A 144,179-nucleotide genomic window follows, 5' to 3' on the forward strand; every position below is an offset into this window, starting at 1 on the left:
TTATAAATGATAAAGTTAAGTTCTGATATTGTGCCGTATAACAAACTATATCTCGTCCAATTATCGTGAAAAGTTTGAAAGTTCACGGACAACATCAGATATATTGTTCTGAACCCAAAGTAAGTAGCTAAAGCACTTGTGTTATGGAATTCAGATACCACAAAAACCCAGACCCGAGACAATGTAGAAATGTGAATTTATACATTGACCCGACTGGGGATCGAACCCGGGACCTCAGAGCTAGCGACACCATGAAACCGGCGCGTACTCCACTCGACCACGGAGGTCGTCAAAGTGAGATCTACATTAAATAATTAATAATGTATATTTAATATTTTGTCCAGGTAAAAAACCGAATTTATAATCAAATTACGGTCTTTGCCTGTAAACTTCATCGTTGCCCACAGAACTCTAAAAGAAGGAACGATAGAACAGAAACACCATCTGATCCCATTATTAATGTATTCTCAATACCTGCGAAGATCTAAGTTTCGCGCTGTTCCACTATCGTTTAATAAAAAATGCATGCTCGTTCAAAGAGGAAGAATCCAGGGAATCCAGGCCATTTCTTATTTACTCCTTGATTGAAAATCGCACTTGTAATAATGTATGAGGTTTGTACCTAAAACGATCTTACAAAACCATGTTAGGTAATGGATTTACTTAGATATACTTACTAATGACCACAAGCGGAGAAGTGAAGTGATAATAATAATACAATAATAGTGAGAAATGATAATAATAACCTCTGTCCAGCCCCTCTTACTAAAAGACACTTCTACTATTCAACGTCAATAGAAAACGTTCGAATTTATGAAGTTGACAGGTCACCGTCACGTGATCTGTCGAAATGTAATGTCATTTGCAAACGTACAATTTACGTAGTTTGTTTTTAATTATTAATAAATATTTTAATGTGTAATGATTAATAATATTTTTTAATGATGAAATAGAGGGGCTGTAGTAGGACGCCATGGGCTAGAAAAAAATATGTATATGACCTAGAGAGCTAATTAATAACTGATTATTATTTAAAAGGAGTCCGCATATTGAAAATTCAGATAATAGTTATTATCGGTTGCTATTTAAATAATACTCACATAATTTCGTTTCACTTCGCCTTTTCACTCGAAGTTTGATGACACAGGATGAAATGCACTGTAACAAAATAAAAACGTCAATATACGTCATTAGATAACCTCAAACAAGGTTCCGGGTTTTCCCGCGTTTTCGAATAAAAGATGGAAATCTGTCGCTCTTACTTGTCTATGGGATCCAACCTAGCTCCATTATGAAATTCATGAAAAGCGCGCGAAAGCTTCGATATGAAAAGGACATAAAAATAATGTATTTTTGATATTTGTGTGAAAAATCTCTTTAATTCAATAGAATATAATAGTAGATACTAATTTTCTTAAACGTCTGGTAACATAGCGGAAACTTCAGGCAGAGAATTCATTTAGTAATTCTCCTGCCGATCACTAGTGACGAATACAAAATCTATACTTAATATATAAAGCTGAAGAGTTTGTTTGTTTGAACGCGCTAACTACTGTACTACTGTATCAAATTGAAAAAATATTTTTGCGTTGAATAGACCATTCATCGAGGAAGGCTTTAGGCTATAAACCATCATGCTGCGACTAATAGGAGCGGAAATACAATGGAAAATGTGAAAAAAATAGGGCAGGTATAAATCATAAGTTATATCTTGTACCCACGGGGACGAAGTCGCGGGCAACAGCTACTCAAAAAATTTAGGTACTTAACGTAATCAAATTCTCTGTTCTTTATTATATTATACATTATTTAATATAATATATTATGTATATTTTAGCTTATCGAGGTCCACTGCTTCATACGGACTTCCCCCAAGTTAAAAAACATGGCAGAACCAAATACTTAACAATTAATTTTAAAAACTAACGAGTCTCTAAACGCCTTCACTCAAACCTGTGTAAGTAAGTAAGTAAAAAGTATACTCAAAAACGTTCCCCTAAGTTTTTCTTTAATGAAGTATTTTTGAAGCTTTGTGTACCGCCTGCCCGTATATTTAAAACCACAGGACGAGTTAAGCTTGAGGATTTGCTACAAACGGTCTCCTCTCTCTGTAATCCTTTGGAACTTTGTGGACGTGAGATTTATGCATGTGTGAAGGTGAAAAACTGTACTATAGTAGAAGTACCGGACAAAAGAATATAGTGTATAGTGTCCTTTGAACAAAAAGGTTTTATACAAAGAAAGCCGTCAAGGAATTATGTATTTTTTTTACGTGTTGAATGGCAACTAAATTGAATGGCCGTGTAAAGAAGAAAAATTAAGAACATTTCTAGTTTCCTGTAAAAAATGTATCGATTTTTTACAGCTGACAGATCTTCTCTCCTCGGATAAGAGTCTGCAGGAGTAATAGGTACCTTCAAATAAAATAAATAAAGTGGAGGTTCAACCCTAACGCAGTTAAAGTACCAATGTGACTTTATGTTATGCTTAATTATTTCAAGACGGTCAAAACGGTGAAAGATAATATCGTAAGGTAAAAATGGAAATGGGATCGGGAACGGCTAACAAATGGTGATCAATGTTCAAACCTTCCCTATATGGAACCCACCCCATGCACAGCAGAGGTGCAGAGCAGAGCCTGTATATTGTCTAGTGGTATTATATCCTTTATTTAAATTAAATAACATATAAATTACATTTTTAAATATAGGTAAATAAAAAAAAACAACATATATTTAAAAATATAAAAAATTGTGTCCAACCGGCAACGGGAACAGGGCCCAAGCTGCCGGTGGTCAGGGCTCCAAAGAGAGGAACCTCCTCACGATGCGCGCCGTGTCCAGAAGTACCGCTCTCTGAATCAAACCCTTGACCCAGACGCACAACGAGAGCCTCATAAGGTGTTGGTCGAGGCTCTTGGCTATCAAGCCATTGACACTCACGACTATCGGGACAATGATTGCCGAGTCCACCTCCCACAAGTCGACAACCTCGTGAGCTCTATTATGTTATTATTATCATTTACTTTAAATAAAACCGTTTCATCTACCTCGTTCTAAAGGATGTTTAGATAAGAATGGCATATATGTATAGAGGTACTTTATTGCACACCACATCTATATCTATACTAATATATAAAGCTGAAGAGTTTGTTTGTTTGTTTGTTTGAACGCGCTAATCTCAGGAACTACTGGTCCAAATTGAAAAATTCTTTTTGTGTTGAATAGACCATTCATCGAGGAAGGCTTTAGGCTATAAACCATCACGCTGCGACTAATAGGAGCTAAGATACAATGGAAAATGTGAAAAAAACAGGGCAGGTATAAATCATAACTTATATCTTCTAACCACGCGGACGAAGTCGCGGGCAACAGCTAGTTTGAAATAAAAGCTTTTTCATTTTCATCTACCACGTCCTACCGTTGATTGTGTTTACTTATCCTGGTTCAAAGGTCACTTACCTCGTGTATATGTCCGAGGACCTCTGCCCGGGACATATCCTCGAGTCGCGTCTCATTCACGTCCATGATCTCGTCAGCCAGCTCCAGGTTATCCCAATTCCCGGCAGATGGCGAACCTGGACAAAGGGGTGGAATAAATAAACTTTTTTCTCAGAAGTTTTAGTTTCGATTCGAGTTAACTTCGGGTGGGGTAAAGATGTATTCCAGCGACTTGTTTTATGCTGTTAGACCGAAAGAGAGATTCATTTTTGAAAATTAGTATCTGATGAACAATGTTCGGAATGCATAAAGTCAGATGTAGCATTTTTCAGCACCCTGCAAAGAATATAGCCTCCTATAAATACAAACAAATGGGTAATATTTAGAAGACCATTGATAAGATTTTTTATTTAAACAACTCGGTCGTCTACAATGTTGGCTACTTATGTTTGCAAATTTTACCAAGGAAACAATGCCAATTTTACCAAACAGTTTCTTAAAACTATACAACACATCTATTAGCCGGCTAGTGGCTTAGAAACTCTCCTTTATTTGCCTCTGGCAAAGAGTAATTAACCTGGACACATAACCTCCTTTGATAGTTTACGTGCAATTTGTGATCTAGTCACATTAGACTGATTTTGATAGGTTGATATTTTGCTAGACATCTATGAAAATAAGCCAGAGATTTGCGGTCACTCTACAGTTATTAAAAACCATGGCATAAATTAAAACTAAGGTACAAATTAGAAACAATATTTTTTTTTTCAAAATAAAAGAATTTTAATGGTTTTTGTTTTTCTAATATTTTCATAATACATTATCAGCCGCGTCTGACGCGGGCGAGGAACAATGTTTATTGTCACGTAAAGAAATGAAAATTAATTTTTAAAATAAATACCATGATATTTCAAATTCTATTCAATATTTTGAGTATTTTACACACTTCAATTTAAAGCACGTACCTATCCAAATCAAAACTTGAAATCTTTTCCCAGGATAAGGACACGCCTTTAATTGAATATTCAATAACAATAAAAACACTTATAGCACTCAATAGTATACTATTTTAAATATAAATAAATAACTACTGAAAGTAAATTCAACGAATAAAAAAATCTTAACCTCTTTAAAAAAATTAAAAAAGGTTAGGTGCGGTGGAAGCTTCAAGTGCGGGTATTGCAAACGAAGGTAAGACGTTATTCTGACGACAACAAACTATTTTAAATGTAAAAATTATATTAACTTCGAAATAAACGTAATCTGGTATTTAATTATTGGCAAAACACAGTTTAATTATTCAGTAAATATTAAAAAGTAAATAGGTCCATCGAAGAAAGGAGGTTTCATGTCTTCACAATTTTGCCATGAATATTACTTATACACATAATGAAAATATAAATTCATCTTAAGACTAATGTAAAATAATTATCTTAAATAGCTTTGTACTTACCGTATAATTTAATTTTATTATCCTTAGTTTGCACTACTATAATAACATATCCTTCTAGATCAACAGATTTACATTTCACCGTTGTCATCTTATCTATCGCATTGATTTGCGTCGTCGGTGCGTTAAAAGTATTCATTTTGTTATATAATTAAATATTTTTATTAATACGTCTAAGCACAATATAGCTAATAATACGGCCCATTCACGCTCCCGTCGTACGAATCAATTATTATTTTTTTAATTTCATGCCAACGCTTACGCCAACGCCACTTCAAACACAGCCCACTTTTTAAACAATTATTCATGTTTGTTATTTTCCACATTATTTTCTTAAATCTAACCCGGAGATAGTAAATCGGCCATTATTATTTTAGATTCTCACTTGTTTTAAACTGAACACTGCTTGGACATCTAAGTAATTACTATCACAATGTATTTCTGAGGTTAATTTTACGTAATTTCACATGATTTCAACGTATTGTCGAGTAATAAGCAATTTTTTCTTTCGCTTTCAGTATGACATGTCACGTTACGGTGTTTAGAATTAGCGCGGTGGGTTTTATTACACTTTGTGGTTATTTTTACTTAATACTAATAAACTAGCACGTACACTAACTATTTAAAGATATTTATCAGCTATTTATCTAATATTTAAGGCGTATCTACGTGTTTTTGAGAGTGAAAACCGGCCCCACGTCCGCGGGCTGGGTGGCCGCGAATGGATACGACTATCCCATTTTCGCGCGATCAATAATGCTCCCTACCCAGCATCCCTTCAGACTTCAGACTCCCACAGACTATCGTAACATTTTATACTTTAGGTTGTTTTGTTCGCGAATATGTTGAATATAATATAAAATAAAGATATTTTAAATTCAAATTAATGAAAAAAAAATACAAAAAGGGAGAAAATCGTGCATGAAACAGTAAAAAGTTAGACCGAGGGCGGAAGGTCCCACCGAGATTTGAACTCGGATCGCTGGATTCAAAGTCCAGAGTGCTAACCATTACACCATGGGACCTGGTACGATAAAGTGTGAAATTATACTTGATAATTTCAGTGATATGATGATTAAGAACTATTGCGAAAATACACGTTTTGATATTATTCCAATTCTTGTCCTTTTTCCTTGCAACAACGATGTGCTTAAACTCGCAATACAAAGCAAAAACAAAAGTCCATAGTGTAACTTGAATACGAAAGAAAAATAGCGCCATCTATGTTTTAAGCATCAAAACTATATCAGATCATATGTTTTATCAACTTGCCCTGCATTAAAACTACACAACATGGAATATGAAGAATGATTAAAAAGATCTTATTTATATATTTGGGAAACTGTAACCATTGCATGTCTTATTATTATTTTAAGTTTTTCCATACATGGAGTTAGTATTTTTACAACCTGCAATTTTTTTGGATGGTGCAATTATGTTATTGCAACACTAAACGTCAGTTTGTCACTGACTTCGCTACGGTATGGTTGTCATTTCGTCCGTCTATCAGTTGTCGTGATAGATGAATGGAAAATAATTAACTTTATCGCAGCGAAGACGTTATTAGTCTATCTTCAAAACGTAACGTCGCGCGGGTTGCGACACATTTGTGCTGATATACGAGTGCTTGCTTCGACACAACACCGCCATGATCGATGTTAGAAACAAAGATGGCGGAATAATACGGTGATCATAACCAAACGCGTTGTTTTGTCGTGTGTAGCGTTATGTGCTGTGGTGGGTGGCGGCTGCAGCAGTGTCGGGGCGCGTGAGTGAGGAGGACAGGCGCGATGGGGGCGCGGCCGGGGTGATGCCGCCGCGGCCAGCGGCCGGCCGCGCGGCCATGGCGGCCGACAGCGAACGCCCGCCGCTCGCTCTGTTCACCGCCGTGTACGACTATGTGGCGCAGGGAGAGGACGAGCTCTCCCTGCGCCGTGGCGAGATCGTCGAGGTACTGTCGAAGGACGCTAACATCTCAGGGGACGAAGGCTGGTGGACAGGGAAGATCGGCGACCGCGTCGGTATATTCCCTGCCATGTACGTTACCGAGGAAGACCCTCTGGCCGTGGAGCCACCGCGCGTGTCCTTCTCCGAGCTGAAGCTGGAGGAGGTGATAGGCGTGGGAGGCTTCGGGAAAGTGTACCGCGGCTACTGGAACGACGAAGTGGTGGCGGTGAAGGCGGCGCGCCAGGATGCGAACGAAGATATAGAGGTTATCAAAGAGAGTGTATTGCAAGAGGCGAGACTGTTTTGGGTGCTACAGCACGAGAATATAGTGTCGTTGAAAGGTGTTTGTTTGGAGGAGCCAAACTTGTGTCTGGTGATGGAGTACGCGCGCGGCGGGCCTTTGAACCGAGTGCTGTCGGGTCGTAAAATCCGCCCCGACATCCTGGTGGACTGGGCCATTCAGGTGGCACAGGGAATGGCGTACTTGCACGTCGGAGCCCCCATGTCCCTTATACATCGCGACCTCAAAAGTTCCAATGGTAAATTACTTTTTTTTTGTTTTGGGTGCCCCTGTCACTGTCAAACATTGCATATTTTATTGTTTGGGATTCAATTTGTTAACTACCACATAAAAACTAGATTATTAAAGCTTTGAAAGTAAATCCTCATTAGCCTGTCTAGCTTACCTGCTTGTTCCCTATACCTATCTTAATCTTTACTATTGCTAAAATTTTAGTGCAATGTAATATTAAATAGATAAAATCATTGAAATTACAATGCTATTTACCTCGTAAAAACAAATTAATATTCTAAAATTCATTAATTTCAGTCATATGTGCTTCATTGCACCAACAAATATGTCTGCCATGTGTATGTCTGAGAAACAAGACTAATATAATAATAGTTACTATTTTATTTACATATCTATGTAACATATTACGTTTCACATGTCTTCTATGTCATTAACCCAAATCATTATCAGTAACCGATTATCCTTGTCATACACAAACTCAAGGTCATTTAAACAAATATTATCAGATACAAAATAATCCACATTCCATAGATAACAGTTATACTGATTGATAATTTCCATATTGGCTGTCATTGTCAAACTCATAAAATATTATGGTACTCACTGAAACTTATCTAGAATCAATTGTTTTATTGTATTCCTTATCAGTTTGGTTCTTTTATTGTTTGATAGATTATCTTTTTGTTAACCAATTTTTCCTGTTCATGATAAGTAATTTTGAAGTACTTCTTGTTAAAAATGTTCTGGTTCTACCTACCCCTGTTCTAAGCACTATTATAACATTTTGCATTAAAATATGCTTATTCACACATTACGCTATACTGTGTTTCTCGTAAGTACAACTAGATTCACGCAGAGCACAAGCAATCCCATGACTCTGGCTAAAGCAGTAGAAGGGGCCTGGGGTGTTTTTAGTCAGTGGAAGTCCAACATATCCCCAAACCGTGCCCTCAATGTGGGTTCAAGCCATTAGCGTTTTACCCTGGAAAAAAAGGTGTTTCTTGTGACTCAATCCACAACAAATTCAGTCTATAGCATGCTGTGGTTGCCAGTATAAAATATAGCCTAGACCCCTCCATTACCCATCCCCTTAAAATCTAAATACCCATAAAAGGGTGTGCACCCCATTCAATATATATATATTTTTTTTTTTGTAAGAAATTTTGTTTGTAAAATTAATATGGATTACTCTCGAGATGTTTATTTTACTACACCATGTTTCTCATTCAAATTATCACAATTGAATATTTTTCAAGTTAGTATTTAAATTCTGAACTCTGAAGGTAACAGATTTCTGTATTCTGTATCAATATGCTTTCATTTGAATGTATTTGCAGACTTCTGGTTATTCTTCTCAACCCCACGACTTTAAAACCAATTTTTTTGAAACTTGCATGTTATTCACCTTAAATACAAAAGAGATTAAATTGAGTTTGCCTCAACTGTTTGGGATCCATCTATTAGTGATTAAAAACACTACCATTTTAAGGTATTTATTATTCCTTGATTCTTCTCTCAGACCTATGCAGTAGCTGGCATAACTGCATAGGTCTTTATTTAAATTATGTGTGCAGTGCAATGTAACAGATTACTATTGGAAGTATCCAGTTGTCAAAAGTTCACAAATCTAGGCTCATGTATTGAAGGTAGCAAGCTGGTCTATACTTAGACCTTATGTGTAATAGTGTAATTATTCGTGTAGTGCCTGGCTGTATATTAACATTATTATTTAAATATACGAATCTTACATTTGACCCTAACACAACTACCCACAATCTCTTTTGGCACTCCTCACCCACATACGCAACACTTAGTTTTTTCTTTGATTGATAGCATAATTATTACTTTACGCTTTTAATTATTTGCTGCCATTTAAGTAAGCTATGTGTATTGTAAGCTTTAAATGGACCTGAAGCTCTACATGTGGATTGGAATTTTTCACACCATTTAGGGTACTGCATATTTAACACTTCTGAGAGACTGTAACATCTAATTAAACTCATTAATGAATACCGAGTTACTTACTGTGTTGTAAGATTTCTTAAATTAATTCACTCCTTTTTTCGAAATTTGTCTTTTTAATTATGAATACTATTTAAAAAAAAGTTTGAACGATGTTTCGCTTCAATCAATAAATCTTTTTATTATTCTTAAAACAGGAATACATGCCACAAAAACCGTTTATTTAAACGTCGATAAGTCACGTGAAGTTGACCTGTCTTCTCTGTACATTCGAGCGTTGACGCGATTTTGGAAATGACACTTGACTGTAAAGTCTGCAATTTAATTGAATATTAGAATGACAGTTAACATGATAATAAATTTTATAAAATAATCATACTTGTTTCGAAACTTCTCGGATTCATAGCCTCTACATATATAACAAGAAAAAAATCAAGTTAATTGTCTGCCAAGGATTTTTTACACTGAAATTTTCAAATAGAATACACAATAAATAATTTATCTTCCAAGTACTAGCTCACATAATGCATAGTACATTTCATTATTGAACAGAACCGGGTCACGAGTGCTACTTTGACAGCTCTAAGGTCTCTGACCTCTTTTCATACGATTTACACAATTCAACAAATGATATTTACGCAGTTTTTGTCGCGACGAACAATTATTCGTTGGATAATATTGTGCAAGCATACTAACATACTGTTTACCTTGACTTTTAATATTAATACTATTTCTGCACTACTTTTACTTGTACAGTCAGCAATAAAAGTTCATAACCACTCAGATTTAAATAAATATAATAGTATTAACAAACAATATACAATGACTAAATATTTGGATAGTAGATTAAGGGAAAACATACAATAGATCTATTGAAAACTTACTGAAAACTTTCATTTTAGAGGTCATTGAACATTCATGAATATTCGCAAATCTGACACGCCAACGTTTCGTGTAGACGTTACTTATCCCTACTAATATTATAAATGCGAATGTAACTCTGCCTGTCTGTCTGTCTGTGTGTTACGCTTTCACGTCTAAACCATTGAACTGATTTAATGAAATTTGGTACAGAGATAGAGTTGATCAGTTGACCTTGAGAAAGAACATACTGTCCTATTTTTATCCTGGACTTTTGAAGAGTTCTCTTGGAAACGCGATATAACCGACCTCGACGCGGGCGAAAAGCTAGTTTGTAATATAAAGCACGTACGTTTCTTGCTTCATTCAAGACCGACCCCTGCTGAGTTGATATCCTGTCAATAACTGATTATCACCTTTTACGATTTTATCACATCTAATCTCAACCTAACTAGATTAAACTAGATTATAAAACTGACAGCTTTGTGAACTTATGAGAAACACGTTCTTAATTGTTTATTAGAATCAATTATAAAATCACACTACATACTTGTAGTATTAAATAAGCCATAATATTAAATAAGATTAAAATAGTGCCAACATGCTCCAACTTACAAGTTCGGATACTGAGGGTACCGTACGAATACGCTAAATACAATAAAAATAGTTATCCATCGCATTTATGGCCTCTCTTATAATAGTGACAATAGAAATACCTACATCATGTGAAAAGTCAAACTGTTAGTTATTACCTAAGTGGTTGATGAGATACAACCCGGCGACAAACGGACGAACTGCGGGACCCTAAAAAGCGCGTAAATCCTAAACATTCAAGGAATATACTTTAAACTGCATTTTTCATGCCTTTACAAATCGTTAAAGGTGTAGAAATCACTAGCATGCATAGTATTTATTGTTAATCCATAATACTAGGTCTTAACCAGAGCCATGGTATAGAAATCGCCAATGACTAATGAAGTAAGGCTATCGGCTTTAGATATCGCCCATTCCAAAACCTTTGATGGCTCGGTATTTCGGTATGTACCATCTTTACTAGCAGACACCTTTAAAGATGGATAGTATCACAATTTGTGCCCGCACCCTTGCGAATGAGGTCAAAGACTGCGTTATACGTAATCAAAATTACATCGATTAATTATTATTAATTTAAATACTTAGAATTTGATCACTTGCATCTCGTAGTATTCTTTCAGCTTCATGGTTTTTTTTTTCAAGAGGAGTTTAGGTCATTCTAACTTGGTTATGCTTATGCCCTCGTACTGACATTGGAAGCCCGGGTGCGCCGCTGATGGTGCTTAAACACACAATGGGGAACACCCCTTAGACGTTATGCCTATGCAGTATTGCAAACGCGTAGCTTTAAACTTGTACACATTAACATATGCTAATCTCGCACTTTCCGGTTGCAAAAATCAATAAAAAATACATTAAAGTGGTCCTATGTTGTTACTTAAAATAATTTATGTTATAAACTTGTTTTTCGTTACAATACAATTTGATATATTTCATTGCCAAAAGTTTCATGATCTTAATAAAGGCGACATTCATTAGTCTTTTAAAGTAGTAAAGTCTTAGTTAAGTTTTTTTCCTTCTTTTCTTTCTTACTACTTTTTGCATTCGCATCAATAATTGCACTAAACATTATATTATTGCTATTACAGAGTAGATAAACTTACTTCATAATCTTAACTTTAACAAAGCAAAGCTCTTTAATTAAAACTAATAGCATAATAAACATATTTTTAAGTATATGTCCAAGGTTTATCTGTGTTTCGAGCATGTATGTAGGTACATACTTTACATCTCAACCAGAAGGTTGCTGTGTGTGATATGAATATAATGTGACATAAAATCTTGTTATTTGCTTCCAGGCAAATAGTCCTGCAATGTCTAGTAGTTGTTGGATTCTACAGAAAACTGTCTATTTGACTAATTTTCTTAGGCTTGAGTTTGATATTCTAACGCGTAGTATTTACGTGTTAAAACAGGTTTACAATTGTGCACAATTAACAAATTACTAAGCAACGTTTTGCTACATCTGCACAATTGTGCGTGTATTACGTGTGTAGAATAAAAGGCCAAACATATCCGAGGAGTTTCGTTTCAGTTCAGACTTTTACGAAAAGTGGATTGCACTGATATCATTCAGTAATTAAAAAAGTCGATCATAATTTTAATTGACGTAAAGCAGCTCCAGACTTAATAGACATGCTTAGTTTGCTTCGAATATCAGTTTATTATTCTTAAAGCCAGACACAGTCATGAACTTCAGAGGAATCTTGATAAAAACTTAAAAGCGAAACCAAGTAACAGTCCAAAGCCAAAGTTATGATCGGTAGCAAATGAAAACTCCAATATTTCCATTTCGCCCCTCGGCGACCCCTGCGGAAGGGGCGCTAACCCTTTTACACCATCCAATCAGCTGAAAGCATCCTGTCATCGTATCTGCAACGTAATTGGACGTTATTAAACGTAAATACGGGCTTCCCTTGTCATCGTACGTTTTAGGATGATTTTGAACAGGCTTTAATTTCCGTGTTTGATCTATTTTGAATGTGCACTGTTTTGGAAGAGCACACGTAACTTCATTGGCTCTAGACGCACCGAAGGGTTTGCACTAATGCCTCTACTGGGTTCAGGGTTATCCATTGGTAAATGTAGCTGATTTTCAATATTTGTTTTAAATATTATAGCTTGAGATAGGTATAGATTTTATTTGTAAGGAAGCACAAGGTTTCGATTTTCAGCCTTTAGGTTATTATAAATAATAACTTTCTTCTTAAAAATATAACCTTTTTAATTAAAAGGATAAGGCTATTAATTCACTATTACAAAATGTTGTGTAACGTATGTATGTACGTCAAGAAAATTAAATGTGTGAACATTTCTCATTTGCACATAACCTTGCCTGCTCGCCTGTATGTCACGGCCTCGTTTCCTCTTCGATCTCCTGCTTGTATCCGCTGTTTCCAAAGATTAACATCCTTCGCCATCAGCCTTGAGATTTAATAAGCACCTTGTTAACTTAATGGCTCTAATACGTAACACGATAAAGCTCTTATACACTTTCGTTAACTTGCCGGTTAGTTTCAACGGTCTTGTGTCTTGAGTTAGTTCGGAAACTAGTAGTAGTTACATTAAACTTTGTTTACGAGTTCCTAACTTCCGATGTATGTAATAATTGTCTTGATACTTTGAAATTATTCTTGAATACTATAAGTAGAACTTATTTTATGCTATCAACAAAGTTATGACGTAAACCGTGTCCTTAATTTCGTAAATGTAGATTTAATGTCAGTATGAATATCAATTATTCAATTCAAAGTCCAGAAAGCTATGCTCTAATCTTTGTGCGTACTCCAAACACATTAGAAAACTTTTTACCCGCTAATACTATAACCAACATAATAAGTTATTATTTTTAAGAATCAGCGTGTAATATACAAAACTTTCACTTGTCATACGTATCGAATATGCCGTTCATAATTGATCGTGCCAAATTCAGGTGTCGCACTTCAATGTACAGCGAGGACTGTTAAAATTAACATTAATTCGCAACACTCTTTATGGCAGAACGAACCACATGCGGCCATTGATGAGTGACGTGGTAATCATTTGGCACAACCGCTTATTATTGCTATTACATTTGAAGGGACGATGGGAATGTTGTAAGTATTATCATTAAAAACTTGCAGTTTTGCATGAAAGGTTAACTGAAATGTCTGTTGTTTTATTGGCAGTAGTTTTTGTAGCAAATAACTTTGTGTGAAGTAAGTTGTCACGGTAAAATTTAACTAAAGAGAATCCGAGTGTAAAAATTGCCTCCATCTTAGTGGTCAAAAAATTTTTTAAGCCTATGCTAAATACTTACAAGTTCATTACCCTCATTGATCGATGATCATTATTAAATCACGGAACTAAGACTACGCTTACATTTTATCTAGCTTAAGTGAAGTAATACCTAAAGTTTTGCGGCTTTATTACGTATGCACGAAACGGGACATCGACGTCCGCGTGCTAAGGCCAACCGTATCCGTTTGCACGTAACTTTGTACATGACGCAAACCGCTGCCGTAACGGCTGCCGACTGCGAAGCCTCGTGTTCTCAAATATTTATATATCATCCCTTTGTTTAACCGAAAAGAACGAAATGCGTACGCAAACGTTTTAGATTTTGCTGACTGCTAAGTCCGATCCAGAAAATTCAACGAGGTGGAATTACTGTACAATTACTGTGTCGGTTTAGATTTCAAAATAATTTTCCTTATATCTTCTGATTCTCGCTTTTTCTCCGTCTTGATGCTCTAAATGCGTACAAAACCTTCATATTCTATATTACAATAACGTATTTTCTACGTCTAAAATGATTGATTAAGTATTGAAAGGTCACACAATATCAAGTTTGCGATAGATGCTTTACTCTATACAAGTTTCACAAAGCTCGGTATCATTTCAAAATGCCGCTAAGACACGAATCGTAATTAACTGTTTGCTGGTTTATTTAACAATTGTGAAACGAAAGCGACGTGTTTATTAGACGGGGAAGTTACAAATCGTTTGTCAGGGACTTAATTAAGACATGTTCAACTTAGTGTAATACCTTAATTTCGTTACTGTTCAAACAAATAGAAATAACCTGCTCTTTGGTTTTTTTTTCTGAACTCAAAATGACGTCTGAATTTGGCATAATAGCTCCCGAATGGATTGAGCGATTTTAATTGAGATTATTTCGTATTAAGTTGAATTAATTGCGAGTAAAAATCGGTCGGTAATGTTTTCTCCATAATTATAAAACAATCAACAGTAGTTAAAAAATGCTGCTTACTTTCTCGTATGTATGATATTGATATTTAAATATTTTTACACATGTAAGTTGTGCAGATGTAAACGCATTCTACGAAAAGCAAGGTCCAAAGTCTCAGTACACATGTGGCGTGAAATCGATACGTCTGCAATTCCAAGCGCTGCATCTTAAATTGCCTCAAAACAGTTTTTACCGTTTTAAACTTGAAAATAAATAACTTTTGCTATTATTAGCATTTGTCACGGTATTTAAAGTTTTTTTAAGAACGTTTATGCTGCAGCCAACTTACAAAAAAGTGAGATTGAATGTTGAAATACCGGAAAAGGTAAACTTTTTCTTATACGAGGGGCGGTCAAAAAGTTCGCGGAATGGAAGGGGTAGAGAGGGGAGGGGGTATTTTTTTTTATCTGTCACTACTTAATGACTCAATTTAACTATAAATACTAAGTTTCAGCTTAATCGGGTCATTAACCTTCGAGATATCGCTGGATAAACAAGTAAATCGGGAAGAAAACACCAACTATGGAGAAAATCGAGTTTCGTGCAGTGATTAAATTCCTTACAAAGCAAGGAAAAACGCCTCAGATCATTATGGAAGAGATGACATCTGTTTACGGAGACCTTTGTCCTGGAAAAACGATGATTTACAAGTGGCATAGCCTTTTCAAGCAAGGTAGAGATTCGATTGAAGACGATCCGCGCTCTGGTCGGCCAATTGAGGCAACGTCCTCAGACAATGTTGAAAAAGTCGAAAAACTTGTTCTTGAAGATGCTCGTCTAAAGAAAACGCAAATCGCAGAGATGACTGGAGTATCGTCTACGACTGTTTTGAACATTCTCCATGACCATCTAGGCATGTCTAAGGTCTGTGCAAGATGGGTGCCGAGAATGCTCACACCACTTCAAAAACAGCAGCGCGTCGAGTGTTCTCGCGAGTTTTTGGACCTGTGTAGTGAGAACAGGGTTGAGTTTATGGACCGAATTGTGACTGGAGATGAAACTTGGGTTCATCACTATGAACCTGAGTCAAAGCAGGAGTCCATGCAGTGGCATAAAAAAGGTGCAGCGCCGCCTAAGAAGTTTAAGGTGTCACAATCGGCCGGAAAGATTATGGCTACAGTTTTTTGGGATTCTGAGGGGATTTAAATGATTGATTATAAAGATAAAGGTGTCAATATCACTGGAAAATACTACGCTACACTGCTAGAGAAATTAAAAAAAACAATCAAGGAGAAACGAAGAGGAAAATGGTCTCGAGGTGTGCTCCTTTTGCACGACAACGCACCCGTTCACAAGAGTCATGTTGCGATGGCTGCCTTACAGAAGTGTGGCTTCGGAACTTTAAATCACCCTCCCTATAGTCCAGATTTGGCCCCTTCTGATTATTATTTGTTCCCAAAAATGAAAAAAGTGCTTCGTGGAAAGAAATTCACCAATGATGAAGAAGTGAAGTCGGCTATTTCTGACTATTTTGAGGGGCTTGACAAATCTTTTTTTTTAGAAGGTATAAGTAAGTTAATTGAAAGATCTGAAAAGTGTATTAGGGCTAAGGGAGAATACATCGAAAAAGAAAAATAATTTCGAGCTGAATTTCGCCCCCCTTCCTTTTCATTCCGCGAACTTTTTGACCGCCCCTCGTAAAACTTCATTTTATTCCGTATCTCTCGAGCCGAGTCTACAGAAGTCCGTTTACTCAAACGAATTAATAGCGCTCTCTTACTTTGTTGACCTTACAAAAGCTTTCAATTGAGCTCCTGAACGTTTAACTAAAACTTGTTCAAATGTAAATAACTAGCTAGCCCATTCCCGTTGTACTTAACTATTTATTTACGTAAAAAAATGTTTTTTTACCTTCTTCGGTGTTGGAATGTTTGCTTTTCAAGTCTAGCTTATTCAACTAATTTATTTTGCTTGCCCATTGATAAGCGACAATAATGACAGCCGTATACATAGTGGCGTTATTAAAAGTCAATTTGTCTCTAAATGCCACTTGACAGTGGCAAAGACCGCATGACACTTGAGAGCTACAGTTTAGTGCTGTACGTCAAAACAACCATTTACTGTTCAAATATTCTTTAAATCGTTCAGTTACTTATAAAGTTCACAATAATTCTAACGATAATTTTAATTCTTAATTACAAACTGTGTAATAAATTCGCTTGTATCTGTATGATCTTGATTTATCTAACAAGCCGCATCTAGTAGCTCATTAATCCTTAAAATGGAGACCATTACCCGTTAAATAACCTTATTTGTTGGAATACCGATCGCTGGAAGAAAAGCGGATACGCGATCGGCTTTCGATTTATCGTGAGAATATTGTGACATTCTAGAAAATTCTCTTAATTTCTACTTACAATTAAGTATCGATTCTGTCATATTTATGTAACTTTTAAGTACAATCTGCATGTGATATTAAGCAATTACGTGATAAAATCGCAATATGCTGTACCTATTTAGTTGTACAAAGTATCATTATTTATTTATTTTTATTTGTCATATATTTCACCGGTCATTGGTAAAGGGACGCTATGATATTAATTTAATCTTATTATTTTTTTGCTGTTTCCAGATCTTAGAACTTATCAATTATCATATGGTTTGTAACGATTATGACAGATTTATCGATTTATTATTAGACAATACTTTAAGACATACCTGATACGTTGATATAATTAAATATTAAACAAGTTCAGTCTACAAAGTAGAAAGCTGTAATAATATAAAGCTTTCATTATACTCAATTAATATCAGCAAAACCTTCAAACCTCCAACTATAAAATTGATCGCTAACCCATTCTGAGCTATTCATTCAGAACTATCATACTGCTAACAATCGGCAATACAATTATTTCAATGTTATCTGATAATCAATTTATTGATGTATTAATAAATCAATGTATTGATGTTTCTATTAAGGTTTAGAATACCTTGATAGAGCAATGGGTTTCGTAGGGTGCCGCATTGCAGTATTTAAGTCACAAGGATAGAATAGATGGGAATAGATTTGGTTTGAAGTTAAGGGCTGTCTACTTAATAGGTATTCGCTTTCCGCACTTTTACTCGAGTGAATATGAATAATATGTGTCATATGGATACATTTAGGATTTCAGATCCCGACTAGGACAAGCAAACTTTGAAAAAGATTTTATACTAATTTATAGTGGAAAGCACTACTTACAAAAAAATATGATTACTTTAAAGGATTTTGACGTTGCATACAAATAATTAGCTAACTAAATCTGCTTTATGTGGCGCTTTTCTGATAAACCTGCACACTAACAAATCTCAAACGAATTCAATCTACAAATAAAACACAAACGTATAGTTATAATGCTATCGTAATCAATTCATAATTCAATCTATTGTATGGATAAACTGAAAGATCAAAGCACGTGGTGTTGCCCACTCTCGCAAGTAAGAGGCGTGATGTTTTGCATATTCAGATTATTCAGCCTATTGATCTAAAGCAAGTATTATAATTTTATGTTCATTTGTGCCAAACGTATACAACGTTTATAAACAGCATGGTTACTCGAAACATTACGTTTAGAGTTCCGTACACAAAGGGTGTAAACGGAACTTCAGTACTAAGGCTCTGTCGGATCCGTCTATTAACAGTAGGTATCTCATTAATCGTGATAGCGAAACAGATTGTCTTTCTGTGCAAAAACAAATCACTATTAAAAAAAAAACGAAGTTAAGCAACGACTAATACGATCGTGAATTTACTTGCAAATTATTTTCTCTTAATCCTATTTGTCGAGCGAGTCCGACCCGTACTCGCCCGATTTTATTGAGTTGAGCACGCGCCACACGCTCGTGTCAGCGTGTTATTATACACAAGATGTTTTACCAAAAGTGGGCAAAATGAAACCAGTTGTTAATACCTCTGTTCTGGATACGCTGCACTCTTGAATATTATTATGATATTGTATGCCTTTTGCGTGTTATCTTTGCGTAATGTTTAAGTGCCTCGTCATCTTTTGCTTTTTTACCTTTTGAAGGTAACATACAGTTTTATGCTTAAAACCCACGTGAAATGGCTACCGTAAAATGTTGGGATAGTAACAAGAAAGTCCTGTTTTTCTCCATGATAATCTTATGAAGGTTTTAAACACTGAAGATTTATAAATAATAAGTGGTTGTTTTGTTGTGTAGGGGATTTTATATTTAATGTATGACTGTAAGTATTGTAGTCTTGATTTGAACGCGTAGCACATAAATTCTATTTTAAAACAGTCAAGTGTGTGCTTGTCGAACAAATCCATAGTAACTGATACGGCGGACTGATAACTGACCGTTTGCCGACTAGATCGTAAAGGAGGTTAATTGTGAAACGTACCGTAACGAGAACGTTTAGGTTATACGCCCTTTGTTGACTTTATCACCATGGTTTTACGGTGTGGTGAAAGCTTTAACAGTGTTCCTCGCTACATTACCTTTAATCTTTTCTGTTTAACGATACGGAATAAATCGTCCGCTAAACTTAGATTAAGGGCAGGTAGGAGCGAACTAGCCGCAATCGACCGCAATCCTTTTGGTCGAACAGTTGACTTTAATCAAAAGAGACGTATCGTATATGACCAGTTTTTAGATTATACTGCTAAAATGACTTACTCAAAAATCTGTACTAATGTCATGGCGAAGAAAAGTTTTTCAGTTCGTCTCGTTGTAAGGGATTACATCAGAAACTGCTAAACCGATTTTAAAAAATACTTTAACTACTAGGTGCTTTATTTGTGAGTGTCACAGGCTGAATGATGACACCAAATATACTTCCCAAAAAATCATAGGCAGCTAAAACAAACTTTAAAATAGTTTAACTACATAATTTTTCAATTGCATGATGCGTGACACTTTCTGTTAAACAAATCCATTTTAAATGAATACTTATAACTATTTGCTTGAATATTATTTTGTTTTACCTTTTAGGTATAAAATAATGATATTGAAACTGCGTATGCGAGTAAAAAATTAACCTATTGTTAAAACAATAAATAATAACTTGGACTTACCATTCGACGATTACGAATAATATATTAAAAAAATAGTGAGTAAAGGGCCGTGGGAAAATATATCCATTCTCAGTACTGTATTGTTTTTTCTAAGAAATTAATACGTCATAGACGCGTTGTCAGGTTGTGCTGTAATAGATTGGTCTTGGACAATCGTTGTCAGCCTCAATGTCATTCGGTAGAATACCTAGATGTAAGGCGTTTTGTTTTAGTTATTGAAGTAAATATGACTGTCCAATGATTGAGTATAAACTGTTAAGTTGTACATTTTCTTTGAATACATCAATATTACCTTGTCAAAATGTAAATCATTACAAGACACTCATATTTTTATGAATACACAATTGGATCAGTAAAAACCTATGATTAATTATAAAAAAGTGATTTGTAGGTTACCTTTTAGAAATATTGCACCTCACAGCGAACTATACAAGGTAAACCAAGTTGGATAAATTGTACTAATGTATAGGTGCTTATTTAAATTCAAGTTAGTAATATATTCTCTGCCTCAAAAATTCTAAGAAAAAATTAAGTAGTATGTCGAAACAGCATACATCAGTGGACAAGGCTTTCTAGATTTTGTGCATACTTTTCCGTAAACAAGTTCATTATTCGCAAACGTACCGCTATTTCCACGTATCTGCTTTGTTCGATAATTGCCGTCCTCACAAACAAAACATTAAATTTAAACTCTTTTGTCGTTTTACTAAAATAATAACCGCCATAATAGGACTTTGTCCTCTAATATTCAGTGAACATACCTATGTGACTTTAAGGATTAAGATCTCCACGGCAAAATTCAAGATTCACCCATACTATACTCATATGTAGTTCACATAATATTAAAGTTATTAGTAGTATCGTCAACTACGCTTCCTGAATCATGTTTAGCATTCTGTGAATGTTATACAAAGCGGCCGATTACGGGTAAACCCAGTGTTGTAGACGTGTGCCCGATCGACTCCGCCAGACGCAGGTTCCATCGTATCACAAATACCTACGTTTGTACAAGTGACACTGGCTGCAGCTCAAAATTACAATTCAATTTTTTATTGTTTGTACCACAAGCTACGAATGTATCATTCGCTGATTGGACTCGAATTCTTTGATTTGATCTAACGGGTTTATATGTTGTATGCCTCAAAATAACAAGGGATTTAACCTTAAAAGCGTAAGTACCTACGGTTTTAACAAAACGATCACTTCATTTTTAATACGCTTTCAAACTTTAGACGCCTACGCGGCATTCAATAGTGGGTGACTGACCCAGTCAGTGCGATGCCTCGAGAACAATAAATTACTTAATTGCGCTGTCATTAACGATACATTTCGTTTGTCACTAAAATGCCCTTAGCATTAACCGAGTAGACTTTGTTTTTTTTATGAAATTACTCGTATCAGATTACTACAAACTAAGCAAAACTCAAATATTAATCCAAGAAACTATAATGACACACATGCATTAATAACAAAGTTCAATATTCCAAAGCAAGTATGGTAATCTCGACCTAAATTGACAAGTATCAGGCTACACATATTAGCTGCCAAAATCAGACTGCCATTCGAGGTTGCAAATGAGATGGAAGGTACCGTGGGACCCAAATACTTGTTACTTAAATCCGACTAATGTTCGATGTATATTCATGAGAGATATTACGTGCACCGGTAATACCGGATTACGTGGATCTTATCGACGACAGACAAACTGTAATAACAGAATATTGAGTTGGCCGACAACAAGTCCTAAACGCTATCGAATTTACAAGGCTTCTGAATAGAATAAAATATAATAAACTTGTATGGGGCCAGGGCACAAAAGTAGATTAAACAACAGAATTCCACTGAAGACTTGCTGGAAATAAATTTGTAGATGTTTTTAAACAATTATGGCAGATCGTAAATCTGATTTTGTTACTGAAGTTACAGGTGAACGCATGTCAAAAAGGAATAACTAATCTAAACATTACTCATCTAATCATAAAGCTGTTGTTTTATTGTTAAGGTCAAAATGTAACTATTTATATGACGTACATAATAAACATAGAATGTACATATCTCAAGTATAAACGTTATTTTTAGAATACATTTAAACAAATTACCGTAATCTGCAAGGTATCGACTGCAGTCGCAGATAACGGTGTAATGTGGCTAGGCTCAATTAATCTGTAACTATGTGGCTATTTCTTATATCTAAATTACCTACTTAAATAGCACATACAGTTCAAATGTAAACCGTTTTGTTTTGTTAATTTTATTACGTAGATTATACTCGTACTTTACAGTCGTTAACATGAAATCGTTACTAACACGTGTCGCTGTTTGCAAGTAGGTATCTTTTTATTTTAGCGGTAAGAGCAAAAGTTCCATAAGCAAATGCCATGAAATATACAGAATTAGACGAGTAATTGTATTTTTTTATTGTTTTGACGCAAAAAGCCTCAAGAAAACTAAACTACTACACTACACCGCACTACACGACGCATAGCGGTGTCTTTATTACACAATTGTAATAATATCACATGTAAGTTCAGGTTCGCCCTCTGACCGTCTAATACGGATGTGCTAGCCTACTACATATTTCGTTTAAGTTATTGCCGTTGCGGTACGAGTGTTTGTTACACCCACGCTTCTATCTTTATCGGATAATCAGTTTCTGTGCAGCCACAACTCTCTAAGTATTTGTGTTTATTTACGCATTTGTTGTGTCGAAATAATGCAAAAGATTTATTCAAATAAAACAACTCAGACCGGTCCAACGATAGAATATTATTGTCTTAATTTTGTTACTACAGTATCTCGTAGTATTATTCAGGTGTCGAAACTGTTGCGGCAATCGCTTCGTGTGAAACAAAACGACATTATCATTAATATAAAAAGGCTTGATATATGATTATTACTTGGTATTTACAAGTAATAAAGTTCATTGTCTCCGTCCATGTTACTGACATTAATCTGGGCAACCTACCGTTAACATTTCGATGAAAGGATATATGGATACGTCTGAACTGCAGTTGATTAGGTATCATCAAACAATATTATGGCCTGTCTGCAGTCAAATTGTCCGCCGCAACCCAAAATTGGCGTTGATTAAAAAAAGGAAACGCCTTTCGGGTCCCTAATTGAGTTTTTACGACCTTTTAATGGACCAGAATTTGATATTTCAATATTCAATTTTCCTTAATAATTTGCTGAATTGCGTGGCTTGTGATTGTATATGGTCTTGGTTTTGTAATGTACACTAAATAACTGGACAATACTATTTAAAATATGTGGATTTTAATGTGTTTCTTCTAGATCTCATATGATGCATAAATAAATCCGTCTAACCTTTTAGGAATTTTGCCACTGACGTTTAACCAAGAACACTAATGATAACCTTCCAACCATGATTCTTAGATGCTAATGACTTTCATAACTTGTTCATAAGAAATCTCGTTATCTTGTTATTACTAATTCTTACTACTAGAGCAATACCGACAACACATGACCAAATCCACTAACAATTCGTTGTAATCTATAAATAACGAGTCAGCAGCCACAATCGTACAGGGACTCAAGTGGTCCAAATGTACGAAACCTGTCTAGGCTGAGTCATGCAGAAAGCGATGTGTTTTTAAATCTTGATGATTCACCGCGGAAGAAATCACTTTCCACTGACCAATCTTGCTAAGTTTCGTGAGTAGACGTATAGAATATTAATGGCGTCACAGTTTAAACGGCTGCCCTACTGACGAAACCGTGCTGTCATATAAGAAGGATTTAAATGTATATTCTTTGCAATGTCCAAGTTGTATTTTTTTTATCACTAGCTATCAACTTATCATGATGATTAATCCTTTATAAGTATTTTTAACACGTGTGTACCTACTGTGTTTTTTACATTTAAGTAGCTAGAGCTGTATTGGTAGTACTATGAAATTGGTATTAAAAAAAATGTCTTGGTTACCATCCGCTAGAGACCGCAAATAGCAAGGAAATAGTAATGAACTGTAGATTTGTTCAGGGTTTAACATAAATAACGTTATCTTAATATAAACCAGAAATATTTACGCAGTACTAACGATATCTCACGTGTTTTTCAACAAATTCTTAGAATCTAAGCGTCCAATGTGCGAAGACCGACCTTGACTGTACGAGACAAGTGGTAGACTGGGAGGCGATATCATATTTTATGGTCATGTCAAAACAATCCAGACGGTATTAGGTACTTACAATGTTCTCTTATGAGGATTTTATCTCAACGTTAGCATTAATACCAGCTTTCGTTATGGCTAAAACGTGTTTGTATTGCAATGAATCAGTAATGCGGTAGCAATTACTCTGATTATGTATTTGATGTTTTGATATGAATTGATTACGGTTACGCCATTGCTTCTAGTGGTTGTAGTACTCATCCTGTGAGTAAACGTTTATATTAAGAGTATGAACAGCATTCTCTGTGAGGCTGATTTGTTTTAACACGTGGCTACCATATATCTTAACGGTTTTCTTAAATATAGTAGGTAAAAGTATTAGAAGGAAATCCGTATTAGTTGCATTCATTGATTTGTCTTTACCTCGTATCTATGAGTAATCCTCATTATTTTGATTAACGATAGTCATGAAGATTTGTTCTTGGTAAGCAAAGACAAGACAAGATGAAGGCAAAGTCCATAATATCCTAGCATCAAGTCTTCACTCTCATTTACGAAGTGTGCCGGTAATGAGTACTATTTAACCAAATTAGCTTTATCTTCCACAATTGAACATATCTAACGATAAGGAAAAAAAGATTGTATTACCATGTTTCTTCGTTAAGTAATTTCCAATTGAACCGTTAGGAGTTAGGCAGCGCTTGAACGTGCCGCGCAAAAAATTGGCGAGCGGCCCATCAAGACTAGAAGATGTGTGCTTAACCTTCACGTGAAGATGTGCCTTGTTCAAACAGCTACTGACTTTGTAGTTGATCGGGTCTCTTCAGGATATACATTCAGTTTTATCATTAGTTTTTATCATTAATTTTATCTTCCAAGAAAATGTGTCATTGAATTAATTTATGACAGGATGTTTGTAAAAATTGATTTTTGTGCAATTTATTGATTTGTTTTTTGATTGAGGTCTCAATTTAAAAATACTTCCTAGATAAGTTGAGGACTTACCCGCATCCTACAATACTCTGCAACGGATTCCCGCATTCTATAATATTCTGCACCGAATCATTTAACTAACGAATACTTATTTCAAGGCTTTAAATTACAAAATTGCTAATCAATGCAAGAAATCTATCTACAACACGCAATTTCTGGGGTATTCAAGTTTCCAGCAACAACATCAGTGCGAGACTGACTAGAGTCCAAAGTACAATAATTCACCTGTAAATAAAAACAAATCAAAAAGAGGACGGCGAGACGATTATTTACGCGTTTACCGTGATACTCTAAAACCTAATGTCACGGTGACTCTCAGTTTTGTGACACCGTTCTGTGTCGTTGGCCCGGCACTCGAAAACTGCGTAACCGAACATATCAAAAGATATTTTTTTCTTGTTTGATATAGTGAAAGATTTTTGCAATTCCCGTAATTTTTTAAACGTTCAGAAATAAACGCGTGGATTTTTTTCGATAAAATATATTTCATATTGGGTCGAGGGCGTTTCACATACATTCAAGTCATATGCTCAAAGACACCCAATTTAACGAGAATGTCCAAAAATCGTACCAGGGATAAAATATAAACGTTCATTCTAAAACAAAATGATTTCAAGCGCCAAATAAATGCGTACTTTTCTCACAGCCACAGAAAATAACCGACCTCTCGAAGCCCGGCCCCGCCTCGTCTAGAAAGATGCAAATTAAACCGTTTTGTTTATAAAATTGCTTCAATTATTATGCATTTTATGTGTTGCCTTAGCGACGTTTCACACGGTAACAACATGTCTGGTTTCGCCTGAAGCTTTATTTATTTTGTCAGAATAACAAGCAACTCGAACGGCTTTGATATGCAGTAGTATTCAATTTGAACTAGTAATAATATAGGTGCAGTATACACATTTGCATTTTACCTACAGGCTTTTGATCGTTAAAATATTCCTTGTAATATTCTTGCATATTTTCGTTGGATATACGGCTAGAAAATAAAATATAAAATTAATTTCACTTTCCTGACCCACTGGTTTTTAAAGGTCTTCTACGCTAACTTAGGTACCTTATACATACAAAACAACAAACAAGCAAATTCAACGTGGGTTTAAACCTAGCGTGATAAAATTTAAATATATTTAGTTTTAAAAGTTGACACAACCTGATTTGCTAGACGCGACGCCAGTGACGTACATTACATTCAGAACGACAAACAATGTGAAAGTAATGTTTCAGATTTATAGTTAAATCGACCGATAATGGAATTGCAATTTGGATACCATAAAATATGAAATGAACTGGCTAGAGCTTGCCAAAAATGTTCGAGATATGTTTTTATGGGTTGGAAATAATACTACCATTAAGTTTTCTGCTTCAGCCCAATGTTTGTGATCATGTAAATAATACTTTTATAATAAAACACTAATGCATTAAATCTAATCCCTTGTATCCATACATCTAAAACAGAAACGTGACGAGCGGCAGTCGTTTCCACTGCGGTACCACTAACCTTGGCCGACCGATGCCGCCCGTGCCATGCTCGGAGTGGCACTGCCACCGGTTCGCGATACTCTTGTAAAAAAAACAACAATCTTCGTTTTAACACTCCTTTGACTGATATATTGAATTTGAATTTGATGAGTGAAAGTGTAATAGGGTTAACTACGGCAGTCGATTCGAAAAACAGAGAGAAAGAACATGTATAAAGCTAATCAAATGAGTGGAATTAACCCTTTGCTTTGCCGTACTATATGGGCAATCATTTGCGTTGATAAAAACTCTAGTTTATGGAGATGAAAGGAAATAATATCATTTCAATACATTTGAGCTTTTCCTATTGACGGTAACGATGGTAGAAACGAACTAGGAGAAAGCTGGACTATGAGGTTGTCTGAGTCTTTTAGGAAATTATATTGTTATTGTTAATACATGCGTAATGAAACAAAATATATTTAGGTTAAATAACGTTTATTGTAACTTTACACTGGTCAGCTTTATCTCATATAACAATTGTTGTAACTTACCAAGTTTAGAATTAACATAAATAAAATATGCAATAAAAAAGAGTTCGATTTTACATGCTTAGCGACTTGCCGCATTTGTGTTGTAATATTGGAAGTCGTTTTAAGATTAATGAGTGCCTCCAGACTATAACATTATCGTCATTTTTGCAACACGGTTATAACTTGTTCCGATTTTATAGTCTGCGCTGATTGAATGACTTCAATGTATTTTACGTGGCTGTGACAATGTAATGTTTGGTTCATTACCAATTTGAATCTTAGTTTCTTTCAACATCGTGTATGCTTTGTATCCTGAAAGCGTCAGTTGTAGTTGCAATACCTGCAAATTTAGTATATTACTTACTATAAATAATGATAGTTAGAATAAACAATTCTAACCATCCGAATCCGAAAGCCACCTCTCTAGAGTAGAAATAAAGCTCCATCAAAATATTATAATATTGATTTACATTATTTAATATGAGTTATTTTTGTTACAGGTAAGGCCAACACATGAACAATATCATCATCAATCACCAAGGTTAGAAAGACAAACCAAACAATTCACTACTACGCGTCCACGCCCATTTACGTCGTTACACGCAAACTGCGGACATAATATTCACCAAATACCGACAGACCAATGAACTGCCTACAGATTCAAATGTATTCTAAAATAACATCGAGTTTCGAGTGGCGTATAATGGCTGCAGCAATGTCAACAAACATTCTGAAAAGCTTTTACCTACAGCGAGACACTCAGTGACACCCGAGGGACATTCAAACTCACTTAGGCGTGTTACTCGATGATTAGGCAACTACCGAGCCTTACAAACTAATTAGTAAACAATTCTCTAAGATATAATAACTCTGTCGCATCGTAAGGGGTCGGGACTGCTTGGAATGCGTGTTATTTCGTCATACTTCTCTAAAGATTGTATAAAAATATACCGTGATTGTATTCGAATAAGATCGATTTTACATTGAAGTCGGATATTGTTTACGTTACGCGGGTGAAACCTGACGAAACGTTTGAGTGCCCCATAAGGTATGTGGGAGAGACGGCAGGCAAGCCTTAAGAATTTATAGATACGGCTCTCACAGCGCATTAGATGTGCCAAGGAGTGAGTATTGATCGATACACATAGAGGCACTGTTCGGCCATCTGTGCAGATTGTTGGGGTATCCTCACGGAACAAATTGTAACGAAAACATTTAGATTGTAAAGTTTCGTGTAGTCTGTTTTATAATAACAATACCAACGTAAAAAGAGATAAAAAGGGAGATATCAAAAAAAAATCGACGTCCATGTTGGAACGTTGCAGTATTATGTCTAGACACTAAATAGCTGGACATAAGATCAGTATCTGCCAGTAATAACACACTTGTTTTCTCACTATCAACAGAGCCCGATGAAGCGTAATATCTGTTATAAAATCACAATTAAGATAAGACTGTATAAGGCATAATGGACCAGGACTATTAACTTTCGACGTCCGACTATTTATGGCGATTGTAATCGCATCAATCGACTGTCCGGTAATTATAAACCAATTAAACCTCTATTACCATTTATACGAGGATTCGATGTCCCAAAGAAATGTCTAACGACCAGGTAAATGGCGTCAAACCTCATTATTTGCGTACTAAGAAATATTTAAATGCAAATCTCTTAGTATGTCTAAAGTTTGTATAAATACGTTAAATGAGTTGATCACGAGGTCTTGGGTTCTGTAGCTTAATTAATACTTTAGACATGCAACACAGTCGATTCCGTGAGCCTTTCAAATGAAATAAGCGTTTAATTCATTAATGACGTTAATACCTAATATACATTGTTATACCGACAACAAGAACTAGGTTTTATGTAATTATTTGCTGAAATGCCGTGAAAGTTAATTAAAAATAACGTATAAGAAGAAGGAATAATGGTAATAAAATGAAAGACTACAAACGTATATTTTACTTAAAGTACCCAACCAATATTCAAATGTCGTCGCAATAATATGAATAGTAATATCCATTAATTCGTATCCTAGAACATTTGAAGTCCGTATGTTGCCTAAAAATCACCGTATTACATTGTTGTAGTAACGAAACTCACGATCGCCGCATTAACAGAACATTGATCTTGTTGTTCTCGCGTTTCTCAGAATCCAGTTACGTCTTGGTCTATGTATAAACGTAAACAGACCTCTTTTTGCACGTGATGCCATTTGTGATCTAGCTTCGCCTGTGGCCTGGCCTGCATGACTTGTGCAGGATCTATTTTAGTAGTTAGGAAGCAAAAAAAACTTTTGTAATTAGTTGCCTTTTCCTTAATATAGAATTCTTCCAGCCAATCTATAAATGTTCGGACTTGATTTCTATTAAAAACTCGATCCTACAAGATCAAGTTTTGATTTTTTGTTTCTAACTTGTCGTTATGTTCCTTTTCTAGGTAGTCTTATCCTCTCTTTACTAAGCTATTTCCACCCAGTAACCATCCTTCCCCGAGTGTCACTATCGCATCTAACCGCTACAGGGTACTCTAGACGTTGTCAGTAAATAGCGTTCAGATTTTCAGGACTTACGGCCCAAACGCCGTGTCAGTCACATCTTTTGGATAAATTTCCACGGAACGGTTCCAGAAGTCCTGGGAGCAAACGGTGATATTCTTTTAATCAAACACACAAAAATTAAGCTTCAGCTGGTTGAAGATTACACTACCGAATTTTCTAGTTGACACAAAAGAAAATTCTTTCCAAATCAAACCTCAGGCTAGGAAGCCGAAATAGGCCTCACGAACACTTTTATCAGCAGGTTACCTACGAACCCGCGCACCGCAAGTACCTGCAGTAATTCAACCGTCCACTAAGCTAATCGGGTTAGACATTTTTTCCGCGCGTGATTCCATTACGTGGCCGTTTTTACACGCGTCGTGCGAGATGTCTTCGTGTGCCGAGGTGGCAGAATCCATGTTCTCACGAATAAGGGAATCGTATTAAAATGTTATTTACCATATTAGATTTCTACTTGTATTCGAAATATTTATGCGATTAGATTTTAAAAGGCCTCTAAAGGAGCATCAATGAGCTTAAACCACGAGCGCATCTGCCGATAACTATTTGCGCATAAAAAAGGTCACTTAATGTAGGCGTTAGTCAGTGCCGCGCCCTGGACATACCATGATTACAGACAATGCCATTTTACAGAACATATGTACATCATTAAGACACATTATTAGTTTTAATGATCTAAGCATTTACGCAACGCCCCCAAGGGTTAAACAAAAATTGCAAGTCATCATACACGAAAGATTTAGAAAAAGTATAGTAATACGAAATGAAGAATGTTTGAACATATTTTGTTTGTAAAACCTGTAAATTGCATTTGTAAACTGAAGCGGAACCGAACTACATTTAAACACCTGAGATCCAGGCATTTCGCTAATATTTAATTTTGTCTTCAACAATGCAGCGAAATGTTCCAGAGAATGAACCTCACCAACAGAATAATTTAATGCTGCTTTCACAGACATCTAGATTTCCGAGGAAGAAAATTGTAAGGGAAATCTTATTTTCGAGTCTAGACGGAGCTTTTAATCGAGTTATATTTATTCTCTGGTAATATCTGTGTTAAACTTACTTCGTCTTTTTATATTTGAGATATTAGAATCCTAAAAACCTTTGGATTTAAAGTCTCTGATTTAAAGTCTCTGACCCTCACTTCTTTCCCAAGGACTATTACCTGAAAAATTACGGCATGCAACGCAACATCAAACAGAAATAACTCGTAACATTTCTTACATATCAAGTAAGCATCGTTCCAACCGAATATGTTTACGTTTAATAGATATGTTTACTACTGAGTTAGTGGTTTTAGAGCCAACGATGACGGCGAGGTAAACTACAGGCGTCGTAAAAGTGCTATCGTTCGTAACGTCGGTTATGCTTACATAATGGCCTTTGTCATCGCTGTCCCGAAAATGGGCTGCTCATTTAGAAGTCGTTTTGTTGCCGGCAGTCTAGAAACAAAGTTTCGGTAGTCGGAGGTATAGATTTTTCGGTTGATTAATTTGACTTTGTCGTGAATTTTTCTAAGATAGAGTCGATACCACGAAACGCATATTATCTAAGTATAACGATCAGACTAGAGCTCAATACCGCTTACTATGAACTATAAAACAGGCCAGCCTGGCCTGCTGTCGTTGAGAAACGGAGACGCCGCATGCGAATTGTAGTGCGACGACTTGTTCCCTCAATAACAGCAATATCCTGTAACTATTTATAGTAAAGGTTCTGATTTTCGCTATTCCAAATCATTAAAAACATCAACCCTCAATATTAAATTAATTTTTGCTACTCCTTTATCTCCATCAACTCCTTACTAACAAAAAGCCTTCAAAATTAAAGTTGAATGAACGTAAAGGGAAAACTCCTATGTTTATTACAGTAGAAACCTATAGCTACAAAGTGGTTCTATAAATAAAACGGACTAAGTGTAACTTGTCTGTTGTTACTATGTGACAGGACTAGGGTTGACAGCAAACGAAAAAACTGCGGTAATGTAACATTGTTGAAACTTTATTTACTGTAGGGCCTGTGCGTTCATGGTAGACTAATTAATCAATGTGGGTACATCCTTTTTAGTAAATAGTATCAGTTTACCGTTGTACTGTTCTTATTAAAAAATAACAATAATGTTCGAACTTGAAACCAAACATGAGATTAATAAACCATGAACTAATCGTTTACTTAAGTTAGAAGCTTATCTATAAGTCATGCAGTGCAATGAATGAATTATTCTGCGCCGACCCTAAGAATTCAATGACCGAATGAACAGACGGCTGTTGATCTGTCTGTCACCGCTGGCGCCTGATTATAAATACATACAACTTTATAACTAACCTGACAACTAAGTATAAATAACGCCCGGTTTTGCCCGCCGCACAAACATCCCGTTATGGTCCAAGAAAAAGTCATTTGTAAGCTTTTACAACGCTTAATTGGCAATAGATCCAAGATAAATAATTTTCGTTCTAGACACGCGTACGAGTTTTTGAACCTAATAGAGTAGCTAGAATAAAACTAGTTTTTTTTTTTTATTACATCATTCTTTATGAATTATTCATAAGAGTAATTTGCTAAATTGCCGAATTTCTACATCTTATTTTGTTTTGATTTAAGTTTGTGATTCAGTAGCATGAAACTAGATTTTTGTTTTCTGGCTCCATTGCGATATTATAATGGCCAATTTCAATTACTTCCGATTTCACAATGAAACTTTGGCTTCTAATGAATATTTCAATAAAAGACCTTTCAAATGATTATTTGTTTTATCAATATGATAAAAGTTGAATTAGCAAAGTATAAATGATAAAGCATGCTCGATCGTGTCGTGTTTTTAATTGCCAACTTTGGAACGGAACACCTGCGTCTAATTAGTTGGTATTGATTTTGTTAGGAGCACGAAGTGTTTTTTTATTAATGAGGTTTTACACGGGCTTTATATGCGCATTTAAAGCCTACTGTATATTTTATTGCGACCAGTAAAAAGATAAACATTATCGCCGATTAGGAAATCAGTGTACACATTAATGATTCGGTCGTTGATTACGTATTGTACAGCTTCAAAGTCCCGCTGTCTTTGAATCGACATGATCAGCTAAATACGAACCAATAATTTACTAAGAGAAAGATATCACATCGTCTTGTAGCAATTTACAGTTAAACTAGAAATTCAACTGTTAAATCTCACGAACTAGGTTACTGTTCCCTAGTAACAATATTTTATCACAAGATCTTAAACAAAATTTACAGTAGCATCAAACATCCATAAAGCGCCCTATTAGGAATATTATATTACACACTTTACTACACGAACATAAATGCTAACTTAAAGTCGTAAACGCACAGTGAGCCTCTATTCTGCCGTCATAAAAATGATCAACATACAGACGGCAATGTCGGCAATTTCATATACGTATCAACGTGTACTATTGAACCGAGAGCTGTGTGTGGGTGGTCTAATGCGGCGCCACGATGTTACTAAACTTTTGATAAAACAATGCTCCGCAATTTTAATCGCTATTATTAATATTTACTGCATTTGTTTCAATTGAACATCTGTTCCGTATTAATTCATTTGTTTTCTAATAATAATTGTGATGTTTGTTTATGAATACTTGAGTTACTGGTTGTATCGAGGAAGGAAATGTTTCGTTATGGATTGTGACCGTAAATAATAAGAATATACTACGTTTAGTGACGTTTTGTTCGTTAAGGACTCGGAAATCAATATTTAAACAGTATTCATAAGCTTCGATATGAAGACAACAATTAAAACTGTACGGTTGTTTTTGCTTGAATAAAAGAAGTATGAAAACTGCGGAACAGAGCCACTCCTAAAATATTAGAACAGGATTCAATGAAATACATACCACAAAGTCGAAAATTAATTTATTTACTTCTTTCTTAATTATGACGTCCTAATTTGAATATTTGCAAAGTAAAATTCGCTAATGTTATAAATAAATCATTAGGTATGATATTAAAATAACATTTCTCACGCCTACATCGCGTCGTAACATTTAAGTTATGCATGAGGTTGTGTTTTCCTGTTTACTAAGTATTTTCTGCACGTCAAGAATCTCTTCTCGACATCAAAGGACGTCCGACCTGTGCCGTTAGATCAAGCGAACTGTTATTATTGCTCGTATAAGGATCTGTGCACATAGCACAAACGTTTCTACGACGTTCATTTGAATTAATCTTAGTTTGGTATCTTTCCAATAAATAAATCGAGCTCAGTTAATCTTGTTCGCACTATTACTAAACTTAATAAAAAACATTCGTTTTAGCTTTAATTGATGATGATGATGATGATGATGTCCTCCTAGAGGTTTCCGTCAACGGCGACACCCTGGCATATACTGGCAGCTTGATTTCCACTTGTGACCGCGTGTTTAAGACCAAGTTTGGTTTCGCAAGTCATATACGAGCACATGATCGAAATCAAGCTAGCTTAAATTATGACGGATATAATGTGGTGCTTTAAGTAAAAGCTTGTTATTCCTTCTCAAAGTTAATCTGCAAAATTCCCTATTAAAAATATTTGCCATTTGACGCCAGCTTTGTACAAAATTCATCACTTCATCATCTTTGTTTTAAAAATTCTTGCGTCCAAAGTTTAGTCTATCTTTTGTCTATCTATATTATGATAAATGATAGTTTTTATTAAAATTTGAATACACTTGCTAAGTAGTATGATTGATGGCGGTGAAAGAGGCTTGTGATTTCTCGTGTTTTATATTATGCTTAATGGGCACGGTATTAACTGGATTTTCAATTGGAATTTTAATTAATCTTATACTAAGTAGTTGCCTGCTTTACTTAAGACCGGGTTATAAGAAACTGATATAGTAAAAACGTAGTAGTAGGTAAAAAGAGTCGATGGTTTATTGTATTCTACAGTTTATAATGCTTTCAAATGAAAAATTAAACGGTAATGTTAAGTCATATCTAGCATAACTGAGTAAAGCAATTGAAAAATAAATAATTCCGAATATTTCATTTCATGAACATAACTTGCATCTTACAAATTCTTAAGATTTCTCTTAAAGTATGTATTGCATACAGATATAACATAGGTAGGCACATATGAAGTAGGTAACATGTGTTTTTTCCTCGATATCTCTTTCCAAAGGCGTGTATTTCCCTAAACCTTACGACTTTACCTGCCAGCGATACGACCCGAGCGATATTCTTTTAAGCTTTTTGTTCTATAAGGGGTTTCTTTTTCAATCTGAGAAGACTTTCAAGTTGTTTCCCGGTTGTCCAATATTAGATACATAACAACCACTTAAATATATTAAAATAGCTCTCGTTTGATCTTATACTGGTTTCTGCCGTTATTTTAATCAAAACGACTAGATTCTAAGTCCATAGTCCAAAGCCTATAAATAAACATGCTGGAAATATTACCAAACATTAGGGTAATAATCATTATCTTGTTTTGCCAGCTTAAACGCCCACGCCTAAAGAATTTCATTTCAGGCTTACTCCGAGAGAAAAAAAGACATTTCGGAGGTCAAGGCAACATTTAAAGTACTGACATTTCATTTAACGTTATGTAAAGCTATTAAAAAGCGATTTCTGTTCTGACCTCTTCAACAAAACGTATAATTTGGAAGATGTAGGTACACACATGAAATTAAATACGAGTGCTTACTATTTTTCAAATTACGCTGCTTCAAACAGTAGGCTATATAGGTACCCAAACAAAGGAGTCTGAGATCTAGGCGGTGCGCACTACAGCTCGTTAATACAAGCACCCGGCACCGTCTGCTTAATTGAAGAACATCCTTGTCTGCACTTGGTTTTGTCTCCACCAACGCTGTCTGGGCTCCCCACCATAATTAATACAACACTTTCATATGGTAATTGTGGTAGACGTGTTTTTATTGTACTTATTATATTTAGAACACATTCCCGTGTTGCACGTGATATAATTGTTTTGTTCGAAACAACCTCACGCATTATGAGCCTGACGCCTGCCATAGCACAGACATTCAAACCTCTTTTATGTTTTAAAATGCCTCATATAGCCTCAAAAACACAAAAAAGCGTATTCCCGAAAATCAACTTCTATGTCATTGCTTCAGCCGTTGCAAAACGGAAATCGAGCTGAATTCGTGTGCAATTTAAAAATGAAACAATTTTATAGTTTTAAAATTAAATTATAGTGTTTTGGTGCTGAAAATTGATCCTCTTCGTTAGCCCTAAAACAGTTGATGTCGATTACCAATCGGTTTGAAATACATGGCGAGTGTGTCAATCCCCTCACGACTCTTTTCATTGTGAGGTTTAGCCTTTGTTCAGCCGTGGAACTTTACGGGCTGATTGACAATGAAGATGACGTAGCGAAAACTGACGACAATATGTCCTTGTGTGTGTATCATCAACATTGAGAGGGTTTCTTTCATGGCATGCGGTTCGATCAATACACCCAATCTTAGATAGAAGAAAGCCTCTCCTAGACACGGTACCTCCAATAAAACAAGGATTTAAACTCCATTTATAAGGTCGAAACAAACTCCCCTCAAGGGAACAAACAGGGAAAGTAATAGCGCAGGATTGTCACCATTAATAACATTTTGGTAAATACGTTTTATTTTAGGATGTCGTTTATCAACGCCATGACACCCTGTCGACCTACAAAGAACCAAGGTGTTATGAATTTATAAGGTAGTTTTCCCACAGAACTTACCATCACCATTATTCGTGCAAACGAAAATTTTATATGCGGTTGTTCGGAACCCTTAAAATTATTTAGTGTGACCCATTTCCTTGTTTAAATTTACGATATGCAAAGGATAGGATATTATGCTCAAAATTATGCTTTCAAAGGGTGTTTTTTTGGACAGGATCCTACAGTTAAAATAGGCATTTAAAAGTATCGTATGATGGACATCGCAATGTCTACCTTGTTTAAAAGCTGTATCCACTCTAGTCTATCGCAATAAACTGAAAAGTACTAGAGTGTTTCTTAGTAAGTACCATGTGGAAACACGTGAATCCTTATCTAATCGTCCTAAAGAAAACAGTCGTGAACCAAGTGAATACTAGCTCTGTGTTACAAAAAAAAATTAGATTTTCTTTTAAAAAGTTTAGCTGTTGATTTCGAACTGCAAGTCCTAGTACTGGCGGTAACCTGTCCATTTCCACTAGCTACTGCAAAGCGGATTAAATTTCAACTTGAATCCAGACTTGCCGCCGATTCCAATCTGAATTTTTCATTTAAGTGCTTGAACTTTATTGTTTGTCCTACTTCTCCAAATAAAAGAAACATTTCTGTATTTCACTCTAGATTCGGAATAAGCATTAAATTGGATGCAAGACAATGAAGTTGGGAACAATCTTATACATAGGAAACTCGGGAGATACGATTGCATCTCTTATTGTCTGCGTCGGTAAAATATTATACCCAACTGACCTAGGTTATGTAAAAATATAAAATAATGCAAACAAAAGACGCAAACGTTCATTCCGCCGTCTAGAAAATATTCAAATAAGTCCATATTTATTCAGGAATAAGTTGAAATATAAGTATAAGGGCTACACGGCATCGTGTATGAATTTGGCAAGCACGAACGTGGTCGTTTCGCCTGTCGCCGTAATGTGAGCAATAAAAATATTTTTGTAACAGCCGAGGTATGCCATTGCGATGTGTCTTTCGCTTCAAGTTTGATTACACCTACATACGTGTATATACACGTAGCAATAACTTTGTCGAGAACTAATTCTAGGTCTACCTTAGGTTTTGAGACTTACTCTACCGTAAGTCAGCTAAGACCAATATCGATATAATATTTTGTTAACGACAAAAACTTGTAACCGGCTTCAATTAAAAACTACTAAGCCAATTTGAACTTTTTATGGGACTTAATGACAGCCAATAATTTCACGTTTAATTCAGTTCGTTCAGTCGGAAGTTCTAACGTAGCAACATGAAAAAATACAGGCGAGTTGAGAACCTCCTCCTTTTTCTAAGTCGGTTGAAAAGGAAAGACCCCTGTGAAAGAGATTTTGACTTTTTATAGGACACATTGTTAAAAGATATTTATATTTAGATCGTAAAATATATCTTCAAACTAGTAATAAGAAATGGTTTAGAAAAAAAATGTTCAACAATATTGAACAATAATTTATTATTATTGAAAAGCTCAGTTTATTAGTATTTTGCAAACAGAGTTAATACTTTTAACGCAGAATATCGCAAAGTTTGCTGTTGGTGCGTCTCTCAAATTCATTTTTATGAAGAACTTTTACGAGACCTGTCACAACTTTTGTGTGAAAAATAACCCTTCGTTGCGACTGGCACCGTTCTAACGACTTTAAAAACTTTTTAACCTTCTGCTATCGACAAGGTCTTTGGCAAATAAAGTACCTTTTTTGAGGACTTTATAATAACGAAAGTATCCTCCCAAAATTTCATAAAAAAGAAAGGTATAAAACTTAGAAAAAAAAACACCGCTTTTTCCGCCATTTTACGCGCATATTGGCTGAAACATCCTGAACAAGCCTCTATTTCCATATTATCTACCCTTTTGGTACGTTAAATTTCCTCAACATGTATAAGGTGATACACAAACAATACACCCTCGCCCTTTCCATGTAAATGCCACGGTGAACGTCCATTTTCGATCCGACCCGCCGACGTTGGTATTTTCGGGTTCACAAATTCACATTGTTTCTTAAGGAATCTAAAACCGTACCAGCTATAATACACTCGAGGGATTAGAGTGCACGAAACGGTCTTAAGTTTCAATCTTATCAATTTTACAAATACCTAGCGTCTGCACTTTGGATTATCTCCGTAATAAAGTGTTCAGCAGTTTGTGTTTTCGTTTTTAGCGTTTAGAATTTCAAATTTAGATATATTCTGTACCTACGTACTTGGTGCATGAAAAAAGTGCATTCTGGCAACAAGAATCGTATAAAAACATTACTGCTATAAATTATAAGCTTGCTTCACTTCGCTAGAAAAATACGTTGTAATTAACTTGGAAGTCTTGTCTCACAGTCTTACTTAACCACCTAATGTGAAGAAATCCTTCTTACCGCAACCGTGATCTTTATTTTTATTGGATTATATAGAAATAGCAGCAAAACATCGTTGTATGGCTTTCTTGTTTATGTTTTTAACAGAGTATCTTTATTATGTCAATATTGTTAAGCATGGGGGTTTCAAATGTGTTTTTATATGAACTCATTGCAATGAAAATTTATTTCTGAAAGTGGCAGTATGAAATTTTACTTTCTATAACCATAGAATAGTTTATACTTCACTTGTTCAACAGAAATTAAATAAAATTATCGATAGTTCTTCTAAACTTTCTTTCAAATTCTTCCGAAAGCAAGACAGAGGAACCGGAACTGTATCCTGCCGCTCCCGGTGAATAATTCATGACGCGTCGGGTCGCGTGCGCACGTTTCATTGACGGCGTATCGGTGAAACTGATTCTTTGAACGATGATGTCACAGCGCGACTGTAGGAAAAAGTTTAATAACGGTGTTGAGATAATCCAAATTTGGGAGTGTCCTCTTGCTTCGTCAGACTTTAAATCGATCAATCATGAAAATTGTTTGATAGTTTTCCTTGTAATATTTTCTTCGCGGTAAATAGTTATATCTCTATTTGACATTTCTCTGCAATTACTATGAAACAAGTTAAGGGGTTGGAGTAATTATGTCTAGCAAATACTATCATACATTTTGCAGGTAAAAACAAAACCATTTTATGCAAAGATTTAAAACGCAGAGAGGACTTAAAGCACTTTGCACTCCGGAAGCAAAACCTTTTAACGCAGTCCCATTTTCTTAATAGTCCGTCATCATCATTACATCAATCGGTATACAATATATAATCACATATACAGATTGCAACAAATGAACATTGTGCGTACTCAAGTCAAATTATCTTAAACAGATATATTGCCAGCAATTTATCCACGAAGCACAAAGATGTCATGTCAGAGTTTTCGTACAAATTGCTCATCAAAATAACGCCATTTAATCCTCATTACGGCTGGTTACAATCGGCTGTCATTCGGCTGACAACCTCGCCTGTCCGTTTGTGAGATGATGGACGTATGAATTGACTGAACTCCGTGTGCTGGGTGTGACTGACGATTATACTGTACCAGTTCGTGAAGTGAAGGCTTTTGATTATTCTGTTGATAAGAAACATTCAAATGAATAGCTATACACATTTTAATATGCTCTCATTTTTAAGCGTATCAAACATTATGAAGGCTTATCCAAGTAAAATACCAGAGAAATATGTATGTTTAATGTTGGGAAAATACCTCAACAATAATAATAACTCATAAGTGGATTGAAAAGGGCACATACAAAAATCTTCCACGCTGTAATAAATATCTTACAAGAGGGGTTAATTAATGTGCGATGCAAGAGCAAGTTATGAAACTGGCTTGAAGACTAAAGGAGACAACGTTGTACCCTCATATAATACTTCAAGTATCGACAAAACGGTATATCGATATAGGTATTGATTGGTCATTTTATCGATGGGACCGTTGTTCTTTTGTTCAGAGTGACTTTTGTGTAGAGAAGTATGATACCGAATACGTATTATATCGAAATGATATTGACTACCGTCTTACCGAAACTGTGGAGAGTCAGTAAATTTTGTAAAAAATGTTTGCTTTTTGTGAAGCCAGTTAAGTGTTTATAGCGTCTTTTTGACTAAAATTTGAGTTCCCCATTTAATGTTACATTGGTCAACATCAAACAATGTTCCTTAGCTTATAGCTTTCTAGTTGCCGTTTGAATTAGTTGAACTGTATGTGTCTGTCAGTTACTAGTCGACGACAATATTCCACGTAAATCTAAAACAGCTTTACAGTAAGCCATTTACCATTCTTTATACCCAACGTACAGGCATACAATGTTAATGCACAAACCGTCTGAAGTCTCAATTTTCAATGAGCTCGTTACGTAAAACCACTTCTCATGCCGGTCACGTCACTTTAACGTATGGCATGGGAAACACGTTGCCACACGAAGGTCGGAATACTATGCTGTGTTCAAAGTTTTGTAAATTTCAGCTGTATCAAGTTTTGGGAGAAGACCGCCGGCTTTTCTAGTTTCAGTAAGGTCAAACTTCCTCTAAGTTCTGATATATGTACATACTAGATATCGAGTGTTTGTTTTATTCAATGAATTTTCCGACTTAATATTTGATAGCCCTGGAAAGAAGCTTTGCATTCTCTAGTGGCAAGCCACCCTTATTTACTCCGTGACCTGTGGTAAATTTCGTGACTAAAGAATACCGGTTGGATTATTCCGATTCTTGTTTACATTCCATCTCGCGATACCATCAAAAATAAAAACCAGATTTGGCAAGTTTTATACAAATGTAAATCCACATTTAAATATCCAGTTCATTTGTCTTGCATTCCGGATTTACCTCCTTCCTGTTTTTTGTCCAAAGTAGGCCAAAACATTCATCAATTGATATTTAGTTATTGTTCGAGAAAGTGGACAATGGTATTATTATGCTAATCCCTAAGATCTATAACGCTATATCTCAACTCTATCCACCCACCAATACTTCAATCATTATAATTTAATTTCGCTGTCAATGTGATGTCGAATTCTCGAAAAAATAGATCACTGTCTTCTTTTAGATCATTTAACAATTGAGTCAATATTTTTACACATGAATACACAAGTTGATTTAATCAGCTGTTATCACATACCATATGGTTTGGTTGAGGTCGATTGCAATGTTTCCTTTATTGTAAAATGGATATGAAATATAGTAAAAGCTTTCCAATAATCTGAGCATCGTCCGAAAGAGTTAATAAATTATATTCGTCTGTCAATCTGAAAGTAGAAAGGTTGCTCCTTGAAAATTAGAAATTGGACAAAGCCGAGATTAATAGGAAAAATTGATGCATTTTACCAAAGGTCTATTGCACAGCCTGATTTAATAGTAACAATAGTCCGTCAAAGCCGTTAGTTCTTTGTTTTCAAGCCAAAGTGCTTTAACGACTATCCTTCCCCAATCGACTGCTATAAATCGTTTAAGGCCGGTTATTTTTGTAAATCTTCGCCACGATTAAGATAACCTTGTCCGATTGAATAATGTTCAAGAGATCTGATCGCTTAATTGGTAGTCGCGACGCTTGCACACAAATTGTTACGCAATTATAGTTAATTATGATAGATTTCGTCGTGAACCGCGTTGAAAACAACCAGTATTTTTTTAATATAGATCTTTCGATAGAACTGTTTACTTCGTCTCTAAACTCTAAAACTGTTTGCTACGGCTAGTATTTGTAAAAAATATGCTACACCCACGTTCACCGAATGATACAGCGATAAAACTACTTAAGCTGAATGTTAATTATAAAAAGCTATATTAGAATTATAAATGAGATAATTCCTTAATATTTTCAGTTAGTAAATTGAATATCAATTAAATACAACTTTAAATGTTATTGGTACAACTTGTTTGTATATCCCGATTAACTATGCAGGTGTGCTGCCAACCAACAGTTAGCATAAGTCACAAGTAAAAGGCGGCGACTCTATAACCATCAGTATTAGTATCAGTTACAACTCCAAATAAAGTCGATGGTGTTACAATAACTAAGAAAATATCACTATCTATAATTCTGCATTACGCACTTCGATAATAAGGCAGTCTTACGAAACTAATCCAAAGCGTACTGGGGGCCTACTATCAATTGTTACATTAAAATTGTTTCTATAGTGTAAGCGAGACGCTGGACTGTACTGCGTAATGGCGTCAGCCCTTACTACCATAGCACTACTCTTAGGTCGTCGTAATTCCTCTGGTTTGCCCGACTAACCAGATAAACATAATAATCGTAATTGTAGGCTTATCTTTTAATTATTATGGTTACCTACTTAGATTTTTGCTGCGGAAATATACTTAAGGAGATAAGAAACGCATTAGGCTCGCAGGGAAAGGGTTTGCAATAAAAAAGGAGATTAACTGTTTATGGTACTACACATTTTTATCATTTGATGCAAAGGTTTAGTTACTATAAATACTTCTCTACTTCTCATAATGAGTATTTTTGAAGATTAAACATAGCCTGTAGTTTATCTAACCAGTCGTACCAAATACCCTGTAACAATTTCACCTACCGATCTATACATAAGGCGAAGCAAATGTTTGCTTGTGCCCTACTCCGTCTATATTTGGATTAACACTTCTATAACTCGGCCAACCGACTTGATATAACCCGGGATCGATTTATGGAGCGTTCGGGTGCAAACTGTGTAAGCACAGCGCGATATTGTTTCTGTAAAAGTATAGGAAAGCAGCATTTTGAACTAAAAAAGGTAAAGGTATTATGGAAATGCCGAACATACAATTCTGTTAAATAGAAAAACAAATCTCTCTTCGTTCGTCTTTAATCCACATTGCACTTAGAAAAGTTAAGAAAATTGGTATATTGAAATTATTATATCTTTTTTTTTTCTCCTTTTCCAGTTCTGTTGAGCGAGGCCATATTACCTGATGACCAGTTGGAGGATAAGACTCTCAAGATCACAGACTTCGGTCTGGCGAGAGAGGTATACAAGACTACCAGGATGTCTGCCGCGGGGACGTACGCGTGGATGCCACCTGAGGTAAGAAGAATCTACTTCATAATAGATTTGCGAGGACTTATGTCTCCCATATGAGTATCTCTAATTCTACGAATGAATTCAGATGTGGTATTCTGTACATTAGAACAAAAATTTTACTTACTTATACATTTATGGTACTTGTTCGTTCTGTTTTCGCTAAAAAAAAAACACATTTTTCTTTGACTACTAGAAGGTAGATGGAACAGTATTTCTTATGCCGCGGTAACTTAACTTTTTCATTTTGCGCCACCACTTTTGTTACGCCAGCTTCCCCATTTTAATCCATACTACTTTTTAGACAGTATCACAAGGTAGTCGGATAAAAATAATTGTTTTTTGGTAGCAGATGGTTTATAATTCCTACATTTGCAAACTACCTAAGCAAGTCTTTAGCATGTAGGAGCGGAGTACTAATATCTTAAAGTCAAGCACATGACCAGTAAGTTACTCCTACATTGTGCGCAAGGTGACGCCAGATCGAAATCGATGCCCACACCGCGTGGCCGTGAACTAAAATATACATTAGTTATGAATTAATTACTGACGGTCATGTATCGATAGCTCTTTCATTGTTTGATCCCGAGCGGAGAACAACTGTTACGAGTACTCGGTACTTTAATTGTTGGTACCTACTTTCTCAACGACTGTTGCGGAACCTCGGTACGGATCTATTGTGTTCACTTCTGCTATTTTCTTGCAATTAATTGTTAGTAAATATTGTAACTATTGTGTAGGTGTACGGTTTAATTTATATAAACCTTGCTACATGGAAGAATATTCACTTAATTTAGTCGCGGTTACAACAGAAATTAATACTAGTTTTTTTTTGCAGAACTACTTTCCGTTGACCTAGACAGGTTTTTAATTGTTCCCCAATTTAAATAATGGCGGGTTATACGGGTTCTTACGTACATAGATATCAGTTCAAACACCACCTCTCAATAGTAGGTACCTCATCTACCAGTACCCAAAAACTACAATATCTTTATTTGTCGTCTACAATCGAAGCTTACCATTACAGGTGATAAAGCACTCGACATTCTCCCACGCGTCCGACGTGTGGTCGTACGGCGTGCTGCTTTGGGAGCTGCTGACGGGGGAGACCCCATACAAGGGGATCGACGCGCTAGCGGTGGCGTACGGTGTCGCCGTCAACAAGCTCACGCTGCCCATCCCTAGCACGTGCCCCGAGCCCTGGAGGGTGCTTATGGAAGGTAGGATTAAAATCTAAATAAATAGCATTTAATTTGATTGGATACTAAAAAACCTGTAGGGTTATTTACGAAGTTATTAAAAAAAATGTGCATTGTAGGTAAGATTTGTTTTTGTTTGTATATGATCTTTCATCATCACTGTATCATGTATCATTGTATCATCAAAATTTCAATGATTTGTATGTTGTCGTTAGCGTGCTGGCGCTCGAATCCCCGCGAGCGTCCCCTGTTCCCGGTGATCCTGGAGCAGCTGGAGCGGATCCGGCAGTCGGAGTTCACGCGCGCCCCGCACGAGAGCTTCCACACCATGCAGGACGGCTGGCGGCTCGAGATCGAGGAGGTACTAAGGGACCTCCGGAGGAAGGAAAAGGTATGGGGGAGGGGGGCACTGGGGCTTTGTTGGAAATTGAGATTTTTGAAGTTTTCATCAAACCGAGGCTGATAGAACTAAAAGTAAATAATACCAAGAGGGAGTTTCCAGGCCAATTCGTTTTACTAAACTTATGTCTTTATTCTTAGGGGAGTAAATTTTATGAATCAACTTTTACATCTAATGTTTTATACTTCAAACAAATCTAGTACTAATTCTTGTGAAATTGTCATGATTTATATTACATTTTAAAAGTATGATTAATATTATATATATTTCTAAGGTTTTCTGTATATAGAACCATTTCTATAAGCATGCTGAGAGTCATCATTTTAAAACCATACATTTCTCCATTTCACATAAATGGAAGAGTACAAGGAGAATATAAAGCCTACTATTTAAATTATATATTTGTAAATATACCTGTTTAATTATGAAACCTATTACACAAGCGACTGTGCCTTCATAGTTGCGGAGTTAACGGAATAGATCAAATTAATAAATTAATCACTTGCAATTGCCTCAGAATATTTATCAAAAAATATTTAAATTGTATTTCTATAAATTGTTAATATGATGCTTTTCACTAACACACTGTAAATCGAAATCTACGCGCCTATTATAAGCTCTTTAATCAGGACTGTTATTATTGTGAAAAAGAGGTCACTGTACAATACATTGTCTGCAAGAGGGTGTTGAACAGCGCCATCTAGTTTCCACAATAGCAACCGTCCAATTAAAACAGATCTTAGTACAGGCATTGTTTATAACTACTAATAATAATGTATTTTCGTTCACTATTGCTTGCCGATAGGAATGCAAATCTATAGAAGAGGTTAGTGTTTACGTATTATAGATGTTTAATGTTGTTACCTTTGCTTTTATTTTAATAACTTTTGTTAATTTGTTCTGCAATTGAGGTACTATTCCTTTTCTATTATTTGTATCGTCGTTGTAGACGTGATACACTGCTTTTTACAGGATAATTTAGTTCTTATTTATAATTTTAGTGTCACGTTTTTGTAGTCAACTTTATACTTTTCCAAATGTTGCTGTTTTAAATGTTTTCTTTGTCCTTTTTTAAAACCTGAACTTTTATATACTTAATATAAACATTAATTTTATTAATATTAAACAATTTTTTAGAATTTTCTTAAATAGTTACACTTTTTGTTCTACTTTATTCACTTGACCTGATTTTATAAAAAAAATGTAGTTGGTAGCATTTCAATCATTTCTTGTATTCACATGATTACTTTTTAAATTTATCTTATATTCTTTGTATAAAAGTATAAAGCTTTTTTAGAATAATAAAAGAAGGTGAATATCTGTAGAAAACCCAAATTTTATGCCTTGGGATTACACGGTTCCCTAAGCAGTCAATTTCCTACGAGACGGCATTCAGTAATAATTCAATACTCTGAACGCCGAGCTGCTGAAGTAAGTGTATCCATGTAGTATATCCTCTTGTGTGGCGGCTTGCAGGAGCTGCGCTGCCGCGAGGAGGAGCTGACGCGCGCGCAGCTGCAGCAGCGCCTCATGGAGCAGAACCTGGCGCAGAAGGAGCGCGAGCTCGAGATGCGGGAGATCGACCTCGTCGCCCGCGAACTGCACATACTCATCTTCGCCAGCAACATGTCGGCCAACCAGCCGCCGCAGCCTAACAAACGGAAAGGTATGCACGATGCACCTTGAGACGTTTACCCCGTACAACTTAGCTAAGTAACGTTCAAGATATTTGCTTGTTTCCACATTCCACAGTGATAAAGACTGGTTGCTAGGTTGCTTTGAGGAGATATTTTGATATGTACCGTGTCTTAATGCATATATTTATTGGCGATGTCCGGCTAGTAACAGGATTAATTGTCATTCAAATATAAGCTTGTGATTTTAGGGAAGCTTACTCTGGCAGTAATATAAGCCCCATTTGGGGACGAAGCAGCAATTAGAGCGATTTACGTGAAAAAAAAGATCGTGCTATGTATCAGTCGGATCTTATTTCTTAACTAGAACGCATTAAGACATGACGGACCTTAGACCAGCCCATACGCAACTTGGAAAGTAACCTTGCCCATATTCATATAAAATAGTGAAGTTGGTTTTCACAATGACTCAGAGCTGCCTATCTCATTGACCTAGTGACACCGTTAGGGGTTCCACTACAGCCTTGGTAATGATTCCGATGCTAACCTTGACTATGACAGTTTGGCAATGTCGTTGCGCAATCTAAATTGTGTATCCGTTTTCAAATGAATTACCTGGTCAATCATAACATGGTTGCGCGTTGCATTTACCTGTGAAGATTGTAGTATAATACGTTTTTACTGACCAATAAATTCTGCAAGTAGTGATTCCACGTCTATACGGTGATTCTATACAATGATTCCACTGTATAAAGTAATTCTTGAGCATCGACGTAGCAGTTTGAAACCTGTTTTGAAGGTGCGGGTAGGTTCCTGCGTCGTATCCTTCAACGGTCAACAGAATTTATTTTCTTGATTTCGATATCCCATGAATAATATACGTAAAAACAATTCTACAAATTATTTATCACTTACTCGAATACTTTGATGTCAACAATGAGTTTGTACTTTTTCGTTTGTTTCAGGCAAATTTAGTAAAATAAAGCTGCTGAAGAAGGATACGATCTCCTCTCCCTTAGACTTCCGGCATACACTGACGGTGCGGCCCTCAGAGGACGAGTCCAGCGTCAAGCAGCTGGTGGCCGTCGCCAAGGACACGCCGCCCGGCTCGCCCGCTATTATGAGGGCTATTGCCCGTTAGTTGGCATTTTTAAACGTCTAATGCTGGGGTTTCATGATCGATGTAGTGGGTGAGCCCGTTTTTCGGATCATGCATGGGTCCGTACGTCGGGCACAAGTCACTTGCGGTCCGGTAACGGTGGATCGTCGACCACGGTAAAGTTCAGTGACGTATCGTGGTCGACGAGTGGCACCAGGCCGCGCCGAGCGCAGCGGGTGGCGTGTGTCCGCGCGGCCTGCGGGCTCGCCCGCCGCGTCGCGCCCGGCCGCCAGTAACCGTGTGTCGTGTGCAGTGCCGGCGGACGGCGTGAAGGGCAAGACGTGGGGCCCGTCCACCGTGCACCAGCGCTCGCGCACGCAGCTGCCGCTGGCGCTGGCGCCGGGGCTGGGCGCCGCGCCGCGCCCGCGCCCGCCGCGCTTCTCCTGCTCCGCGCCCGAGCTGCCGCCCGCCGCCCGCGCAGGTAACGCCCCGCGCCGCCCGCGCCTGCTGCGCTGCCCCGCGCTGCTGCGCGCGCCCCGCGCCGCGCCGCCGCGCCCCGCACGCGCCTCCAGCCTGTCCCAGCTGCTGCACGACTAGCAGGGAACACGGGAGGGAAAACTACTAAAAAACATACAAAATTACCTAAATATTACTCGGCTGGTACTCCATTTTTTTTTTCGAAATTCGTTGTCCCATCTTTTTTACTACTCTGTGGACAGTACAAAAATGTTGCCATATTAAAAACATATCATTTATTGCTAACATTCCTCCATATTGCATTTGATAATTTAATTTTATCTCAACATCAAAGAAAAACTTGCTCTTTTTGAAAAAATTAACTATATCCCCAGCTAGAATACCGAATAACGAAACCGACATGTTTCTCCTAACTTCCCGTAAACACGAACGATTTTACCCAATATTCGAATAACTTTCGACGCGACCTATTTATTATTTCGAAATTGACGACAACAATCATGTTATGAATCGGTTTAGACATTTATCTGTAAATATGTTACTTATTAGTTAAACAAGTTCCAAGGATTTGAACCTAGTACGTAAGCTTAGATTTTAAAGATTTAAAAAAGACTTATTTTTTTAGTGTTTAAATGTGTAGTCGTGACGTAAATACCAGTGTCCGATAATGATCTACGTAAAGTATATACGTTTGATACAAAAAAAATGATTTTTCTTGATCTTTTTTGTCAAAAATATTTTTGACATCAATTTTGCATTTATCTAAGTTATTCTGATACACTCACGTACAATAGGAAATAAATTGTATTTGTGCTGTGTAATGTTTCACTTTATAATGCAATAATTACATTTAAAAAACTGTTTGGCTGATCAATTTTTAACCTTAAAAACAGCTTTTCTTGAAATCACAATAAATTCGTTTTTATTTTTTTTCATTACTAATAATATTGACGAAATTAGCATTTATAACTGTGTACAAATGAATAGAGCTTTGATTAGCCAAACAATTAATAGATACACATTTTCTGACAAGACACGTATGAACGGTTGACGACATAGTTAATAATTTATCTTGTAGTTAGAAAAATATTAAGAAACTTCTATTTAAATTAAAAGACTTCGTTTATTCGTAAACTGTTTTGACTGACCGAAAATATTAATTTTGGATCTTGCCAAATTGTATTAAAAACATACAAAGGAATATCACATTGAAAATTGTAGAAAAACAATAGATTTTCTTTGTGACAATACAAATTAAAAGTATACACAATTGTGTGGATGTCCTTTTTAGTTAATATTTTGTTTAACGTCAGCCATTTTGTCTGTTTTCTTGCTGCCCATAAAGGAACTTCTCAAGACAACTTGCTATATCCTTGTGAGTATGTTTTTTATATTCCAAAATTTATTTTGAACGCGTCCTGGGGTCCTACTTACCTCCTAAAGTAGTTGTTATTGCAGTTGTGGAAGTAAGATGCCGCTCTACACTGTGTAGCACTATCTCGCTTGTACAACGGTAATATTATTACTTTTTAGGTGGTATTCAGGCTCTCTGTAGGTACTGAGACTTGCAAGTAATTATTGTGAATTGTGTTGGCGGGCCGCGCTTGTAAGTAGTAGACGGTATCTTAGTATAGTTGCTTGATAATTATACTCATGTTATTCCGTCAGTAGATGTTTTTTTTTTTATTGCAAACGCATGTGCCTGAATATTTTCAGATGTACAAATTTCGTTGGATATGTGACCTCTTTTGTTGTCTGTCAGATGCCCATTCAAAACAGTAATTTCATGACAGTAGTTTTTTTCTCGGTATGAATTTTTGGACTTGGTAATAATATTAAAGTACTTACTAATTTTTGACAAACAAAAAAGCTTTTAATGTATTTATAATATCTTAGCATCTGTGAAACAATGAATAAGGTCGAATTCTTAGTATTTATAATCACGCTAATGATTACTTGTCAGTGTCAACTATTAGGGCGCGTTCTGTTCTTGTCACAAATGATCGGTATGTGGCAATATAAGGGAACACTAGTGTAAGTTAGTTTGTACTGTTTGGAATTGATTGTATATTGTTGTGTCGAACGTGTGATATACTCAATGTGTGCTAAGTGTAGACTTTTTGTTTATTTTATAATAGGGCGATGCGGCCAATTGACAGCTTAACACAGAAGTACTCTGTAACATACGCAATAGAACGCATTTATCCAAGATTTGAAAAAAAGAACAATATGTATTTAGTTTTTTTTCCCTAAGCTATAGATTGGCCGTATCGCCCCGTACAGTTTGTAATTTTTATCATTACAGTAATTTAGTATGAATTTTTGACATTTGATATATATTTTTTTATCGTTTGTAAATTGTAAGCATTTGTTTGCTTTCAGCCAAGTTTTTTTTATATTAATTTTAAACACGTTATCTATAAGTGCTATGCATGCTTACCAGTTCATAGTATATGCTATATACAGTTTTTAAGGTATATATGTATCTGTTGTACTTACTTATTTGTTAGTTATTATGAATTCCGCTTTATCACCACGTCATTATGGCACGCTTTCAAATGTTTACAATGATTCTGATCTAATAACGTGTATTTGGATGTCTATATGATTTTGTTTTTTAGCTCGCTTGTTTTTATACTATAGTTGAGTGTTTTCTTTTTCTTTTTTTTGTACAATATAAAACTGGTTATTATTTTTAGACATGACTCGATAGCCTAATACAAATCATATAGCCGTCCAAGTGTAAGTAGATGTACAGTGCTGAGTACAAACTGTATCCCCCCTGTAACAATCAGTAACAATGTTCCTGACGGTGGTGGATAGTATTACGTATACCCGACGAGCCGACGAGAGGCTCGCGTCAATCAGACGTCTCACAGCGACACAAGCCGTATGTCCCATGTTATACAGAGGGGTAGACCGAGAAAATATTCAAGATAAGTAATTTGTTTAGCTTTCGAATAATTTCTAAATGCAATTTTTAAGTACAATTTCTTATGAGACCTAACAGAAAAACTTCATTAAAAATATTCATTGCTTTAAAGGGGTAATTTAAAAAGTTTAATTCGGGACATATTTGGACATACGGCAGACCTAACCTCGATATTCATAAGACGCTCGAAACAATATGTAAAAAAGATTATAGCTCTTCGGTGATCTGGTTCTTTCATAGTTATATAGATTCTTTATATATCAAATAAACCTTTTCCATAAAATCGAAATTGGAGTATTTTTTTAACATGGGTTTACTAATATATAGTTACTAACAAACCCCTTTAACAAAAAAGCAAAATGAAGAGCCATAGAGTGACGAATACAGATAATGAAATTTGACCTAGTACAGATTAAACATCGGTGAAGGATGATGCGCTTTCGCTTGCTCACTGTGGCTATCCTAATTCGGGAGAGGTTAAAAATGATAACAAGTTTATTAACAATGATATTTTGATTTGTTATAAGTTAAAGTGCTATACCAAATATATTAGTTGCACAATGTAAGTATAATAGATTTGATTTTTTGGTTTGTTATTTTTTATTGCTTCATGAATGAACTGTTTGGCATGTATAGTATGAGATTGTTCTTGCACGATATTGAAACAATAGAGGAAAATTATACAACCTTCTTTTTCAGGTTTCAAAGTAATCGTATGGTTCCTCTATTTATTTTTCTTTATATACCATTTAATTAATGTTTTTTTTTATTGTACACATCAGTGTATAAATATAGCTATGATGTATGTATGCGTAGTTTTGATGTGAAAGCTAATTTGATTCTTATTTCCTTTGCTTCAAAGTAGAATTTTATTCATCAACTTAGTAAATTATCTCTTAACTAATGATCTACAATCTTTTCGATTTTCATTAATCAACCTCATCTAATTCCTTGAATTTAATGTGTTTTTAGAATTTTACAATATAGCAAACTAGACAAAAGTGTTCGCAATCATTTAATCGTTACTACTTGAAGAGCTAACCCAAAATTCAAATATCTCTGTAAATTTCACACTTTATAACTCATAATTGTACAGTTCTTACCCTAAAATGGTTACAAATATACTATGATTAACCCTAAAACGTTTGGCTTACAATTTCACATCGATTCTACATGATACTTTGTTCACGCACGCACATCAACACACTAATACCTATGTTTTCCATTCACATAGGTTGTTTTCTTCCTTACACAGACTTCAGTCCGGACGACTGGGGGCCTGAGTTCCCGCTGTCCTCTGCGTCGCGCTACACGATACCTATGCCCACACTTTATAGTACTGAAGGTATGTTACAAACATTATTATAATAATCACGGGCTATTTTACGTCCCAAAGATTTACACAGGCCTCGCGCCATATAGGGAGGGTTCGTGTATTGAACACAGCAAAATCAATTTCACCTTCCAATGTTTAAAATTCAGGTTTCCTTCAGATGTTTTCTTTCACCATTTCTTAGATTTACTTATAAAAAAGTATTTTTTATTGGTAATTGGTGAATGTTAACATTTTCCAATCCAAGTGTCCCACAAAAATAACCTCTTAAACCCTACAATAATAGGGACACCCGCCACAAATACCCGTCATAGTAACAACTGTAAACCACTAACAAAAATGATAACTGTGGAATACGGATTTGGAGGAGAGACGTAATGCACTATTTCGGCTCGGCAGGCTTCTACTAAATGCTTAGTAACGTTATTTTGTCAGGGTATAGGTTTAGCAAAGGAAGTAGACCAAAAGTAAAGTTAGTTAGACAAACATTATTCTTATAAAACCATTATACTTTTCTGTAAATATTTATACAATACAAACGTGGTCCTTGGACCATATGATATTTTTCTTCTTAATAGCAATTTCTATTTTATTGCATTTGGCTACGTCGCTGCCTTTCCTCAGCTAACGAACTTTATTAACACGATTTAATAAAGACTCAAGTTTTTTGACCTAAGAAGACATATTAATTCTATTTATTGAATATTTCCAGGCTATAAATACAAGAAGCCAAGTATAATAGAGCTGGTGTTATACAACATGGCGGCGTTGCTGGGCGGGGTGGCGGCCGGATATGACGTCAGAGTGTCCAACGTCAGCCCGCTGCATCCCACGCTACAGCCACACAGGTCAGCTATATACAGATTAATATCACTGTTTTTTAGTCTGTACCAATGTTTATGATTTTGTTATATTTTTTCTAGTTAAAGTAAGTATGCTGTCCTTACTGCTAGAGTGTGAATCGTTGTCATAAGATTTACTTACTATTATCTAGATGTAACGATTTTGTTTTTACATACTTCTTTTATCAAAACAATGTGTTAAATTAATGACATCAAAGCAAAAGCGTCAATCATGTTAGTTCATTTTATTGAAGCAGTTTTTTTTATTTAATTCTAGAGGAGAGATCGAGCCAGAGCCATTGAGTTCGTCTGTTTACGAGGGGTTCGGCTACGCGCACAACACGTACCACGGCCCCACACGACACCTGCGCGCGCCGCTCAACGCAGTCACCGGCTCCCCGGTCAGTGAGATTTGTTTTCAATATCAACAATGTGATACTAGTAGTACTTCACTTATTGAAAACGCAAAGTATTTTATCTACACGTATAAAAACTAAGTGTCAAATTGTACAATTCCAGATATCGAGTCTCCAAGCAGAGGAGCAGAAGCCGATCCGCTTCACGGACTCCCCGACGCAGTACGCGGCGGCGTCGTCCTCGTCGGGCTACGGGCACTCGGCGCCGCCGCTGTCGGGCACGTCGGGGCTCGGGACCAACTACACGTCCACGCAGCCCACGCCCTCGCCGCGCAGGACGTCCTCCACGTCCGAGCAGCTGGCCGACCTGTACCACAACTACCGCGAGAACTTCCCGCCCGAGCCCGCGCACGACCGCGACTACTTCTACCGCGCCGAGCCCTACACGTACGACCGCACCGCCGACTACGTCGTCAAGCACCCCTACTACGGATACGACGAGTGCAACTACGAGTACCGCGAGCCCACGCCCGACTACCGGCCCTCGCCGCAGTACCTCGCGCACCGGCGGACGCCCTCCAACTCGTCCGCCTCCAACTCCCACCCCGAGGAGTTCTCCCCGTCGAGACAGTACCGGAGCAAAGACAAGAGGGACGACTACAGACCGAAGACTGAGTACCCGCGGAAGTCCACCGACTACTCGCTGCCCCGCGACTTCTACCGGCAGGAGTCGCAGGACAAGAGCGAGCTGGAGCGGCCCGGCAACCTGGGGCTGGAGCTGGCGCCCACCAAGCTGCGCTCGAGCCTGAAGAAGTACAAGGCGGGCAAGGCGGGCAGCGCGGGGTCGGGCTCGGGCGCGGGCACTCCCACCAACCCCACGCCGCCCGAGTCGCTGGCCTCGGACGACAGCTCCTACGTGTCGGCGCGCGACGCGTCCTCGGGCTCCGCGCGCGTGCGCTTCAGCCCCGACAGCCTGCCGCCCAGACACACGTAGCGAAGGCTGCGCCGCTACCGACACTACCTCGTCTGACCCGCGGCCCGACCACCGGACTGGACTCATGCATTTAGTTCTGTGTAGCCTCCGACACGATATACATTCATAGCAGCTGACAAACAGTATTTTATAACCGTTTAGACGTATTAATGCTAAAGTTAGACTGGCAGACTTGAGACTGTCTCTAGTGACTATGTAAATATCAGGGAGTACATTGACCGTGAGCGGCCTTAATTAAGTAATCTGCACCATAGCTTCCGTTACTTGGTAACTGGACTGATTTATTGATCATCAACTTCACTCATTACATTGCTGAAACTGTTTAATACATATCCTCATGTAAGTAATGATACTATGAGAGTTTTAGTTCCATTCAATTGTCTTCTGTAAACGATGGTCCAACTTAGATGTTGCTAGGAGTCTTCGGCTACAAATAACTGCAATAAGCTAATGTAAAAACGCAATTGTGTTCATTATTTAATGTATGCGTAGTTTCCATTGTACATTTTGTATGATACGTCGTCATAATAAGATGTATTTAGCCAACAATGTAAAGTGAATCGCTCTTTCACAGTGCCTACCGCGTGGTAATAATGATATTGATTCCTGATTGCGTGATGTAGTTATTTAATAATATTTAGAGATGTTGTGTGCGTCAGGCGGCCCTGTGGAGTGGAAAATTAGATTTAAAGTAACGTGCGATAGATATAGAGTTGTAATGACACACACTGACTGGCTACAGTTGAAAGTAAACTGGTTCAGTTATCCCAGTGTTAGAAAGTATATAATAATGTGCCCCACAGGGAGCGGCTGGCGCGACACGAGTCTGACTGTATCGTACATTGGATTAAATTATATTCAGGTTAGATATCAGCAATGAGGAATAGAATAGGCACAAACTTAACATTGTACAAATTGTAAATATCTGATCGAACTGATGTTGTATTCAGCGTGTAACATTCGTTGACGTGCGATTATTTTTTATTTCGTTAAATTTATAAATAGTACAAATGTATTTGTAAGTGTCGACGTGTACGAAAACGTGGCGAAGAAAAAAAAAACATATTTTTAATTCAACGTAATCAGTGTATATTTTGAATCTAACAATTAATATATTATGTAACTTATATCACTAAGTTGTATGCATTTTGTACAAAACGTTAGATATTTTTTACTGAAGGAAATATCAGTAACATTAGTAACTAGTATTGTGTGCAGCTTTTATATCCACGAATAAATAATGTAAATTAGGTAAAAGATACTAGTCGGAAGTTTGCGGAAATCCTAAATATTGCATATCCAGCTGAAAATTGATATTATATTCGATATTACGCTTTCTTTACCCGAAAACACTGGATTACTTTAATGATCGAGATATAAGAAATAGAATTTTCGTTCAAACGAGGGCCTATAGTCGGGAAGCTTAAATTATCACATAAATTAGCGTGTAAAATAAAATGTAAGATGTATATCGGAAAATTTGAATAATATTAGCTTTGATAATTATTGTTAGCCCGAATCAGTGCCTAATGTTTGCTGGGACGGTACTTACGAGATTATGCCATGGAGTGGAACGATATTTGATGATTATATTTTGTTTTTGCTATAATGGCCAGTAAAACATTTTTGACAGCCTGAACGTTGTCCTTAAACTTTATTTTTTTGTTTGTTTTCCATGTGCAATATGTGAAATTATTTTGCGTCCATATTTTAATTTAATTATATTATTTATGAAACAAATCGTCGTGAATGTAACAGTATTTAATACAGTATTCGAAGTATTGTATATTCGGAAAAGATATATTGTATGGTTGTATGTAGTATAATTTATTAATTTAGCTTGAACCAGTGCCAATGTCGTCCAGTGTTTTACATTATCTTTTATTTCCATTTTTAGTACAAACCAAAACCTAACCAAATTATCGTAAGAATCTCTTTTAAATTAAGTTTCTGAGTAAAAGTCACAAATTCTGAGTCAACGATTTATAAAGATATGTAAATAATTATCTGAGATTCACGGCGCGTTTACTTAAAAAAACTCTAGTCCTGAATTTTTATTTTATTTTAATATCTGGCTTGTATTCGAATGGTTACGAACGACTGGCGAACGTACTTCGAATGAAAAAATGTAGTTTATTGGGAATTCCTGTGTTTTATATACATTCCATATGTTTTGAAGTGATATTATTGTAATCAGTGATGCGTTAAAGACGAGTGAAAAGGTTTTGTGTGCCAATAACATGAGGTGGGAGGATGCCTTACGTCTGTACGTTGAATCGACAAATAAAAATCTAGATTAAGCTTTTTATGAAGTCTTATTATTTCAATTCCTTTAACTTATTACCTGGCTACATGATGGGAAACTAAACCGGTCAATTCGAAAGGGGTTTTTTGCACGCTCACTCAGGAAGAGTCAAATTAGCAATTCAATGATGTAATTGTCGTTTAGATGCAAATCATGTAGCAAGCAACAAGGGATATCCAACTGGATTCCTGACAGCTGAGCAATCTAAAGGTTAAATAACTCGAATGTAACGGTTAACAGTTTAGGTCAATCAGAAAGCGAATTAGAATATGCAGACCCAGTTATTCTATGAGCTGGTTCCAATGTATTCACATTCCTAACTTTTTATTCGGCCGTTAGTGACGAAAAGTCAGTTTCAATGAATAATTCAGTTGAACGTAACAGTTTTACAAACACGATAGCCGGCCCGTGACTACCGTATTAAAGGTGATTTATTCTCATTAAGAAAACACGATTCATGTTTTAAGTTTAGAAGCGTGTCGTATTACAGACGGTGAAAAGAATACGCATAAGTGTAGGTTACCTACTTAGCGTTTAGAGTTCTGCACTAAGTTACATTAGTCAGCATAACAAACTCAAATAATACAATGGTTATAAGAAGTATATAATTCTTATTAGTTAGTGGTCAGTTTGACTTCGCGATAACAATGATAAGTAATTTATTGAAAGAGCAAGGTTTGCTTGTTAAATAACAGTTACCTAATCATCGAATTTAAAGATATCAGACGTACTGTCTGTAAATTAGGCCAAGATTATTTTTTCAACTGTAATATCACTTACATAATTATTATATTTTAGGTTAGCTTACTATAATCTAGTACTAGATTAAAACTGAATGAATCGCTAGGTGTAGATAGCTACCTACCTAGGCACATCTGGCACATACCTCGCTCCATTCAATACCAGGTCATGTACTTGAACTCCATTGAGCTGATTGTGGCCAATTAAATGTTCATTACACCCTAACTTATCACTTTCTCTTATCTCATGCAGCAGGGGAACAAATGAGACGGACGCATTATATAAAAACAATTTATTCAATACTGCATAACTAAAATACTATGTCAGTGCCATGTAAAAATATACTTATAACGTAAATAGTGCTCTTATAAGCTAATTATTTACAAAATAAACGATTCTGTCCACCGAGAGGTATCTGAAAACAAATTCATCAAAAAATACAGTTGTGTGTAGTGCGGCAGTGGCCCATTTATAAATAGCATTTTATTGTTCACTTCGTAAGCCTATGGGCAAGTAGTGGTACGTCCTAGTAGACAGAATACTTTACAATCGTTTCCGTGGTAAGACGAGACTGGAGATAAAGCAAGTTAGTGAAGAGCACTTTAGACAAATCGATCGTACATTCTCTCTAAGCATACAATAGACGGGAAATCTCTCGACAGTTAATTTCTCACGGCACTTGCGTAATTTTCTCCTTGTTACAGTATATCTCAGTCTAACTTTATAAATATTTATCGCGCTGTAGATCATACGTCTGACACATTATTTAAACAAACGAATCAATTTGTATAAAAGTGCCATTACTAGCTTCGCTAGTCACGAACATTATAAAAATGTAAAATAATTCTGATACATAGTTGGATAATTTTTTAAATTATACCTCAAAATTGCCTTAGAAATACAAGAACTATGTTCCATCAATTACACAGGGTGGAGAATTCATTCATCTCATCAAAAATCATTCGTATAAAAATTCACCCTGTGACAATAATCCATTACGAATTTAATTAAGGTTTCGAACCAAGGTTCTTATGTCTAATTACTGGGTTTTACCAGAAATATCACAATCATATGTCCCTACATTCTTTAAATCTCTATTTCGTCTTATCTCTAGAGAAGTGAGTCTATTTGACTAGTGGAATGAACTTGGCGATACTGTCCTTAGAAGGGAAAGTCCATCTTTACCACTCAAGCTATATTTATCCCTCGTTTAAGTCCTCGCTTCCGATTCTAAGGACATACAGACGTGTTTTGCAAGTTCCTAATTAAGTTCCTTTGAACTTGTGATGTTTTATTCGGTTTCCTACCACTCAGCTCAGCAAACTATAACGTTCATTAAGACTTTTTTTTTTCAGTAGTGGTCTCAGAACCAGATTTTCTTGTGCAGTCAGTCTATTGAGTTATATTTGTTGTAACATTACAAATTAACACTTATCTTTCCTACGGGATGCTATTTATCTTACGTACAGGATGTTAGCATAAATACTTCATCTAAATAATAAGTCGTAAAAAACGTGCACACAATATTCATAGCGACCTCGAAGGCTGACATTCAAAGCAACTCATGTTTGTCTTAAAAGTTAGGAGGCAATAATCTTAATAATAACGCGATCTCAAAATCTGCAACATTCTCAACAAAAGTGCTATCGCACCTTCAAAATATGCAAATTTATCAACAAAACAATAATTACTATTCCTAGTCGTAAAATCCTGTTTGCATGTCACAACGATAAAGAAACATGCTTTCAGTTAACAAGGAGTAATTACCTACTTTTTTCGTTAAAAGCATTTTTTTATGTGAAGGGGTCCTGCCATCCAAAACCTGTCGTCTTGTTAGTCATGCACGTGGCAAATTGCCAATTTAATTAGTCCAACTCCCTCGGAACCAAAATGGTACTTTCTCTGTATGAACATAAACATTTCTGCTCTCTTTAGAAGTATTTAACGCTGACATAAATTTTCTATAGCTTCCGCACTTAACAGGGTCTATAAAGTATTCTTGGCAGAGTGTAATATCTTCCTGACGCTTGAAATTCTGCTCATGGCGGTTGCCTATTTCTATAATTGCAATCTGTATTTGCTTCTAACGAGCTTAGGTAATAATAATGAACACCTAAACACACATTTTGCACGTAAATCCTCACAACGGCTGCTTACATTTCAGCTTCAGAATATCAATGAGTATATTTATTTTTATCGTCAGTATTGTAGTTTCAACACGATCTAAAACCGGTCTTCCCATACCCGCTCTATTTTACAATTAAAATCTCGTTTGCGAATCTGAATGTTTTAATATTTGATGCTTGGTATCGCGTATTTTGTATGACTTTCGAGAAACGCGTCGGTAACCTTGACCTTTTAACTTTATGCTCATACAGTTCTACATTATTTTTGTGAACATTCAAAGCTACTTATCACTAATTAAGTCATATGACATGAACGTCTTGATTTGTCCACGAGTACTGACATTAAAAATATTAAAATACTTTAATAATAATTAGCCGTTTATTGTTTAGGGCCTGCAGTCTATTTTGGTGAAGTCGTGACTTGTACCCACAACACAGCTTCCGCCGCCATAAATCTCGGATAACGGGAACAGAGAACACGTCATAACATGTAAATATCCAGAAGCTTGATAGATACAGAATGATCATAATTGCAAACGCGTCTTCGTATATTTTGAATGCCATAACGCAGGGCTTGTGCACACGCTGAAGACAGTTTTTATTCATTCGACATTCAGTCTAACAAATGAAATCTTCAGACAGAAAAGCGAAACTAAAGCAATCAATGAGATTAACTAGACAAGCGTCGAGGTGTATTGAGATAAATTGTAACCACGGAAAGTAATAGCGAAGACTTATAATGCAAACAAAGGATTCTGTAGCGTGATATGATTGTAAGAATAGTATTTGGATTACTTAGTAGCGAGGGTATTCGACGAATTTAGAGCTATAGGCGCGCGTTCATAAACATTGAACCGATTGTACCATTTCATGGAGGAAAAAACTTGTATAGCTGTTAAGCAGAAGACTCATCAATATAGAACCTGTGCGCTAAACTTTTAGGGCGTAGAAAAACGTGCGTACTCAGTTTTTTAAGTAAATGCATGACCGCGTATCATTTCTAGCATATACTCGTTCCAAACAATTGTTTTCGAACTGACTCATTGGGAATCCTTGAACCTAGCTGGCAAGCGAAGGGCGTGCGCCGCTGCGGTCACCACCCCTCGTAAAGGGATTATTACGTTACAATACCCTAAAACAAGAATTTACAAAAACGTAATATTTGTAAAATTTCGATACGCTCGAATTCTATGGAATTCTCTTCACACGACAGTGGACCTGTTATGAGTCTATGTGTTAACTATTGCGTGCACGATTTTAGTTGATGATATAACTTGAGCGTTATATACAGTCGATTCTATCGCGGTATGAACACGTGATAACAAAAGCGAAAATTAATTAATATTGATCACAATTCGACACGGACATAACTTTTTGCACGTTTCGTACTTTTTCAATGGATGCCCTATAGCAGTTATTATAAAGCTGATATATATAATATAAAATAGGGATATTATGAAGCATTCTAACTACGGAATATAGTCACACAACTCTCAAACTACAAACACAAATAAATAAAGAACATGCATCTCATCACGGTTCTCAACCTTACTTAAAATTATTTATAGTTCAACAAATATGTGCTAATAACTCTTCATATTCTGTATATTATTAGATACTATCTATCATTTACAAATAAAAATGGTTTGTTTATTTTTTATTATACGTGATTCGCAATTTACTGCAGGATCATCATCAACACATCTTTATACGTATCGCCCGACGTAGCGTTATTTATATGCTCCAAGTATTTACGGCCATCGACTTCATAACTCAAACGCATCATTACATCTCCCATAATTTTTTCTTACAATAAATCACTCTCAGACGGGACTACGTGTCTACGTCTTGAACAGCACGCATTAAAATATGTATAAAATCCTTATTAAAGCCTCCAACGCCAAAATAGATATTTATATGACATTGAAATCTAGAAATACAAGTCATATTTCAAGATTTACATATAACCGACGCAGGTCTCGGACTAGTCTGGCGTCAGACATGGGAAAAAGGTCGTCGAATCTTCAAGTAAATATTTATTTGTATTTTGCCCTTGAAAGGACGGCGAGTCCTAAACTCATTGACCGAGAGTTTGCTCACATGCGCCGCGAGATATTTCCACTCACACAGTTTTATTTTATGAAAACATGACGGCGAAACAAAGACCTAAGTATACCTATAGTACTAGGCGTATCGATTTAGTTCATTTCGTTGACGTCGCAGACTACGTATTTTTATCCTCTAAGGGTTATTATGATTCAAGGCAGGATCTAGCCAGGCAGGACTTTTGAGCGAATCTATTTTAGGCAAGGACGACTACTGTCCGACAGCGTCTTCAATAGACATCATTACGCATATTTATTATTCTACAACTATTAACTACTCGTTCGTGAACGACGCGTGAAATTGGGCATTATATTTAACGATTTATCGTCTTTTTGGCATCCAAGATAATTTATTCGATCATGCTAAAATATGGTCATTCGTAAGTTTCATACTTTATCTTATGGTCACGTCAATAAACAGGAAAAATGACGGGAATTGCTACGTGGTCAGTACAATCCATACATCAGTATCATACAGTATGATGCATACATCAATAGACCACTTACCCGTCGAGTTTAGTAAGCTTTAATTTATCAGAGCATTGGACCGAGTTATCTTTGCAAACTACAGTTACGTCATGCGTAAAACAATATGCGTGTTACAGCGATCCAAACTTACTGATCGTTGTCAGCAGTCATTATTTTTAATCTCTGATTACCTCAACAACAGCATTCTTCGCTATGTTTTGGTAACACGGCTACTTGTACTTTCATACGGAACGTTAAGAAACATTAACTACATTTTAGAGCGCATTGAATCCAACGGAAATAGCAATAATTAAACGTTAAACGGCCAAATCATTTTGGCAAATACCTCAGGCATTAAATACCTGGGATAAGAAAGAAAGCAGATGCTAAATTTATACGCATTTTTTGTCCCGATATTTATGAAACGAGGTCTAAAATTTTTAACGGCCAAAGATACAATTTCGTTGCACCGGTATGCAAAATACAGTTGCTTTATTTTAGAAGTTGGGGACGTATGAGTCATGGGGGCGTTCATTGATACTCCGACCAATTGAGGCAGCCATCGGTCTTCGGAGAATTATTTCGAATTTGCGTCTTTGACGATTACAGCGCTACCGACCACTTTGGGCGTTCAAGGTAACTCACGTGTCGCGGTTAATAGTATTTCTTATTTTACAACTTAGGATTTATCGCAAGAAACGGCGTAAAACTTAACAATTTATAGCTGATGGATAACTAGTACCTACCCAAAATGTGATAACAGAACACAAACCACATGTAACTACAATAGTATCGATACAACTTGAAACAACACGCTAAGCTATCCCTAGCGGACTAGAATTAGTTTTTAATGAATACGTTATTACTCACCATGTAGAAGTCACGGCGTTATACTTACTTCCTACTTTCTCTCCTAAAACTGTTGTTTGGTACATAACTGTCCCAAGTAAGAGGCACGGAGGGATAGGCACCTAGTGCTTTTAGTCTCTAAGTTGTGGCAGTTACATTGAGTAGATAAATCAGTTTGGACCACTTCACTGTAGGCATTCAGTATTATCTTATCGGCTTCCTATGCTGTAACGCGTTCCCGAAGATAATGGTTATCCTGCGGAGCGCGCCAGCTCGCGCTCTGTACGCCTACCTACTCTACCCTAATGGACTGACTCGAAGCCTTAACAATGTAAAAGAGATTAAAGCTCACTGTTCGTCCATGACGGTATAAAAAAATAAATAATTCACATTTTAGAAATTAGAAGGCCTGACTTGCGATTGCGCCAAAAATAATATTGAATAAGTAACTAATGACGAGATAAAACAATAACGGGAGCCATAAACCTTGAGGTAACATAAACAAATAAAAACTTATTTCTGATCTCTCACTACACAACATGCAATATTTAAGCGGTTTTACACAGCCGACCTGCCGCCGACAGACAATACACACATGTATATATTATGTACAAGTTAAACTACTGCCACAAATAATAATTATATTATTAAGTATTATTATGTATATTATGTAAGTAAATAAAGGACACGACAGGGCGGGGATAAGTATATAGAAAAAAAAAATAGAGAAATATACAATAAACGCTATTTAAACATGAAATTTATTAAAGATTAAAAAACATACAATGTTTTGTTTTACACAAAATAAAATACCTGGAGGGTTATTGTCGGGCGCCGGGGCGGCATTAGCGGAGGCGGGGCGCGCCCAGGCGCCCGCGGCAGATATACATAGTGCGACAGGTCCATATATAGTCCAATAATATAATACCATAGCATATGATAAAAGTGTACACATATATGATACTGTCAAGCCAACTAAACTCACAAATAGTCATGTCGCGCTCTCGCGAATATAAAACTATGTTAAATCTTACAAAAATACTTATGTGACTAATTTGAAATGCACATATAGGATCTCGCTTTCCGTCTACAAAAATAATCTGAAATTGGAATGAAAATCTTTCTTAAGCATTCGGCCTGGGAACGATCACAAAAGTAACGGCGTTTATAACGTCCGTACACATTTAATTATTTCTCTTCTGAGTCTTAAAGCTAACCGATAGAACCTGTCCGTTGAGCGTGTATCCGTTGAGTGCTTGGATGGCCATAGCCGCCTCATCATACTCACGCATGTTCACAAAAGCAAAACCTTTGTTTTTCTTTGTCTCGGGGTCCTTAATCACTTTTATGGAGTCAATTGCACCATAGGGACCAAAGAGTTGCCAGAGAGCCAGCTCCTCTGTGTCCTCACCGATGTTGTATACATACACTGTGGTCTGGTGGGCGGCGGGCGCCGCGCCCAGCAGCGGCACGGGGCTGGCGGGCGCGCCCAGCAGGGGCAGCGGCGAGTGGTTGGTGGCTGCCATGGGGTTGAACCTCTGCTGGCCCTTGTTAATGAAGGGCAGGGCCTTGCCAGGCGACGGTAGCAGCGGCGGCGGGGAGGCCTGTGGAAAACCAGGAGCAAAAGCAGCCGGCCGCGCACCGAACGCCGCGCTGAGGTTGGTGCCGTTGAAGGCGGCAGGCGTGGTGCCGTTGAACACGGCGGGGGCGCCGTTGTACGCCAGCGGCGCAGCGTTTACCCCGACGCGAGGAGCCGGCCGAGGCGCGTTTTTATTTGCGTTGGGCTTGTTCGCGAATTTGACAACGATAGCGCCTGCAGCCGGTATCGGTGACTGGCCGTTCATGTGTTTTATCGCCTCTTCGGCCTGCGGCCGCGTCTCGTAACATACGAACCCAATGCCTTGTGACACACGACTGTTCGTAATCACACCGAACTGACTGAATAAAGTATTTAGACGTTCTAACGTCATATCTGGAGGTAGATTGCTAATGTATAGATTAGATTCCGTGTCAGGTTTGTGGCTGACCTTATTCTCGGGGTTGAGAAGAGCAAAAGACACTTTCAGAGTCTTGCCTTGCATCAGGAGGCCGTTGAACGCCGCCCGCGCCTTCTCTGCATCCTCGTGTTTTTCATACTCGACGAAGCCATACCCCCGGTTCGCAATTAGCTTGCAACTCTCTATCTTGCCCATGGCGGAAAAGAGCGCGTACATCATGTCGCGCGTCATCAGTTCGGGTATGTAATTGACCATGAGTTTGGTCGGTGACACATTGTTGGCGTCGCCGCCGCCATTCTCCATTTCGTTTTTTATCATTGTTCTTTTATTGTAAAAACTACACTACAGAAACAAAAATGCTAATAAAACTCACACTATAAATACTTGTTTACTTCATTTGCGACATGTATAACGAACAAAGAACGAACACAAAAAGTCCCAGTCACACTAAACTGCCACAGCGACGCCGGTTCACAAGTTCATCGTCACACGAACAAGTTTGTTTTTGGAATGTTACCAGGTAATAGGTTTCGGCATACAAGTTTGATAATGAAATGCAACTAGTGGATAAATTATTACAGTTCACTTCATTTATTTCCGTTATTCGTCCAACTTTAATCGAAGATTAATTAATTCGCACGTGTTTGGATATTTAGCTACTGTCAAATTAATAATTTTTATAAATTTTTGATCGCGTGGCACATTTTTATGTAATTGTCTATGACATAGATTATAAACAAAATATACCGTTTTAATACTGCAATAAACACGCACTAAACTTAAACTATTTTTTCCCAAATAATTCGCTAGGAAACAATTCCAACAAAATTAGTCAAAATAGAAAATCGATTTTAAATCAAGTCGGTACAAATATCGATTTAAAGTTACGAAAAAAAGAAAGATGCTTGCGAGTATTATTAAAGAACTTTTCAGGAAACCCGTGAGTTACTCGAAAGATTTTTTATTTATATGTATTTCTTCATTCTAAAGATCTTGCATGCATTTTATTTAGTTTTTTTAAACCAAATCTCGAGTTGAAGTTGAAATCAGGTGTTTTCGAAACAACGTAAATCCTCTCTGTGTAACCTGCTTCTCAATGATTTTTGTCAACAGAAGGTGTGTAATGTCATCTCAGCTGATTATTTTCTGACAGGAATCTCAGCTGTGATAAATGTCACTGTCAAGTATGACAAGTAATCGCCAGTATTCGGTATTGTCAAGCGATGAAACTGAGCCTTTTTCTATCGTATGATTTCTAAAATTTGTTAGTGCCAAGGGATATTGAATACATAAAGGTGCAATAATGTTTTTAACGAACGTCCTTTTGAAGAAGGCTAAGAGCAAGTAAGTATATTTACTAAATTTTGCTTATTATCGGAATAGGGGAACAACCAATATTGATAATATTATTTTTTCAGAATGATTATGGTTTTAATGGAAAGCGTTGTATCTGGGCACCAATGTATGAAAATAAGGGAGCGCTTGGCTGACAAATTAGAGTTCATACGTTTCGACCCATACAGTAAGTATTGTGATAATCGCACATAACCTCAAAATGTTGACTATCTTCATAATAAACCTTTCATTTCTGCACAATGTCCGAAAACCCAATCAAATTTGTTTGCAACCCACCTTTTCTTCAATAATATTAATAACATAATGGATTTAAAAAAACATTATGGGATCAAACATCCTCTATACTGATTGCTTCCACAATAACAATTTAATAGTTGGTAGGTTAGGCACAGAATCAATAATGGGGTCAGTGGGTCTACTTAGGGGCGGATTAATGGACTCTTAGGCATTGCATATTTGACATCTTAAAGTAAACCTTGAATAAAATTCTTGGTCTAACCACTAAAAAAGTTGTTAACATTTTGTGTAAATGTGTATATGTATGTTCTCTGCAAAGCCATAACCAAGTATTTCTAATGGTCGCCTTATTGATTACCGCCATGTTGCTTCATGAAACCCCATTACTTTGTTTGTTTTTTTTTTATTGCTATTTAATTGCAATAAAAAGCAATCACTTATCATAACTTTCTTTATGCTTTTAAAAACCAGTCTCGCGAAGCAATTAATCCTTGTAGGGTTTTTCCTTTTCACTTAGGGTTTTTGGTTAAAATTAACATATCCACTTAAAGCACTCTGTTTAATACCTACATTCATCTTTGCAATGCCATTCTTTCACAGGAATGTATCCTGTTCCAACATATTCCCCTGATAATACTTACCATACATGATACATGTTGAAAACTTTAACATAATTATATATAGTAATACCGTGATGCTTCAGGTTTGCCTACTTGGATGTTGGTAATAGCTGAAAAATCATTTAAAGTAGCCTAGGTATTAGTCTAAGGTGTTAGCTATGCTATGCTCAAGGCATTAAGTCTGCCTCTGTATTATATTGGTCCCTCAATTGAAGTTAAAGATGTAAACACACACTTACATACTTTCGTATTTATAATATTATTGTTATGGTATCCCTGCATCCCTTTAACAAAACTTATTTATTTTATTTTCAGTTCAGCAGGACAGTTTGTACAAGGAGAGGAAGAAGATCAGGAGCATAAAGTCATCATAGGTGTGTTGTTAGTATTATATGTATGTAGTATTAGGCTAAAATAATAAACAACATGTTTTAAATGTTATAATTTAGTTATTGTACTTTGAACAATAAACAAATCTTTGGATACAATGCATTTCACTATAATTACTAGAAAATTATGAAACATTGGGTTTAAGTACTGCATGTTACAATTTGCTACCAAACTTTAATTGTACAGAGCAACTACATGACTTTAGAATATATGCTTTACTTTTAAATTCTTACGGCTAAGTCTGAAATGGTATGCAATTCAAAAAGTTTCAATACACAGTATAGTGCTCCTTCATCCAACGTGCCTTATCCAGACAAAAGTGCTAATAGTGCTAATTAAAATAAATTTTACAACATAAACACACCAATTATATTAATTTTCGTCACTACTAGGTAGGACCCAGCCCAGATAAATCTAATACTAATAAATTTTTCAAAAGAGAATTCTCAATTTATATAATTATAGGCCAAATATTGATTAATATATACTTCTCATATCACAATACAAGAACTAAATAATTAAAAATTTCGTTTACAATAATTAATTAAAATGTTTTTTTTTTCTAATTTTTTCATCATATTTAATATATGAATAATTTGATTATTCCCAATTTTAATAAAGTGCAATTCCGATAATTTACCAACATTCCTTTACCAATCAGTGTAAATATTATTTTCCAATCAATCAACATGTTAAACACTTAATATTTACTCTCACTTTATTTTTAAACCTATATCAAATTAAACTATAAGGTTAATTATATGGCTTACTTACGAAATGACCTTTTAAGGCTGTATCCATACTATCTAATACTGTGGCCACTTACATTGTGACTCTGATATTGAAAATAAAATAATTTGAATGAAATTGACTAGAATGTAAGATTAATGTACTTAGGCACCTAAAAGAATATATTTATTACATTTAATATCCCAATAATTGAAAACATTATTGAAAGAAATAGTTCCAATTAAAATATGTACAGATTGCATTGAAATAATGAAACGATTTAATATTGACATCAAGAGTCTTCATTAAAATCAAATAAAACTTATATCTACTTACAATAACGGTATAATATGAGGAAATTCTTTGGCTTACATTAGTTTATAAATTATTAAGTTTAAAAAGATTTGAAATAATAGAAGTTGGTCCTCTAACGACTCGTGTAGTAATAGTTAAGTATAAAATTTAAATGGAATGATATACGCTTTATAATTTACTTGTTCATAGATGCACCTAATTTATTTGTTACTGTAAATGACTTTGCTGATATTTGGCCGATCGCGAGCGACCTAGATGAAACAGGCCAATAACAAAATTGTAAGTAAAAGAACCCCCGCGAAGACAAACAAACTCGCGATATTTTGTTATTCATATTCAAGTAATTATCTTAAAAGTCCATTACAATGGATGTGATTGAGATAGCATTTATAACATACGGATTTCTATAATAAATTTATTGAAGATTTGGTACCTTAGCTGGTAACGTACGGTAACATTTTTTTTAAGATAAGCTATAGGCACAAATGCTAATTCAAGTTCTATTCGAAAGGCTAAGAGATGGCCCACTTGTTAACAGTCGGGCCTTGCCTTTCCCACAAGCTTACCACAATAGGTTTTATATTTACTAGTGTTCTCAACTAGATACCTTAGCATAGACGAAACTATATTAGTTTTTAGTCTAATACATAACATATGATCAGATTTTTAAGGGTTGCCAGTCGTTAAAAAATACCCATAACATAGTAGTTTTTGGTAAATAAATTAAATGTTCAGGCGCGCATGCTACGCATTTAAAATAATATTGGCAGCTGGCAACCCTTTTTACAATATTAGTTCTTAGAACAAAAGAGTATGCTTGTTCCCATATCCATATTTTGAAATCTAGATAATAATTAATTTTAAAAGTACACAAGTCATGGAATACATAAGAAATAAGATAAGTAATTATGTATTTATTACAGGAAAAGATACATAAAAGTACACAAAAGACTAGATCGTCACTGAAAAGATACGCAAAGATAATATTTAAAAACATTTAAATACTCTCTATATTTATAATATTCGATTATAATTTTATATTGCAGTGATTAAAGGGTCAGTGTTATTATAATAAGATATTATTAATTAATCGACTAAACAGTGTTGTTTTTAAATTTATTTAGAATATGTCTACGTAATTGTATTGTTTACCCGGAAGTATAATCTGAATGTCCGTCGTCAGACAATATGACGACAGAATAGATATTGTTCATATAATTTCTTGTATGATTGTATTTACAATATTAGTAAATGTTCCAGGAATAATGTCCGAGAATTCCTGAAATTATCCCTAATCATCACGTACAATGCAGTTTCTTTCGAATTCAGCTTCTCGGCTGAATATATTTGTGACAAAAATGTGTTTCGACGCCTATTCTCCATTGCCATTCGTAGTCGAGAAATTACAATGAGTGGTCATCTAAATTAGTCAATTGTCAGATTCTCAATAAGAAGGTAACTTACTAAATAACTTACAAATACGAATTATAAATTTCGAAAGGCCGAAACATCACTTAAATATTTTTCTCGTTAATTTTAATCGTTCCGATTATTCGATAGATTTAAATACAGCTACCAACTCGGTCACAATGCCTCGTCAACAATTCCTTTCACGGTCTGAGACCGAATCACTTACCCTTATATCCAATACATATGTTCATCTAATCTATAGATAATATCATTAGAATGCAATAATTTAAATTGATACAATAATCATATTAAAATAACGACACCTATAAATGACAATTTAAAATCCTGAAACAAAACGTTTTTGGCGCCAACCGTGTTGTTTCAACGTAATCTTAATTCTATTTTCAAACACCGAAACACATGAATTGATTACACAATTTTTAAATAATTTTCTATTCCATATTCAACTTTACTTTTTCAATTGTTTTTTTAATGTCAAATAGTTTATTAACTATGGAGATCACGTATTCACTGTTTTCAAGACAATTGCTCCAACAGGGGAGCAATGTCGGGGTATTTTCATGCAAAGAACTCCGTTTTACTCGTCATGTCGAACTCGGACTCCTCCATCTTGTACATCTCGATCAGCTGGAAACAATCCAATGAGGTTATAAGTTACTGGAAACATTTCAAAGATACATTTGTCAAATAAGTTTCAAATGTCTTGTCAGGTGAGCTACGTGTGTCATGCCCCATATGCTACGAAAACTCGCTGCTACGATTATCACTTTGGTGTTGCTATGAATGACAAGGCAGGTTTGCCACAAATACCAAATAACAGGCAAAACAGGCAAATTTACTATGAATGTCAAGTGTACCACGAGTTTAAAAATCTGTTGATATTCAAATATGTCGCGACTTGCATTTCATCTTTGTTACCAATGTCAAGTCGATTTATCAACGAATGTTCAATTTGCTACGAGCTTTGACTATGCTACGAATTCCAAGTCTTGTTTTCTACGAATACGAAGTGTGCTACGAATATAAAGTCGTATTTGCTACGAATGTAAAATCATTTGCTACGAGTCTCCAATATGCTACGAAAGACTGTTCATATAGGAAAAACCCATTGCCTACTTTGCAAGTTAAGTATTATAATAATGTAAGGACATTTAGGACATACGTTATCGATATCCTTAGAGAGCTCTTCCATCTGCTTGTCGTGAGTCACCTTCAGCTTCTCCTTCTCGCGGTTCTGCTTGATGGTCTGAGTCTGGAAGGCAGAGTTGAAATTGTCAGTATAAATAAGAAACAATTATTTGCTCTGTAAGCCACCTCACACCTCTTATAACTGTTGCAGTGTGAAACGATATGCCGTTATGTTTCACTTCCATGTTAGGTGTGAGAACCCTTTTTCAATCACAATTTATTTAAATATAGTCGATTCTGAAAAGGTTGTTGGTACTTGTTTTCGTATCCTTTCTATAAGTGAAATCGACATTTTTAACTCTGTAACCTCCTGTTACGTGTTTGGCATTCAATTGGTTCGGTTTCAGTTGTTTTTTTTGAAACGACACTCTCATTTAAGAACTTAATCCTTGTTTACAATCAACTCTATGTTGGCTTATAAATTGCAGAATTTTTAAAATTGTTTAAGATATTTGAGGATAAATAGAGTCTCACCTTTCTCTCATCCAAGAACTTCTTGGTGTTGTTCTGCTTCTTCTCTCGGAGCCGGCGATCCTTCTCCTGCTTGGTCTTCAGAGTCTTGTCATTAGCCACCTCCTTGCTGGTCTCCATGCTGATCTTGGCTTGACGGGCGTTCATTTCCTTCAGCTCCCTACGATGGAAAAAAAATATGAAATAAGATGTGGTTATTTTTAGAAATTTGTGTCGGTTTCGGTAGGTCCTAGTCTTGACTTTCATCAACTTTACTCTTCGTAGAATACTCCCCGTATTCTTAAATGTTAATATAAAACTTTTAAAATATACAATGTTTACAATTAAATACGAATAGATATACAATAAATCTCAATCCTCACACAGGGTTCGAACCCGCAATATGGCTGGCTATACGCGCCAGCTGCTTTGCCATCTAATGCTCTAGACAGACGGACTGACATACTAGAAAACCCATGCGTAAGACTGCAAGGCCAACACGGCCACGGCTTGGACCCTTAAACTCCTTTCTCCCCAGTAATTAACTTCAGGAACTAACAAAACATTCTCTATATCTCTTCACCTCTCATGCTTGCCCTCAAGCTGCTTCATCTGCGCCAGCTGTGTCTGTTCCATCATCTTCTTGAGCAGGTCTCGCTGCTCGTTGAGGCGGCTGCGAGCGCTGGTCCACTCCTCCACGCGGTGCTTGGCCACCAGCTCGCTCCATGCTGTGGCTTGCTCGTTCACGAGCTTGCGGAAGGCGGCGTCGTTGCTGAGCTGGTCTTTGCTGGAATGATGAAGAGCAAAATTAGTTAATTATAGAGTTATTATGTTTAACAAGTTTATATTTTAGTGTGGAGTAGAATTCAGGAGGAATATTTGTTTATATTGTCGCATCTTTGTATCTAGATAGGGCAAATCAAATGGGAAGATCAAAACAAAATGAATAGTTGAAAATTTTGTATTATTTTCAATCATTAAGATTGTTTGGGTCAAAAAAGCAGTATTTTAAGAAGGTTCTATTTACAAAATAAGAAAAATAAACGTGTAACAAATGAATACAGTGGAATCACAAACTACCACTTGAAATCATACTGAAATGCGTCAACATTTCTTGCCAGTACTTAATTCAATTGAGTCATCAAGTAGTCATTCTCATAGCATTCCTTTGTCTGATTATGATGGATTTCCAAGTAAATTTCGAAAGATACATGCTGAGTCAATTTCTGAAGTGCAGTGCAGTTTAGTAAATATTTAACAAGCAGTCAGGCTGACGTTCAACAGAAATCTCTCAAGGGTATCTGTGACGTAAAGTAACAGAAATTCTTTTGTTTATTTTAGCGGTTAAATCATATGTTAAACCTAGCTGGAAACTAAGGAATGTATTAATATTTTTATAATATTTTTATAGTATTGAGCACTATTACCGCTCCGTTGTGTGTCGGTCTATCTGTCCGCAGACTGCATCTAATTAACCGTCGAAGGATATAAAAGTCGAATACAACACAATAACATTATCAGTTAACACTGTTGTTTCCGCGTCTTCTTTTTCTCCGATGTATTTTATTTCTACTCAATACAATAATAAATTGAAATTCAGTTCAATGAAATATGTTTGCATTGTATACATTTATGCCTAGAAATACATTTGAATTGTTGAATTTCGTCAAAACGTACCATCTATAAGTAAGCGAAGAACACATTTTAAAATTTTCTAACTTCTCGATTTCATGTTATCATCTTGCATATTTAGTTTAACATCTAAAAAGTACCCAATTCAATTCTTAACAAGAAAGAAATCAAGTCCCAAGCACGAAAAGAAGAAGACTTACTTCTTTCCCTTGATCATCTTCTCGAGCGCGCTGCACTGCGTCTTCTGGAGCGCCATCTTCTCCTTCGCGTGGCGCTTCCTCATCGCCTCAAGGTCCTTCTGCTGCTTCCTGCCAGTCTTCACGAAGCCCTTCTCCTGGCGGAGAGACTCCACTGTGATGGGCTCGAACACCAGGGGAGGCTCTGGAGAATTGGAGGTGGAAAGAAAATGTAGCTTAAGATAGAAAAATATTGACGATAGGGATAGCGGCGTGTTTTGTATCTGACTGGTAATCATCACCATCTTTTGGCTTCAATTAATGTTCTGTCTTGGGCTTCCTGGCACCCTCGCATGTAATGAAGTACCTATAATCATTTTTTTATGCTATTTGGATTATTCTAAAAGAAAATTTTGATTGACTCTATAAGCTTAAACCTCTGAGATTATAGTAAAATTGTTTAATATTTTCAAATATCCTAACGAGTGCACTTATGCAGCATTTGTTTCACGGTAATAATTTAATAAGCAAAAACAAACTTTAATTTCATAAAAACAGAACGGTAATAAAAATAAAAAGCCTGCAAAAAAAAAACCCGAACTCCACAGAAAATCACACACAACAGTTGTCCAATTATCACAATGCACCTTATAATTCGACACACTAGAACACAAAAACAATAGGTTTACCTAAACAGAACGACACAGTGCTCATATCGCTGGCACGCCGAGTGAGCTCGAGGCTCGGCAACGTATAAGATATCTGATACTAAACATCTGTAGCGTGAAATATTTAAGGTAATTCGTTTGCTGTATGTGGCCAGGTATAAGCGGAAGCGGTTTAAATTGAACGTTTTGAAAACATTTTTTTAACTACTTAGTCCGTCAGGTAGATTCCTCAAAAACGACGTTCATAAAAAAAATTGTTAAAGTAGGAAGATCTTCATTGCCATGCCAAAAAAGTTTGGTATAATTTTAATTTTTGAATCTTTGATGGTACAATACTTTTAGGTTGCATAGTTTTTAGAAAATCTCTTTTCTTAAGTTTTAAAGTTAATAATGGTATTTTATCCTGCGTTTTATATTTTTTGTGTTTCAATGTAATATTGCAAACCTCTTTAAAATAATAGACGATGAAATTAATTTGTGTTAACACTTGAAGGAATGCTTCATACCAATTTTACTTGGATTGTACACTAATTTATAAATACCAGTTTTTAACACAAAACATAATGCGCACTGGAACTGTCAAAATTAGAAAAGGAGAACGCCTGCGCGACGTCATTTCAGAACCAATTAAAAACCAGCTACCTCTTACACCTTAACCCACGCACAAATATAGAATGATTCTTAAAATATCTGGCTGCATGTCATATACTGGATTTGTGCGTTCTTCGGTTAAACTTCTGCGTAAATACAGGCGGAAATTATGAACTGAAGCTATTTGTGGAACGCAGAGCCAGATAAACTAAACAACATAAAATTCGTACAGTTTATATTTGAATGGTGTTGTATGGTGCAGGGTGCTGTGTCGATACGTGGGCAGTGAAAGAAGTGGAATGTGTGATTGGAGTGTTTTTGTATTTCAGGGCGTTGACCTCGAAATTAAATCAGTTTTTATATATGTCGTAATTTTTTGTCGAGATAATGCATGAGGTAGTTTTTTTGTGTTTTCCAGTCATGTCGGTGTGTTTGGCAGTCTTTGTGTTTGTGAATATAACAATTCTATTAAAATACCAAGTATTTATTATTTTCAAAGGGCGAATAAATTTATAAGAAAGAAAAAAAACCCTTTTTAAATTAATTGTTCGTGGCTTAATATTTGGATCATCAGCTCCACACTCTATCCGCGAATACAAAACATCACCTACATTGTCAGCTACCTTCACATTTTATCAAGAAGGTCTAGGCTAGCTGCATATGCTTTGAGGACATGATTAAGTTTATAAGTGAGAATTCTGATTATACGTTTCGATGAACTTAACTAGCGAGAAGTCATCTTATAGTCCCCGATTTAGTCTTAATAAAGTGCCACTATTAAATATAGTAATCTATACTAATACATAAAGGTGAAGAGTTTATTTGTTTGTTTGTTTGAACGCGCTAATCTCAGGAACTACTGGTTCAAATTGAAAAAATATTTTTCTGTTGAATGGACCATTCATCGAGAAAGGTTTTAGGCTATAAACCATCACGCTGCGACTAATAGGAGCGAAGATACAATGGAAAATGAGGAAAAAATAGGACTGGTAAAAATAATAACTTATTTTTTCTAACCACGCGGACGAAGACGTGGGCAACAGCTAGTACTATATAATACTAACCAGCTTTCTTCTCTTCTATCTGCACCTTCTTATCGGGTCCGGTCTCCTCGATTCCCATCTGTTTGACCTTGTCTGTCCGCTCCTGCGCCGCGCCCATGAAGGCACGCGGGTCTGACAGGGCTGCCATGAAGTCTGAACACAAACATAAGTGATTTGAGTTGGATTTAAGTTGTTGCATAACTGAGTATAACTTTTGTCTGAATGCTTGTTATGCATTCGGGTGTTTTTGTGCTTGTAGTTGGAATGTTTGTGGAACTTCCCAGCGACAAAAATATTAAATTCCCAACTGTAAGAGTAGTTTCAAAAGGGAAAAAATAATCTAAAAGTATGAAAACTTCAAATAAGTAGTGACAGTGAAAAGATAAATTTCCAGTTTCCGGAGCCCAGTTCCAAAACAAGAAAATCTAAAACGCCCAATATCTCCATAATAACTATCCAAATACTGGATAAAGCTTACATGCATTTAATGCCAATATTGGACACCACTGCTTACACCTAAGACCTATTATTGTTACAATACGCTGCACATATTTTAAAAGATGATTCGACTACGTCCATTTCCGCTAAATCCTTAAAAAAGAAGGAAGAAAAAGAACAAATAACAAAAGAACTGACCTTCAAAGCCATCAGGCACGTAGATCTTCAACTCGATATTACAGAACAGCATGGGCAGTGACATGGGGAAGTTGGCCTCAGTCCGGAGTGAGATGTGTCGGTAGCCGGCCTGCAGCCCGTCCAGCGGCAGGATGCGCTGGCCCAGCAGCTTGCCGTTCTCATCGTACACTCCGAAACGAAGGACAGCCAGGTCCGGCAGGACAACCTGGGGAGGGGAAGATATGTATTAGAATATGTTAGTCTTAGATAGGGAAAGTGCATATTTTAGCGAAATAGGTGTTGTTTTTTTCTATTAATTAAGTTAAGCGAGGATATAATATGTTGATAAGTGAATATCTAATCAGATACAATCCAATGCGTATCGTTTGTTCGCGCAGTCGGTGGATGACTATACGCTTGGTTTGTACGCAGCTTAGTATCTGGTACATGACTTGCCTTTTAAGATATGCGAATGTAGAGAAATGTCAGATCAATAAGTATGTAACACCAGAGTTATCTAACCTTGTGTACGAACGGTATATTTCAAGCCACCTTAAACACGAAAACACAAAAAAATCGTAAAATACGAGTTGACTTAGAATCGCGACATTAAGGGTTCCGTAATTTTTATGACCGTTGCAATAACCTATCACATTTTATAAGACAGCCTGGATACGGACGGATAGACAAGCAGCGGATCCTAATTTTCCTCACCTTTCTGAACAAGAACGGCTCTTCATTATAGACAGGGTTGAGTCCGTTGGCGGGCACCATGCGAGTACGGAACTCCTTACGGATGGTGTCGGACGGCAGCCCGTACATGTCCACCTCCACGTATGTGCCGATCTTCTTGTCTGACAAGAACTGTCCGGCTATCACCTGGGGAATTTGAAATATGTGTTAATGGTATCCTGCATTTGAGAGTATTATGAGCGATGCGGTAGGTTGTCGTTAGGTTAGGTATGAATGTAAGACATTATACTTCTGTCATTGTATTTATTTAACCTCTTTGGGATTGGAAATTGCGACGACTGGTGATTTTAGTCAGTATTCGTAGCTCCCTAGGTTTTGAACGTTCCCTATACAACTTAAATCTAATTTCATTTAAAACGTTGTGCGAAATCAAGCATAATAAATAAAAAATAAAGTTTACACTTGTCACTTAAGGGCTAAACTTATTTTGGCATATTTTTTAACTGTCATTTAACTAAAATCTAAATCCATTCAATACATGGATTACATAGATTTGATGTAATTCCTAATAGTAATCACGATATTCAACTACAAGAACACATCTATACACAAATCCTCCCTACCTGTACGGAGCACTGCGCCGCGATGACGCCATCTACGGGCGCGTCCGCAAACGGGTCGAAGCTCCTGTCAGCTCGCCGCATGAAGTCCGGCTTGAGGAGGTAGCCGCAGTTGCCGTTGTACTCGAACTTGCCCTGGTTCAGCTGCATCGGGAGGTCGGACGTCTGGAAGTTCAGGGATACCATCTGGCAGCCGGCGTTCCAGAATACCTGAGGGAAAAAGAGTGGGTATTTATTTATGAAGTCGAAGCATTGGTATTTGTACTAAAACTAATGTTTCTTGTTTGTGCTTTGTCGGGGGATGTTTTGAAGACCTTATTTATGAGATCATAAGTCGGCGTCATAAAACCAAAGTCGTGCCTCTTCGTTTATCAAAAACAAGTCACTATCCATATATTACGGTTACTGATCTGGTAAGTAAATGCAGCTTTTTACATTTTAAATTAAAATTCTTACCCATAACGATGCGTCTGACGATTGGGCTAAATTTTGTCAATTTAAATTGGATATTTTTTTTAAGCGGCGCTCTATTTTTTTCTAATAAACCCTAGACTATTTATTACATCCCGTGGAGCAGTTAAATTCTGGGCCAAAATTTATATAGACCTCTTAAAACCTTTGAATATGTTGGAGTCAAATATTTCTTACCTGTGGCATGTAGTTAGAGGAATCAGCCCTGGTTCCCTTCGGATAGATCCGGGACATCTGGCGCTTGTTGTAGTTCACGAAGTCGATGGCTTGCGTCTTCAGGTAGTTCATGCCGGTCGTCTCCGCGAACGAAGACATGTTGTGGTGGATGTTCTTTTCTAGAGGGCACATAACAACAATGTTTTTTATACCTAGTCCATCTCGATTTGAAATAAGTTAAACTGTGTATTTGGACTCTTCGGAATCGGGTATTTTGCGGCCTTATTTTTTCAAAATAATTGAATTAAAAATGTTGAATGTGCTCATGGTATTCTATCTATATAAGGCAGTGATATACAGCAATCATATTTTTAAGTCTTTTCTTATTACTAATTTAGACCCATTTACATAAAAAAATTGACACAAAATTTTTCATTAAACAGGTGGCTATTTTTATCACCAACAATTTTCGTTTACAAGTGTTGGTACGTACTGTCAGCCTCCTCGAAGCCCTGGAACTTGATGGGCTGCGCGTAGTTGACCATGGAGGACAGCCAGGGGTGCACGTTGGTGGTAGAGCCCGTGTAGGCCACCGGCGGCGGCGCGTCGTCACCGGCTACTGCTGCCTCTGCTACTATCTCCTCAGGCTGTGAAGGAAGAAAAGTAAATCAGTAAGCATATTAAACGAAAGTGGAGGCCCCACGTGAATAAGATATTGGAAGTAATCACTCTTAACTAAGACGTAAGGTGAAGTGCCCTTTTTTATTAAGATATTGACAAGGATATTCTAATTAGTTCAGAATTCTCAATATGAGAGATTCAAAGGCTATTTCAAAACAAAAATCTTACAAACGAGTGGTTCAGCTGAGATTACACAGATATCCAACTCAAACGTAACCTTGACTCCGATAGCCGGACTAGCATTAGCACACAAATATATTTGCCTTACTCGGGGATCGAACCTACATTGTGTTTCAACTGAGTTAGGTCTATTTTCCATTACCTTCTTATCAGGAATAGCGACCGCTGACGCATCTTCTTTCTCCTCATCCTCTATCACGAACTGTCCCTGACGGAACAGCTCCAGCTCCTGCTTCTCCACTTCGGGCTTCAGACGCTTGTTCTTGATCATGATCTTTCGCTTGAGGGCAGAGGGCGGGGGCAGAGGAATCCCAGGCTCCAACTGGAATTGTAACGACTTAGGATATAGAAACATTTATTTAACTTCATTCTAGAATGTGTGGTATAAGAAGAAAATAAATAAAATTGTAGTAAAACCTTAAAAGAGAACAAATTTAGCAAATGATGTATACTAAAAAAAGCTGACATCGGTTTATTTAAACTTAACTTGACTATATGTATACATACTTATAAAACCTAAGGCACAGAGTAAGCTGAAAATAATTTAGCAACTACTGGGCGGTATTGGCTTAAATACAATCAAAGTACTATCTAAAATCATTTACATAAAATCTTATAGCAGTTAAGTAAAATATTGAAAACTACTTGTCACAGTAACTAATCTTAAAAATGTAATCGTATATAGTTCCAGGAACGTTAGAGTTAGCAAATACTTTTTTTTTACATGAAATCGGAAAATATCCCAAAAAAATTATCCAAATCTAGATCCAAAACCAAACCATAACACCCAAACAAATCAACACTCACAGGGTGTTCTGGCAGAGCTTCCTTCAGCAGCAAATCTCCGAGGATTTCATCACAGTACTTCGCCAGCTTATACTGCTGTGCCTTACAGCAATGGTTCTCGAATGACAGGATGACGGGGTAGTCTGACGTCACGAAGGCTGTGTCTCGGAGCGCGTAGATCACGTCTTTGAAGAGGATGTCGGTACACATCGCCATGCCGTGGGTTATGATTGGTTCCTCGTCTTCTCCTTTACCGTCCCAGCAGTCGAGTTCCACGCAACTGTTAGAAGATATATTGTTAAGGAATTTAGAATGCTACCTAAGTTAGGTGTGTTACAGCTTATCGCGAAATTTTGTATTGCGTTCTCATGGTCCCTGGTACAAGGGAAAGGTGAAGCATTCCGATAGTGCCAGCTGTTAAGAGGCCCGCGTCTCCCAATACCTCTCCGCTTTTCTCAGACCAGTAAAAGTCCAGGAGAGTAGAAAAAAAATACTAAGACAACTTTCCTACCTATAGTGGGAAATCGAATTTCTGCTTGGCTTCAATTCGAAACGAAAGTTATGGCCAACGGAGCAAAAAGCTAGAATTTAGACAAGCCACAAAGTGAAATTATACGATGCACTCAACTATTAATTAAAAAAATTAATTATTTTAATTTAGTATATTAAGTAAAGCAACGCACAAATATGAATTCCAGAAAAAGAACAGCACCCTTTTCACGCAAAATTACCCCACAAAAGTTATATACCTCAGTTACGTAACATCTTATCCATCAAATTCTAAAACACCTTTCAAACAAAAAGCAATTACTAATACATCTTAAAGTACAGTCGTAAAGAAACTTGCTAACTGCCTAATTAATAAGGGACGATTAATTTCTACGGCGCTCGACGTCAATCGTTATAATTAACTTTGAAAGTTGGTCCTGAGAGGCGCGCAAGTGTGAAAACGGGATGGATAAGCCGCGGTAAGTCGGGTGGCTGTGAGCGTACTTGCCTGTACTTTGCTTAGAGTTTCTTAGGAATTGAAGACTTTGAGATTATATTTTATGGAAGTTTGCTAGGCGGTTTGGAAATACAACTATCTTTCTTATTATTAATGTTACGGTTCCCTGTTAAAAACTGTCTGATTATTTTTAATTTCTGTAAGATCATTGCTTACAATGCAAAACAATTGCTTTGCTCCACTTATGAAGCCAAATGGCTTCCTTTTTGCAAAATACAAATCACAAATGCGAAAGTCCAATCAATTGACTATTTTCCTCTACATAATTAATTATATGATTTAAGAGGGTAAAAAAAATTGTATTACACGAAATGGAGCATATTTAAAATTAAAAGGTACAAAATATTTATGTTATAAGGACTAGGGTTTTTAAAATCTAAGGCAATCTATAAATCAAAAAGAAAACATCACCAAAATGCCTATCGCAAGAACCATCACATGACCCCTTCAGTGACCTTTCTTTGAACATATATAACACCTGGTTATAAACTAGTTGAACTGCAATAACCAACAAGTTGATCCAGTGAAGACATCTGCTCTCTATTTGTCCTGGGACCGCGGGACGCTACCTCCATCCTATTGCTCTCTCGTCGCCCTCCGCGAATACGCTTGTAATAAAACTTAAGAACATACGGCTAGGGATGTTCAAGATAATTTTCAACTTTGTATTTATTCGTGAACGGTAAACATGTAAAGGAATTTTCACGAAGGAATTGAATTTTCATTTGTAACTTTAGAAAATGCTGTATTATTCATTTAGATAAATACCTGTGCTCGCAATTTCGAACTGTGCGGATAACTTGTTCAATACTTAAAGACAAAACGTTCGTAAGATTAGGTAACGCGGACTTAAAGAAATCCGAAAGGCATAGCCACGAAAATCCTAGGTAGGTTTGATAAATTGAATAATTAATCCAGTTTTGTCAAGCAAATGCCTGAGACCACGATATTAAAAAATCAATAAATATAACTTTTTCAGGCAATTCTCAATAGATAACCGAAAAATCATCATTGGGCTGGAAAGAACTTGACCTCAGCAACATTACCAGCGAATCCACCTGCTAATCGAACGAATTCAATTCGATGTGTCGATGAGCCCTCGGGATAAAAAATATCTGTAGGTATATTAATTCAAGTTATAATCCGTCCGTTTTTGCGTTAAAGTGTAACAAAAATCCATCTAACCAACCAAACTTTTACATTTACATATAATATTAGTAGGAGGTATAAGAAGCATCCTCAACATACCGGCATCCAGCCAGCAGCACTTGTCGGTACATCTCCACGGAGCTCTTCCCTCCGAACTGTCTCCCCGAGAGGTAGGTGTTGTGTGAGGAGTTGATGTAGTAGTGCGCGAGGGGCTGGTCCATGTCCATGTAGTTGTCGAGCCGGTCCAGGAACACCGGCGCGTTCTCGTCAGACATCAGGTAGCGGATCAGACCGTCCTTTGTGAGGCATTCTGGAAAATAAAAGTGTATTGAAATATCGTGTATTTTCCCTAAAGTGCAGTGGGAGGGACAGATAATTTAGAGGGACGAGAGACTGAAAGAGAGTTAACTGGTAAAAAGTACTTGGTCAGAGGATCTGTCGGGCGTATTTAAAGGCCTGATTATTTCGTGAATATGTGTTAAACTTATTGTGATCAGTCCGTTGGGTTTGCAAGGAGATACTTAAAAGAATAAAAATCTAGTAAAGTGACAGATTTAAAAAGTTGTTAAACACAACTGTTTTATTTTAATTGCAATATTTGTATTTAATTGATAACAGCTACCTTTTTGTAATGTAAAAACAAAAATACTACACGCATTACTTATGGATCTGGTTTGCGATGTGGTAATCATTTTTAGCCAACTATACTCAAATTAACTGTAGTCCAATCAATTCCAAACCGGGAGACAAGTTTAAGAAAATCTTTAGCGAACCTTGATAACAAAATTAAGAATTCAGATATTTGCATTTTGGCAAGTTAACACTGAAAGCAATTGAATGTTAAAAGCTTTTTAACTTTTGCCGAACTGATGGCTGCCAACGTTTCTATTTGATATTAATTGATATTTTTGTTGAGCTGCCAAAATGGAAATGTTGATGTTTTAGCGGCGCCGGCGCTGTCAACACGTACTTTGCGTTGACGGGAAAAAGACGTTTATTAATTGAATGATCTGTATTATTGTGATTTGATGTTCGCTTTGGCTATTAATATTCGATACCAGAAAGTAGAAACTGATTTACATTTTGTGATCAATGCATATTTCTGCACAAGTTTGTATGCCATTTTTCAGATACCTTATTCGAATCCACAACGTTATTACATCATTGGTAACAAATAGGACACAGTTCGGCACAATTAGTTTTTTCTCCAAACCTATCTTCGTAACCTAATAATTCCAATAATCAAATTTATTAGGTAATCTAACAAGACTACGGGATCTACTGTGATATTTTAGTCCAAGGAGTTCGACATATCCTTACGTCAAAAAAAGTTGGTCACGAACCCAAAAAAACATAATCTAACAAGAAGTAATATGATACTTACTATCATTCTTAGCCTCATCATTCTGTTCATACGTGTTGATGATCTCAGCAGCTCTCTTCTCATCGTACAGCGGGTACAGGATCTCGTTAAGGCGAGGGTCACGCTGCTTCTCATTCAGGAAGTTCACAAACTGATCCAAGTTGATGCGGTCCGACTTGCCTTGAGTACTGTAATGAGGTGACTTGTTAGAACTTTTACAAGATAGGGGTAGTTGAGAAGATTCTGCTACTAAATATATGTCATTTAGATCTTCAGCTGTAACTGCACTTGACAAGTTGATCGATCACCATGTCAAGCGTAACGTAGCTCGGTCCGTATATGGGTGGCGTAAAACTAATCCGGTTAGACTGTAAGCCGACCCCAACATAGTTGGGAAGAGGCACAGGAGGGAAAAGACGTAGTAAGTCCTGGATTAATGAGTATGACTGATCAACTTTTGACTTTGTTTCGACATTTCTTCCCAGGGTAGTCCGACATGAAATGTCGACTCCAATGTTATCAAAAAAATACATGTGATAATGAAGAAGTAGAAAAAAGAACTGTTACTTACTAGTAACAGATAATCTTAAGCGCTGCTACTAAATTCCTTTATCAACCAATAACAATCTTATAATAAGAATACTTGGAAGCCGAAGTCAGGTACCTAAGTATCCTAACCTATCCTCTGCTTGACCGAATACTTTCGATCTTTTGTCAAATCCTGTTTCAGAAATTACTAAACGAATATGTGGTCTGTTTCGAGGGATTCCCTATTCAGTAGCGTGTAAGTAAATTTAGTATAAGGTACAATGGGGTTGACGTATCCGTGTGGATAAAAACCTCTTAAAAATAAATAAAGATTAAAAAAAAAAATACTTTCGATCTTCAGTTATTTCGGCAATCGAATTCAGTATCGTAAACATATACCTTCTCCTATAAAAGTTAGAGTAATCCTTTTAATAAGTAAATACTCAAATAAAACGGTTCCGAAGTACTTTTAAATCTTAGAGCCGACCTCTTTGGTCCTTATTCCCTTGAGCGTCGTAAAAAGGACCGGCAAGTGAAATAGTGGTGTCGAAAATAAATGGATTAGCTCTCCCTCTATCGTTTATGTAAGAAGGATAGGAATTAGATCAAAAGTGTTTATTTACTGGTCAAATTGAAGATATAATTAGATAGTTCTAATAATTATAGCGACTGACCAAGGATAAATGATTTGATTGAAATGGGATTTCGAAAAAGTCTGAATACAAAAGTAATTACTGTTTAATAAATCATGACATTATTTGTTCAGGATATTTTTTCTGGCTGAGCCTTAATCCGCTACAAATTAACAATTTATTACTTTTCCATTTCTTCTACTGGTAATTTGGTGAAAAGATGAGTTTTCAGATGGTTGCTATAGATAGGAATGATTATGTAACGCCGCAAGTACATTTAAAATGGAAGCATTTAGAAAAACCCTACTCCAAATAAAAACCTTTTGGTTAAAAAAAGCTGCAGTCATCAAAATACTTACATCGATCTAAACAGTTCTTCAATATCATTTCTAGGACAGATCTTGTGATACAAAGCATAGAACTTGTCGAAGGTGAAGGCCTCCTTCTCCATAGCTTCATTCTTGCCCGACGGGAGCCCCAGCTCGGACAGACACTGGTAGACCAGCTTCTCGGTCTTTCCAGAGGCAAAGGTCCTCGCGACCACCTTGACTGGCACCTTCCCTCGTGGATCCGTCAGGAAGCAGAGACGCATCCAACTGAAATGGGTTGTGATTAGTAAGGGCACTTAAAGTGGTAAAAGCATGGACGATATGCACGGATGTTTTTTTGTCGTTATAGGCTATAAGAAGGCAATATTTAGTCAGCAGATTTGATTCGTTTCGTTAGTCACTTTTAAAAAGTGATTCAATAGGCTAAGATTTTGTGGTTTGTGTCTCGATATATTAAGGCTAAGACCAAGTATTTATCTAGTAGTTAACAACCTACAAAACCAGACATCAAATTAAAGAAGATATCGAAAACAGTACTTTTACAAATGTGCAAAAAAAATCCGAAGCAAACTATTTAACAAAAGCAGCATTATTGTTTCTCATCAAGTTAAAGATCGACTGGTAACCTAGATAGATCACATAACACTAACGAACACAACTTAAACACCCACAACCTTATCACGTATTCATTCTGCAAAGCATCTTGTGGCCTACAAAACGTTACATTCATTTTGAATGGTATTGAATGAAGCGAGCTGAATGCGATGAACGATACTCCCCAGATATATGCCACCCCCTATTCAGCCAGACTTGTGAGCACCTTGTTAATTTATAATGGGCACACAATTCACTTCGGATGATTTCAATAGCAGCTTATGAATAGATAACTAGCTTAATGGTCCTTTTGCAAGAACAGCCCGATGGAAATGGGAATTTGGTCCTTTTGTGCGGATACCATATGGTTTATAGTCGTGTGGCTCTGTTTGACGATTATTAAAAGCTTTTGTATGGAAACAATTAAGCCTCGATTATCGAGGATTTCAGTCTTTCAGCGCTCTTCAATTTTCAGTAATTTTATATAGGTACCTAATTTATATTACACGTTCTACTCAAAGTCTTGTTCAACTATTATCTACCTAATAGACATAAATCAGTAAGTTAATTTCATTTTCTATGTATCGTTGGATCATAAGAGCCATTTTACATAATTTATCGCTTCGTTAAGTGTATTAGCACCGGAAAAATGCAGGTTAATTTGTTAAATGGATTCAATTTGTGAAAGTGCGATTCCTGCGACCTGTTATGAAGGTGCTATAGTTTATATTTGTCTTTCGCGGAATTGTTTTTATGTACTTCGTGACATACGTTAGAAAAATAGAGCTTCAAGAAATAAAAAAGGCATAAAACCTTTAATCCATTTGTTTAGGTACTCAAATCAATCAAAATTTCATAGAGAAGCTAAATTTTGGTGTGTCTTTTTGTACGCACGCGTTAAATAAATAACGAATTAATATATTTCAGAGGTATATTTGAGTTTTAAAACAAAAAGATTTACATAAAACAAGACCATTTGTACAAGGGAATCGTAACAGCGTACTACAAAAAAAAATATCTGTCACAAAAAAAATTGCCAAGCAATGATGAAGAAAAGTCCTCATATTACTCTCATGATCACGAAAACAAGACGAAAAAAAACACGTTCTGAAGATCTTTCCAAGACGTCAACATGGACATTTTATAATTCACTTACACCCCGTCGGCGCCGGCGGGTACAACACTAATTTATTCATTAACTAGTGCTGTCCTACTTCGGAAAGTTTTGACACGTCCGCCTGCCAGTGAATGAATAAATATACTTTGACTTGAAGACTTGTTATTATCCGGAAAATTTTATTTTAATTAAAACTTAATACACAATAATAAAGGATGCACACTTCTTGAATTTAAAGTTACTAGTAAACAGTTTCAATAAAGACTTCTTTACTGAAGTTCAGGAACTTCAACTGCAAAATTATGCTTTACAATGCTTTTAAGCTCAGTATACTATTAAGTGGCACATTTTTATGGTAATACATTATTAAAGACTCAATGATTTTTCCAGCCAATAGTTATATTTCTAGCATCCATTCTAAACTAGAAATTATTGCTGATCTGAGTAGAACCAAAAAGGTTCAACTCAACTTATCCAGTCCTAAATAACTTAAGAAGCAAAATAGCTATTAGCCTATTCCAGGATGCCAAATATCCAATAGCACCTTCAAAATGGGCACTGGCAAGTTGCCAAGTCACACCAAGAGTCGACACATTACGGACACAATGTGTCGTAAAATCGGGTAAATGATGTATGCGGGCTTATGCTAATCGCGAAGCTTAGGGCCTCTTCAAGAAAAAAGGTGATGGAAATGCCCTCTTGACCGACTTAGGCGTAGAAGTCGAAGTCTTAAGAATGGAAATGTCTGCAAAGAACTGGTTCCCAAAACTTTACTGCAGAGAGACAGAGGAAAAGTTGTTATATGACAGCAGAATAAACCTACTGTTGAATACATTATCCTTTTGCAGTTACGAAGTTAAACAAATACGGTATTCTGTAATCAGGATTCCTCCAAGTTTAGTTGGCTTGACGATATGATTTCATGTTTGCAACGTGTTTTAGCTGCAGGTACAGAATATATTTTTGTTTTAGTCCTCTATTAATGGTCAGCCAACGTCTGAATTCCAAAACCTTGATACTAATTTAGTTTTGTCTTACTGGTTTAATATGATCCCTAAGATTAACAGGCTCTTAAATAAGTACCACATAAACAAAACCAAAAAGACCATAAAATCGAAGGACCGACATCCCCGGTCCTTATTTTCAGAGAAAATCATCCCATCTCCTGGCTAAAGTGCAATCACTTAGCTGTTTTCAATCTCTGCACGTCATAACATACATATCACATATAGATACAGTATATATGTAGCTTGGCACGAGGAGATTCGTTCGCGATATTACAGCCTTCGAAGTTTTCGAGTTAATATCTCACATGTCGTTGCGACGTCTTCAAACCAATTTAATATAGAATATGTGACGAGCGCCATCTTGGAACGCTTGTCGATGTTGCAATATGACACGCTTATATAATTTTTCGTCTTTTTGGAGATAATATTATTTGGATTAAGGGTTCGAAATGTTTTCTTGGCCGAGGACTACTTCTTATGATATTCTTGTTAGCAGGGATCACAAGATTCGTACAAGGTTTACACACTAATAGGCTAAGGAATAACAAAATAATATGGAAAAGTAATCAAAATTTGTCTCCATGACTCGATTGGATCTGGGTGTTATTACATGAGTACAAATGCATAGGTACACATTACACAAATTATGTTTTATCCGTAACCTATTAGGGGGCTGTCTCTTGCCGGTAGTTATATCTCTTGTATATCACCATCCCTATCATTAATGGACCAATTTTTGGCTTCTGTGAATCACTGGTTGGGAACCCCTGGTTTAGATTCCAGGAAAATCAATGTGTTACAAAATTAGCGAAGACTGGGTATTATCGAAATTTTAAAAAGTCTGTGTCTCTCATTACGCAGTGGAATTCTTCCACAGTATAAGGCCGAATAAAAACTAAAGATTGCCTAATGATAGCCAACTGAGACAACATAATTGTATCTCTTTGTTATGTAGATAATTATCGCTGAACTAATTACTATGAGCAGTAATTGCATGCTGATCTAACATCAATGATACGTGTATTTTCGTACGTTGTCTTGCTTCAATGATAAAATATGTATCAGTATTCTACCCTCTTTTCTTCTTTTTAAGGCTTTCAAGAACCATTTCTTCCAAAAACACAAGCAAATTGACATGCCCAAATCGAAGAATGTCGAAACAACTCCATTATTTTCATAACTTACTTTACAATCTTACTTGCGGTAAACTAATTAAGAGTAGAAATCCAGTGGATATCCTTGCAAATACAATATCCCTTGATTATTATTCAACTAGTATTTAGCTGAGCCCTGCCCATGGCAGCACGTGCGAACCGTAGTTATGCGACACATGACACGTGTAAACTCACGCAGAGTGTAATCACCGGTTTACAAGTATATCAATTTGCTCGAAGGATAAGGGCTGAATGAGGGTTGATTATGGGTTATAGCTGCGTTATTGATTTTATGATAGTTACATGAGGATTTGCCCCGATAAATTGCTAATGATTCAACCTCGTTTAGGTTGAGTTTACTGAGAATATTGTGGTTGAGTAGTTTTAAACGAAGATTAAGTTGTTTTTCTGATAATTTTACATTTGTAGGATGAACGCAGGTGTTTTTTTATGTCTAGGGATTAATTATGTATTTTCTCGTTCTACGTTTGTGTGTTATTTATCTATGTATTTACCTTCTTCTCAGCTGTGTGGATGCAATTCAACAGGCTATGCCTAGTTTATAACCAACCGCCGCCGACTGTTAGTGTAAAAAAAATACAAAAAAAAACTTTCTCATCAACGTTTTCTAAAGGAATCATCCTTCATATCTTCAATTTATATCATTGTTTAGTGTTCAGAATGTTAAAGGGCTTTCTGAAATATGCTAACCTGCAAACCAGGTCAAGAAACTCTCTTAGGTATTACCATAGCTTAATATTTATGCCCTACTTTACAGTGTGTGTTTTCAGTCTAGTTTATTTAGCTACCGAGAATCCCTAAGATAATAAATAGACATAATAACTCTATAAGAGCTTCGAGCAAGTGAAAACCGCAGGCTAAAGATTTCAAAGAATGTTTCGTAACTACCAAGTTAGTTACTAAGCTAGAATGATGTTCTAGTTTCTATGTCATGGTTTTGATTTTCTAAGCAGAATTTCCTATCATGCGTTAAGGAGTTGAGTTGTATATTTTGAACGCAGAAAATTGATTTTAAATTGTATTAAAAAAGTTAATTAAAAAGTATTTATGTTAAAAACAATCATAAATTCACAGTATGAAAAGTTTATTTTATCGTTAAGGTTTGGTTAAGGCTGTTATTTTTTCTGTTTAAATTGTCTACAGTTTTAAATGTAAGTAATAGTAAGTAATGTTTTAAGTAAGTAATGTTTTTATTTACCAATGAACTTAGCCTAAATACATCAAAATAATAATACAATATTGTTTCGGGCTTTCACAATAGGTTTGATCCCTGCCCTTCAAACTAGGAAAACCTGTATCTTGAAGGACAGTGCTCTTGTCGGGTACCACCAAGCATTGTAAAGAAAAGCACTAGGATTTTGATGGTTACTAAACTAGATAAAAATAGTGATTAAAAATTAAGACATATGTATATAGAAAACAATTAGCGTATAACTTAGAGTAGCAGTATGAGGATGTATGTATGTATGTATGAATGGGTGTATGTATGAATGTTAATTACTATTTACTACTACGCTTTTTAAAGAGCTAGCAAAGCGTCTCGTTGACACTTCTCGTGACCCAAAGGCTGGCTTTTACCTCGCTCAGAGGATTAGCATTGCCATTCAACGTGGCAATGCTGCCAGCCTTTTGGGCACACGCCCAGCCGGCAGCGATGCCGATGAATTTTTTGATGCTTTGATTTAATTATTGTTTATGTTTCTTTTTGTATATAGCAAATGATTGTACTTTAAATATTTAACTCTGTAAAATTTAAAATTATAAAATAAATTACTATTATACATTTAGATTTACGTAACATCGCATTAGTACTAGATGCCTATGTAGTATAGACATAGATTAACATAACATCGCATTAGTAGTACCTCAGTAATGTATAGCTAATAAAAAATCCTTGGTTGGGTCAGTAGTTCTAAAACGATTTCATTGCACATCAGTTACCTATATTAAAATTTAAATAAAATCGACCTTAATATTGAAAATAGACACAAACCACCTACCATTTAAGCAACCTCGTCATACGATCGTAAGCTTAACTAATATTATTCTTAAGTAAATTACAACACCAAGCATAAATAACACCACAGTTATAAACCAAATTATACTTACGTTATTTTTAATCAGGGATGTTTTGAATTATCCGTAGTTTTGGATAATTTTGCTTTCGGATATGGGAGAAATCTACAACGCGAAGGTGACTGTTTTATAACATCTCATCTTACATTTATTGAGGCTTGTCCTTATCCGAAATTATTTAAACATTTATACTGGTTACAAATAATTTAATGTATAAATATCCGATAGGATAGGTTTACAGAGCTTCATAACATCCCCGATATTATTAGGAAGGGAAAGTATACAATTTATATTTAACATAGCTCTTTAGTTATTAAGCTATTTTTTTCACCAAAATAAAAAATTCCCACCTCTTAAAGCATATGTAAAGGAAACACTTATTTTAGTAGTGTAGAGCGTTGCTAAGATTAAAACTTAAAAACCGGTCAATTGCGAATCGAACTCGTGACACACAGGGTTCTGTACAAGTAAATTAATGAAAAATCAGTTGGCTTTCAAAATCAGATGGATTTGATTGTTTTCCACCAACGAATTTAAGACCAAACGATTTTTTTGTATTTTTTGTTATAGCGGAAAGAGACATTGATTGTCTATTAATTATTCAACGGTCCAGCTAACACCGTTCTTGAGACAGCTAAAGCTTGTTGTGGGACATAAAGCAGAGCCTCAGTTGAAGGTAAAGTTTTTAACCTTTCGGTATCGACCCCTCGAAAACTGTATTTTAAAGGCTTAGTGGTATAGCTTAGAATAACATTCATTGTATACTTTCCCCGTTAAAAATACATAAAAAGCGTAACCAAAATCCATAGAAAAAGCGTATAACTACGTACTGTTTCATGAGGTTAGTTCTTGGGCACGTGTTGTTTATTTTGTTGTTGTGTGTGATCTCCCGAAGAGCCTCTTTCCATGCCTTTGACAAAAAAGCAAATGAACGAACGTAAAGCATGCAAAAATCGTGCTAGACTTGTGGAATTCCAAGATTTTTTCATATATTAGGTAGATGTGTCATTTACGATAAGCGTTGATTTTCGTTCGATATGGACTTTGCATCATCAAGAAAGTAATTGACCAAAAAACGCATTATCATCATCGATGTATGTTTATTTTGTTTTCTTGTAGCTTTAAGTAATGTTTTTCTATTACAAATTCCTATGAGGAAATACTCCCCATATCGGAGGCGGGCGCTAACAGTTGCGACACAGTTTTTTTAAACTTATGTGGCTGTCAATGCTTTATTAATGTTATTTACTAGTTTTTGTTCTAATCACTGTTTTTGTTTTAATTTTATTTGATAGATAGTCAAGCTTCTATGTGCTTGATCAAATAAACAAAAAAATAAAACATTAGAAAGAGCATTGAATTTGAAAGTAAATTGAACGTAGATTATACATCCATATGGATACAAGATTGCAACTGACAGACTTATCAAAGGAAATAAGTCAACTTGAATATGCAAACGCATTTTTCTCTTGTAACAAAAATATAAATAAAATCCATTTTTTATTGTTGAAAGGCAAACAATAACCATTCAGGTCACCGCACCAAAGGTGTCAATGCTTTACAAAATGAAATTTAGATTACAATATTCGTTACATAAAAGGGTCAAACGATGTGTAACGTGATTCGTTGGTGTGTGACGTTTTTAAAGAAAAACAGAAAACAGTTGTCCGAAAATATATGGAGTATAATGATGATAGTATAATGTTTGATATTTGCAGTTACGTAGGATCGGAAACATTTTTGGGGAAATGTAAAGAAAAATTAAGATATATTTTCTTTGCATATTTAATGTAATTAATAATTACATCTATTGGTATTACATCTCAATGAAATACAAGTTATTAAATCCAAAAAGAATTGTAATTCAAGGAAAGTTATATAAATGTGTTTGCCTACTCGCTTGGTCTACAAGTTCAGAAATCGCAGAAACATGGCTGAAAGCCAGAAAATGAAATAAGAACTTTAACCGTAAACTACGAAATTTACTGAAAACCTGAAAACGTTTCACTTCGCCAAGAGGTAAGTAAATTTCAGTCGGAGGACATGAAAAATGTACTGAAAAATTTACTTGAAAAATGTATTTGATAGTTGAAAAAGTATCTTTTATATAATAAAATATTTTCCCGTATAGAAGGTTTTGAGCATTGATCCCCATGCTGGGTCACTGCGGGTTGGCGATTTCAGATTTGTGAAAATCTGGATTCCAATATTAACATGGTTTCCTTCACTTAAAAAAATGCATAGAGCTGATAGACAGCAAGGCCACCAACGGCATAGTCGTTTTGTTTTATTAAAAACGAAATAGATTTTGAAAGCAATGTGTTACACATATTTGAATTTCAATTCATATAGAAACTGTTTATTCATTAATTTTAGGAAAACCTTTCCTATCGCTTCCTAGAAAACTTTGGCTTTCATATTCCGAAGAGAAAATTTAAATAAGAAAGCACTGAATAGAAAACGAATTCATAAAATGAATAATCTTTTAAAATATGAATAAACATGAAGAATCTATTATTTAAAACATAAAACTATCAAATGTAAATTAGAAAACCATTTAAATAACGCTAAATCTAAATAAAGACGACAAAATTCCATAACTCAGTTAAATTTAGATGCTTCTGTCCAAATATTTGTGAAATATGATTTAATATATTGTTTGCATTAGGAGTAGTAACCTTGGAAGTTCACAAGTCATTCACATCGACACGAAAATAATATGAAAACAATCGAAGATTCGAAGCAAGTTCATCTGGAGCGTTGGAGAAATTAGCATTTAGCCGGCAATTCAGCGCTTTAAACTTTGCTAAAACTCCAGCATATTAATGATGACAGCGCTGATACTGTTAGACTTTCAACGTTTTTTCGAGCAACTTGCTTCAAAGCCTCGACTTGATTCACTGCCCTATTTTCCCCGCCTCGGGTAAAGCGATAAATCTGAATATTTTAAGCGCTGAAGCACGTGCTTCCAGGAACCGTTGCATAACTTTACTTGTTATCCCCGAGGTGGGCTATAAAGCAGTTTTCTAAACACCGAAACACAACAGTTCGATTCCCGCCTATAGAAGCCATGCCTCGTATCTTGCTTGCACTTACTGCTTCTTAAGACATGTCATCGGACAAACGTTGTTTGCTTTGACATTGTGGGTGATCCGCCTCAGGCCTTGCAACCATACCTTTTTGGAAATATATGGAATCATTTAAAAGACAATTAGGAATATAATGTAATGTGTTTTTTAAGCGTCGCTGATGCCTCAGTGCGCGGTGTTTAGCGTATTGCATGAGGCAAGTGTATGATAGGTGGGCAGAAGGCAGTATAAACCCATTTCTTAATTTTGTTTCAGGTACGGTGAAAGAAATGCTGATTGTATAAAGTTGTTTTGTGTAAGTTGATAAAAGTGAAAAAAATTGCTAAATATTCGTCAAGTTTTTCGAGTACCTGTAAAAAAAGCTAAATAGGAATGCCGTGGGTAAATAGAGAAAATAACAGGTAGTCAAGAGAGTTTGCTATTACGAATAACTGACACTTTTCTTTTAAGTGACAGATCTTTATTTTGTTACTCCTACGTTATTAACCAGAGTAGGAGTATATAATACCCTTTAATGTTACAACTTACATTAGGAAACTCTTTCAAAGTACTCCAGCATCCCCATTTACGCCATAAGCAAGTACCTTAAATCCCATATGTATCTGTGTAGGATCATTTGTATTTCAAATCTGGGACCTTCCACCACGTCTTCAAGTATGACTGCTGCTTTTCTAAGCCCTTTATCTTTCATAACTCCAAGAGTTTTAGGCTAGCCAAAATTAACTTTAAACTATCACCATAAAGTTCACAAATGTGTGGCATAAGACGACAACTAAAAGATAAGTTTTGGTCAAATAATACCGCACTTTATTCAGATAGTAATAAAGTCAGATTTCGACTGTCATATAGAACTCCGCTGGACTGCCCTGTACCAACAGTCCATAATTTAAGAGGTGGTGGTAGACCCCGATGTTCCAAAACAATTGGTTGTCGGATCGATTGTGTTCCTTAAGACAAAGCAATGAAGTCTATAATTCTAATTGAAACTGGTTTGAACTGACCTTAGCAGTGGCAGCATCAGGGCAGACGACATGCTGGTAGTTGATGTTGATGTAGTCTGTGCCACTGCAGATGGTCAACGACTTGTCTTCCAGATTCTCTCCATGTTTGTTCATCAGGTTCGTGCTGAGTTTCGAGTCCTGGTGAGAGTAAAGTTTTATTATGATCTGGTTAGTAATATGGTGATGGTGTTATTTTATTCGTTGGCAATTTAGAAGGTAGAAGAAAAAAAGACCTCCACACAGCAGGGGCCTGGGTGCAATAGTGGATATAGACAAAGGCTGCGTTTTCACCAGGGATGTACGAGGATGCGAAGCGAGGGATTTGTTGTAAAGAACCAATAGAATCGCTTCATTTAGCTCGCCTCGGTCAGCACAGCTTTGGTCGAAACGGCTCAGCGGACATCCTAGCACTTCACATTTCTATCGCACATCTCTTGTGGAAACGCAGCCAAAGGCGGTAGTTTATTCTGTATTGCCATAAAAAGAGTGAAATTGCAAAATAAGCTATATTTAGGTCGTTGCTGTTTTTTTAATTGCATGTGATGTTTAGGTGATGATGAAATATTTTTAAGCTCTGCAGAAAAAGTGCGTCAATTGTTTTTTTTCTTGTTTTTTTTTTTATGGAAATAATTTCATTCTGTATTCTTTTTTTGAAATTTGAAATTCAGGTTCATCTTTCAGTTTGTAAGAAGTTACTTAGAATAGTTGGGAATTTGCGAAATTTGTGTGACAAAATCACACTGCATTGGTATCATGCATGTCACGAATCTACTACAATTTCAAAAAAGACCTTGATTTTCCTGGTATCAAAGGCTCAATCAACCTCATAAAACTTGATAAAGCGCTTTCGGCTAACTAAAGCAGTGCATTACAGGCTTGTGACGTCACACGCCAGGATTCCCAGCAGATACAAGATGATATACAAAATGTGCATAAGTATGGTTTTTACTGTTATTTAATACTTATTTAAATATTGAAGTACTTTTTTTTTGTATTATGTGTAAATTAGGTGCCATTTTTAAATTAAATTTACAGAATGATGATGAAAATTTTCTTTGCAAAAATAAATAAATTAGATGACTTAATAAAATAAGTTATTATAATTGTTAAATTAGAATCAGATAGTAAATCTTAAGATTATAAACGGTTTATGAAATCCAAAATTGTTAGTGAGATAAAAATGCATGCATTAAAGACATTGACCTAGTAAATAGTAGGTTGAAGGTCAAAGGTCAGAAACAAAGACACGATACAACATTTATCCAATTTTGATGTACTTACAGGCTGAAGATAAAACAATACATAAAACAAAAAAGAAACACATCTTAAAACAAATTTCGAAAAAAATAGTTTTTTTTTATTCTACGTATCAGTCAGCATTTTTGTTCCTATAAATGGAACACTTACTGTTCCTTCTATTTATGAATAAGCGAAGAATACTCTTTTTTGTGATCGGTAATTAAAAAAATATTTTGTTTTTATATTACCTTTATATTTCAAGTGTTAGTTGCTGGGATTTTATTAGATTACTTACTTAACATAAGCTCGATAGTTTTTTAGATTTAAATTTTTGTCTAAAACACGATTAAAATCAGTTTGGATCTCAAAATTCTCAATTTTTTATATTCATCAAGTTCAAATATTATCAGCGATACATTTCATTTAAACTAAAATCAATTGAACGTTTTCTCCATGGAAAGTGAAGTACTAGCAATTCCTAATGATTATAACTCTACACTCCTACAATATTTCCATTTTCAAACAATGTATATTACCTTAGGCACTCCACCGGATCTGACGTCGCTGACCTGACACAGCTCGATGACGTCACCATCCTGTAACAAAGTAACAACATTATGCTAATGGTACTAGATATAATGAATATGTTAGATTGTATATTTGAAGTGCAGAGAGGGCTTGACACCATGTTTTAAAGTGGTGCTGTGAAAAAAGAATGTTGTCTTGTAACCGTCTTTCTGAAAGAGATGCTGGTCCCTCTGGTGGTGGGAGAAGGTGAAAAAAGGTTAAATAGGCAGGAGCAAGTACTTTCCCGCTTGAAAGCAGGGAACTTGGAAGCATTCTGGTGGCTTTAGCCGGTAAGAGTCCAGCTAAACTTTCTAGGGCGAAGGAAGTGACTGAGGGTTTGAAAAAGCTGCTATTTATTTCTGAAGAGTCTGGGAGTTAATTTATACTATATTTGTTTTACTTTTCATCATCTTTTAAATGTCATCATGGCATGAAGAGGGGTTCAAAATTCAACACGGAACTGAAACTATTCAGTTTCGTATTCATTTCATAAATAATTTGCTAAAAAGGTGTATTTTTCCTCTCGTTGAATAAGTACAGACAGTATTTTGGTATTCTCCAGCATTTAATTCAAGTAAAGTAAATGTGGATATCGAGGATAAAAAATCCTTAAATAAAGCTGGCTCATCGCGAACTTCGTTTTGTAGGTCTGATTTGTAATTCTAAAAATTCAGGACTCAAACGCATCCAAGAGCATTCTTCAAACTGATCCAGACGTTTAGAAGTTCGGTGACACGCACTACATATACAGTAGGACATACTGAAAGACAACGGGAAATCTCACACAAGCACACCCGAAGGCTGAAGCAGTAATTAAATAACCTACGGAACCAGGTCCTGACCTTTTCAAGAGCACGGAGCCGACGACAAAGGAAACACTGCTCAATAGGAAATGAACTTCCTCACTGCGAGTACTGCGACCCACTTTTTTACTGGCGCTATGGAACTTGGAGCCAATGCTTGCATTGTGAAGCAAAATGGCTGAACTGTGCAATATTAATTCCATGAAGGTTTCTTGATCTTGGTAACAGGTTTTCGGGGAACGTAGTTGAGAAGGCAAGGGTTCTAATTGGGTTGTATGTTGCAAGGAAGCATCGCAATTTGATTGTATGTTTATTCAAAACGGTTTCCTTTTGCGTATTTATCGTAGTTCTGGACCTAACCTCCTTGGAGTCCTTAATCATGAGCTGACGCGGTGATCCCGATGGGAACGAGTGTGTTCAATAAAAGGTATGTTTTTTTCTAACGATAATTTTTATGTCAACTTTTAACGATGGTTTTCATTCACGATTTATTAAACAAAATTATTTTGTTACTAGCTGCAAGCAATCAACACGCATTGCAATATTCCTTGAAATAACAGTAAACAGACACCGTATAATATTCCAAATGATTTTATGTGCAGAAAGAAGAAAGAACCATAAAAACACATTTACGGCCAATATTAGAGACATCTGTCAAGATATTAAACTAGAGGTCGTAGAATGTAATCTAAGTAACTGCAAAAAGGAAGAATTCTCTGTCACCTTTATACAATTATCTCATCGTCAAAAAGGAAACGTTGAATAGGAAATTGACTTCCTAACTACATCCCGCGGATGAAACTGACTCGTGCCAACATCAATTGCTTTAAAAACGGTAACAACCACCACTGATGTAAGAGCGAGACAGCGGACACCTTGTAGGGCATTGTCTCCTTCTCACAAAAGACAAGGTGTTAGGGTTAGGAACCAGAGTTTCAGTAAACGATCCAGTATTTTAGATCGTGGTTCTAACGTTCACATTGACATTGATTGAGAGGAATTTAGTCAATCTAGATTCTAGATGCTCCAGTTTAGATAAAGTGGAATGATGGATGGATATGTTAGCTTGATCGAAGATTTTGTACCATTGTTTGTACGCTTAATGTTTTTTTTTGCTTAACAAAGTTCCGTAGCCTGTAGCCGTCTACAATTAGTTATTTGTTTTCCTGTGCCATGAGTCCGATATGAACATTGTCATTGTTTAACTATTGTACCTACTGCCAGGGTTTCCAAATCGTTAAATCTAGTTACGTCTTGTCCAGCAAGATCACAACTTTGCTAGTCTTCTTTATCAGTTTAATTATCAGCATCCAGAGTCTTTGCCACGGCCAATATAGGCGCCACTTGACTCTGAGCCTGAGAGATGACAGATGACGACAACACGTCTACAATCATAATGATATTAGGTACTTCATGACGTAGTGCTAACAAGTGGCATTGAGATTCGACTCGAAACCTGGTAAGAACGATAACCTGGTAAGATGTAACTTATATAGTTACTTTAAATACGACCAACCCATTTAATTCTGGCATGATATATTATGAGATGACACAATCTTTTTCACATTTTCCCAGCGCACTAGGGTTGAAATGGAAATATGATTTATGCAGACGGGCGAAATATTTAAGCCGGTTTCAGGTGTGGCTGTGGTTGCCCGCATTTACACCGACTTTTAGGGTTGTTCATTGTTTAATTGATGGAATTTAAATATATGGACAATGGCAAAAAGATTCTGGTTATAAATTATGGAGCCATGGCTCCAGAAGTGACTTCTTTATTATATGAAACGGGTTGACTATCTAAAAATCATCTCACTCATTTCATCAAAACTTAAACTCTTTAATTATTTTTTTTAATTACAGACTCTAAACAAAAACACACATCAATTACTGTCATAACTTGTATAAACGAAAAACTTTAACTAGGTACCACAGACCACCGAATATTTCTTTACTTTTGATAACCCTACGCAACATTTATCCCGTGGGACGACCGGGACATTTGTAAACGCGAGCCGGGCTTTTAACGACCATCCTACCTAATAAAGTATGAACCATAAGTTTTATTGCTTTCATCCACATGACTGCCTTCATAAAACCGTTGGTTGCCCAAATAGTTTTGACCTCAGGTTGAGTTCCCTATATTCAACTTATAGTATGTAACTGTTGGCTATTATAATAATAAATTAGTCGAGCAGAAGCATAATCAAATTAATATCTTTCAAATATTTCTATCAAAAATGGATAAATCTCCTCGCGGTGCCTGTAATGGTACTTAAGATCAAATTTGAAGCTAATGTGGTGATCTTGAAAAATGCGAATTTACTGATAAATATTTAAGAATGCTTTATAAATATTCACAATTTATTAATCTGTACCACAAAAATATGTGATCAAAGTTTAACGATGATCGGTTTATTGACAAACAAACTGACATTTACATTAATATTATTAGTAGGAATTATATGAAAAGGTCCTGAGTAAACGAATATCATTGACCTAGCCTTTTCCCAACTATGTTGGGGTCGGCTACCAGTCCAACCGGTTTCACCTGAGTACCAGTGTTTCACAAGGAGCGACTGCCTATCTGACCACCTCAACCCAGTTACCTGGGCAACATGACACCCCTTGGTTAGCCTGGCTGTCAGACTTTTTCAAGCTTCTGACTACCTGTAACGACTGTCAAAGATGTAGGAATAACAGCCGGGTCCCACAATTTAACGTGCCTTCCGAAACACGGAGGAACTCGCTATGACAAAGATGGTCACCCATCTACGGACCAACCGCGTCAAGCATATCTTAACCTGTGATCGAATCACTTATGCGGTTATAGCACAGCCACGAGCTCCTCCTGAGTAAGCGTATAATTAATTAATTAGCTTTTTAAATGACAATGCGCTTGCCACCCTGCTTCTATTGAATTAACTTACGTTTCATCATAAAATGTAGTTCACTCAATTGTAATTCATGTTTTAATTACACAAAGAAACTGTGAGTACATACCTAAATAAATATTTACACGTAATCATATTCAAAAGACTAACATTAAATTCTATAGAAACGTCCATTTTACTGAAAGTTTCAAGCATTCATGACTTTTGTATTTACGGACTTGACTTAAGTAAAATAATTCATTTCCAACCCTCTGTTTGCGGGTACCGACTACAAAGGGAATGCCTCACACAGTTTTCACATATTTCACGGCTAACTTTCATGGCAATGTCAATACAAGAATATTAAACTATGTTTGCGTTGCTAGGCAACGAGGCTGTTTTGTGTGAAATTAAATAGTTTTTAAGTAAAGAGTTTTTACTCTCCGATGTCTAACGGATGCCGCAATTTACAATTATCGATGAATTAATGGAAATTGGATTAAATTTGACATTGTTCGTATGCTCTTAAGTATACGAACAATGCGCGTTAGCGCACACAATAATTGTAAATTCATTGTATTTTCATTCAGTGAGACCAATTAATGGGGCCCAGAAATGGAATTTCCATTAATAACAATAATTGAGATGTCATTACACTCATTACATATTATCATGGTATCATTTTCAAACGACTTCAAAAGGAGGTGGTACTCAATTCGTCAGGATTTTCTTTTTATGATTTTTACGTTAGAATTTTGGAACGGATAAACCGATTTTGTTGATTTTCATCTTATCTTTCATTAATTAATCAAAAACATAGTATCAGCCGAAGACGTGCAAGTCAATATCGCAAATCCGTAGAATACTTCGTTAAGAGATATTTGCAAGTTTCTGTTAAAATTTATAAGCAAGCACGGGTACAATAAAAAATTGACTTTTAAAATTTTATTCATTTCATTTAAAAGGACAGAAATCTTTATTAATGTCAAATTTGTTTAAATCAATAGACAACTTCCATTCAAGCCACACAAACAAACACGTAAATCAAGAGAAAGTCGTGTTTTGTTATTTTTGGGAATAAATCTTGTTCTATTTACAGCGAACGTTACTTAGCGAGATTTATTGGCGTTAAAGCCAAAATCAATGACAGAAAATAACGTCTGTGTACCTACTTAACTATACCGTCATAATTTATAACTTAAAGTAGAAATAGTTTTAGGTGTATGATTTGTATAATGATGATTTTAATAACACATTATCTGTTAGTCTGTCAGTGGCCTAGGCGTTATTATATGGTGTAACGGTTTACTCACGCGTATTTATCGGGGTAGCCCGACTAGTTTCGGACCCAACCGGAGTCCTTAATTATGAGCAGACGCGGCGGGATCGATAAATACGCGTGAGTAGACCGTTACATAATTTAATAATGAATCATTCTCACGATAGTTACGATTAAAATATAGTGAGGCCTAGGCGTTGTTGATTACTTCTTCAGGTGCAGGGGTCGAAGTGTTACAAAATGTCTGCCATCAAATTGATACCTGTGCCAAATGTGGCTTAGCTTTGGTCAATGAAATGAAATAAATGATTTTCCAAGAGAGGCGTGATCATTTTCACACGTATTTTATAAGCTAGCTTTAACCATTCTTAGAAAATTACAGCATTCGTAAATAGTACCTACATATAGCCAGGCTTTGACTTAGCTGGCAGTGATATAAGGCGTCTAACGATACCCCATAAATACGAAATTAGTTTACCCATTCAGAAGTTATGGTGAAATAAAGGAACGCACACATATAATAAACATTAATAGGCTCGGAAAATTATTTCTCCTTGTTTTGAGCTGTCGTTGAAGCAATACCGGTTGATGAAAGTGCGAGGCCGATTCGAAACACTGAGGAGTACATTAAAATAAGCATGCTAATTTATCTTACTTTCTAAAGAAAAACAACTTATTTGCTGACGACATATTAAGCTTAGCGAACCGACGGTTGAACTATTTCGTTTTTTTGCGATTATAGTGGGAACAGAAATACGTTATCATCATCATCTCAGCCTATAGCTGTCCACTGCTGGACATAGGCCTCTCCATACGTTCTCCAGCAACAGTTCGTTCGTTTTAATAGAAATACATATTCGGTTAAAATGTTCATTGTCTAGTTATCACGTTCCATAACTGTACAATATACAGCCTGATATTTGGCGGACGGACTTAGTAAAATCATTCTCTCATTTAAAATCTCAAAATATTAATGTAACAAATATACCCATGACTGAATTATACCCAATCTTTAGCGTTTAACCAAACCTACCCGCGAGTACATGGCATGTAGTTCTTTAACAAAACATTTTCCATTTACATATCTTATTAATATTTACTGAACAATATAAAGCCCACAACAAAGGCTGTACGACGTCAATAGACTGCAACCTAGTTGTGTCCCTGTTGCGATCTAGATCAGCTGTCATTTGCACGTCCGCGGCACGGACGTCGGACGCACGGACGCACGGACGTTGGTTGTACAATGGGGTAGGATAGGGGTGGCATGCACTACTTAACGTGGTTTAATAATGTTTAAAGTGTTTTTTCTTTTTGAATTTCCCTTCAGTGTAAAGTAAAGGAATGAAATTACTTTTTGAATCATATTTCCAGCTGATTTGGACTGTAGCTCATTTATTTTGTGAATGGACCTACATTTTTGTTTGGAAAAGGTTATTAATTTGATGGACAGAAATTGGGAGGTCCCACCTACAAATTAATTTGTCGCGAATCCAACTCGTACTTGACTTATTTTCGTTGTTGAGTTGTCTAGAGGTATATACCTATTCTTAAAATTTTATGTTTGCAATTAGGACATTACGGCTCCAACGAGTTTTTTCTTAATTAATTTCAAGTACTGCCGAATTGTCAATTTAATTGGCCTTATCCATAGCTCCAAATGTTACAATCTAATTAATACGCTTACTTCTAATTGATACGGTACTAATTGCTTGTTTAGGTAACACAACTAATCAATTTATTTTACTGTTTATAGTTAAATGTAGGTGAGCAAATTAGAGAAATAAATAAAACAAAATCAAGTGCGAGTGCAAGAGACAAATTAGTTGGGTAATAATTATTAGAGGGTGGGTTCGTATCCTAGAATCTTATTTCTGAAAAAAAAATACCGTTGCTAAACCTCTAATTTTAGAAGCTGTTGTGACCTGTGCCTGTTTTGGTCTAAGCAAAATGCACTAAGAAAAGTTTAATTATAGAACCAGTGACTATTGTTGCGCGTTCCCAAAATTCTATTATCAAGAAGAAAAACCAGCAAGAAACTTCATAGATTTATCTATTCTACCTTAGCCCGGTTTTTCCAATAACCCAACATGCAATGCTTAAGCAACAACCTAATACTTTACTTCCCGAAAAAAAGTATTTAAAGTTGAAAAGAAGCCTGGCAACATAGCGGTAATCAGACTATCCTTTTCCCATAACTACCAGTAGCTGTGGATAGTATCTACAGTATACTGGTGCTAAGGCAATCCGTTTAGTTACAACCTAGAGTATCTAGATTGCCTGTCAACTGCACTCGTCCGAGGCAAAGCTATTGTCCACACGCTTTGAGCTGTCATGGCGAGGGAGGGACCCTCCCGGTGATGTAAATACGCCTGTGACTTGGACGTGGTGTGTATAAAATAATTATTGATTGTTATAAAAGAAGAACGACTCCCGCATTAAGGAATTAAATCCTTGTTTTACGGGTGGTTTCACAAAAATTCAAATCACATGCACAAAGACACTCAGCTGAAACTCAGGATCACACAAACGTATAACCTACGCGGGCATCGAAACCGCAACACATAGCGCATAGTACGTTTTTCATGTTGAATCTACCAATGGGCTATCTGTGCTGTCAAATTATTCCTATTGTACTGGGGAGCTAGCATGGTGATAAATACTCAAACCCTCCGCTATGGAAAGAGGCCTGTGCCAGCTGTGGAACGTATATAGATTGGCATTGTCATTATATTATACGCTCGTGTAGACAATCTAGCAGGTTCACAAAGGACCAAGGAGATTTTAATCGATGTGAGTCAGAAATTAATGTGGCCATTATCCTTTTAAAAACAAGACATACAGAATAAACGATATGACGACATATAAAAATATGATGAATACGTGTTGTAAATAGGTCTAAAGTAAAAGCTCGTACAAGATCTGAAGAGTGAAGAGCGCATCGATCAAAACACACGTCGATAAAGAAACAAACACATGACATCCAAAATACAACATCACAAAACAGAAGCAAGACAAAGCGACCATCAATCAAATATAAGACCTCCATCACAAGAGCCTCGCGTGTTACTTTACCCAAATGGGTCCACAGTCCAACAATGGAGTTTTGTCTAGTAGGTGCTTTAGAATTCCTTCCTTCCAAACTTCGTCGTGACACACGTTATTATCAAACGGGCTAGGTTAACTTTTACCTAAAAATAATATGTGTGGGTAAATTTTCTCACTGATTTTAATAAAACGATGTAGTTAGTATAAGAACTGTTCTGCTGGACTGTAAGTACTATATGAGGCGCAGGAAAGATTCTGATCAAAACACACGTCGTGGTATGTGGGACTTCTAGTCCTTGAAGTCAGGACAAAACTAAAAATGTTATCATTTTTTACTACTCCGCCACTAAGGCTCTCAGACTTTAGACAAGCATTCGTAGATCACACAAACGCTTGTCCTACACGGGGATTGTGTGATCCACAGTGGTTCTGGAGTCGTGACCACTCGGCTAAATCACTGCATTGAGACGGTGGTTGCGCCATATATAGATAAGATAATTATTTCTGATGGTCATGAAGTATTTCTTGCATGGTCAGAGAATTCTATTATGGAAATTACAGACTAAACTTTTCCAGCTCGTTGCCTCTAATAATCCCGTCCAATTTCACCGATCAATAAATACCCAACGTAATAAGATCAACAAAATAATCCCTTATCACTAGAGCCATTATCAATAATTGAGTTTTAGGTCGGCTGTCCCTTTCATTAGGGCTGCGTGGTAAATAGCCGAAGGACAATTTTCGTGGATTAATTAACTATAATAGACCTTTATTTACCCGGTCCTTGAATTTCCCTGAAATAGTGTAAGGGTAATAGAGGAAAATAATTAGGGTTTTTTTTTGTTTTTCATGTTTGCAACAGCCCAACCATGGACCCTAGAGTCATATATTCACAATATCTAATTTTATATCATATTTCTTTTCTACCTTGGTCTAGTTGACTTACAATAAGGCTGATCAGTAGATTTTTAAAACAAGCATAACTTGCCGATCGTCAAATGTTTTCAACTTCGGTTAAAAGGCACTAAGATAATAAATAGGATGTTCAACATATTTGTGTAGTAAACAACTAAAAGAGCCAAAAGTTTTGGAAGAATGACAGGAGCCTCCAATACCCTGGCAATAATGAAGGTCAGGGACACTCATAATATATTTTTTATTGAATTTATTATTAAACTTAAATACCGCGTAAACATTTGTTGATTTTTATTCTGGAATTTTGGTGAATTAAAAATTTTACACAATGTATTCACTACCTACTAACGATTGATCTTTCAAAGGTAACAAACATACACACATTTGAAAACACTCACAATCTCGCATTTAATATTAGTGTGACTAACATATCAACAATGTAAATGTCACGGCCCTAAAGCTATCCGTAACTGTTCCCCACAAGAATTTGCTTGTTAGACCAAAAAAATGTTCAGAAAATTGCCTCAATATTTTGAAACATGAAGGTTACAGTCTCTGTAACCTTTTGTCCTCAACAACGGAGATCAGCTGAAGTGACACACATTTCTAAAGCGCTATTATCTCAAAGAAGGCCACCTACTAATGACTGGCTTCCCGTGTAAACACCAGGTCATTATAAAACCAGAGATTCTCAGAGCCCTTTACACTCCATCCCTCATACTCGACCTTGGACGTTGGAAATTGGACCCTGTGGCTTTCATCTTAAAGCGCTCTTCAGTTTGAGTGGAATGTTTGTTACTGAGAAGGTATTTGAATTTGTGGAATGCTGTCAAAATATGATATTAATTTTGGAAGAAAGCCTTTTAGATGTTTTCGTTGTTTTATTTGTTGATGTTTCTCTTTTGGTATTTGGATAGCGGACGCGTAGGTATGGAAAGTGATAGCTTTTTGTTATGTATTATATTTCAGAGACATGTATCATACAAATTGTTTTGTACGGTATATTTTCCTTGGTATTTTTGGTTGACAACTAGTTATTGATAAGCGACAATAATAAATAACACCACAGCTTTGGTAGAAGGGATAGTCCTTTTGTGTTCATGTCAAGATGTCTCCTTAATGACAATGTTATTTGATACTGTAAGTTCCCTTAATGTGCTTCTTTTGTTCTGATGGTTGATGTACTCATATGTCTATGACGTGATTTAAGACACTCTGGAAAAACCACAGGCATGTTGGTTTCCTCAAAATTGAATTTCAAAAGACGTTGGTGCGTGCGTGGATTCAAACCTAAGACGTCTGAATTGGTAGTCTAACGGTCATACCACTAGGCTATCATTGCATCCAATTTATGACAAACAATTATACATAATTATCATTTTCTAAGGACTAGTTTCAATTGTCCGAGGATCTAACTAGGATTCAGATAAAACTTGCGATGAGATAAAATTGAGATTAGAGCAGAAAATAGCAAAAGACCATTCACAAAAGCGTATTCCATCCGTCAAGTTCCATCAAAGTCGAATAAATCCGGACGAGTCACATCAAATCCGATACATGTTGTCACGTCGACACGAGTTTTGTTATTCTTTTCGGATATTTGGTACTTTGTCACATTCGAGATGTAACATTTCGGTGACAAAAACATATTATGGAATGTTTTGGAATGGAATATTGAATTAGAGGATGATCCACGAATTCTTATTTTGAGTTTGGGTGAAATGAATTGATATCATTTATTCTGCTCATATCAGTCCTGTGAAGAAATGTCGAAACAAACTCAGTTTTTTTGTTCATGTGCCTATGAAACCGCGACACAAAGATCAAAGTTCTTTACTGCAGTAATAGTTAAAAAAAAACCAAAGTATTATTAATTTTTTCGATAGATCTGTCGCAGCCAGTACTTACACTCTTAGCGTTGGCCAGAGTAGCAAAAAAATGGCTTTTACATCCACTATAAATTTTAAATCAAAACTATAACAATATACCATTAGAAACAATCAAATCAAAAACCTCTAAACCCTTCAATGACATATAACTAGCAAATATTGAAGCTTACAACCAAGATAATGACGTCATCGGGGTCCCGGCCGCAATCCCCAATCTGACCCTAATCACCGTGTAATGGGGTAACCCTTGACGAGGTCAACGTACAACCTCCTTGCTAGGTCCCCAGGGAGACCTACACTAATATACTTGTACACAAAGATTAGGTTTATGATATTCCAAACTAGTTGATTCATGGTTTGGGAAGTTTTAATGTGATGTTTATTATTTAATACCTAGTAATAATACATTGTTGTTGAAATTGTGACGTTAGGTTCATCGTGGTCTAAATTTCTCCATTGTAATATTTTGTATTTGATTGATTCTGATGAGAGCAACTTCGTCGGAGGATGGGATTTAAAAGTTTTAGCAGTCGATATTATCTAAATCAAGATGTCCTCATTACTATGGAGTAGAAAGAAAGAAGAAGAAAGAGAGAAGCCTCAAGAATCCGTCAAGGGAAGACAGTATAAATAAATAATACCGGCTTGTATATGTCTTACAGCTAGGCAAAGGACTGTTACCATTTCGAGAAGGGGCAAGCATAAAGAGTAGTATCAAATTTCTTCTTAACAAGAATACATTAACTGACACATTGGTTTTTCCAAAATATAAAGTAAAACTAACACTATCTAAAAAAACAACACTTTTGCTATGATTTGCTGTAAACATTTTAAAATTAAAACTTTAATTTTAATTTACTCATAATTTTATACGTCACGGGCCAAACCCGGTATATTCAGACTGAAAAGAAATTGACGAAAGATATGATGAAGATGAAAAATTTAAATCCATTGAAATAGACCAGTCTGTTTGACATACCATTAATTTTACTCATGTTGTTATTGAACCGAAATCCTTTAAAACGCAAATGATAGGGATATTACATGTATATTTGAGAACGATAATGTGTTCTCCGTTCTTAAGATTTAAGGGGGTGTTTGAGGGTCAAAATCCACAGTGGAAATGGTTTTCGTTGTTTACTTAAGCTGCGACGGGTTGTGTATAAAGAGCTTTATCATAATCATTTCTGGTCGCAGGATTATGACCTAATATTCTTTTTGGCTCCGAACATAATAATAATTAATTGTCCTCATGTGGAAAGGACCTTTCCTCTTTAAGTCTTTCAATTTCTTGATGAGAATGGATGAGGTGATAGTCATTTGAATTCTCATCTCATCATCTTTTAAGGAGATTTTCCTAAGTATGAACTAGGTCAGGTACAAGTTAGGGTAAACCTTGTTACCATCCTTGTTTAATGGCCAATCTTATGTCATGTGTCGTTTTCGTGCCAACGGAACAATGATGATGCCTTAAACTTGAATGTCAAAATGGTCTTTTCTCACTTGCTAATTGGCAATCAAATCATGTTCAAGTTCCATTTATTTGTTAATTAAAATTTAATCAACCATATTCAGATGTATCGCGATTGCAAATTATACCTCAATTTAATTTGATTATTGACATTGCGGTAACCAGCTATTGTTATAATAATTAGTTCGTGATTTATTTAATATTTGGTGTAATTACGGTTTTGGTTAATCACAAATTGTGGGAAGCCACAATATTTCGGCCGACATATGTTGGAGTCTGTTAGTAAATGTAGAATGTATGTATATTCCTGGATATCATACTAATTGTCTATATTTCTTCTCAGAAAGGGTGGGTGCAAGTAATGTTTAACGCCTACGAAATTTCGATCGAACAATGTGTAGGTTTCTAAGAACAAACTACTATTAAGATCACGATGTCGTAGTAAAACCTGGTCTTCTTTTTAGGCTCACTGCCGAATTAATGGAAGTAATAGAATTTGATAGGAATGACATTTTTTCCGATGTAATACCCAAAAATAATTTCAAAGTACCACGTGTAACCTCAAAGAAAATGTCAAGGATACACCAAACCATTTCTATTTACTAATCTAATAAATAACAGATTTCCCAAGCGATATTAATCAATCTGGTTATTGAATAAAATGTAAATGTGTTAGCTGTCATGTGTTCGCCAAGGTCTTGTGTTTCCATGTTCCCATGTACCCTTGAGGATGATCTAATTCCCTAGTATAGAAATCAATTAAGCTGATAGCTTAGCCTTGGAGTTATTGATAAGAACAATACAGCTTTAATAAACTAGTAAGCAATTACTGTAGTATCATCTTCTGCAACGGTTTATGAGGCGTGATAGTGCATTTATAAATGGACATTTTCCCTATTCATTACGACCATATCACATGAATAAGCTAAGAATTTCCTCTTCTTAGTTGAATGTTTACCGTGACACGAAGATGTTAATTTTGCATAATCAAGATCCTCACGCCTTGCATTCATTGTTGTAACTCGGTTATGTTTCACCTTGTGTTAAAAGGATTGAAATGAGACCACGCTCCGGAATAAGATTCGTTCGAGGAAAAAATTGGGTGGCGGAGAATTAAGTAAGGACACGCCCAAATCATGTAGCATTTTGTTTCTGAGAATCATCACAATCACTTCAACAGGTGAAATTTACAACGCATTCAGATAACCAAAATCAATAGCGAGGCCAATGATTTTGTCCTACATATCTGCTCTTTCATTCCTATTTCCACGAAACTGACCTGAATCTAGGTCATAAATAGAGCACGGACGAGATCCCTCGGGATATACTGAGTCATGATGGACTGCTGGTTAAATTTGTCATGCTGTCACACTCTGCATAATGTACGGCTGAAAATTAGTTTCCAACTCCATTGGACTACGGGAGACCTTTATCAAATCTGACATGTGCAAGGATTGGTGGTTTACGGAGTGATTATTCACGAAAATGATGGGTAATCTTTTAGGGCCGTTTCTAACAACCTCTTTAGAACTTCAGAAATTATTGATTTCATCTTATTCGTAGCAGAAAAAAAATATTTTTCTAAACATGAAACGATTATTTTTTTCTACTTATTCCCACATCTGGGCAAAGGTCTTCCCGTAAAATGTTTTCTTCTAAAAACTTGATAAGTAATTTTGATAATAATAAAACATATACGCAGCATTTTTATGATAATCCCTAAAACATTCAATAGGATATTTGACAAAAAAGTTGTTTAGTCCGTCAGACAGATTGCCAAATTATTATTTTATGTCGTAAACAAACAATGAAGGGGATTTAAAAGCTCATGTGACGTCACTTGCTAGTAAGCTTCTCACTAGTAAGTGACGTAAAGTACCCTGTTGCTTAACATGCTCAGGAAACGTATGATATATATTAGTCATAAGTTCAAACGATCTAATCTTAGGTTCAGGTAGATGCTTTGAGGTGTAAGCCCTGTTCATCTGCAGTATTCAATCTCCTTAGTCTTTGAGGGATTAAGATACTACGTTAAATGAACACATGTGCTAATGATATGAGATTTGATATACATATAGGAAGTGTCTGCCGTCAATTACACATTTCAGAAATTTTGTAATTATATCGTATTAGTTTTGTTAACCTTTTTGACATAATAATGCTATAAATATAATTGCAATATTATATAATTACTCGACAGTTCACCTTACAATCTTGGTTATCAAATATTCTTGGAGAATTACCTGCCGAAAAAGGGTAGAAACGGAACGGTAAGAATGTCAACAGGCTATATACCATGAACCGTGATAACTAGACAGTAAAAAATCATAAATGACGTATTTATATTACCTCTATAACAAAAACTAATGACAATAAATATTGCGGTTAAGGAACGGTTATAATTAATAGGTGACAATTTTTGTAGGGATTTCTTTTCTATTGCCTATTTGAACGTAACCTTCTGTCTGGCAACTCAAACTTACACTTGACCAGTCAATTCCATCTCGTTACCGAAATTTCAAAACTAGATTTGAGAGACAGGATTTATGCCAGTATTTAGTACACCAATATGAATCAATCGGCATTGATCCTGGTGCTACAAATAGCTACCTTAGCCCATGCAAGGTTGCTTCATAAATAGACGATGGTTGTTTAAGCATACAACGCATGAATACTTGCTGAGTAATGGTGAATGAGATTTGGTTTCATGACTACCGATTTTTTTAAGTAAAGCAATTAGCATTATTTTTTTAGAGCTATACAAATGAGTTTAATAGATTTATTAGTAGACACAAAATAGTAAGATACAAACATAGAAGAATGAAGAAGATGCGCAAGTGTGCTGCTTAGAGAAATCTCTATCAGATCCGCCATTGTAGTACATTGTGTAAAAGGTCTGTAAATAAATGAATTTCAAAACCGAAGTGTAACGCGAATTCTATTTAGAAAAAGATATATTAAAAACTAAACAAGTTACGATGCTCTTTTGTTTTCCTTAAGAATTTCAATCTCTCTAGCTCAACAACTTCGTTTAATAATTTTCTTCTTAATTTATTTTTTAATTAATTGGCTGCTGTTGAAATTATAATGACTTTTATTGTTTGCTAAATACCTTAGGGGTGGATTTTTTTCTTAGAAAAAACCAAGGGATCTACCATGTTTCTAAAAAATCTCTTTTGTTCATAAATTTTGGTGAGGTTAATTTTATTTAACATTATTTTTAGTTTAATTAAAATCCATTTAACTTATCTTAATGTTTCTATATCTAGAATGTGTATAATATTATAATGGTAGATGGAACAACAACAAATGGAGCGCGAAACGTGAGCGATGTAACATCTCTCAATCGCTTTGAAGACATCCGTTAAGCTCGTTGTGGATTCAAATCGTTGGCACGTGGAGATTTATTCCTCGGATAGGTGTTGTATGTTTAACCCTTATGAAATAAACATTTTCAGTTTTAAAAATATGTATATCTATAAGGATGTAAGTCTAAGTGTTGGTGAATGGTCTTGTAGTAGTTTCGATTAAGAGTGTGGTTTTTGAGATTTTGTTAGTTATGTTCAGAAACAACATTCGTACTCTCGGGACTGATGGTTCTGTATAAATAAGCTGAAGAAAAACAAAAAAGAAAAATTTCGTTAATCATATGTAAGGACACTTACGACACGCTGATCCTGAATTTATTTTTAATTAAGTAACAAATATATAATTAGCGATAACAAAAAGTAACATCTGAGGAAATATGCGCTTGAATTACTGCGCTGCTCAGCCATTAGACACAATAGTTAGACAGTATAAATGATCACACTGTGACACTTTCACAATGCAAAAAATCGGGATAAAACTATCCAATGTTCTTATCCTGATAATAAACTATCTGTGTGCCAAGATTCGTCTTAATCCATTCAGTGGTATTTGCGTGAAAGAGGAATAAACATTCATGCAATCGTACATAACAAAATAGCGTTTATAATTATTAGCAGGAAGTAGAATTATTTACAGATGATCTTTACCTATTCAATCTTCAATTCAAATTATTACATACATACACCCTTTTAACTCCCATTTCTAATTCAATAAGCCTAATACGTAAATGTTATTTTTACAAGCCAAAATGTTTCTGTGTTTGACTTCTCTGATGTTTCAACATCTTGCCCTCTGAGAAAGGGCGCGGCGGGGTCACAGCTACCCCGGTAGGCTACTGGTAGGCGAATTGTTTTCGTTTCGCGTGGGAACATTGTTGATCTTTCATTCTGAATGCATGACGTAGATATGTAATGTTTGAGGGCTGGTAAAACATTTCTTTTTGTTTAGCTGAAGTTTTTTTTGGAAATAAATCTTTTATTATATCGAGTGACTTTTAGGGTTCTGTACCCAAAAGGATGAGAAGAAAAAACGTATTAAGTACTGAGGTATGCGCTGCCTGTCCTCAATTACCGTCATTGCTAAAGAGATAAATTTTCACAAGTGGTGATTTTCTAACAAAAAATAAATATCGACCTATTTTTACGGTAAGTACTTTAATTCGCACTTGATCGATTTCATACACATGATATCATTTTAGGTAGACAAACCAAGCTGTCATATCAGTACACTTTTTTCATGTAATCGTACTCTGTCTCAATATCAGACTCATATTTTGACATTTTGGCCGCGTGTCTTAAATAAAAAAAACAAGATATGTAGACATGATAATACCTATATATCCAAAGAATGATTCCATTTCAAACAAAACGATTGCCATTTTTAATTCCATAAAAAACCAATACGATCATTCCAAATTTACAATCTTTCTAGGGTAGTAGGAGTTCACCATGCATTAGACTGACCTTGCCATCACTCTTCCAGTAGATGAAGAAGCCATATTCGTCGACTTTGAAGGTGCAGTTCTGTTCGAATTCTGTGTTGTCCTTCTCTTCTGTCCAGCGATCGAAGACAGCACCCTGGGGGAGAAAGAGAGGAATATATGTTATAAAGAGTTCGTTGGAGTGATGTTCAACAAATTATTAGTTGTCAGGTTCATTAATATACATAATACGAGAGCATAAATTAATATGGATATCGTTTTCAAAATGTTACGTGTCTTTGATGCCTATACATATTGTTGCGTGACGTGATCTTGAATGTAAATTGAATTGACTTCACATTATTTATCAAACTAAAGATAAACTATAACCTGTTTTTGTTCTTTGGCGGCAGTCCTTATGGACTTCCTCGAGAGAGGAAGCGGTCAGACTCTTGCTGAAAGAATGAATCGCCGTGCAACGTCTAATGCATTTAGTTGGTGAATGACAATGCAAAACAATTCATCATGCACCGATAGCTTAGTAGGATAGAAAATCTATGTTATTCCAATGAATTAGGTACTAACAGCCAGTAAACAATTCACCACCATCATGTAACCAATAAGAATTTTACGAGAATACTTTACAGCACAGCCATAACAACCTTTAAACAGTCTATTAAAACCGCGGGTGCCAAGTCTATAAAGCTAGGTCTTTATGAAATGAACCTTTATCGAGTCTACAATGTTACTGTCGTTTGTGAGTCTCCGCAGGGGAGCTTTAACTGACGCTAAACGTTTTTAAACTGACTTAAACTGTTCTTAAAGTGGGGCAAGCTGTAAGCCTTGTGTGACGTAATCCCTAGTAGGATATTTGTGCTAGGAGCTGAGTGTTGGCCGAATGCTGAAACGACATTCTGTTTTTAAGTTGACGTTAAGTCTGCTTAACTTTATTTTGTTGTTTTTCTTCTTTATTTCGGTAGGAAATAAAGTACCTGAAAAGTTCTGGGACAGATTAGCCTGGCGCAGAAAAAGATTCGACTTAAAAAAAAGTAAAACGAAGAAGAAGAGAGAAGGTGAAAATCAAAGTGATGTTTTTGAATTTGAAGTCTAAAACTATACCTATCTAGACATCAGGACAACTCAGAACCATTTATAACTTCAATTCCTGTATTTCCTCTTTCACAATGTCGTATATCAAGAAACCAGCAAGAGTCATTCGAACAAATAATAAAACGTACTCGGTTCACGAGAATTTCTTGAGAAAATACGAAGGTGAAATAAAATAATGGATATCTGTAAATCATGGGATCTTGACATTGCTCCGTAATATTTTCCTTCTCAAACCTACGTGAGATTATCCGGGCTTTTTGATTGAGCGGCAAACGTACTGGATGTAGACTATAGCTGATATTGGAGACAGTTACTGGAGTAGGCTTTGGTTTGAGTGACAGCGGATAGAATCATTTTTGTTTTTATCCCGGTAGAAATCGGTTTCGATTTTATTCCAACAACAGCGGCAGTTTTTCAGGGATAAATCCTTTTAGCGAGGACCAAAGAATTAATTCCCCCAAAACAGTATAAAAGTCTTCCATCGTGAAAACCAAAAGCTACCGGTTGTGCCATCTTCAGCACATTTTTTCTAGATTTCTCGCTAACCTGAAAACTGAGGGCCCTTACCAGCTGCCATAAAACACCCTTAAAATGTTGCGATGGGCCATTCGAATGAATACCTTAAAAATAATTAAAATTGTATTTAACAAAAAATTATGCAAAATTACTGAAATAACCTCTTTTTTTTTAATGAATGTTCGTTCCCCTCTGCTAGTGTGACCCCACCCCGAGGCACGGTAAGCATGTGCGATCCACCCTGATTTACGACGTGATCCTCGCGCGGACACGACACGTCTCCACGAATCACATTAAACAGATTGCCGAGATGATATTCGGTTCAGGCTATATTGAATCCTGCTATCATTCCCTGACGTTAGAAGAGAATGTTACGCAATAAGAACTTAGGGAATATCGACTAGATGAAAAAGAAAGTACCTACGAAATATATGTTTAGACATCACTAAACAAGTATTATTTCGAGTTGACTTAACACGGTTTTTGCTATGCCGATGACTCTCTCGAATAAAAAAAAAATGAAATCAGTAAGAGACATAAAAGTCTCAGTTCTTTTTTTATTTTTCAACGTTTAACTGGACTGGACTTTGGACTTTCTTGAGCGTTCTTCTCCAGGGTTCTAAATTAGGTCTAATAGATCTAAAAACCATTTCCATTTTTGAAAATCGCAATAAAATCAAAATTAGTTTTTTTATTTTGCTAAACCGACGACCAGTGGTGTTTAGCTGAGGTGATAGACTGAAATAATGCGCTATCAAAACCGATCACGGCAAAAAGTAAAAAAAAACTATTTTCAAATATTACCTGCAGCAGGGGCTCGGGAACGGGGATCTGCCAGTTGAACTCGAACCTCTTGGTCATGTTGTCAAGCTATCGACACCTCGCCACAAGTTTCAGCACGCAGACATTCTTGACGCCCTGCAGACAAGATACAGAGATTTGTGTATTGATGTGTAAAGAAAATCAGAATATTTCAGTTAGTTCACTATAGATAGAATATTCATAATGGGACACTTCATTGTAGTAAGACAAACATAAATAGTTACAAAATTCCAGTGGCCGGTCTTATCTCTAAATGCGATCATTTACAGACAACCTTTGGAAAGGAATAACATTTTTAACAAAACTACGTAACTATATGTACTACAATACATACCATATTTTTTTGCAAATTTTATATGTATGTAAATAAGCCTAGAAATGGGACAAAATATTGCTTGATTCTTATAAGTTACAAGTACAGTTTAATTTGTCCTTAATTATGTTAATCGGATATCATATAGCTCCATACCAAAGTTAAAAATACAAACGGACATACAGCTTTGCTTTATTTGTACCAAGTCCTTTCACTTTATCATCTTAATATCTGTACTTTGGAACAGATACTTCAGTTTTCCAAATTACTTCGAAGTTATTGCTTACATTCGTAACTTGTGACCTCGTAAGTTCAGCAATAAAACCGTGAGCCGGAACGCTGGGCGCCGCAAACTTAGACTTAGACCGACCAACACGACTTTAATGCTGCTGAAAATGTACTGAAATGTACAATTTATGATACATTTTAGGCATCTGAGGATTTTTCGCGTCTTTGGATAGAATATACCTATCATATGATATTCTTATGACAAAAATGTTACCTAATGACAATAATGTAATGAGTCCGTAAGAATTCTCTAAGAATAAATAAATAAAATAAACTATGTTTTTTCTGAGCCCATGCTTCTCGTGTTTGGCAAAGGTTTCCCACATTTTTTTTCATTCCGATCGATACAACGACATAATAAATATTAGGTCCCATTTTTACCAACAAAACCGTACAGCCGACTTCAGAAAAGAAATACTGAGCCAAACTTGACGAAGTTTTTATATGCCCAAAGGTCAAATATTTTCTTTGAAAGCAAAAAAGAATCAATAAAATCTATGCAGTCAATCCGGAGTTCTTTGGTAAAAAGGACAAAAATTGAAAAATGAGAATCACCCACTTTTTGAAGTCCTTTGCAACATCATCTATCCCACGCCACCATATAAAAAAATTGGGCAGCTGCAAAAACAGTATTCAAGGAGGTTTTAATTATAAAACGAAACAACACCGAAACACCCTAGCACAGCTGAGAACACAATACAGCTTCAAATGCAGCCACTTGAAGTGTTTTCTTGTGTTTCGGAAGAAAATGCTAGTTAAGGGGTTCTTAACCTACAATTTATTACCTTCTTTGGCGAAATATACTGTGGAGGGATACTATGAAGTGGGAAATTGGACCTTATTCCGTTGCAATAGACTTTGACAATATTTGTGATATCACTTATGTGTGGGCCACAGTAGATTAATCACTAACTGAGTTAGCCGAAGAAAACAGAACTTTAATGAAATCAGCGTAATGACTCCTATGTAATGTACACGGAGATGGCGTGATAGTATATCTCTAAGTGTTTTTGTCAAGCCGCCTTCCCTGTGGTTTGGGTCGTCATTTGATAAATTGTCCGTCGTCGGAATAGGGACTGAGATCTTCACTTTACTAAAGCTACATTGTTGGTTATAGTTATAAGTATCCAGTGTTTTCGTCTGAGTAAATGTGGAGGTCTGTTTTATTTTTCTTTGGCTATTTTTTTAAGGTAAAAGTGTTATAATATGCGTCATTATAATGTCCTACGGTTGGACAAAAATGACAGTCTCATATAGATGAAGATTGAGCATTGATCAGATCTAAGTGTTATATATTTAGATATTTGAAAATCCATAAATCTGTCCAAAACCTTGTAAAAAAAAGTCGAAATATTTAGGGAAATGTTGAAATTGCCATTAGCATAATTGATAAATGAGTTCAAAGTGCCTCTTAAGCCTACAGGGTAGACCCGAACATAAAAAATGTGGGGCAAGTTTGAAAAATTATCGTAATTTTCATGTCTGAAAATGACTACCGCTTTCCGAGTGAAAATCCTTGGGTATCGTAATTTATTAATGAAAATGTGTTTAAAAACACGTTAAACTTCTTTTCAGCGTGATCATTTTAGAAGTAATTTTTAAAGGAGTTAAACCTTATACGTGCTTATAAAATTTCTACCTTTTTAAACTTTGACCCCTCTCGAAAGTTCAAGAATTATGTTGTAAAGTTCAGATGTTGAGTTCGTGTCCTCAGAAAGATAAGATTATATACGGACCAAGTGGATAAGCCAATTGGGCTAATTGGGCTTTTCTAGAAATATTGAAGTCGTTCGGGGTCTGATTTATTCAGTTTTGTCATGCGATCGGATATCGTTCTGGAGTGGCTTATTAGCTTGCGGTTGAAATGTCGAAATCTTTTAGGATCGGTCGTTTAATCATTCGACAATTTGATCTGTGTTGAACTTTTGTTGTGGCTACAATTGAGGGTTTAAAACACGCAAGATTTACGAGTAAATTACTTACATCCATTTCAATTGGCAGGATGCTCAAAATAAAGGCCATTGATGTAGATACGCTAGACTAGACAATTCCAAATAACCTCTCCATTCCTCTGTATAAAGCCCAGCCAAGGGGATAAAGGGGATAACTCCGCAGTTACATTTCATTTAATGATCAAAGGACAAAAAGAACTCGGAGAGACTCTTCATCCCTAATTTAACCCAATATATGTGTGTACATTGTTACATTTTGAACGGCACATTACGCTGGTCGTTTCAGCTGGGTTGTATTAGTAGGCCGCAGCAGAGCAAATATTTGGATAGCGCGCAAATGTTTGCTGCCAATGTTTGCGCATGTATTTGGTGTGCATAGAGGTGCTAGTGCAACTTAATTGTTATTCAATTCCGAAGTACTTACTAATGTTATTACCGTTGATCGTATCAATTGGTGTTATGTTAAGGAAAAGTTCGGTTTACAAATCCATTGCGTTGTTTTCTTTTAATTCAAAACAATTTTATTTAAGAAAAATAACTTTCAAGAAATATTTTTTTGCAAAGTTTCTGATGCCATAAAAATGGTTCATAATTTTTCTTGCTTTTTTGAGGAAAATTCTTAATGTTTACTTCGACCCGAAGCCATTAAAAATCAGTTCACGTTTTCTGAAATCGTTTTACAACGTGCTTGAAGTTTTAAAATATTTCGAAATTGCGATAATGTTTGGATGAGAAATTATGATCGTTTTAGGACTTTTTAACGTCCGCCGAGCTTTTAAGCTGAATAAGCACTTCTGTACTCTACCGACGTGAAATAAGGATTTTCTGTGGCGATTCTGGTAATTTTGTTATAATGTGATGTTTCGTGATGTTAGATAATATGGATAGGAAAAAAAAATCTATTATGGGTTAAGGTTTTTGCGATGTGTAAAGAGAAAATCATCGTGATAAAAGCTAATTGCTTAATAGTACCTGAAATTGACAAGCCGCAGTGAGCAAAGGTTATATCAATGATGGTCTAACCTATGGAAAAGGACTTTCCAGAGTCCAGGAGTTGGACATATATAGACTGGTTTAACATAGAACAATGAGTACTAGTAACTGTTTTTTTTAAAACCACCAGTGAAGGAATACAAAACGAAGGTTATACCTAAATATTAACGTAATATTGTCAGAAAATCTTAATAAATAAACAATACGGAGGTGAAATAGTTACGAAATGTTATCAGAACTTTATCAGAGGTCAGTGGAGACCCAAGCTGCGCACATGTGGCCACGCGCACTATCTCAGCGTTATCAATCAGGCAAAGTCCATTATACCCTGACAGGGAATAGACGGAGTTCTAATAGACTTTTTGGGTTTAATAAGTGAAATAGACATGGAGGGGGAATAGATAGTGATCGTTGTGGGAGTACCAATGAGAACTATGTCCTACTAATGCATTTATGGATGTATTTTCCTCTTTCATGCAAAAACCACTGACCGGGGTTAGACGAAACTGAATGAATCCTGGATTAGCACGTTGGACAGTTTTTACCCCGATTTAATGTTCCCGTGAGATCGTTTTCGATATTGTAGCGGTCGGGCCCGCGGGCAGCACCTTATATAGAATAGAATGATAAAGTTGAAATGATTACCGAAGTATACCTTTGTAGTTTTGATTTCTGGTAGATATGCATAGCTTGAAACTAAATTTGAAAATTGTGTTAGTTTTTAGAGATAAGGGATTTGGGGCAGGCGAATTCAGATGGTACAAAGTAAACGACAAAAATTCATCGTACTTGTATCCGTAACTTTTTAAGACTAAGACTTTATACCAAAGCGATGTTTTCAATTTTACTGGTTAGTTATGAAGATTATTACCAACAATTCATTTTAATTTCAAATTTTAACCAAAGTGCCATCATGGCAGCATAATTTGCTCTTTTCGCATCAAAAGCCATATTTTAAACAGGCTACTCAAACTATATTTAAAATAGAATACTCTTATTATGTTCCTCAAATACCAGACAGTAATTGTAGTGAGAAATTGGCCATTATTCTTTGACAAGAGTTCTAACTAATGATGTAGAATTCCGATCGGCATTGTCAGTATATGGTTGTGTGCAAAATTAGGAATGCGAATTTATCAAGTTATTTACTCAAATTTAAATGACGCGAGAAATATTGTTCGAGTTGCATTACATTGCGGAGGTGCGCAGCTTGGTATTGAAAGTTATTTATTATTACCAGCAATGTATTGCAACTTAAACAATATTTTTCGCCTTGCCTATGTATTTGGTACCTTCTGATTTCTATGACCTAAGTAGCCTCAGATGATTTTGTGTGTACCTATTTCTATGCCATATATATAGGTATATAAAAGTAGATTGCATCTATTATGACAATAAGATGTATCATCTATAATTCTTAATTGCTATAAAAATCCTTGGTAGATAAAGACAATTAGTTGGTTTACACGCAATGTTTGTTAGCTACTCATTTATGTCTAAGTTCAATTATCTCCGCGTCCTATGTAGTGACTTCTGCATTGCTACCCATCTTTTGTCCATTATATATTTGTGCTATAAACCTACCATTTGATTTTGAGTTTTCTTTAAAAATATGGACATCGACAGTTAAAGTTATAATTCTTTTCAAACTGGCTGCTGGATACAGCGAGCAAGCGGGTAATGATGGCTAATGATCAATCTTTCTCCTTAAGAAAACAAAATATTTCATGCTTCGGACTCTCGTCACTAAGGGATATGTACAAATATGTAGGCTATGGAAAGCCAAACAGCGAAAAAAAATTCTTCATCAAATCTAATTTCAGTGGCCATACAAATACGAAAGGTAGTCAAGTTATCATCGTTCATATGATGATACAGCTTGAAGAGAAACTAATAGCAATCCTTTAAGGCCTTTACGACCTTTTCATTTACTTGCCTTCTAAGCTCAGTTATTCAACCAAGTTTGCTAGATATTCACTTGTTCTCCAAACAACAGTCGAACTGGAACTTCATTCATCTTAATCCCGGCAAACCATTTGAAACTGGACAACTCTCAACATGTCCCGAGATTTATGACGTTAAGTGTTCAGTCGCCGCAACTCGGACACTAGTGTCTGACACTAATGGATTGCGGTCAGCAGTAATGGCTTAGTTCAGCAGTTTCGTATAAAAGTTTGTGTGAAACTTATGCTGTGGGCGTAGGGTAGTCTATTCTATTTCACTGTTTTACTTTCTTCCTACGTGTGTTTATGATAGTTTGGATCCAATGTCATGAAATTGCGTTGGTTATGTTTCAATCAGGCTCGTTTGGGTTTTTTCTTAAAATATTGTTCTATTCCCGCGTAGGACAAGTTTAATTGTGTAATCTAAGAATGTTTCGACTTTGAGTGTCTTTGTGCATGTGATTTGAATGTTAGTGAAATCTCTCTACAGAAGGATTAAATTCGTACGAAAGCCTTTTTTTGTGAAAATCTTTCACATATTTAATTTTGATCGCTTCTCTTTAATAGTAGATTTAATTCATTTCCACATTCTATTTTCTTTACCTTCTTCAGGGGTCCCAGCGCCATTTCTACCTCACATCTTTCACACCACCTTACATATTCTACCCTCTAGTCTTTCGTCTATCCCATCTCCTAAAACTGTTGTTTTGTTGATATTTACCCATAGCAGTACACATCGGCTGGCACACACGAGCCTAATTCTTCACGTTTGCACTGCGCGCGATGAATCGAGCAACGCGTTTGTCAATGTGTACACGCCTTTATGAGCTAACGCGACACCTTTGATATTTTCGACAGCTGACAAATTATGTGTTTACGTATGCGTAGTATCAAGCTGATACGAGATACGAGATCAATGTGATATTTTGAAGTGTGTTCTCGTATAAGTTCAAGCATAGGAACATTTTGTACCTGTCGCCAATGTATCAAGATAAAAATTTGAAAAAAACTAACCTCTTTGTTGAATGAAGTCGGTAAACGACAAGACTACATTTGTTTTATCATCATAGCGATCCAGGAAAGCGGACAGAAAGTATTAAATGGCTGGCTACATTTCAATTTGGCAATATGCACAAGAAGAACAATTAAACTCCTGAACGACCCTTTTCATCCCAACCCTTAACTATAATAAAAGTATTAGTTTTGTATCGTTAATTAATGCAAATATTATGGAAGTAATAAGACCTTGATGTGAGTATAACCTTAAGTTAAGACTTCAGTCTAGACTCGCGTGGTTTTCTGACGTGGATGTGGGTGGAGCTAACCTGACATATCTGGCCTTTCTCTTTGACTTACAGCTACGTGGGAGTTGCATTAATTTTAATTAAATAAAGTTAGATTATGGGAGGAACCTTTTTCAGGTTCCCTACACAAAGGCATAAAACTCCGCTGTCTGTCTGTTAGTCCGTCACCGACGTTAAGTAACGATTACTTCGGTCATATATTTCATAGGAGCCCATATTCTTCAGCAACAATGGTTGTTAAGAACGCTCAGTACCGCTAGTTCGACTCGCACGTATCCGACTTATTTTGCTTTGTCACAATCCTTGTTAACCCCGGAGGAGGAAACGGGTAATTAAACTCTTTTACAGACTTAACTTAAAACACTATGTAACGTCCCTGGTCTTTGAACGATGCATGGCAATGCATAGCAATTCATCTTGGACGTCACCTCACTCTCGATTTCTGTTTTCAAAAACAAAACGAGTCATAATGGCTTCATTAACAGCAATCCCATGAAACTTTTTTAAGCAGTTGAAAAAATCCTTCCACTCTTTACAAGCTCAAAGTGTAGGCGTGCAACACATGCCTAGTTATACAACCATATTCTGCCTACGCACGTCAAGCCTACGTGAGGCACGTGCACGAAACGCACGTGTACAAATACTGTGTAGGGATTCTGTTGTTTGTACGGCACATGTGATCTGGAAGGGTTGTGTCGAGGTGAAGTAGACTTATAATGGGTTTTGTATGTATGTGTGTTTGTAATACACGGGCACATGGTTGATTGTTTGCTTCTGTACGTACACGTGAAAGTAACTTTCTTTTGTGCATTTGGTCAGATTCTTTAAAATATAGCAAACATTACATATTGCTCCAGGTTACACTTTTGAACTTATTAGAAACAAATGCGAAGGTAAAGTTATGTAAGAGTCACACATTTTAAACAATTTGTATCTATTATACTGATGTTTGTTTCTCTTTGCAAAAACCACTGAAGGGTTTTAGGCAAAACTTGGTTTGCAGACAGTTTATAACCAGGATTAACACATAAGATTATTTTATCATCATTCGATCATTTTTGAGTTGTAGCGCAGGCCCGCGGTCAACAGATAATTTGAATAAAAAACTAAGGGTTTAAAAAAATCCCAACCCAAGCACGAACAAGTACCATCCAAAAAATATCTAATTACCAATCATATCTGCAGTAATTTAATCTTTGTCCGTAGGCGTGGCGCCTAATGGTTACAAAGAGCGTCCGACTAAGGACAATGGCTGCTGTGTAGTCAACTTGCGCGCCAATTAACGCGTACTATGTCAAAGACAAAGGTTCAATCAATGTTTACCGGGATCCCGCTGGATCCACTTTGTGGTTAAATGGAGCTTTTTAGGGGTCCGTAATGAATCTGTGAAACATTATTGGCGAAGTGAATGTGATTTAAATACGTCTCTAATTTATAGGAAAGCTGAAAGGTATGTTTAAGTGATCAGTATTGCGCAATTGAAAGTTGTCCATTTTTTTTTCATGCAAGAGATAATATAATTATGATAAATAAATATCATAATCAGTTCTGGTTAAAAGTAATCTCTGAGTAGCAATACCAAAAAAGATTGCAATCATTATTTTGGCATTTTTGACGTTAGCACTTGTCAAATCACTGACTCGTATTAAAAAAAAGAGAGTGTCTATAGCTTAATACACGTGATAGGTAATACCTAGCACGCTCCACAACACCCGGCCCTCCGCCTACTGACCAATTTATACTTATACTAGCTGTTGCCCGCGACTTCGTCCCCGTGGGTAGAAGATATAAGTTATGATTTATACCTGTCCTGTTTTTTTTCACATTTTCCATTGTATCTTAGCTCCTATTAGTCGCAGCGTGATGGTTTATAGCCTAAAGCCTTCCTCGATGAATGGTCTATTCAACACAAAAATAAATTTTCATTTTGGACCAGTAGTTCCTGAGATTAGCGCGTTCAAACAAATTAACAAACTCTCCAGCTTTATATATTAGTATATAGATATAGATTACAAAAACTGTAACCAATTTGTACATAGTTTGCGTTACAGAACACCGATATCATAATGCATCAGTATTAAGATGAACAATCTAAAGTTATGCAAAGCTCTCCCAAACTTTAGCATACACTTCCCTCACAGAACTTTCAATATGTAAGAAGCTCTTGTATGAAACTGTTTCCACGGTTTTAGGGTATAATATATTGATGTTATTTATACGTGTAGTTGCAGGTTCGACGATATATAAGTTAAATTTGATGTGATATTGTATTCTCAGAACTGATTTGTGATACAACGGATAGTAAATGTTACTTTTAATTAAATGTAGATAAATAAACTGGTCAAGTGCGAGTCCGACTCGAGAAAGGGGTTTTCGTACAAATAGGGCAAAGCTATTTATCTAATTTAAAACATTATTATTATTTAGAACATAAGGTCATAGAAATACATCACTTGTGAGAATTTCATTGTCTAGCCAATACCGTTCATGAGATACAGCCTCGTCATAGAGAGATGGACAGCTGGGAGGCTTCAAGAGATTACTTTCAGTATCAACATAATTTATTTTTTTCTCCTCACTAGCTTCTACCACAGGTAAATAATGTTGTAATAATATAGATGATATTCTTACATACTCTCAAAATAATATTTTTTTAACTCATTTTTGTTTGTCGTTCGTTTACCCGTAGCTCGCTATAAACATACATTTTCACAAAGTCAGGTAAACCCGTTCACAGGCTTTTCCATTAAATCAGAAGAACTAGAAGGGCCGACTTAATTAAGTTACTGATTGATCTAATTATGTTTGAGTTGTGAAGCTAACTGGGTTGCCGACACGACGGGGTAATAGCTAATTAATTGGCGCAGTTTTGTGCTAAAGTTTAGAATGTCGGTTAATAACTTATGCTCAGTTTTACAGGCTTGTTGACTAACTAATAACAGGAGTTTTCAATATTTGAAAAAAGGTTAAGTGTGAGTTTGAGTTTCAACCCTGAGGATGGGTCAAAATAAAATGGCAAGCCATCAACATTTCAGATATATTTGACCAAAAATCATTTATTTAAATTAAGTCGACATCGATATTGTTCAGTAAACTGATTCGTGTTTGGATCACACAAGCGATTGTCCTTTTTGGTTTTGCGTTTATCTTAACCAGTCATTTTTTTATAACAAGTCTATATTCCAGCAATGTAATAAACCAAGACACGTAATCATATTACCCGAACACGTATTTCAAGTTCGAAGTATAAAAAGTCTGTAAATCCAATTTCTACAATAGCATTAGTGAAGCCGGTCGACTCTAATACTGTTATAAGGTTATGACGCTTCCACCAGCTTGGCTGAGCCTCTACACGGCCGTGCATGGCCCACAGCCGAGGCCATGATAATTGGATTTATTTATTAACAGCGTACAAGGGGACGATAGAAACATGACAGACTTTGGTCTAGTTTAATAATTCGTTCAGGTTATGTGAATTTCGATTGTATACCAAATTTTATTAGAATTTGTTTTCTTTTGTTTTGTGTTTGAGTGAGCATTTACAATGCAACTTGATTCTAGTTTCAATGGATAACATGTTAGATCTAATTCAAGCAGAAATATCCGGGACTCGTTGATAAAAGCAAATCTCGTACTAATTTTAATTTTTGGAGGACGGTTCCTTGGGTCACAGAACTCACTGTTCAACATTCAAGTTACATGCACACGACACCTGGAAACAGAACAAGCATGGATCATATAACTGCTAATCCTCCGCGGTAAACTCTTAATTTCTCGGTCAAAAATTCAGGCTAAAGAACTTGGTAAACTTTTGTGAAACTTTTTTATTACCTTACCTACGCGAAAATACTTATTTTAACTCCCGCCACAGCAGTGATAAAAGCCCACGTAAGATTTACGTAAAAACTCCTTAAATTACGATTATTTTTAAAGTTTTTAGAAACTGTCAGGACTTGTACTACTTAATTATTTAAAAGAACGTGCGTGTAACATCTGCCCACACTTTACAAGAATTAAATATCATGGCTGTAAAATACTCCTACGACGTAACAACTTTATTTCACAAACCTTTTATGCTACTGTCTTTTTTTCACTTACGTGCTATCATAACATGGCATTTTCAGACTTCTTTTTCAGAAAACTTTTTTAATGCTATTTTAATTACAAAACCGGTGCAAGGTGCTCAAGTGCGAGCTGAATTCGTGACACTGAAAGTTCCGAAGTTCATTTAAGACAAAAAAAAAAACAAATCAACCTGATGACAGTCAGACGGACAGTTGCATCTCAGTATCTCAGTACTTGGATAACGTTTTTTTCCCTTTGAGTAAGGAAAACTAAAGTACCACAAGAATGTTTAGTTATTTTATTTTCCTAATGAATTTTAAAACAATTCATCAATATGCTCAAAAAACAAAAGAATATCTCGCATTAAGCATTACTTTCCTACACTTCCCAACCTTATTAGCTATAAAACCTTCTCCCTTCCCACCAGACAAGATAAAATTCAAATGTCACATATCACCAGTCACAATCCACTACGTCATGTGTCACACAGGACAATACCGTGACGTCACACAGCGTGACAAAGTAGATCTGTCTATATCCATCGTACTTCGAAACATTCGGTTTTCAAAACTGAACCGTTAGTATTGTGAGAGGGGGACGGAGATCTACACCATGTAGCGCCATCTCGCTTGCACACCTCCTGTTAGATTATGGTAAACCCCCAGTCTATATAATATCATCTCGAAACTGATTCTGTTCGACATATACAAGGATATAACTGGTTCTTTTCATTTGCGGCTTTGTTCGGCGGTAGCGTATAAGGTAAAATTATGTTTTTTCTGTGTATCGAAATTTGTGATAACTTTTTTATGATCATTTTTTTTCTAGATTGTTTGTTATATGGCAATACAGAGACATATGTAGGGATCGGATAATCCAGTCAAGTGCGGGAAGTATACTGTAGAGTGTAGGTTTTGATTAGTTTGCAAGGGCCGAAAAGAAGCGGCAAAAAGGGCTGAAAATTTGTGTCTGTTGCGTGTCCTCCATGCCATCCTGAACGGACGAGTGATCCTAAAAGGGGTTCTGCTTGTCCGTTTCGAGGCACAGAACCCTAAGAAATAAAAATAAGGTAACTAATTAAGCACATGATAACCTAATGACTAAGAATAAATAGTAAATATAAAAACTTAAAAATACAGCAGCATTTACTATCTTGAATACTTAAATTAAGCATGAACTAGGCTGTTTATCAGAAGCCAACAAAAAAAAACCACAAGAATTAAAACTTAAAAACCATAGTAATTCAAACACAAGCAATACCTCCTCTGGCACCGCGCATTCAGCCAATAAACAAAAATGTTGGTATTTTGACAGCAGAAAATAGTGACGTTATTTTTTTGAGCTTTGATTAACGCGAGTCGTTCCCGTTTACCCGAGCCTCATGAAATGTTTCATGAATATACAGTTTCTGTGTATTTTTACAAAGGGATTTGGTCTGAAAGATAACAGTATTATACGCAGGAATAATTTTGTCGTTACGAGGAGTGAGCACATTTTGAAATTGTTTTTTAACTTTCGTTATTCAATGAATATTGATAAGTTTTGTGTTTTTTTAATTGAATACGTGTTATATTGAAGGAGAGATGTGTTGGTGTCGATTAAAATTTTGTTAATTATTTTTTCTTCATGTGTTTAGGTACTCTTTAATCTGCAGTTGGTAAACGAAGGTATGGTATTACATTTTTGATTAAAATAAAATGAAAACACCGAGTCCTGTGCAAGTTAGGCACGCAATACTCAGAGTAATGTGCTAAAGATCAACTTTGCAAAGAATTGGTCAACGTCAATAGCAATATTAGAAAATAAATCAACATAAAAACAATATTAGAAAATAAATCTTTTTTACACAACTCCTATAGAACAAAGAGAGTCCCGAAATCGAAGAAAGAGCATTTTTATAAAACTGTCTTTTATTAAAACAATCCCAAAAACTCTAGAGTCACATTTATAATCCCAATCACATCGTAAAAGAAATAAATTCAAGTCAAAGCCGTACCATAAAGCTATTAACGTTCTTTACAAATTCAAAATTCGAACTGTCTTTGAATTCGCTACCAGTACAAACTACGAAAATCTTAAAGTAAAACTCGTCATTGTGGAAAAGAGAGAACCGACTAGGCTGTATAACCGCGTCTCGCTTTCGCCTGTCCAAAGTTTATTAGCACTAAAGTCAACTATTGCCTATGAAGTAAGAAAATCACGTGCGTTGAAATGAGATGCTATTGAACGTCGTGTAACGCGCCGTCTTTCTACTACATTTATATATCTTTTAAACGTGGTAGGGGGGACATATTCCTAAAAATGGTTTGATTAAATCCAGCCCAAGACTTCCAGAGGGCTCTTGTGTGAGTACCTATTGTAAGATCTTCGTGAGAACAACGGAGTTTAGGGATTTGAATAAAAGCAATCTGTTACACAGCGGAATCGACAGATGAAGCAGATTAAAGTATTCTGTAGACTGAGGCAGATTAAAAGGAGGTTTTCTTCAGGATAATTACAGTACCTACCTGGTATACTATAGGATTTTTGTAATCCACGTTTCTTGAAGAGGATTATGTGTGCTAAATGCGTGTAATGTTGATTTAGGTCGGGCAAGTGAAACATAATTTGTTTTATGATTTTGTTACTGAATGAAGTCTTGTTATGATTTTGGACTAAGCAATATGTTCTTGTCTAGTGATATAAGACGCAATAAAAGAGATTTTTTGTAAGTGCTGGTGTTTGATTTGTCCCAAAGACCCTGAATATAACTTGATTTTTGCAGAAAATCTAGTAAACATATTTTGACACTTTTTGTTCATCTTAACGTCTGTACTCACTGCCAACTTAAGAGTATATAAATCGTCGTTGAAATTGTTGTGCACCGAATAAAATGAAATTATTTTGTTACTGTAACGTAGTAAGTACTGTTCACATTTTAACAATAAACTATACAAACATTATCTACTGACTTATAATAGATTTTCAGACATCTTTTTTTTACATTTCAAGTCGTGAACGTAGCAAAATCCCTTTTACAAGAAGATCTAATTATTATACACAAAAAAACAGACGCGTTTCCTGTAGCAATAAAAAAAAATCTGAATGCCAAGGAAGCCACAGGAATAACTAATCTGTCTGTAAAAATAGGTTCAAAGAAAACTATCAAATAAGGACTCCTATGAAATTACGATTGCGATTAAAAAACGCAAGATTACCCACACTATCTGAAAGTCAGATGACGAGAAGGAATAGTACTAATTAATTGCTACCTTTAATCATAACTCACCCTATAATGCCATAATTTTGTGGCACAGCTCCGTCCAAGCTTGATCAGATTTTGCATTTAGAAAACGAATGGAGAATTTTAAATTTTAAGGAATTACATTCCGTTTTGACAAGTTTCGTTCGTGAGATTCGTCAGCTTAAGTGCTCAGATGAGTCTAAAGGAATCAAAAATACATATATAGTACAAAAAGATATAGTAGATTTATATATACAGGTATACTTTGGAAATAAAAATATTATTGTGCAACCATCGCTGTCTACAACGAGTCTCATGCCGACCGAACATAGTTATTTCAAAATTAGTGTGACGGGTTTACATCATTGACAACGTGTAGGTATTTACTACAGTAGTATTTCACATTAACACTATTTTCCGGAATAATAATTAAGCACTGCGATTTTTATTCGCAGTTTAACAGCCGGCCTACATCGTAAGAGGAAATTTATTACGCTCGGCAACAGACCACGTTTACAATGCGACATAAATCATTTTACACGTATTATATATTCTAATATTGACCTTGAAACTCGGGTTTTTAATAGAAATATATTAAACAGCATCCCGGTAATATAAATGTGGAATTATAGATGTTTTGATGTTGGGTTTTCGTGGGATGAAAGAGTTCTCTATAGGAATTGGAGCGACTTGTTCAAGGTTCTGAATTGACCTTAGCGAATGCGATGATGCCTCGAGATGATTTTTGGTGCTGGGTATCTTAATATTTTATGTGAACAATAGTGCTTAGAAGCTAAAGGATCAGAAATTACTTTTTAATTTTAGGAGGCGATGTTTTCTAGGGTCACTATGTTAACCAAACTTTTTCTTTGTTAATAGCGTTATTTTTGCATTTTTGTTGCATTTCAAATAATTAAAAAAGGTTATTTCTTAAAAAAGGACCTGTGCAGATGAAGGAAGAAAAGAAATTAATAAGGAATAGAGTTTAAAACTTAAAAAAATGTCATTTCCATATATTTGAGCTTTATTTATTGACACAATAAACTATTTTAGAAATATCATTGGCCTAGAAGGGATGAGGTAAAGTCCGCACTGTATGATCCAACCATATATTCCTTAATTGCTTTTTGTTTTTAATTTTACTCAATTTTATCGTTCGGGTGAGAAGAAAACAAGTGAATAATGTTCTCTGCATTACGATTAAGATCAAGCCTTGGTGAAGGATCGTATCAAGAATACTAATCTTGTTTTCTCAAAGGGTATTTTCCTTCTCATATGAAGGTCATATCGAAGGTAAAAGTTTGAGAGGGTTAACTTTATGGGTCAAAGTTACGGAAAGCGTAACTTTTTCATTACACTTTGGTAAGCATTTGTAAAGAAGTTGGCCTTGTGTGTTTTTTGTTGTGGTCATTAAAGCGGAGAGTCTGGTTCGAGATAATCAGACTGTGGAATGTTTAAATTGTGTCTCCAAATGTTTTTTTTTTCATATACAAAATGTAAGAAGACTTTTTTTGTATCATCGGCCAGTCAAAGGTGAAGAATGTAGCCAATGTATGAATAAACACAATAGGTTAGTCGTAAAGTCTATCTTTTCTGAACTTAAACGAATAAATTTGTAGACAAATGTTTTTTTCCGTGCCCTATTTCTAACCATTCTCTCTCTCTCTCTGTTCCACTCATATCCCTTCTATTCGTCACCTTATCTTATCTGCATTGTTTCCTCAGCATTTCCATCTCTCAGACAACCCATCTCTTTTCCAATCTGCACGGATAGCCCGGTGGTACAGTTTACCACGCCATTCACCACTGCGTGACGTCCGCAGGTTCAATCTTCGCGTTACATGTGAAGTCTAAATATGACCCTCAAAAGCTTGTTCATTGTGATTTTTGTACTTAATTTAGCTATCAATGACACACGGATAAAATTCTGGAGAGAAGGAATGGTATATTAAAAAATACGTGACACACGAAAAATAATCAATGTTATTCACAGTAACTTGAACACACAAATCATCTAAAACCACGATTTACCCTTGCGTAAATTAACCACCAACTGCTAAACAAATGAAGTGCTACATTCACGCCTGTCAATAACAAAACGATTCTATTACCATTGAATGTATTCCATTGACGCTGACATCTCCAAAGGCCCATTTAGACAAAGCGAGAATACTCGCGAGTTGCATTACATTGCGGGGCTGCGCAGGACTTGTATCAAAAGCGATATATAATATCCGGCAATGTATATAAAGTACTACATATTTCCAACCTAAATCAAGTTTAAAGTCGTGATCACGTGTCTTGTAATACTTGTTACGCATCAGTGAGTGTCGCGAGGACATTTGTATTATTATAATGATCTGTAGACAAATAATGTCATAATTTGTTATTATCTCTTGGATTCTTAATTTTTAGACTAAACTTAAATGCATTTCATCACTGAAACATTTGTTAAAGTGTGCTAATAGGGGTTACGTTTAGGGAGAAAGGCGTAGAAAAACTATTGAAAGCTGCAAGAAGACAAATCGATGTAGCGATTTACGATTTCAGTTACAAAGCAAGATTTTCAAGAAAAACTGACTGGCCTTTCATTCGAAACTCGGAGTTCTGCACAAAAACGGACCAGTTTGAGTTTTTCGTTAATCGTTTTTTTATTTTTATCATCATCTATAAAAAATTGTCGGTCTAACAATCCCAGTTCATGAGATACAGACAGACGCAATTACTTCTTACATTTATTAACGAAATTACTTTTTTGCCCAATACGTTCTGAACCCTAAAAATCACCTCTGCCAACCTCCTAAGTACCTAAGTTTGAAGTTATGAATAACAAGACAATGTCTGCACGGAGGTCGAATTTGAATCGCGTAGAGCTAACATTTACGATATAATTGTTTTATACAATGCACCATTAACCATATTTTGTCGGCTCCATTCGATTATTGGTACTTGGTACCACACCGCGGTACTTGGTACTTTTATATAAGGTGGCTGTTATATCGATGTACTTACAAAATACTTGAGTATGTACTTACTTTGTACAATTTGCGTATTAATGTAAAGGTCAAATATTTTACAGCCTATTTTGTTGAAGTCCAATTATATTTAGTGTCGCTTTTGAGCATGAAAACATTTTTTTAAATACGAAATTGACAAGATTCTACAAAAAATCGTATCCAAGGAGCAATACTTTTTCTGAGATCCTTTCCGTGCATAGAATCGATTATTAAATGATGAATGCTTTTTATAACGTTATGGTATGCAGGACTCGACGTAGAATACAGATTACAGATAGATAGTTCAATAAATACTACTTTATTAACTTTCAGCCATCTGCTATTTTATTAACTTATGTGTAAACTGTCTCTATGCTTAGATATTAGTAGATACAACAAACTATTCACTTACATCAATAAATACATTATGTTTATTAATAAGTCAATATCAATCTAATTTAATTAATCTTATATAATATCAAACTCATAATATTGATATTATGATAAATATGCTTCCGATCAGTAATCATATTGGTCCCATGTCGTGAGAAAGACACACTTAGGTTACGCCACGACAAATCATTTACGGTAATCGCTGGCTATAACAATTTACTTAACAATACAACTAATATGTTAAAGGAAATACGTTATAATAAGTCACGCACCCATTAAGTATATATATTTTGAATATTGATGACAAGGAAGTACCTACATTTTGTAAAACAAAAACAGTTTATGTAAACCTTTGCATTGATCAAAAATAATCCATTAAACTAATATACAACTCTTATGCGTGTCTTAAATGTCATCTTTCGATTTTAGAAGTGTTTGAAATAAGATCCTTGGTCTACATTAAAAAGTCCGTTTTTCAGTTTTTGAAACTTTTAGAGAAGAAAGAAATAAATTATTTTAAAGAAACCACATCTAAACAGCGAACATAAGTCTCATTTCACTTTTCTATATCATGAACAAACATGAAAATCATCGATCAGTTCTAGTTTCGTTGACAAAGGCGTACATAATTAGATCTGCGGTGTGAAATCAATTTTCCCTGTCAATCTATTGTGTATTGTGGTTCGCCATACTCGTTACAGCCGTAATTATTACCTGAGGTGTAGAGTACACATGGATCGTTCAAACAAGGCCATTTGGCATGGAAAAGGAAAGAGGATGGTAATTTTCACTCAGAACCGAGAAATAGAGAAAGGGATAAAAGAAAATTAAGTACTTAAACTGGAACATACACGTGCTCAAATGGGTTTTGGAGGTTAGGTGCAAGAGTAGGTATTTAAAAGATAATATATTAGGTAGAACTCTACACTACCCTCCACATATATACAAGACATATGTGTAAAATAAACCCCAACCATTATACACACCAGCATCTAAAAACTCAACTACGAGTATATGCTAAATAAATGTCAACTCACAAAAGCGTTTCGATGTCACTCGACAAAAGTGCGTCGGTAGCGAAGTTACTTATAAAATATTCAACAGACTACGTCAGCATTCAAAAAGAAAATGCTGGCTTTCACTATTCAGGGCGACACAAGTGTTTCATACAACTTGTGGAGTCTGACATTAAATGAGCTTCGAAACAGGACAATGAGAATGACAGTTCGCGTCAGAGGGAAGTGTCATGGCGGCCGCGATGGCGGGAGAGCGTACCGGTAACGGCGCCATTTTGCATTGTTTCGCGCTGAAAACATCTTTTAATATCGTGAGAGATACGAACGTACTTTATTATTCTATGGCCTGACAGTTATTTGTTGTTTATGATTTCGACAAAGACTAGGGTTTTATTTTATTAGCTAGGTACTATAATTTTTATTATGATCTATGTACCTAAAAGTGAAAACTACATGCTTTCTGTATGACACGAATACAACTCACAGGTATTTGTTTAACTTAAACACTTTCCTACAATTTCGTTAATTTTATGGAAACAATTTTATGGAAGAAAACCTTAAACAAAGTAATAGGTACGTTCAAGCAAACTTAATTCTAAAATGAAGCTTTCTTTAGGTCCTATTTAATTAGGAATCAATTAGAAAAAATATCTTCATTATTAACAGGTCAGGTCATGAAAACAGATCACAATGAAATGTAAAAGAAAAAGGACCAGATTTTCAAGTTCATATTAATACAAGGTTGAAATAATTTACAAAAAAAACATACAGGAGATGGTAATTTACTTCGCGGTACCTAACTTTCAGAAAGTTGTTGTGTTGACTTTGATATGTGTTTAAGTGAATTTTAATTCGTAAAACCTCCACACTGAACTGAATGTGGTCCTTCGGTACACAATTGTAATAAATCCCAAAACTTTCCACTATCTCTTAATATTGTAGCGTGATGGTGTGCTTCACGGCTGAAAACGGTCTTTGTCCTTGTACTGCAGTATTCCCTTAAAGGGTTGTGGTAGGCTCTCTTATTACTTGAAAACTTAAGAATACAAACTAAGGATTCAGATATTATGAGTTTTTCCAACGATTGCTACAAATGCCATAAGTAATTTGGTCCTAATCTAAACTCCTACAAAAATAAAATGGCATCGCATGGATCATGCATAAAATATACTTTTCATTTCATAGTAATGCTCTCAGGGGTATTCAAAATGAGAAAGGAAATGGAACTTCCTTTGCAAGTTTACCTCTCAGTATTGCACATTATAGTAAAAGTAACTTGCTAGTCCTTTGCCGTAAGCCTTAACGGAATTTAGACGGAACTGGTTTAGGATTTCTATTTCAAGAAATATTCGTGCGTTTTAAGTAATCCGGGACAAAGTCATACAATATCGCTGTCCCTGTCTCACACATTATGCATGCATATTTTGATCTCGCGCTTGGTCTACGTTCCAAATATACAAAAATCTTATTTCTTTCATAAAATTGTAACAGAGCTGCGGCCTATACAATGTGAATTGGTAATACAATAGACAACGAATAGAAAACTTCAAACGTTTCATTTCCACAAGTGACTTTGACTTTTCAGTTCAATACATTTAATTGGTAACGTTAACGCTTGAAGAAATGCAATATGTCTTCAGGCTTTCTAACCAATGTTCCTAGGTCCTTCAATACAGAAAAAAGCTTCTATAAAATGGACTGCAAATTACCTGGTCGTGTTTAGTTTAGTGTCAGTTTCCAGTTCCAATGAAAATAGCCAGCCATTCGGTTAATTGACTTGTTCGACAAAGTAATCGGTAAATAGTGGCTCGTTCCATAAAGCTTCGGAACTTCAACTTGTTCATAATTGATGCTTGAACTAGACTCGCTTTAGTAAAGGTATCGGAGATGTTTGTTTACAGTTGGCGTGTGTCTAAGTGGGTTAGTATTTTTGGGGGATATGTTCTTTCTTAGAATCGGTTTTCGGAAAGGACTGCAGGAACCATTGTTGACTATTTAAAAGTACAATCTATACATATGACACTGGTTGTAGAAGTGTCAACCTAAATCTGGTAAATTAGGTTAATACATCAACCGGCCAAAGTTGCGCAGAGTATGCGCGAGCGATCTCGTGACTCTGGCTAAAGCAGTAGAAGGGGCCCGGGGTGTTTTTAGTCGGTGGAAGTCCGACATATCCCCACGCCGTGCCCTCGACGTGGGTTGAAGATATTAGCGTTTCACCATGAAAAAAAAAGAAATGTTAATACATCAAGAATTAAATTTTCATTTTTAAGAGAGTACTTAATTAAACTTGAAAATTAAATCATTCACGAGTAGTAGACAAAACTAATTTTCTTATTTTTTAAGCGTCTCTGTTTGGTATGATTGATACGTACTTGAATGGTACAATGGTTTTCTCACTTATTTATAAAGATCACTCGACTAGTTTCGAGGCGGAGTCGAATTATCAAAGTCTGCTTATTATTAACTCTAGTAACACATTTGCGATTTACAATCTTGGATGTCTTTTATTACACCGTCTGACCTATTAACGAAAACTATCAGTATCTTGAACAAGTCCTTATCGTTCACCACAGCAGTTAGCAGCTCCGCCTCGCTGCCAATACACCGGTGCTCGCAAACAAACAGCGGATATTACCGAGCGATTCTATTTCCCATCCTCTTTACATAATCTCTAAACGTTTCATAAAACCTATTTTGTTGAACAAATGTAGGTATTATAGAAGTAGTTTTGTTATGAAATGTATTTTTATGTGTGTGTTGTAGAAAAGGATTTCTAAACCAGTGATCGATTTGGGATAGGATTTCAGTATGATCTTTTGTAGATGACAAGTAGACCAACCCTAGCTGAATCCGGTTAGACTGGAAGCCGGCGCCAACATAGTTGATAAAAAGGCTAGGTTGATGATGAGAGGTTGGACAATCATGGGTTTTGACTTAGTTTTCCAGTCCAGAAGGTTAACAATAATTGAACGTTCAGCAGATTTAGAGTAAAGTTAGAAAGTATCTATATACAAGCGATATTAAACCAATTTAGGAATAAGTAATCTTAATAAAATCATGCTTCTTAATATATTTAACTTAAACATTTTGTACACTTACAAATTCTAGTATTTTCATTACATTAAACTTGTACAAAATTGACAGTATGAATAGGCTAGGGGTACAAAGCATCGTGTCGCGAGTTTTAACCCGGCGAAGAACGAACATTTGTGTGATCCAACTCTTATTTTGAGCCTGTATGTGAAGCGAAAGTTTATGAAACCCTCCGCAACACCGTAACATAATAACTCGCTCCTATCATACATACATTTTTATATCACTTGTAACCATAACATCAACATCAGTATCCCCCAGAATCCCGCCTACCTTCATTGAAAGTATTCTCAGTAAGAGGTACCTAACCATAACAATCGTTATACACGTGTCAACAATAAGAACATAGTTTCCTGGAGAAGATCAGTTCTCTGTAACAGATCATTAATGCTGTACCATCGCGCAGACGGGCTAATTATTACGGCTTATCGACAATAACCTCAGGAATATGGTTAAGGTATATGATTTTTAGGTTTCCGTACCTGAGGGCCCCCTCTTAAAAAATGAACGAATCGTGATAGCTAGACGCTTGGTAAATAATGCAAGATTATTTATTTATTGAACAATTTATATTACAAATTTGATGTCTTATTTTTTTTTATTCTGAGACTGTCGTAGAAATAAGTTATAGAATAACAATCATGTTTATAACCGCGTCGTATATCATCTGAGAATATTTCAACCGTCTTGGTGATATACGGTTGGACAGACAGCGGAGTCTTAATAAGTTCAGTTTTTACTCTTCGGATACCGAACCTTAACAATGAGTAACTTCAACTCTACAAGTTAAAATTAAAAAGTAGCACGTTTCAAAATTGACTTCGACCACCACGCTTAATACAAAAACAAACGAACAAAGGACAAACATTACCTACCGCAATCTGAGTTTCAGTTAAAGTCTAAATCACGAGAGTCCACAACAGTTATTATTTAACTTGCAAACGTTAACCCGTGCTCTTTACCTACAAGTATACACGCCTGTATTTGCTTAGGTATTATTTCTCTCTGTACACATGTGCATAAGTGAAAACATATTTAGGTTACACTCGGTAACGCGTGCCGAGATTTTATCGATGTAATTATTAATTTATTGTATGACGGAGAAAGTAACTAGTCGCCAGTAGGTATATGTGTGAATATTTAATGTGTAGATTAACAGTTGTTTATTTATTTATTATTAATTATAGCGTAAAGTACAACTTATTGAACCACGGCACATTTAATTATGGTTCTCTTAACCGATGTGTTCTGCAACCTTTTATGTTTCATCGCATCAGGGACGTTAACACTTAAGCAGTACACTACAATATAATACGTTCAATATTTAAATAAATAAGTAATATCGTATATAATAAGGGTATATAATATCATAAAATATATGTAAAAAAAACTTGTAAACAATATCTGACCGCAATTAAAATTTGTAGTGCCACAGATGCTAAAAAGATAGCACACAAGCTAAAACAGTAGTATCAAATAGGAATAACCATATAAATACTAAGGAATGCGTCTATTTACAGTTCTGAATTATTATCTGCGCATAAATAATCGCAATTTGCAGCAAGACCTAAGTCCACAAGTAATAAAATATGATTGTAAATAATATGCAGTGTGCTTACTAGCAATTTGGAGCTTTGAGTTATTCTGGCGATTGTGGAATCGAAGCTGCTATATGCAGAAAATAGTTCTACGATACTAGCAATCCTTTAAAAGATCATAATACCTTAACGTATGTGTACATCACTGACTTGAAATAACTACAGTTATAACCTTTGGTAAATAGAGATTTGGCGGAATTAAATTAAGGTAAATTCTTACTTTAGTGACGTCAGCCGTATCTCGAAACAATTTACTAATGTCCCTTTGACGTCATCGGACTACGTAACCTAAGTATACTTTGCGTGGGAGAACGAGTGTAATTGTTTATATTTAAGTAAGGTTAATTTAATTTTAGTTAGATTTAACAAGATCGTACTGTATGATGTTGGAGGTAATGAGGCGGATTGCTCCCGGGGAGGTTTGCGAAAGCTACGTCATCCTTGTGACGTCAATGATACCTACACAAATAAGATACAGTTACAATGTTTTATTCCTTGTTGCTTTACAATGGGAGTCTTTTACGTGTGTCTTGAATGTTTTTGGAAGCCCCCCGGCGTTACATTTCTAAGTGCGGGAGCCCTTCAAAAACGGATGCTGAGCACTTGATAAGTAAATAATACAACTTTAGCCGTCGTGCTGATATTGTGATAAAATGTCCCTAGAGCATTAAAAAATGGCATGTTTTCGACAAAATTCCTAAATCTTGAGTTACTTTGTGCATGTGCGGATTGGACTGCCGATGATACTGAGAGTATTGTACAAATAGGCTAATGAAAGGAAAATCGGCAAAACAAAATGGTCAAACACCAAATTCATGACCATAAAAACTATGTTTTAACGTCTTTATTTAATTTTATTGTTTGTTGTTGTCAAAATTTCACCCGTCTAGCAATTACGCTTTTTAAAGTTCAGCCTGGTGACAAACGGACAGACACAGGCCTTAGAAACTATTTTAGGATCCTGCCCTTTGGGTACAGAACCCTAAAAGGATATATGCCTTATTCTATGACCTACTTTACTATGAACCCAAGTATATTACGTTGTACGAATAAAAGCTAAATTTAATTTTCGTCTCTCTACAAGAACCTTTGTTTCGTTCCTTTGATCTTATTTAAAATCTGGTTCTTCGTTCCGTGAAATTTAACCATCTTTATGTCTTTCATGTTTTAGCTTATGAAGGCATATTATTATATTTTTATAATAACAATTATGAGAATGATTCATTATTAAATGACGCTCAGCTCATGATGAAGGACTTCGGTTGAGTCCGAAACTAGTCGGGCAATCCCGATAAATACGCGTGAGTAAACCGTTGCATGATTTAATAACATATTATTATATGTATTTCGTCGATGCAGGGCCATGAATCAGTAAGTTTTTATGGTCATAAACTATGATTGATTGTTAACTTTTCGCCATTTTGTTGATTCCTAATAACTTCTTCAATGATACAGTTTACGATGTCAATTGTAATCATAAGTACTTACTAAATAAGTAGGTCACTACAAAAACAGTAGTTAACTTAATCGAACATCGTATTTTACGTAGTATCAATAGATTTCAATGCAAAGCATTTACTTTTATCCCTGTGGTTATAGCCAAATATAGGATTTTGATAACATATACGCACGATTAGGTAGATAGGATATTGATACTCTTGTTTCACGAGTTGATGTAGATATGAGCATGTATAAACTAAGTAAATAAATAACCAACACAGTTTAGTAAACTGACAAACAAACTTGTATGAATAATTCTAGTTATAAAATTATACACACCCTAAAGTCACACATTTTCGGCTCAAAGGACAGAAAAGGACCACTTTCCTTCATAAATTACTTTACAAGGCAAATCGGTATTCTATCATAGCGTGTACAACTTTGTCTATCTCGTCACCCATATAATATCACAATGGCGTCCGTCTAAGCTATAAATAATGTGAGTTTCCCTCTGTCACGCCGCGTTAACTTAATTTCTTGGGTCACTTCACATTTAGTTTATTTATTTACGATAGAACGCATGGGTCACCGGATTGTACGCGTTTATGGTTGTGTGACGTCGTTATTATGTAGCGTAGGCTAAAGATGTTATTATTACATTGTTGCTGTGGACGTTTTACTTCGAAATTCACAGACATTTCCGAGAAATGACACTAACAAAATTTAAAATTAAATTAAAAAAATGGCTCATTGACAAATGTTTTTATTCCATAGCTGAATTCATGTCATGTAATAAAATAAATATAGATAGTTATTTGTAATCATATTGGTGTTAAATTGAAATTAATTATATAATGTTTATTTATTTTTTTTTTTTTAGTTTGTCAAATATGCTCTGAGTCTTTGTTAACATAGTAAACATAATTTAAATTATAACCCCACATACCTTATTATAATGGTCATATAAATTTTTTGCATGCCGGTTAAACGGCGAGACATGTGAAACACTACCTACTGTACCATCTTTGTAACAACATACCATGTTTCTAGCAAATAAAATTTCTTATTCTTATTCTTATTCGAAAAACTTTACTTCGCTTTACGTTTTACTAGAAAAGGTTTTTAATTCGTTTGTTAACTCAGAACTTCGGGATGGATTAAACGCTATCATTTTTGAAAATGTCATTTGAATAGATGGGAAGATAGTTAAATCTAGCGAAACTGTAGTTGACTCCAGCAAGGCTTGGTAAAGACAAGATAGGTATTACGTATGATTTAATTTTAATAAAGGATTTATAATACAAGTTACGGTACAAGATCATGCGCTTTTAAAAAACTGTCATTAAAAAAACTAAAATCTTATAGGTTACGTTAGTTTTGACATCAATTATTTTACAAAAATAATTAACATAAGTATGGTAAGTTTCACTTTGACCTCGAATTTATCAGTTCCAGTTATGAAAATGTCAAATAAAATTGACATACGACGACTTGTCCACGTGTATGTATGCATTGTGTAACTGTGACTATAAATAGGTTTTAATTGTTTAATTATAGAGGTTCAGTAATTAAGGTCTTGAATTTATTTATTATATGTAAAAGATATTCTGTTGGCAGGTGCGATTAATTTTGTAGTTAATTTATAGACAGTAAGGCATATAGTGCTGAAGGACCCATATAGATAATTCAATAGTCCTGTTTGAATCCCAAAACTGCTTAGTAGGTGGATTGTGTCCTTTGAGAAGAATTGTGGATTTTGGAGAACTTAAACGTCATCAACAGTGCTGTACTTGATGAATTAATCCATTGAATGTGCAGTGTCAGCGATTAGCTTCAAACAGATATGTAGAAACTTTCTCACTTAGATATGAAGAAAAATGTTCGACTCGCGATCCCGCCGCGTCTGCTCATGATTAAGGACTCCGGTTGGGTCCGAAACTAGTCGGGCTACCCCGACAAATACGCGTGAGTAAACCGTTAAATCATTTAATAATGAATCAGTCTCACGATAGTTATTATAAAAATGAAGAAAAATGTTTACTAATCTTTGCTTTAAGGTCGATTTTATTCTTATTAGGTATATGTTGTTACAGTGCAGTGCAGAGGCAAGATACATAATATTGATTGAGAATTTCTAGATTTCTAGCTAAAATGGTTCATACTGGTGATAGATGGATAGACAGACGGACAAACAGAGAAAGCGCTATTAGTAATGGCTTTCTGTTTTTACCCTTTGGTTTAAGAATCGTAAAAATTACACGTCAATCGCACGTCGAAAACTTTTCATCAATACATATCACTTGTCTACATTCTGATGTTCAATTTGATCACTTAACATTATTTACTTCTGTCATAGTAATGTAAATACCTATCGCAGTTTGATACTAAATGGAATATCTGAATATATCAATGTCGTATTCAATTCGTATGATATGAAGCGACGTGCACTTATTCTTGTCTGTGTATTGTTTTTGAAATTGTACTGTATTGGAAGGTTGTTGCTAAGGTGTATTTAGTCGTGTTTAGGTTTCTAATTCCGCTATTCACCGATTCAATGGCAATTGGATTTAATTTGACACTATTCGTGTTCTCGACGAACGACGAACTGGTAGGCAGAGGAGCTTTACTTATAGTCGATTCGGTAAAATTCTTGAATTTTGAAAAAAAGAGCTTCTGCTTACCGGTTTGGAAAAAACGGTGTGATGATAATATAAATTCCGTGTTTTGATAGGATTATAGAACAAATTATACCTTTTCCTTCCGTGTTTTGGGAGTCATTTGAGATAGAGATATTTATGGTAACGAGTGACGAATGCACAGGTGTCTGTACCTTCATTAATATTACGATAATATTTAGATGATTTTTGGTATGTTTGCTTCTTTTTTTATCAGTTCGATCCGTCTTCAAGAAAGTTACAAGTATGGGTCTGAGGACCAGAGGAATTAATGCTTGTTTAAAGTGA

General features: G+C 35.8%; 5 protein-coding genes and 1 non-coding gene across 12 annotated transcripts in view; 2 read left to right on the plus strand and 4 right to left on the minus strand.

Annotated features, from left to right (window-relative positions):
* Positions 1-932: 932 nt before the first annotated feature.
* On the minus strand, positions 933-6,210 carry LOC113503733. Its single transcript, XM_026885816.1, has 3 exons — positions 4,894-6,210; positions 3,462-3,577; positions 933-1,158 (listed from the first exon to the last, which is right to left on the minus strand). Exons 1-3 carry the CDS (start codon positions 5,027-5,029, stop codon positions 1,072-1,074), a joined length of 339 nt encoding a protein of 112 aa, XP_026741617.1. The 5' UTR covers positions 5,030-6,210; the 3' UTR covers positions 933-1,071.
* Trnaq-uug lies at positions 5,844-5,915 on the minus strand. Its single transcript has one exon. It is a non-coding gene; the product is annotated as a tRNA-Gln (tRNA).
* Positions 6,211-6,356: 146 nt separating the features above from the next.
* Positions 6,357-56,898, plus strand: LOC113503983 (mitogen-activated protein kinase kinase kinase 11-like). Its single transcript, XM_026886128.1, has 11 exons — positions 6,357-7,376; positions 43,191-43,330; positions 44,352-44,544; positions 44,739-44,914; positions 46,400-46,589; positions 47,523-47,693; positions 47,970-48,137; positions 52,321-52,410; positions 53,111-53,246; positions 53,518-53,641; positions 53,760-56,898. The coding sequence occupies exons 1-11, from the start codon at positions 6,701-6,703 to the stop codon at positions 54,588-54,590; spliced, it is 2,895 nt and encodes a 964-aa protein (XP_026741929.1). The 5' UTR covers positions 6,357-6,700; the 3' UTR covers positions 54,591-56,898.
* A 1,018-nt stretch (positions 56,899-57,916) lies between these two features.
* LOC113503984 (ELAV-like protein 1) lies at positions 57,917-65,894 on the minus strand. The gene has a single exon (XM_026886129.1). The coding sequence runs from the start codon at positions 65,497-65,499 to the stop codon at positions 64,369-64,371; it is 1,131 nt and encodes a 376-aa protein (XP_026741930.1). The 5' UTR covers positions 65,500-65,894; the 3' UTR covers positions 57,917-64,368.
* Positions 65,895-66,362: 468 nt separating this feature from the next.
* On the plus strand, positions 66,363-67,838 carry LOC113503986 (39S ribosomal protein L33, mitochondrial). The gene is made up of 3 exons (XM_026886130.1): positions 66,363-66,525; positions 66,600-66,703; positions 67,710-67,838. The coding sequence occupies exons 1-3, from the start codon at positions 66,485-66,487 to the stop codon at positions 67,766-67,768; spliced, it is 204 nt and encodes a 67-aa protein (XP_026741931.1). The 5' UTR covers positions 66,363-66,484; the 3' UTR covers positions 67,769-67,838.
* Positions 67,839-70,711: 2,873 nt separating this feature from the next.
* The window catches only part of LOC113503987 (1-phosphatidylinositol 4,5-bisphosphate phosphodiesterase), a 77,955-nt gene continuing 4,487 nt past the window's right edge, over positions 70,712-144,179 (minus strand). The window contains exons 2-23 of one of the 7 annotated variants that reach the window (XM_026886132.1): positions 116,579-116,692; positions 114,192-114,305; positions 97,051-97,110; positions 96,557-96,559; positions 95,276-95,413; positions 92,016-92,095; positions 85,247-85,483; positions 83,749-83,915; positions 82,464-82,674; positions 80,231-80,489; positions 79,566-79,760; positions 79,056-79,209; positions 78,584-78,741; positions 77,939-78,145; positions 77,337-77,501; positions 76,644-76,848; positions 76,029-76,160; positions 73,730-73,910; positions 72,481-72,684; positions 71,922-72,078; positions 71,422-71,511; positions 70,712-70,886 (exon numbers count right to left, since the gene is read on the minus strand). In XM_026886132.1, coding sequence (XP_026741933.1) covers positions 70,818-70,886; positions 71,422-71,511; positions 71,922-72,078; positions 72,481-72,684; positions 73,730-73,910; positions 76,029-76,160; positions 76,644-76,848; positions 77,337-77,501; positions 77,939-78,145; positions 78,584-78,741; positions 79,056-79,209; positions 79,566-79,760; positions 80,231-80,489; positions 82,464-82,674; positions 83,749-83,915; positions 85,247-85,483; positions 92,016-92,095; positions 95,276-95,413; positions 96,557-96,559; positions 97,051-97,110; positions 114,192-114,305; positions 116,579-116,635 — 3,243 coding nt within the window. In that variant the 5' untranslated portion in view covers positions 116,636-116,692 and the 3' untranslated portion in view covers positions 70,712-70,817. Of the gene's footprint in view, positions 70,887-71,421; positions 71,512-71,921; positions 72,079-72,480; positions 72,685-73,729; positions 73,911-76,028; positions 76,161-76,643; positions 76,849-77,336; positions 77,502-77,938; positions 78,146-78,583; positions 78,742-79,055; positions 79,210-79,565; positions 79,761-80,230; positions 80,490-82,463; positions 82,675-83,748; positions 83,916-85,246; positions 85,484-92,015; positions 92,096-94,281; positions 94,362-95,275; positions 95,414-96,556; positions 96,560-97,050; positions 97,111-114,191; positions 114,306-116,578; positions 116,693-144,179 lie in introns of all 7 variants that reach the window. The other 6 variants (XM_026886136.1, XM_026886131.1, XM_026886138.1 and 3 more) reach the window with 6 other exon arrangements.

Source organism: Trichoplusia ni, chromosome 20 (assembly GCF_003590095.1).
Source record: "Trichoplusia ni isolate ovarian cell line Hi5 chromosome 20, tn1, whole genome shotgun sequence".
Taxonomy (NCBI): Eukaryota; Metazoa; Arthropoda; class Insecta; order Lepidoptera; family Noctuidae; genus Trichoplusia; species Trichoplusia ni.

What these genes read in the sequence shown, in the direction of transcription:
- LOC113503986 (XM_026886130.1), top strand. Translation starts at nt 66,485, where the DNA reads ATGTTTTTAACGAACGTCCTTTTGAAGAAGGCTAAGAGCAA. An exon ending in TTGAAGAAGGCTAAGAGCAA is followed by an intron (nt 66,526 to 66,599) that starts GTAAGTATATTT and finishes TTATTTTTTCAG; the next exon opens with AATGATTATGGTTTTAATGG. An exon ending in CATACGTTTCGACCCATACA is followed by an intron (nt 66,704 to 67,709) that starts GTAAGTATTGTG and finishes TTTTATTTTCAG; the next exon opens with TTCAGCAGGACAGTTTGTAC.
- LOC113503984 (XM_026886129.1), bottom strand. Translation starts at nt 65,499, where the DNA reads ATGATAAAAAACGAAATGGAGAATGGCGGCGGCGACGCCAACAATGTG.
- LOC113503733 (XM_026885816.1), bottom strand. Translation starts at nt 5,029, where the DNA reads ATGAATACTTTTAACGCACCGACGACGCAAATCAATGCGATAGATAAG. An exon ending in TAATAAAATTAAATTATACG is followed by an intron (nt 3,578 to 4,893) that starts GTAAGTACAAAG and finishes CCCTTTGTCCAG; the next exon opens with GTTCGCCATCTGCCGGGAAT. An exon ending in TCCTCGGACATATACACGAG is followed by an intron (nt 1,159 to 3,461) that starts GTAAGTGACCTT and finishes ATTTTGTTACAG; the next exon opens with TGCATTTCATCCTGTGTCAT.
- LOC113503983 (XM_026886128.1), top strand. Translation starts at nt 6,701, where the DNA reads ATGCCGCCGCGGCCAGCGGCCGGCCGCGCGGCCATGGCGGCCGACAGC. An exon ending in ACCTCCGGAGGAAGGAAAAG is followed by an intron (nt 44,915 to 46,399) that starts GTATGGGGGAGG and finishes GGCGGCTTGCAG; the next exon opens with GAGCTGCGCTGCCGCGAGGA. An exon ending in GCAGCCTAACAAACGGAAAG is followed by an intron (nt 46,590 to 47,522) that starts GTATGCACGATG and finishes CGTTTGTTTCAG; the next exon opens with GCAAATTTAGTAAAATAAAG.